This window comes from Acomys russatus, chromosome 25 (assembly GCF_903995435.1).
Source record: "Acomys russatus chromosome 25, mAcoRus1.1, whole genome shotgun sequence".
In the NCBI taxonomy this organism is placed as follows: domain Eukaryota; kingdom Metazoa; phylum Chordata; class Mammalia; order Rodentia; family Muridae; genus Acomys; species Acomys russatus.
Genome location: NC_067161.1, coordinates 49,776,745 through 49,896,688, shown reverse-complemented (window position 1 = coordinate 49,896,688; position 119,944 = coordinate 49,776,745). Strand labels below are relative to the sequence as shown.

The following is a 119,944-nucleotide window of genomic DNA, read 5'->3' as shown; positions in this document are numbered from 1 at the left end:
AGACTATTCCTTTGGCTGTTATAATTATGTTGTGGCTTTTGATTTTCAAGCGATAACTCTGCTTCCCTCCCGTGCTGCTCTCTGGAGCCTTTCATTTTGCAAAGAGACTCCACAGTTTCCCTAGCGGGGACATGGCTAGGCTAAAGGGGTGTGTAAAAGGTTGGGGTGGGTGGGTGGGTGGAGAGACTAGTGTTGGGGGGAGGCTGGGGGAGCGGGTAGTTAAAGGAAGAGACCGGAAGGGAGGAGGAGGGAGCCTGCTGGTGGGGAGGGAGGGGAGGAGGAGGAGGTGGAGGAGGAGGAGGAGGACGAGGAGGAGGAGGGAGGGAGGGGGTTGGGGAGAGCCTGCTACAGTTCTTTGTTTGACTCCGGGACTCAGGGACGGGGAGGAGGAGGGAGGGAGGCAGAGGCTGCAAGCGCCGGGGCAGGCCCAGGAGGCAGAGGAGGGACCGTCTCCCCCGCCCCCCACTCCCCCCCCCTGCTGCTTTCCCCCCTCCCTACCCGGACTCTGGGGGCACCGCCGGGGGACAGACACCCAGCAGGTAACCCGGGCCTGGCTCTCCCTCCCCGTCTTATTTTCTTCCACACCCTCTCGAACGACCCCTCTCGGTCTCCCTGATTTCCCCCGGCTTCGCCTTTCCCCCAGCCCCTCTTGTTCCATTTCCCCGAGTTGGGCTTGTCGCCTGCTGGCTCCGCCACCCTCCGTCTCGTGCAGCCTGACTCCCTTCCCCCCACTCCACAGTGTGTGTTCCCCTGTTCTGCCCGAGGCACCTTTTGGGGTTCTGTCTAGCTGTTACTCAGGCTGGCTTCTTCCGACCTGTCTCCTGGGGCTTTGCGGGAGGAGGGAGCCCTTATCCTTTAATGGCTCCCCCCCCCCCATCCTCGCTTGCCCCATTCTCCTTGTAGCAGTCTCTAGGGGTGAGAGAAAACCGGAATTTGGGGGGCCCTCTGGAGGGGGGGCTATGTGTTGCTGGAGACTGGGGCTGTGACTGTATGTGTGAGGAGGGGGTGGGGATTTGTTAGAGACCTGGCTGCTCCTCATGTCCCTTTAAATGGCTCTTAGAGTTCTGGGGACTGGGGGGTGGGGTGGGGAGGTGGCCGGCTGCCTGCTTGGGGGGCAGGGCCCTTGGTTTGTCCACACCGTCAGGGGTGGTAATGATTTAAAGGGACAGCCTTGGTGTGGCCACTGCCACCCTGTGCTGGCAGGAGGGGGAGCTGGCAGGCTGTGTCTACCGAGGCTTGGCTGGTGAGCAGGGCATTTGAGGCTGTCTGGGCCTGGGCCTGCAGGTCTGCAGTACAGTTACAGTTACTGTGGCCGGAAAGGTGCAAGAAGGGGTGCCAGCCTGCCCTGAGGGTGCTCAATCTGGGCTTTCTCCAGAACCCCATCTTTGAGTCCTTTGACTTCAGGGCCAAGAATCTGTGGGCCCACCAGGTGGGGGATACTGGCAGATCTGCAGGCCAGCAGGGTGACCTGGGCACTTTGGAGCTGGCCTTTCAGCTTCTCCTTTTGTTGTTTGGTTCTTTGCACTAGAAGGCCCCAGGCCCTCCCTCTCATGCAACACCCCCCACCCCCACCCCAGCTGTTGGACAGATGAGTTACAGCCTCCTGCTTGGGGCCAAGGCTGGTAAGGGATTAAAGTTCGGAGGTTGGCCCTTTAAATGGCTGGTAGCCCTACCCGACTCTGGTGTCCAGACACCCAATCACACACCCTTTTGACTCCCTTGGCTGCCCCTCACTCCTCTTGGTCTGGCCTAAGGCCTAGATAGACCCTTTCTAGTGTACCCCACCTCCACAAACGCTGTCAGCTTCTGGGTAAGTGCCTTAGTCCTGCCTATGCCCTGTCCCGAAGGCTTCCAGTCTCTAGCGTTTTTCTCCAGCAGAAGGTCCTTGCCAGTCTGGTTTTCGCAGCCTGCAGCTGAGCACTGCCCCTTCAGGGCCTTGCTTAGGTCAGAAATGACACCTCCCTGGGGCTGTGTCGTCAGCAGCTACAAAAGCTTGCAGCACATTGCATCATGGAGGCCAGAGGCCTAAGTCTCTGGGGCAGGGGGAAAGATGGGGGCTGGAAGGCCAGGAAATGGAGGCCAGGCAAAGAGCCCAGGTGTCTGGGTCCTGGGGCCAGAGAATAGAAAACATAGATCCCCAAGGAGTGAGGCTGAGGTGAGGGCTGACTGAGAACTGACCCCTGTACCAACACCTGATTCTAGGCCCTAGACTTGTATTAATAGACCTAGCTCTTTGCATTTAAGGATCAAGAGGGAACAGTGGACTGGGCCCCTGTCACCTTCTTAGGCCACATAGAGGAAGGAGGTGATGGGGAAACAGGATATGGCCTTGGAGGTGACATGGAGGGAGCCTGCTGCAGAGGCTACTTCCCGGCTAAAGCCCAGAGTCACAGTTCTTGAGGAAGAAGGCTCCTCCCTGTTGGGCCCGCTCATCTTGTCTGGCCACACTTGGCCTCTGCCAGGGCCTGCCTACACCTGCCTAAGGGAACAGGAAGGGTCAGAGTCCAAAGGGTGGGGTTGACTATCGGGTGTCTTGTTGGGGAGGAACTCCTGAGCTGAAGAACCCGAAGGCCTCGGGGTCCTCAAGCCCTAGGGGCACAGCTAAGGCTGGCTTGGTTGGAGGTTGCAGCTGGGCCCATGGGATCTCAGTCTAGCCAGAAGAGGGACCACGGGTTGGGGCTGAGGTGCCACAGTATGCCCCTCACCACCTGAACCAGGCTGCTCCGGAGAGGAAGGTTGGAGGACAGCTTTTTCCCAGGTTGCCATGGAAACTGTTTCTCCCATCTCATCTGACCTCTAGAGCTAGGTTTCTCCTCAATGAGGGGGCAAGAGGCTCAGGGACTCCTCCATCCCGGGAGATCCCCTCCTCTAACTGAATTTTTTTTCTTTTAGGTTCCCCCAGGCACCATGCCAGCCCCATAGTACTGCCCACCCCACGACCTCTGCTGTACCCACTGCTGGGGTACTTGTTCCAATGAGACAGAACACTTCAAACTTAATCCGGTAAGCTTGGCTGCTGGGTGTCACCTCCTGCCCCCAAGTCCAACTCTTCACTGCATGTTTGGAAACCTGCTATGATCTGGCCCATGCCCACTCACCGGAATGGTCCAGCCCAGCTCTGAACCTCCCCACATGCCTTGCTCGAATGGTTCAGCCCTGCGGGTTTCGGGAGCTCCCCCTCCATGTCCTAAGAATGGTTCACCCCCATACTTCACCATACTCTTTACTCCCTGGAACCCTCTTGACCCACACCCTCGCGCACAGCTCTAGGCTGACGGCAGCTGCGAGATAGCCCAGCGGACTTTCTTCCCGGAGGGAGGAGGGCATCACCATGCTTATAAAGGGTGTTTAGAACTGCTGTGGGGGAGATGTTAAGAGACTGCTGCCATGGAGCATGTCAGGGCCATCTTCGCATACCATCTCCGCCAGCCTCTTGGCCCATATTCCCACCATGGCGCACTGTGCCTGACTTTTAGCTCCCCGCTCTCTTCAGTCCCGCCTTGCCTCATCTCCCTTCTCCTCCTAGTAGAAACGGATGTTCCCTCAGCTGGGAAATTCAGTTCTGTGATTCTTCATTGCTTTCCCCGTTACTCACTAAGTTTCGTTAGTAGGACTCTTTTTTTCCTATCTGTCCTGTTTAGTACGACGGCTTGCACATCGGGCTGCCTTTGTAGATTTGTGCTGAATGAATGTTTTCACTGAATGTAGTGCTTCACTGCCAAGAAACCTACGGCTTCTGAGATCTGCCTCCTGCCCACACCTTCTCTAGAGGCTGTGAGACATTTGGGATAGTACCAGAGAGGAATGCTGGTCTAGGAGGTAGGCTGCATTTCCATCCGTGCAGCGAGGAACAGGTCAGCAGTGTAGAAAGTGGACCTCTGAAGGAAGCCCACCTGTCCCCTCACTTGCAGAATGATGTGGGTTGGGTCGCCGAGCCTTCCCCAGTCAAGTACCTCTTATGCCAGGTTGAAAAGATGCGTGTCAACAGTTTGACACAGTGCCTACCATTTAATAAATGCTAGCAGTTTCCACCACGGTTGCTGCAGGAAGCTGAGGATTAGGGATGAGGCTGGGGACGGGACTGAACTTGATTGAAGGCAGGCACAGCCGCAAACAGTTGACTAAACAGAAGGCTCACTGACCCAGCAAGTCAGGATTCAGGGGAGTTAAGAGAACCCCTCAAGCCTGCCTCCACTGTTTCTCTGGCTCTGTTTGAGAAGGCGAAGGCAAACACAGAAGGGCATGTGCACAGACACACGTGATCACCACGGTGATGCAGAGGCAGACCCAGACAAAAGACTGAGACAGGAGCCAACCAGACACACAGACAGAGACAGCATCGCGGAGTCATGTAGACAGGGATAATGACAGGACCGCGCCAGACACAGGCACCGAGGGAGACAAGATGAGCAGATACGCAGGTGCAACACAGGCACGGAGACCCACACACAGCAGACCCTGTTAAGACTGCCTGGTGAACACAGCGCCCAGTCAGAGGCAGACACAACGCCCGCAGTGACACATAGCGGGCCAGCGCGCCGGGGCCAGCACTGTCACTTCTCGATGGGGGCGGGGAGGGGCCGGCGGGGGAAGGCTGGGGAAGGGAATCCCGGGCGGGCGGCTTGCCCGGGTGGCTGAGTCACTGCGGAGCCTCAGCCCGCGGCCCTCCCTCTCCCTCCGGCTGTCCCAGGTGAGAAGCGAGCCGGTAACTTCATAGCTTCCGCCATGCCGACCGAAGACAGCAAAGGAATGGGACCCGCGTGGGGTCGGCCCTGGATCCGCCCCACCTTCCAGCCGGTGCGTGCCGGCTAAATGCGTGCTCAGGAAAAACAGGTCTGCGGGCTCTGGTGTCTTTGGCCGCTCCAGTGTCTACTTGCGGGTCGCAGGCCTCGAGCCAAGCGTCCCTCTATATACCCCGCGTTCCGGGAGCTGCGCGGAGGGGCTCTTCGGTCCCAAGCCCAGAGAGAGTTAAGTGGGTGTGATTGATGGAGTAGTTCTCTCCCGGGACTAAAGGGGGGGCGGGGGTCGGTTAAAGTCCTAGAGTCCAGATCCCGGATGCAGGAGGCGGAGCTTGGCTTTGCCGGGAGTGCCCGGATGGAGAAGGCGTGGTTTCAACTCAAGTGGAATTAACCCTTTCTGGGCGGCCGGCTTTTGGGGCTGTAGGTCGGCTTGGGGGAGGCTGGATTGTCAGTCTCCGAAGTGTGTCTGCCATCCAGCCTGGCCCTGAACGTGTGCGTCTACCTCTCGTCTGTCTTCGAGGACTCTGTGGGTGTCTGTCTTTGTGTTTGCCCGTGGTTGTCCCTTTCCCTTGGTTAGTATGAGCTCTGGGAGTTGGGGAGGGCCATTACTGCCTCAAAGCGAGAGTGGAGGTGAGAGTGGACGGCGAGCCAGCGGGCGGCGGCGGCGGCTGAGGAACAGGTGTGAGTGCGGCGGCGGGGCTGCCCAGCGCGGGGTGGGGCCGTCTTGAGGGAGACAGGGGAAATTCCGCGGGACCGGTGGTGAGCAGTGTGTGGGCTGAGGAGTTGTGTCTGCCTCTGACTGTGTGTCTGTGTGAGTTGAGGGAGGCGGGGGCTGAGTCAGTGGGAACGGGGGATGGTTTTCTGAGTGACTCACTCCCCCCCCCACCCCAAGCCTGATTCAGACCCTGAGAAAGGCTTTGTTCGTGGGGCGGATGGGAAGTCAGGCGCCTGCGTCCCCGGTGGGGACACTGATCCGTGGTGGTTGGCGAGATTATGCTTAGGGTACAGGAAGTTTTGTCCTGGAGCGCTCTGTAGTCCATGGTGTCGTGGGAGGTTGTGGATAAAGGTTGAAGATCAGGAGGGCTGGAGGGACGGAACTCGCTAGTTTAGGGAAAGCTGAGTCAGTTCCCCGTGGGAAAGGAGAAGTGGCAGGGGGGAGTGTCATCATCGGAGAAGGGGAAGCTGCATTTCCTGGTAACTAGCAGCGCTCTGGGCGCCACTTCCTTAGCGGGGATCTGCTTCGCTGACATCTGGTACCCCGAGCTGCCTGCCGTTCGTTCACGACTGGCCTCTCTATCCTCGCTGGGCTTGGCTGAAGCAACCAGTTTTGAGCTGCACCTGACCACAGTTTAGCGTTGTATGCGTCCCAGGGATTGGTAACTGGCAGACTTGCAGCCTCGAGAGAGTTATGACCCGAGCTATCCGTGAACTGAGTAGTCCGCGGAGCGCAAGCTCCTACCAGGGCTGGACCCGAGTAGCCTGCAGGGATCTGTAGGGTCCACGCACGCTCACGCACAGTTGTCCTTGCCCCCGCTGGAGAGGACTGTTTTCGCCAGAAGTCCTTCTGCCTTTGTGGGCAGGGTGGAAATTTCCCCACGGTGCAGACTTCTCGGCCAAGGCGAACTTTCCAGCCGCCCCCAGCCCCTCGCCGCGCGCTCTCCCCCGGCTTCCTGCCCGGCGCTTTCTCCAGCTGGAGCACTAGCCCCGCCCCCGCGGCTTTGTACTCGACACTCGCCTCTCGCAGCCCTTTGTATTCTAGACTCTATGGACCGATCCCGGGAGCGGAGCTGGCTCCCTACCTGCCGGGACCTGGGGTATGCGCAGGGAAGCAGCTTCTGGGCTTTGAGAGTCGAGAAGGAAAAGCAGGCACTAGAGCGAACGTGCCAAGGAAAGAGGAGTACTGTGCCGGTTGTGGGTCTAGTCAGCTTCGACGGGAAGGAGTAAAAAAAAAAAAGGGGGGGGGGGAGATGGCGTGAAGGAGGAAGTGAAACGGGTTCTGGGTTCTTTAAGGGAGTAGGCGGTGAGAGTGGGACAGGGGTGATGTCACTGCCTGTTGGGCCCCGCCTTCTTCCCTCCCTCCCGAAGGACCCCCCCTTACACACACCGCTTCCGCTGCGCAAGTAGCCACGTCACGGGCAACCCCCGAAATCCCCCCTCCCCTGGGGGGGGGGCACGTGGGCCGTGGGGAACCGCGTGGCCCCGGCAGGGAAAGGGCATAGAGGATACAGGAGCCACGCGAGAGTGGCCACTTCCACGGCGCGGAGCTTTTCAGAAGTTGGAGGGCTAGGGGCGGGGGGGGACTGGTATTGAAGACTCAGAATCAGGCCGAGAGGAGAACCTGGAGGAAGTTGGTATGAGACTGGGGACTTGACCATGGTTCAGGACTGGGCCAGGCTCTGGAAGTGGAGCATTCTGATAGAGGCGCGGGCCGGCCTGGGTGCTGGATTTCCCATGATTGCTAGACTTAAGCATTTCTACGGCCGTGATGACTGGAGAGTCAACCGCTGGGTGGTGTGAAGTGAGGAGGAGTAGGTAGCGATGCCTTTGTCTGCCTTTCGCATTGGGTTTCGGTCCGTCCTTGGGGTGGCTAGGCAGAGGGCGACTTGAACAGTCTGGCAGGGACCATTGCCAGTTGGGTGGCTGAGTGAGGCTTGCCCTCAGGTCGGCTAGTGAGTGATTTTCCCCCGGCTCACTGGCCTGGGACTTAGCCAGCTTGCGGCTACTGCTCTGCGGGCCACCCGTTTCTGATGTGAGATGAGGACCCTAGGTGGGAACCTTGGGGTCACATCGGGGTCACTCTATGGCGAGCTTGTCTGACCGGCCCTGCTGCCCCTCCTCCGGAGGCCGCTGAATGCCCGGCTAACCTCCTTCCTATTGGTTCCTGCCAGGCTGTTACTGAGGCGGAGACAAGGGTGATGATTGGCTTTCTGCAGAGAGAGACGTCTTGTGATTGGCTAAATCTCTGAAGCTCTTGACGCTGTGAGAGGACGCTCCCACAGAGGCTGGGTAAGCAGCCGCGCGGTGGGTCGCGGTAGTGGCTCGGGATTGGAAGCCCGTCAGACAGTGCAGCTGGGTTGTACCCATTGCTGACTCCCCGCTATCTGTCCCATTCTCCTGGTAACTCCACTTGCGGCCTTCCAGGGGCTACTTACGCCCGGGTCTGCCCCGGCTCCTTGCCCTCAGTCTTCCTGCACTGACAGTTCAGACCAGGCTTTGGACCCTGTCTGTGTTGGCAAGTTCAGTGTACTCTTTTCTCTGTAGAATTGGTTGCCGAAAGCCAGAAACTGCCGCCTGGATACAGTGGGCACTCTTGTTCAGAGCAGCTGGAGCTGGATCATTGTGCCAGAGAGCTGGGGCAGGGGGCTGTGCCCCATCTCCAGGGTTCCTGGGGCCACTGCTGACCTGGTAAGGGAGACACTGGAAGGGGCTCGGCTGCATGTGTGGCTGAAGGTTCCGCTTCCGTTAGAGCAGGTGGTCTCTTGTCCCTGACTTAGGCTGGATGCATCGAGCAGTGGACCCTCCAGGGGCCCGCTCTGCACGGGAAGCCTTTGCCCTTGGCGGCTTGAGCTGCGCTGGGGCTTGGAGCGCCTGCCCACCCCATCCTCCTCCTCGAAGCTCATGGCTGCCTGGAGGCAGGTGAGAATTGGGGCTCTCAGTTGGATCTCCGGGCATTTCTCTTCCAGGCTTCTCTGTCATTCTGTTAGTTTGTGGGCCCAGACGCCAGCCTCATCCGCTCTCAGTCCCTTAGGCTCCCTCTGGCGGTGCAAAACAGACCCTTTTCCTTTACAGATGCTCGGCCAGCATCGGGCAGCCCCCCCTCCCTGCTCCGTTACCCGCTCCTCATGGCAGTAGCTCCGGGCACCCAAACAAACCCTATTATGCTCCTGGGTAAGTGGGGGGTTCTAACGTTCTAAGACAACCGGGGCCTTATGTCCCCCCACGCCTGATCACTCCCAGCTCCTTTTACTCTGTAGGGCACCTGCCCCAAGACCCCTGCACGGGAAGTTGGAGTCCCTGCATGGCTGTGTACAAGCGCTGCTCCGCGAGCCGGCCCAGCCAGGGCTATGGGAACAGCTGGGACAGTTGTATGAGTCAGAGCATGAGAGCGAGGAAGCCGTATGCTGCTACCACAGGGCCCTTCGATACGGAGGCAGCTTCGCTGAGCTGGGGCCCCGAATTGGCCGATTACAGCAGGTGGGATGAGGCAGGATACAGGTGGCTAAGACTGTGCTTTCTAGCTCAATGTCCCCAGTTCATCCTAACCTGCCCTTTGACCCTCCCAGGCCCAGCTCTGGAACTTTCATGCCGGTTCCTGTCAGCACCGTGCCAAGGTCCTGCCCCCGCTGGAGCAAGTATGGAATTTGCTGCACCTTGAGGTGAGACTGGGGCTGTGGGAATCAGGGAAGGGGGGTGGTAGGCTGGTGCCCATGCTATTCTCTCTGTTTTCAGCACAAACGGAACTATGGGGCTAAGCGAGGGGGTCCTCCAGTGAAGAGGTCTGCTGAACCCCCAGTGGTACAGCCTATGCCTCCTGCAGCACTCTCAGGCCCCGTAGGAGAGGAAGGCCTGAGCCCCGGGGGCAAGCGGAGAAGAGGCTGCAGCTCTGAACAGGTATGATTGTAGGTGGCTCAGCAGGCAGAGGGTGCATGACTGGGGCGGGGAGTAGGGTTCTTCACACTCTCTTCCCTTCTAGGCTGGCCTTCCCCCAGGTCTGCCTCTCCCTCCACCACCAGTACCGCCGCCGCCGCCGCCGCCACCTCCACCTCCACCTCCGCCACCACCACTGCCTAGCCTGGCTATTAGCCCCCCATTTCAGCTGACTAAGCCAGGGCTGTGGAACACCCTGCATGGAGATGCTTGGGGCTCCGAGCGCAAGGGTTCAGCACCCCCAGAGCGCCAGGTGAGCCCCTCTTTAATGCCACTTCTACCTCCTGTGATTGTGTCTTTTCCATTACTCACTTTGTGACTTCGTGTGTCTCCCATAGGAGCAGCGGCACTCGTATCCATACCCAGCTCCTGCCTACACTGCTCATCCACCCAGCCACCGGCTGGCCCCGGCCACACCCCTTGGTCCAGGTCCCCGACCCCCAGGAGCAGAGAGCCATGGCTGCCTGCCTGCCACCCGTCCCCCCGGAAGTGACCTTAGAGAGAGCAGAGTTCAGAGGTCGCGGATGGACTCCAGCGTTTCACCAGCAGCATCTACCGCCTGCGTGCCTTACGCCCCTCCCCGGCCCCCTGGCCTCCCCGGCACCAGCAGCAGCAGCAGCAGCAACAGCAGCAGCAGCAGTAGCAGTAACAACACTGGTCTTCGGGGCGTGGAGCCGAGCCCAGGCATTGTATGTTATGGCTTTGGGCTGCAGGTGGGAGAGGTTGTCTGCGGGGCCAGGGAAGGGTTCTGACATCCTGTTCTCCCCCTGCAGCCTGGCGCTGACCACTACCAAAATCCTGCGCTGGAGATTTCCCCTCACCAGGGCCGCCTGGGGCCCTCGGCACATAGCGGTCGGAAACCATTTCTGACGGCCCCTGCTGCCACTCCCCACTTATCCCTACCATCTGGGACCCCATCATCCCCGCCACCCCCCTGTCCTCGCCTCTCTCGCCCTCCGCCACCCCCTGCTTGGATGAAGGGCTCAGCCTGCCGCCCAGCCAGAGAGGATGGAGAGATCTTAGGGGAGCTTTTCTTTGGTGCTGAGGGGCCTCCGCGTCCTCCTCCTCCACCCCTTCCCCACCGTGATGGCTTCTTGGGGCCTCCAGCCCCCCGCTTTTCTGTGGGCACTCAGGATTCGCATACCCCTCCCACTCCCCCGACCACTACCACCACCACCACCAGCAGCAGCAGCAGCCGCAGCAGCAGCCACAGCAGCAGTCCTACTGGGCCCGTGCCCTTCCCACCACCCCCCTATCTGGCCAGAAGCATAGACCCACTTCCCAGGCCATCTAGCCCAACCCTGAGCCCCCAGGACGCACCTCTTCCACCACTGACTCTTGCCCTGCCTCCAGCCCCTCCCTCCTCCTGCCACCAAAATACCTCAGGAAGCTTCAGGCGCTCGGAGAGCCCCCGGCCCAGGGTCTCCTTCCCAAAGACCCCCGAGGTGGGGCAAGGGCCACCCCCAGGCTCTCTGAGTAAAGCCCCCCAGCCTGTGCCAACTGGGGTTGGAGAGCTGCCTGCACGAGGCCCAAGGCTCTTTGATTTCCCACCAACTCCCCTGGAGGACCAATTTGAAGAGCCAGCTGAATTTAAGATCCTACCTGACGGGCTAGCGAACATCATGAAGATGCTGGATGAATCCATCCGGAAGGAGGAGGAGCAGCAGCAGGAGGCAGGCGTGGCCCCCCCACCCCCACTCAAAGAACCCTTTGCATCGCTACAGCCTCCATTTCCCAGTGACACAGCCCCAACCACCACCACTGCTGCTGCCACCACTGCCACCACCACCACTACCACCGCCACAACCACCATCCAAGAAGAGGAGAAGAAGCCACCACCAGCCCTGCCGCCACCGCCGCCTCTAGCCAAGTTTCCTCCACCTCCCCAACCGCAGCCCCCACCACCTCCACCAGCCAGCCTGCTCAAATCATTGGCCTCTGTTCTTGAGGGACAAAAGTACTGTTACCGGGGGGCTGGGGCAGCTGTTTCAAGCAGGCCGGCGTCCTTGTCCACCACTCAGTATTCCCCTAGCCCTGCGTCAGGTGCTGCCGCCCCACCGCCCACTTCAGTGGCCCCGAGCACCCAGGGCTCCCCGAAGCCCTCTGTTTCCTCGTCATCTCAGTTTTCTACCTCAGGTGGGCCTTGGGCCCGGGAGCGCAGGGCAGGTGAAGAGCCCGCGCCAGGCCCCGTGACCCCTGCCCCGCTGCCCCCACCTCTGCCGCTGCCCCCTGCTCGCTCTGCATCTGAGGTGCTAGAAGAGATCAGTCGGGCTTGTGAGACCCTTGTAGAGCGGGTGGGCCGGAGTGCCATCAGCCCAGCGGACCCAGCGGACAGAGCAGACCCAGTGGACAGTGGGACTGAGCCCTTGCCGCCTCCTGCACAGGCCAAGGAGGAGAGTAGTGGGGTGGCGGCGGCGGGTCCGGGCAGTGGCAAGCGGCGGCAGAAGGAGCATCGCCGTCACCGACGGGCTTGTAGGGACAGTGTGGGTCGCCGACCCCGTGAGGGGAGAGCCAAGGCCAAGGCTCCCAAAGAAAAGAGCCGAAGGGTGCTGGGGAACCTGGACCTGCAGAGTGAAGAAATCCAAGGCCGGGAGAAGGCACGGCCTGACCTAGGTGGGGCTTCCAAAGTCAAGACCCCCACAGCTCCAGCACCCGCACCTACACCTGCGCCCTCTGCTCAGCCCACACCCCCGTCAGCCCCTGTCCCTGGGAAGAAGCCGCGGGAGGATGCTCCAGGACCTCCAGGTGTGAGCCGCGCAGACATGCTGAAACTGCGCTCCCTGAGTGAGGGCCCCCCGAAGGAGCTGAAGATCAGGCTCATCAAGGTGGAGAGCGGCGACAAGGAGACCTTTATTGCCTCTGAGGTGGAAGAGCGGCGCCTGCGCATGGCAGACCTCACCATCAGCCACTGCGCTGCTGATGTCATGCGCGCCAGCAAGTGAGTTTGGGGGCTGTGATACCCAGGCTGCCCACGTGCCCCGGGGTAGGCTCCTTCCCATCTCCCCGTGCTTCTGACTGTGTTCTGTGCTCTTCTCACAGGAATGCCAAGGTGAAAGGGAAATTTCGAGAGTCCTACCTTTCCCCTGCTCAGTCTGTGAAACCGAAAATCAACACTGAGGAGAAGCTGCCTCGGGAAAAACTTAACCCCCCTACACCCAGCATCTATGTATGTATGCCGCCTGCTACCACAACTGAAGGGTTGGGCTGGGGTGCTGGGAGCCGAGGGGGAAGGCTCTGACCCCACTGTCTTCTGGTCATCTCAGTTGGAAAGCAAACGGGATGCCTTCTCACCGGTGCTGCTGCAGTTCTGTACAGACCCTCGAAACCCCATCACCGTGATCAGGGGCCTGGCCGGTTCGCTTCGGCTCAGTGAGTGTGTGGGGAGAACGTGAAGAAGGGTTGTGGGATGCAGGACCCTTAGAGAACCACCTCTGTGCTTGGGGACTCCCCACGGTGACTCTAAGGAGCTCACTTGGCCATGCACAGGCCACGTTTGCGGAGTGCCCTGAGTGACGTGTCAGCCAGTCTCTCAGCAGTGGACACATGGAAAGGTGGATCTCTGGAGTGGTCAGAGCCACTTCTGACTTTCTTAGTGATTAAGAATGAAAAGTCTGAGTGGGGGTGTCACACCCCCTTAATCCTAGCACTCCAGCAGGTGGATCACTGTGAGTTTGGGGCCAGCCTGGTCTACAGAGTGAGTCCAGGACAGCTAAGGCTACACAGAGAAACCCTGTCTTCGAAAAACCAACCAACCAAACAAGAATGAAAAGAATGTAGCCGGGCGTGGTGGCGCACACCTTTAATCCCAGCACTGGGAGGCAGAGGCAGGTAGATCGCTATGAGTTCGAGGCTAGCCTGGACTACAGGGTGTGACCAGGACAGCCAAGGCTACACAGAGAAACTCTGTAAGGAAAAACAAGCAAAAAGAAGAACCCCAAAAATGAAAAGAATGGGTTATAGACTCTTTTTAAAAAAAAAAAAAAAAGATTTATTTATTTATTTATGCATGCCGTGTTCTGCCTGCATATACACCTGCAGGCCAGAAGAGGGCATCAGATCGCATTATAGATGGTTGTGAGCCACCTTGTGGTTGCTGGGAATTGAACTCAGAACCTTTGGAAGAGCAGGCAGCACTCTTTTTTTTTTTTTAATTTATTTCTTTATTATGTATACAGTACACATTATGTCACATTATAGATGGTTGTGAGCCACCATGTGGTTGCTGGGAATTGAACTCAGGACCCCTAGAAGAGCAATCAGTGCTCTTAACCACTGAGCCATCTCTCCAGCCCCAACAGGCAGCACTCTCAACAACTGAGCCATCATCTCTCCAGGCCCTAGACTATTTTTGACCCATGGTTTGGCTTTTTTCTTTTTAAGCATGTGTGTGTATGCAAAAAAAAATTTTTTTTTTAATTTTTTTTATTTTTTTATTTTTTGGTTTTGCGAGACAGGGTTTTTCTGTAGTCTTGGCTGTTCTGGACTCACTTTGTAGACCAGGCTGACCTTGAACTCTCAGCGATCCACCAGCCTCTGCCTCCCAAGTACTGGGATTAAAGTCGTGCACCAGCACACCCGGCACATGTGTGCAAAATTTAAACGTTATAAAACTAAAGGAAACTATATAGAAACAGAAAGGCCAGTCTTGTTTCCTTGGTGCCTTTTTCTTTCTCTTTTTCTACTGAGTAAATTGAGAAGTTTGACTCCACCTTTCAGTTGACCCAGTGACCACTGGCCATCTACTGATCGCCTACCCTGTGGCCATGTGTGCATCTGGTCTGAGGCTTCTAATAGAGAGACTGAGGCAGGAAGTAGCTGGAGGAAGAGGCTGGAGAGCCCACAGAAACCAGCCTTATCAGTTTGCCTGTTTCTTGGTGCCAAATTCTGCCAAGTCTATGCCCACCTCATCAGAGTCTGGCCAGGAAGGGAAAGGGTTAGTTGGGATTTCTGTCCTGACTGACATCCCGTTCCTGTTTGGTGGTCCCTGCTGTCCTGACTGACATCCCGTTCCTGTTTGGTGGTCCCTGCTGTCCTGACTGACATCCTGTTCCTGTTTGGTCCCTTCAGACTTGGGCCTCTTCTCCACCAAGACGCTGGTGGAGGCAAGTGGTGAGCACACAGTGGAGGTTCGCACCCAGGTGCAGCAACCGTCAGATGAGAACTGGGACCTGACGGGTACGAGACAGATCTGGCCCTGTGAGAGCTCCCGGTCGCATACCACCATTGCTAAATACGCACAATACCAGGCTTCGTCCTTCCAGGAGTCGCTGCAGGTGAGGGTCGAGCACAAGTGGGAACACGGGTGCCAGGGTCTGGCGTCAGTGGGCTTGAGGAAGTCACTGTTGCTGACCTGTGTTCCTGTCTGGCCAAGCAGGAGGAGAAGGAGAGTGAGGATGAGGAGTCAGAGGAGCCTGACAGCACCACAGGAACTCCTCCCAGGTAAATTCTGCTTTTGTCCCTCCCCGCTTTGTTCTCCTGCCGCCTGGTCTGCTGCCAACCTGTCCGTGCTTTTGCCCCAGCAGCAGCACACCGGACCCCAAGAACCATCACATCATCAAGTTTGGCACTAACATCGACCTGTCTGATGCCAAGAGGTCAGTGAGGCCAGACCAGTGAAATTGGGATGGGACCCTGCCAGGTGCTGGTCTGGGATGCCTCCTCTCTTAACTTCATTGGTATTCCTGTATCCACAGGTGGAAGCCTCAGCTACAGGAGCTGCTGAAACTGCCAGCCTTCATGCGGGTGACATCCACCGGCAACATGCTCAGCCACGTAGGCCACACCATCCTGGGCATGAACACAGTGCAGCTATACATGAAAGTCCCTGGCAGCCGAACACCTGGTGTGCAGGGGAAGTGGGAGCTCAGTGCTTAGGTGTTAGCCAGTGAGGGCAAAGTGGCATCAGACCATCCGTGACGTTCTGTCTCCCTCTGCAGGTCACCAAGAGAATAACAATTTCTGCTCTGTCAATATCAACATTGGCCCTGGGGACTGTGAGTGGTTCGCTGTCCACGAGCACTACTGGGAGACCATCAGCGCCTTCTGCGACCGGTGCGCACCACCCCTTGCTAGTCACCCCGCCATGTTGGGTCCTTGGCTGTCCCACCTGACCCTGTGGCTGCCCACTCCACAGGCATGGAGTGGACTACTTGACTGGTTCCTGGTGGCCCATCTTGGATGACCTCTACGCGTCCAATATTCCTGTCTACCGCTTTGTGCAGCGCCCTGGAGACCTCGTGTGGATTAATGCCGGGACGGTGCACTGGGTGCAGGCTACTGGCTGGTGCAACAACATCGCCTGGAACGTGGGGCCCCTTACTGGTGAGGGGGTGGGGCTGGATGGGAGGGAGATCTGGGTCCCGAGAGTCACAGCTCTGAGGGAAGAACAGGCTGGCACCTCTTTGAGCATCCCTGGGGACGCCCTCTGCTGCAGCCTATCAGTACCAGCTGGCCCTGGAGCGCTACGAGTGGAACGAGGTGAAGAACGTCAAATCCATCGTGCCCATGATCCACGTGTCCTGGAACGTGGCGCGGACAGTCAAAATCAGCGACCCTGACTTGTTCAAGATGATCAAGTGAGGCCCTGTTTGGTTAGCAGCCACCCCCACCCGGCTTGTCCCTCCCTTGTCCTCTCTGATTGGCCCTCCCTCTTTATCCATGTCTGCAACGCGTTCATGAGTGCTGCTGTGCTGGGAAGGCTGACAACGCCTCTGTTCTCATGTCATAGCCTTTGTTTCCTGTGCACCGTGCGCGCGCCGCGCACACACACACACACACACACACACACACACACACACACACACACACGCCTTGAAATGTCAAGTGTGGCGCACTCAAGACAGGAAATGAGAAGGGAGGCTGCCTAGGGGAGCCCACGGGGCCAGGGTCTTGGGCCTCAACCCCTGCCCGCCTGCCCCCTCCAGCCTTAGCACATCTCCCCCTTCCGGAGTCTGGTCTCAACACCACCTTTGGCTCCATCCCAGGTTCTGCCTCCTGCAGTCAATGAAGCACTGCCAGGTGCAGCGAGAGAGCCTGGTGCGGGCAGGCAAGAAAATCGCTTACCAAGGCCGCGTCAAGGACGAGCCTGCCTACTACTGCAACGAGTGTGACGTAAGCACGGGAGCTCTCCCCGCCTGCCAGGAAGGTGCCTTGGTTGCCTTCCTAGTGACAGCCCCTGTGTCCTGGCCAGGTGGAGGTGTTCAACATACTGTTCGTTACGAGTGAGAACGGCAGCCGCAACACGTACCTGGTGCACTGCGAGGGCTGTGCGCGCCGTCGCAGCGCCGGCCTGCAGGGCGTGGTGGTGCTGGAGCAGTACCGCACGGAGGAGCTGGCGCAGGCCTACGATGCCTTCACGCTGGTGAGCGCGCACGGGCTCCAGAGGGGGCGCGGGGCGGCCGGGCCACACCACCCACCACTGAAGCTGCCCCTCTCTCCCCGCAGGCTCCCGCCAGCACATCGCGATGAGGCCGGACGCCCCGCTCGCCTGCCCAGGCTGGGCGCGGCGGGGCCACCAGCACACGCCTGGGCTGGACCTAGGTCCCGCCTCTGGCCGGGAAGGGGGTCGGGCCCAGCCCTTCCACCCTATTGGCAGCTCCCCTCACTTAATTTATTAAGAAAAAAAATTTTTTTTAACAAATACGAGGAAAAAAAAGGAAAAAAAATGGGAGACGGGGAGGGGGCTGGCAGCCCCTCGCCCACCAGCGCCTCCCCTCACCGACTTTGGCCTTTCTAGCAACAGACACAAGGACCAGGCTCCGGCGGCGGCGGGGGTCACATACGGGTTCCCTCAAGCCTGCCCGCCGCGCGCCCGCCCGCCGCCCGCCGGCGCAGACGTTCGCGGCTCGTTGTGTACATAGACGTTCGGCAGCCGAGGTTTTTAATGAGATTCTTTCTATGGGCTTTACCCCTCCCCCAGGACCTCCTTTTTTTTACTTCCAATGCTAGCTGTGATCCCTTGTATATGTCTCTGTTTATTCACTTGGTTATGATTTGTATTTTTGTTCTTTTTTGTTTTTTGTTTTTAATTTATAACAGTCCCACTCACCTCTATTTATTCATTTTTTTTTTTTTTTTTGAAAACCCGACCTCCTGTACCCCCAAGCCATCCCTCCTGCCTCTTCGGGAGGCCCCTCCTGGGCTCTCCCTGTGCCCCAGTATATGTTCGGGCTTGGCCCGTCCGTCTCCGCCCGCTCGTGGCTCCAGCTGGGCTCTCATGGTGCTCAAACCCGCTCCCCTCCCCTACGTCCTGCACTTTCTTGGACCAGTATCCCCCACTCCCGACCCGACCCCAACCCCACCTGAGGGTGAGCGACTCCTGTACTGTAGGGGAAGAAGTGGGAACTGAAATGGTATTTTGTAAAAAATAAATAAATAAATAAAAAATTTAAAAGTTTTAAAGAAAGAGCTATGAGGAAAAGGAACCCTGTCCTCCCCAGCCTCGGCCAATTTAAAAAACATTGGACACCTCCATTCTCCCCCCCCCCCTCACCCCACCCCCCTTTTTAAGGTGTGAAACAGCCCTGGGCAGAGCCTCTCTGGGGCAGGGACACCCTGGGGTGAGTTTCTCTGGGGCTTTATTTTCATTTTCTTAGTTCGTTTTCTCCCGCTGGGGCTGCGGAGGGGTGGGGGGTTTACAGTCCCGCCCCCCCTCACACTGCACTGTCTCTCTGCCCCAGGGGCAGAGGGGTCTTCCCAACCCTACCCTATTTTCGGTGATTTTTGTGTGAGAATATTAATATTAAAAATAAAAGCAGGAAAAAAAAAAAAAGAAAGAAAGACCCATGTCTTTTGGTGATGGCTTTGAAGACTCAGTTGAAGGGTCAGAAAACTGATGGGAGGGCAGCGCAGCCCCTGGCTGTGGCGAACCCCTCCCCAGGCGCCTGTGGAATGTCCAGAGCGTGGTCTGCTCCCTAGGATGAGGATGCCTAATCCTGGCGCTGCATTCCAGGATAAGGTAGTGGGGGGTGGGGAGAGGCTGCGCCGGGGGAGGGGCAGGAAAGAGGGCTATAAGGACTGCAGCCTTTCGGGGCGGGAACCAGCCAGGCCATGGCGGATATCCCTGGAGCCCAACGCCCTGTTCTCTCTGGCGGCCCCGAGCCCCGGGATCCCCTAGATTGCTGGGCCTGTGCAGTGCTAGTAACGGCTCAGAATCTGCTAGTGGCTGTCTTTAATATTCTCCTGCTGGCGCTGGTACTGGGGACCATCCTGCTACCCGCTGTCACCATGTTGGGCTTTGGCTTTCTCTGCCACTCCCAGGTAAGCATGTGCCCAAGAGGTGTGTGTGAGTGTGTATGTGTGTGCGCGCACCCGCGCAAGGTGGGGTGTGGTGGTCTTTGAGCCACAACCTTCGGCCTGGGCTGTTTCCCACTGGGCCAGTATCATGTCTCTTATCCGCACAGTTCCTGCGCTCCCAGGCGCCTCCCTGCACCGCGCATCTGCGGGACCCAGGCTTCACCGCCCTGTTGGTCACCGGATTCCTGCTGCTCATGCCGCTGCTTGTGCTGGCCCTGGCCACCTACCGCCGCCTCTGCCTGCGCCTCCGCCTGGCCGACTGCCTTGTGCCCTACAGCCGGGCCCTCTACAGGCGTCGGCGCATCCCACAGCCGAAGCAAACCCCGGCCTCACCAGGGTCCCGGGCTGTTCCCACACCAGGAAAGGTCTGGGTCTGAGGTGCGGAGAGTCAAGGATCCTGTCGATTGCCCTCCTGGTCGTGCAAGGACTTGAAGCGAGCCCAGGGGTATTCTGCCCAGCCCTGCCCTTACACTGCCTGATCTTAGCATTCCTTCGGTGGAACAGCAGCGTCTGTGGACCCAATGCTGGCGAAAATTCCCATGCCCGGGGAAATCCATTCACATTTGAGTCCTGAACGCTTGGACTGGACCCTGCACAACTTTTCTCCCTCCCCTAGCGTAAAGAGTTGGGCTGGACTTTGTGCCTTCCTTCGCTGGTGCAGCTCTTCTAATATTTACGGGACCGAGGGACAGAACTAGAGAAGAAACCATCACAAATAATAATAAAATACATATATAAAATGAATGTGCTCTGTGAATACAGCGGCGGCACGGATACAATCGCCCCTGCCCAGGGCTCAGGAGTGGGAAAGAAATCCTTGAGACTACAAATGGGCAAAACAGCGTCTTCAAAGCATCCTGCTTTTCCTTATCACTTTAGGCCGGTCTTCCTGGTCAGACCCCAGAGTTCTGACCCTGACCCCAAAAGTCACTTCCCCAATAATAGCCCAGAGAGGGCCTTGCTTCGGCTGTCTACCTAGCTCCCCTTGGGGACCCAAGCCCGTTCTCTGACCTCAGCTTAAAGGAACTAAGTGCTGCCAGGCCGGGGTGGGAAACAATGGATCTTCCGGAGCAGGATGACGTCCCCTCCCATTACAATCTAAAGCGGCAGCGGCAGCGTGGGAGGGGAGGTGGAGGGGCCCACCCTAGGGCTTGTTGCCTTAGGCGCATGACTTGAGGGGGCTCTGGTACTCCTGGGCATGGGGTTGAGGAGGCTCCTGAACTCAGATAAACCTCACAGGGTGGAGGGTGCTATCCCCACTTTTACATCGGACCCACACACAGACACCCGCCACTTTGGTCATAGGGTTTTTAATGGTCTCAAAGAGAAGTGGGAGCGTGCTCAGAGATATGGGGGCCCAGCCAGGCTCTCTCTTTGGACTTCAATAGAGACGATGTGGTGTCCTGGTACCATGGCCAGACCCAGCACACGGGGTTCCCCCGCAGAAAATGAATCTGGAAAAAAAGGTCAGAGCATAAGAACGGCAGGCAAGCTGGGCGTGGTGGCGCACGCCTTTAATCCCAGCACTCGGGAGGCAGAGGCAGACGAATCGCTGTGAGTTCGAGGCCAGCCTGGTCTACAAAGTGAGTCCAGGATGGCCAAGGCTACACAGAGAAACCCTGTCTCGGGAAAAAAAAAAAAAACGGCAGGCAAGCATAGGCCTTGCCCCGAAACTAAGGGGTGCAGTAAGGTAAGGCCTGCAAGGGGAAATGCCTGCCGCGCATTCCCGAGGAGGTGTGTATTCCCTGGGCACTGACCAGACGGCTTGAGGAACTCTTGCGCAGAGCCCAGGATGACATTACAGTCGCGATCGGTGCACAGGAAGCAGCCGACTAGTGTCCTTCCATCTGTCATACGGATACGCATGGTCTTGTTGAGCAACGCCTCTAGTTGCTGCCGGGCGCGCGCAGCCGGAGAGTCCTCCGGTTCCGCGTCAGAGTCCTGCCAGGGCAGGACACTCATTCAGAACCGCAGTCTCGGCTGCACGCCGGTAGAACCACAGCTCCCAGCAGCCCGCGCGGCGGCGGCGGCGGCAACCCAGGGGCTGCTGGGAACTGTAGTTCCCTTTCCCGTCCTCTCCACCCGATCTCCCCTCCCCGCCCGGTGTCCCGGTGCCCGGCTGCTCCTCCGGAAGCCGAGCCCACGCTAACCCCGGCACTGGAGCTGCTCTGACGCCGACTGCAACAGCCATTCTCCTCTCGTAGCAGCATGGTGGGCCCAGCTCCGGCCATCGGCCCCGGGACCTCCTGAGAGCGTTTTGGGTCGGGCCGTCAGGTCTCGCGAGTGCTCCCAGCTCTCCCGCTTCCGTGAGGTCACGACGCCTCCGCGCCTCCGGGTCCGCCACTCCAGAGATGTCGCGAGACTTTTATTATTATTATTTATTTATTTGGCCCAGGCTCATGGACGCTAGCTAGGCTGTCAGAAGAATATCGCGAGAACTTTGCCTGCACTTGGACGGCCTATCGAAGCGCCTGAAACGTAGGTGGTTCTGTAAAAACCCTGCCCTGGTCCCCTCGCCGCCATTTCCTGCTGCCCCCTAGCTAACTCGCCTCGCCCAGACTCCGCTGTGAGACGGGCTGTCTTCATCTTCTCTTAGGGATGGATGCGACCCCGTTACGCTCGAGGCCGGAATCAAGACTACGCTTCCGGTGAGCGCGCGCGGCCCTAGCCCCGCCCTGTCTGCGCGTGTTTAACCTCCGCGGACGGTGGCCGGGAAGGGACAATGGTTTCCATGGCAGCGACAAACGCACCCCAGGTGGCTCTCGGACTTGGTAGTTGTCAGGTCGCTGAGGAGCGGGGAAGCAGCCGACGGAGCTGGTGCCCCTGGTCGAACGGGAGCCATGCCGCGCCGAGGCCTCGTGGCGGGGCCAGACTTTGAGCATTTTCAGCGTCGGTTTTTCACACCGGCAGAAGTAGAGGAACACAACCAGCCCGAAGACCTCTGGGTGTCTTACCTGGGACACGTGTACAATCTAACGCCGCTTGTGCAGGAGTTCAAGGGTAAGAGACGCTGGCTCGGGAAGGGCTGGCGCCGGCCCTCCGGTGGGTGGCCTTTGACGCCGCTGTTCCTTTCCAGGGGACCTACTGCTGAAGCCCATCCTGGAGGTTGCTGGGCAGGACATCAGTCACTGGTTTGATCCGAAGACCCACGACGTACGTTCTGTTGGAATGTGGGGTCGGTGGGCGCGGCACCCCACCGGAGAGCGGGGGGCGGGGTGGCGGGGGCGACCGGGAGCCCCGGGTAGTGATCGCTCCCCCCTTTTCTCTCAAAACCCTCGCTTTTAAAGATTCGCAAGCACGTAGACCCACTGACTGGTTGCTTGAGATACCGCACCCCGCGGGGCCGCTTCGTGCACATCCCCCCTCCGCTGCCCCGTTCCGACTGGGCCAATGATTTCGGGAAGCCCTGGTGGAAGGGGTCAAAATACATGGTGGGGCGACTGTCTGCCAAGACTCGGAGCATCCGTATTATTAACACTCTCACATCGCAGGAACACACGCTGCAGGTGAGACCTGGTGCCTGGGGACAGGCTAGAGGGGACCAGAAATCACTTCTGGGAGCTGTGTTGTTTTCCCCTTCACACTGACATGATAGAGGAAAGCAGGGGACCCGGCTTCCCAGAGTAGGACATTCTAGAAGTGTGTTTGTGTTACAGCTGCCGCAGCCTTCCTCCATAGGTCGAGGCCAGCATCTGAGTGATGGTGGTTATGTGCTTGGGCGGTGTTCTGTGCTGCTACAGGCAGCAGTTGGACTCCTGTCTCCTCCATTGCCAAGTGAGGGACAGCTGCTTTGACTCTGTTGAGTCACCTGTTTGCTAGAAGTGATGCAACTACGTTATCTTCAGTGTGTGCCTGGGCTTCAGGGTCGCGTCTCTTTACTATGGGTGCCCGAAGCGTGCTGTCTGCTCATGGAGGCGCTCTGGGTCACGCTCTGTCGTTTCTTGGGACTGATTTCCCTTCTGGTATTCTTCGCAGTTTCCTTAGGCGTGAGACAGAGCCCCTCTGGCCTCTGGGGAGTATGTGTGTACGTGCCGTACAGAGTTCTAGAAGTGGCTACCTCTGTGTCCTTTAGGTGGGGGCTCTGGAGTCGATGTGGGAAATCCTGCACCGCTATCTGCCCTATAACGCACATGCCGCCAGCTACACGTGGAAATACGAGGGGAAAAACCTGAACATGGATCACACCCTGGAGGAGAACGGCGTCCGGGACGAGGAGGAGGAGTTTGACTACCTTAACATGGACGGCAGCCTTCACACGCCTGCGGTTCTGCTCTACTTCAACGATGACCTCACAGAGCTGTAGGGAAGCCGCTGAGCATATAGACTGCACACGCCGAGTTTGCCTCTCTCTGTGCCTTGAGGAAAGGGGGGGAGGGCGGTCTGTGGGGCCTGGACCTGATGCTCCCCTCTGGGAGCTAGCCTGTGGGTCTCGTGCCTCATCCTTGGCTCATTTATGATTCGCTCAAAGAATATTAGAGGGGGTCCTAGGAGGGAGACGATCCCTAAAAGTGTCAGGAGGAGGCCTGGAGTCTCTCAGTCAGGACTGTGAGGAGGAGGCAGGTTCAGGCAGAACACTGGCAGTAAGGGAAGGACACGCAGGGATTATGGAGTGGAAGAGCTTTTGGTAAAGGTGACCATGAGATGGGAGATGGGATCTGCAAAGACAGCATCAGGGATGCCCGTGAGGAGCCACAGCTGGTTGGCTGATGGCCTTCTTGAAGGGATGGGGGAGTTGGCACTCCAGGGAAAGCTCATGGCTTTCTGCCTTTTACTACGCTATAAGCTGAGCAACGGTAATGCTATTTTACAGACATATAGACTGCACTGGGAATCTAAAAAGCTCAGCAGCGCAGAAGCGCACTGGTTACCAACCCTGGAGCCACAGTGCAAACCCAAGCCGGCCAAACTTTGAAATTCAGGCTCTTTTCAGGGTTAGAGACACCCTCAGTAGCTGCACCTAACGCTAGTGTTTCTGATGCCTGCTCTCAAAGTTTGTGCTTGGAATGTGAGCTTGCCCTGGGCTGGTTGCATCATGGGGAACTGTAAGCCTTTTGTGTAGTCAGCACTTGCTGTGTTTGAAGGGAGTTCGTTAGCAGAGCTCCCGGCGCTGAGGCAGGAGAGGCTGAGTTTCAGCCAAGCACTGGCTCCTGAGGCTGCTTCCTTGTTGACATCATAGCAAGATTTCTGATTCTTGGGGGCAGCAGGATATCTCCTGACTCCAGGGAAAACCAGAATGGAGACATGGCCTGTACAAGACACTTTAGTGAGGGACCCAAAAGTAGGTACTTTCTTTTTCCAGTAGGCCTTGCCACTTCAGACACGGTCACCTTTGTAAGATGGTGCTTCTAAAAGAGGGGGCTTCTTGGGGTCAGAAAAGGGAGCTAAGGGGGCAGACAGCTCTCCTGGTGACTGGTGAGATTTGCTTCCCTTTATTCATAGCAGGGGAGGGGAATTAAAAATAACTGATAAATTGAGGCGGGCATGATGGCTTTAATCCAAGCACTGGGGAGATAGAAGCAGGCGGATCTCCCTGAGTTTGAGGCTAGCCTGGTCTCCAAAGTGAGTACAGAGCAGTCAGAGCTATTACATAGAGATGTCCGGTCTCAAAACAAGAGTAACTGGTAGTTGAGCATTCCTGCAGCAGCAGGCAAAACTCAGCCGAGTGCACACTTGCAGCTGCAGCCTCAGGCTCCAGTGCAGGGTGACCCAGGAGACACTGCGTGGCTACACTGTTTCCTGAGGGGAGACACTGGGTGGCTGCACTATTTCCTGAGGGGTCACTGTGGGAAGCCAGGGTGGAGCCTGTTGATTGCAGTGTTCCTGCACCCACTGATGCTGAGGACGTTCACCTAGTCCCATGGCACCTAAGAATCCATAGAGTGGCCTGGGATGGGGAGTGGGGGGCTGGAGGCAGGCATGATGGCTTTAATCCCAGTATTTGGGAGGCAGAGGCAGGCCTCGAACTCATGGAGTTCTGGACTACAGCGGGAGTTCCAGGGCAGCCAGAGCTGTTACACAGAGAAATCCTGTCTTGAAAAACAAAACAAAAGAATGCATAACGTGCTTGGATTGGCTCAATCAGTCGTGATGTTTAGTCCGCTCTGTAATGGTCTTATGCGTATTCTTATTTCTTCTTCTAGGTCTTAAACTATTTGAGAACCAAAGCCATATTGTCCCTCCCATGGCAGCCCCGGGGCGTGTGCTCCTGGGACCTGCTCTCTCTTCCAGAGCACCCCACACATGCGTTCCTCTCCTGGCAGCACGGGGTCTCAACCCTGGCCGGTCAGGAACTCAGAGTGGCCCCACCCGCCGCCTTCAGAGCTTGTGTTAGAAGCACCCTTCTTCCCTCCGTTCCCAGGCACTCATCCATCTGTGCCTAAAAATCTTTGCAGTCTGTCTCAGACAGCGGCATCCCTCTCTCAATCGCTGGGAAGCTTCCTGACTTTTGATTTCTACCTCTGTCTTCACAGACCTAAACATCTTACTTCCTGCCTCAGATCTTCAGTAGGTTTTTCATGCGCTTGGAATAAAGCCCTAAATTCAAGAAGCCTTGCCTAAATCAGGCCCTGCCTTCCTCGCCCATGCCGTCCCTTAGCCTCCTCCTTGTCCCTTGTGTGCGGCGTCCTGCGGCTCCTCTTGCCTCAGTTAACACAGAAACTCCTTGGTGCTCTGACCCTTTTACCTTCCACCTCAGTTACCCTGTATTCCTTCGGTTTTCTTTCTTTGCCTCACCCCTCCCACGGGTTCCGTTTTCTCAGCAGTATGTATTGTTCTATGTTCTGGGTTTTTGTTTGTTTGTTTTTCTTCTTTTTGCGAGGGGGCATTTAAGACAGGGTCTCTCTGTGTAGCCCTGGCTGTCCTGGACTCACTATGTAGACCAGGCTGGCCTTGAACTCACAGCGATCCGCCTGCCTCTGCCTCCGAGCGCTGGCATCTCAGGTGTGTGCCACCCGCCCGGCTCCTGTTCTCATTACCACTGTAAAGCTGTCGATGGCTGCAGATGGCCGCCTGGCTGCTAGATTGTAAGCTCACGAGGGCAGAAACCCCTGCACTCTGTGTTCTCACTGCTGAGCATCACTGCTGCTCAATAAATGTGACTACGTGAACTCAGATATCAAGGAATTCATCTGTAACAACCATGTGTCCTGAAGGACAAAGATGGGGGACGGCTGGGCCTGTGCTGTGGGCTCCACCCACAGCTTGCTTGGTTTGCTTTCTTTGCTTCCACAGAGCCAAGATTCAATCAACATCACCCCACAGCCTTTGGCTTGAGAGATGATTGGGGGGTAATCCACCTGTTGTTTTCCTTACGGCCACCAGGTGGCGCTAATGACTAAAGAGTCAGGGAGCTGTGAAACCAAGTTGAAATGCGAGGGGGCATTTAAGACAGGGTCTCTCTGTGTAGCCCTGGCTGTTCTGGACTCACTATGTAGACCAGGCTGGCCTCGAACTCGCAGAGATCCTCCTGCCTCTGCCTCCTGAGTGCTGGGATTAAAGGTGTGCACCACCACTCCTGGCTTAGCAAAGCAAAAATTAATCAAGGAGAGTTCATCTTCCTCAGGCTCCAATGTCAGGTACAGTGACCTCCATGAGACCCTGGGTGGGCTGAAGTACTGATGTAGGCAGGTTTTGAGACCATCTCAGGATGTAATCCAGGCTGGTATTTAACCTCCCCACCCTCATGTCTCAGCGTCCTGAGTGCTGAGACTGCAGGCCTGCACCACCACACCCAGCGGCTCATGTCTCTATTGCTTCAATAAACACCATGACCAAAAGCAACCTGGAGAGGAACATCAATTGTTCATTTTAAAATGCCCTGCAGGGGCTCTGGAGAGATGGCTCAGAGGTGAAGAGCACTGCCTGTTCTTTCAAAGGTCCTGAGTTCAATACCCAGCAACCACATGGTGGCTCACAGCCATCTGTAATGTGATATGGTGCCCTCTTCTGGTGTGCAGGGGTACATGTGGCAGAACATTGTATAGTAAACCAATCAATCTTTTTAAAATGCCCTACAGATTTGCCTGTGGCATTTCTCAACGGATGCTCTTCTTCCTAGATAATTCTAGTAATTCTGGCTGTGTCAAGATGACAAAAACCAAAACCAGGACACCTGGCTAGTTGTTTTTAAGGTGCTAGAGGTACACTTAAGAAAAAAAAAAAGGCTGGGCATGGTGGCACACGCCTTTAATCCCCGCACTCGGGAGGCAGAGGCAGGCAGATCGCTCTGAGTTCGAGGTCGGCCTGGTCTACACAGAGAGACCCTATCTCAAACCCTGCCCCCAAAAAAGAGTGGTTGTCCTCAGTACCCACAGCAGCTTCAGAGGACCCAATGGGCAGTTTTCTACACACTGGTTGCGACACACTTCATTGGGCATAATTAGCATGCATTATGTGCTTGCAGGTAAGATACCAATTACTGTATAGAAAAGGGTTCTACCTGACGTCAAGTAACCTGGACATCTTGAAAGTCTCCAAACATACATACACATTCATGTGTGTGTGGTGTGTGTGTGTTTGTGTATATGGTGTTTGTGGTGTGTATGTGTGTGCGATGTGTGTGTGGTGTGTGTGTGTGTATGTGTGTGTGTGTGGTGTGTGTATGTGTGTGTGTGTGGTGTGTGTGTGTGGTGTGTGTGTGTGGTGTGTGTGTGGTGTGTGTGTGGTGTGTGTGTGGGTGGTGTGTGTGTGTGTGTGTGTGGTGTGTGTGTGGTGTGTGTGGGTGGTGTGTGGGTGGTGTGTGTGGGTGGTGTGTGTGTGTGTGTGGTGTGTGTGTGTGGTGTGTGTGTGTGTGGTGTGTGTGTGGTGTGTGTGTGTGTGTGTGTGTGTGTGTGTGTGTGTGTGTGTGTGTGTGTGTGTGTGTGTGTGTGTGTGTGTGGTGTGTGTGGTGTGTGGTGTGTGTGTGTGTGTGTGTGTGGTGTATGTGTGTGTGTGTGTGTGGTGTGTGTGTGTGTGTGTGTGTGTGTGGTGTGTGTGTGTGTGGTGTGTGTATGTGTGTGTGTGTGGTGTATGTGTGGGTGGTGTGTATGTGTATGTGTGTGTGGTGTGTGTGTGTGTGGTGTGTGTGTGTGTGGTGTGTGTGTGGTGTGTGTGTGTGTGTGTGTGTGTGTGTGTGTGGTGTGTGTGTATGTGTGAGATCTTGAAGAACTATAGTTTCCATCAGATTACCTAAAGAGCCCAAACCTCAACCTACAATAGTAGTTTCACTCATACAAAAATAATGAAACTTGCCGGGCGTGGTGGCGCACGCCTTTAATCCCAGCACTCCGGAGGCAGAGGCAGGCGGATCGCTGTGAGTTCGAGGCCAGCCTGGTCTACAAAGTGAGTCCAGGATGGCCAAGGCTACACAGAGAAACCCTGTCTCGAAAAACCAAAAAAAAAAAAAGAAAAAAAGAAAAAAAGAAACTTTAAAAGCCTTAGAGTAACCAACAGGCAGCATCCCTGGCACCGTCTTAATGGCCCATGTCGACCATATCACATGTTCTGTGTTGCCGTGGCAGAAATGTCTACTATTTGGAGTCAATGGGTGGTCTGAAGTGTTTGACAGCTATCCTAGAATGTTTTGACCGGTTGTGCCTCGTAGCTGAGGGGCGTCTAGCTCATGTAGGCTGGAGGTTCATATCACCCCAGTCGTGACATCTGGGTAAGGTGGATGCGTCCAGATCTGGAGCTGAGTCTGTGGAGAGCACACAGCTGCGTGGTTACTAGAACAGCCAGTTTGGTGATCAGCAAGAGTACGTGACAAGTGTGAGAAAGCAGTGTTTGAAACATAAGTGATCCTTGTCCTGGAGGTAAGACCTTTGGTGTTCAAAATACAAATAGATATGCAAACTACTGGGCATGGGTATTTTAGGCACATAGCAGACACTACAAAGCAAAGCTGACGTGTGAATATGTGAGAGGAGGAGAGGGGTTGGGTCGTTGAGGTGGGGGTAGGGATAGAGCAGACAACCCAACAAGAGTGGGCCTGCTAACATCATGGCTCCCTTGTCCAGAGCAGCGCCTTCTAGTGCTCGCTGAGAGCTACTGCTTATTGGGGACTCAGCTGTCCACTTAAATCATCCCTGTATCCCATATAACTTTATACTGCCTGACATAGAATTTTAACAAATAATGCTTATTTAAAGAATTAACATTATAATCCGGGAGTGAGGACGCACGCCTTTAATGCCATCACTCAGGAGGCAGAGGCAGGAGGATCGCTGTGAGTTCGAGGCCAGCCTGGACTATAAATCGAGTCCAGGACAGCCAAGGCTACACAGAGAAACCGTGTCTCAACAAACACACAAACAAACCAACCCCCCAAAAGTTCATTTGTACTCTGTCTGGTTCCAGGTATTTGGGGTTACAGCGAATAGGAAAACAATTCTACTTTATTGGGGCTTACACTTTAGTGGGGTAAATAAGTAGAGAAGACCATTTGTTGGTTTTTAAATTGCATTTTTATTTGTATAATGCCTAGGTATACATGGGTTTGCTCGAGTACCAGAGCACATGTGCAGGGCAAGGGCAGCCTGCAGGGCCAGCTTCTCCCTACCGCGTGGGTCCTGGCAATCACCACAGTCCTTAGACTTGGCAGTGTGTGCCTTTACCTGCTAAGCCATCTCACCAGCCCAGAAAAGATCACGGCATAGTTTGGTCTTGGGTTTTGTTTTGTTTTGTTTGTTTGTTTGTTTTGAGGCAGAGTCTGGCCCTGAACTTATTTTGCAGCTGAAACGGGGCTTGAACCGCTGATCTTTTGGCCTCCACCCCCACAAAGGGCTAGAATTATAGATGTGAGCCACCACACCCAGCACAATCATTTGAGACAGAACTAAAGTTGTATGTACATACACGAGAACAAATTTACTTGTGCATTTATCTCGGCATTTAATCACATTATGCTCTCAATACACTTAAGACATAAAATAAGTACAACTATTCTTTTGTTTGTTTTTTGTTTTCTGTTTTTTGAGACAGGGTCTCTCTGTGTAGCCTTGGCTGTCCTGGCCTCACTTTGTAGACCAGGCTGGCCTCAAACTCACAGAGATCCACCTGCCTCAACCTTCCAAGTGCTGGGACTACAGAGGTGCACCACCACATGGGCTCAGGCTTTTAATTTATATTGATGAAAGGACATTGAAGCACCGAGATGTTAAGTACCTCATCAGAGGGCACACGACTAACCGACGGCACACAACTAACTGACAGACAGCACACGACGGCAGAGCGTTATTCCACCCACTGCATGGCAGACATAGGACACTGCTCTGCTTCCTTCCTGCTGACATCACTTGCTCCAAATGGGTCTACAGTCCAGCTAAGCAGCCTTGCTCACTTCTGTATGCAGATGCCTGAGCCGGGTTCCTCTCTCTCTGGAAGCCTGAGGATCCATTGTCTTCTTTTTTTTTTTTTTTTTTTTTTTTTTTTTTTTTATTGCTATGAGATCCAATCCAGGACTTCCAACATTCTAGACAAATGCTCATCCACGGAGCTACGCCCACCCGGAGGACCTCTTTCTCCCTCCTATGGGCCTCTCTACACAGGGATGCACGCCCTTCCTCCCTGTGGCAGAGCTGGGTTCCAAGAAGGAGTGGGCCTCCAGACAAGCAGGGTGAGGGCGGATCACATCTTCAAATTCATATTTAAATTCAAAGGGAGGGAAGACCTTATCTTTCAGTGGGCAGAGTGTGTACGTGACACTGTAAGACCAAGGACATGAGGTGGAGCTGTTGCCCGACCTTGGGCAGTGTCGGCAGGAGAAGGAAGGCTAAGCACAGCCTGGGCTAATGAGAGAGCCTGTGTCAAAAAATAAAATAACAAAAAGAATATGTGACAAATGAGATGAGGGTTTCTGTTTCTGTGAAGAAACCATGACCACAACAACTGTTTGTTTGCTTGTTTATTTGTTTTTCTTTCTTTTTCTTTCTTTCTTTCTTTTTTTTTTTTTTTTTTTTTAGTTTTTTCGAGACAGGGTTTCTCTGTGTAGCCTTGGCTGTCCTGGACTCGCTTTGTAGACCAGGCTGGCCTCGAACTCACAGTGATCTACCTGCCTCCTGAGTGCTGGGATTAAAGGTGTGCGCCACCATGCCAGGCTAAAGGAAAATGTGTAATTTGGGCTGGTTGAGAGACCTAGTCCTCTATCCTCAGGGCAGGCAGATGAAGTGCTGGAGGAGGAGCAGGGAGTGATACGTTTGCATCCAAAAGCAGCAGGAAGAGAGAGTGACACTGGGCCTGGCTAGACTTCTAAAACCTCAAGCCCAGCTCACAGCAACACACTTCCACTTCCTTTGACAAGGCCACACCTCCCGATAGGGCCACTCCTTATGGGCCTGTGGAGCCGTTTGCATTCAAACACCGTAGTCACTATGGCTGTTTCGCAGTGGCAGCACACACTTTTCCCCTGTTTTTGTTTTTTGTTTTGTTTTCAAGACAGGGTTTCTCTGTGTAGCCTTGGCTGTCCTAGACTCACTTCCTGACCAAGCTGGCCTCAAACACACAGAGATTAAAGCATGGGGCACCACACCCAGCTTTAAATATATATACATGTATATGTGTGTGTGTGTGTGTGTGTGTATGTATTTCAATTTATATTATTTGAGCATTTCACACATGCATATAAATGCATTTTTTAAAGACTTTTTTTTTTAACTTTTATGTATGAACGCTCTATCTGCATGTACACCTACAGTCCAGAAGAGGGCACCAGATCACATTAGAGATGGTTGTGAGCCACCATGTGGTTGCTAGGAATTGAACTCAGGACCCCTGGAAGAGCAGGTGGTGCTCTTAACTGCTGAGCCTTTAATCCCAGGACTCAGGAGGTATATGCCTGCTGATCTCTTGAGTTCCAGGGCAACCAGAGCTACACAGAGAAACTTTGTCTCGAAAACAAAACGTTTAGTAGGAGGTTCAGAGAAGTTTGGGACCCTTTTAAACTTGCTACTTCCACTTTTGCAGAGTCATCAGATTTTTTTTTTTAACCTTTTTTGTTTATTTGTTTTTTGAGACAAGGTTTCTCTGTGTAGCCCTGGCTGTCTTGAACTCATTTTGTAGACCAGGCTGGCCTTGAACTCACAGAGAACTGCCTGCCTCTGCCTCCCGAGTGCTGGGATTAAAGGTGTGCACCATCATGACACCCCCTCCTTTTTTTTTTTTTTTTTTTTTTTACCTCAAACACTTTTACCTGTTGAGTCATCACTATAAAGGCCCTGGCCTTGAATGACTCCTGCTGTCTCTGCCTCACAGTGAATGGCTCCTGCTGTCTCTGCCTCACAGTGAATGACTCCTGCTGTCTCTGCCTCACAGTGAATGGCTCCTGCTGTCTCTGCCTCACAGTGCTGGATTACAAGTATGTGCCACGATACAGGTTTTTATGCTGTGCTCGGAATTTGAACTCAGGGCTTTGGTGATGCCGGGTGAGCACTCTACCCACTGCACTACATCACTGGCCCCAGCATAGCTTCCTGTCCACTGTTCCCCTTCTTAGTGCCTGAGAGAATAGAGACCCTACCTCTCTCTTGCTGTGGAATGCTCAGCACGCAGCCCAGAGCACTCAACAAATGTCCACAAGAATAAGCAAATACGTGCCTGGTGCTACCACAGCCAAGCAAACACAGGGCAACAGTCCTGATCCCTTTCTGTGCAGATCAGGGAAGGCTTTCTGGGGACATCTCAAGTGACCCCTGAAGGACAGGGAGGTGCTTGCCCAGATGTTAGACTAGGGAGAGGGCGAGGGGAGAGGAGAGAGCAAACTCCAGAGGGGAGAGCATACAAGGTCACCTCGTAAGGAAATGCAGCCAGGGAGGGCCACGCCGAAGGCAGGCTAGGCCGGGGAGGCTCCGTGATCAGGCCAGGCTCTGCTTTGCTCTTACAGAGAACTGCTGTAAAACGTAAGCACAACAACACTTACCCCTTTACACTGTACAGTTCGGAGTTAAGAGCTTAGAAAGGGAAGGACATTTTCATTATAATTGTTATTTACTTTTTTTTTTTTTTTTTTTTTGGTTTTTCGAGACAGGGTTTCTCTGGGTAGCCTTGGCCATCCTGGACTCACTTTGTAGACCAGGCTAGCCTCGAACTCACAGCGATCCACCTGCCTCTGCCTTCCGAGTGCTGGGATTAAAGGCGTGCACCACCACACCCGGTTTACATTTAATTTTTTAAAGTTCTAGTGTGTGTGTGTGTGTGTGTGTGTGTGTGTGTGTGCAGGTCATCAGACAACTTACAGGATCTTTCCTTCACTGTGGGCTTTCTCCTTCCACCCTGTGGGTCCCAGGACTCAAACTCAGACGTGCAGCTTGTGTAGTACGCACTTGTATCTGCTAAGCCATCTACAGGCCCTGCATTTATCTGTGGCGGGCTTGTTGGTTTTTGTGAGAATCTTACTATGTAGCCCTGGCTGACCTGGAACTCTGTATAGAAACCAGGCTGGATTTAAACTCAGAGACTGGACTGACTGCCTCCTCAGTGCTGGGATCGAGGGTGTGTGCCGCCATCCCTAGGCAGATACGCACTTTTAAAAGACGGCTTGAGGGTTTGGGGATTTAGCTCAGTGGTACAGCGCTTGCTTGACAAGTGCGAGGCCCTGGGTTTGGTCTTCAGCTCTGGAAAAAAAAACAAAACAAAACCAAAAAAAAAAAAAAAAAAAAAAAAAAACCAACACATAAATAAATAAATAAGTAAAAGATGGCTTGACTACAATGTCATGAGAGAATAGAATCAAGCAGGAGAAAGTGGGGAGCACTGGGAGGCTGGAGCTACTGCAGCCTTCTGGGAGAGATGAAGGCAGCTAGGTCTAGGACAGCAGAGACCAGGGGGGGAGGAGGGCTAAAGTTAGAGTAACTTACTTGGCAGATGTCAGAGGTACAGGGGAGAGCCAAGAATAACTCCGAAGGATCTGTCTGGCCTGAGTAGCTGGGAGGGTGGCGAATCCAATGGCCAGAAAAGGGGGCTGAAAGAGGAGGTGAGTTAGTGGCCTGTGCTAACTTCACGACACGAAAATATTTGGAACTGGTGCTCTGGGTGCCTTGAGCCAGGAATTCCTGGCTGGCAGTAACTGCAGCCAAAGCTAAAGGATGAGGTCACCTGGTGAGAGGAGAGATCTGAGCAGGAACAGTGCCCCAGGGACAGGAGGAAGAAGAGGAGACTCAAAAAGAAGAGCTAGAGGCCGGGCATGGTGGCGCACTCCCTTTAATCCAGAGGCAGGCGGATCGCTGTGAGTTCGAGGCCAGCCTGGTCTACAAAGTGAGTCCAGGACAGCCAAGATAACATAGAGAAACCCGGTCTCAAAAAAACAAAAAACAAACAAACAAAAAGAGAAAAAGAAAAGGAAAAAGAAAGCGTGAGACGGAGCTAGGATGGCACTATGGATGCCAGGAGCTCACTTGACGCAGGAGTGGGAAACTGTGAAATATTGGGTAGGGTCCAGTAATAAGAGATGACTTAAGTACCTGTGGATTTAGCAGAGAGCAGGTGGGGCGGGGAGTGTCTTACAGGAGCCAGGCTGCAGCCTCAGAGGAGGCATGGGAGGCAGGGAGTGTCTGGCTACTTCTCAGGAGGGGAGCGTGTGTTTGACCAGTAGCTGCAAGCAGAATACTTCCCTTAAGTGTCGTTTCTTCGACAGACAGTGGTTTTTTGTAAACAGGGTTTCTCTGTGTAGCCCTGGCTGTCCTGGACTCACTTTATAGAGTTCCAGGCTGGCCTCAGACTCACAGTGATCCACCTGCCTCTGCCTCCCTGCGAGCTGGAAGTGTAGGCATGTGTCACTGCACCCACCTTCTCTTGTAGGTTTTTTTTTTTTTTTTTTTAATGCTAATCATTCTTTTTTAACAAATTTCCCTTGGAAATTCCCAAGATTTGGCAATATTTAGTATCCAGGAACATCTGTCGTGATTAGAAAATTAGGAGACCATAGCTGTTACTAACTTTATATTTCCAACCGAATAGTGTTTGTGTCCATCAGAGAATTACTAAGTCAAGTTAAACGTAGTTGTCCTATCAGAGTTGAGCTTTCTTATGCAAAGTGAAGCAGAGGAAGGGAACAGACCAGTTCTCAGGAACAAGTGTCTGAAGTTCATCTCTTGCACCTTAAGGTTAGGGTACACACACACACACACACACACACACACACACACACACACGTATGTATATGTATATATAACCAAGGTCATGAGTCCTTCACCTTGAAATCATCTCAAAGGAATCTCTCTAAATGGGAAACAGCCAACTTGTAAATTTGACTATCAGAATAACTAACCGTGACTAGGTGGGCTCTCCTCCAGGCAGTGCGGCTCCCGCGATCCCCACCACAAGGTGAAGCAGGCTGCCTTGGGGACCGAGGCCTGGCATTGGAGGAAGGAGCTTGCTGGGCGGGAGGGTCGGGGCTAAGCTAGTAAGTGGCAGCGTTCGCCCACCTGTCCGACCCTGGAACTCTCTTCGCCTCACGAATACGGGGAAACTTCATTATCGGCTCTGGGGTGGATTTCGGAGGCTATACAGTTTTTTTTTCTGGAAGCCATCCCCTTCTCTGTTTCGTTCCTGTGGTGTTGGTAATGGTTCTAGAGTCAACAACCGTCCAACCTCCTCGTGCTCAGGCCCCTGGATTTGGCCATGGGGATGCCTGCTAACTACTAAGTGCCTGCTAAATACTTTGGACCAGCTGTTTAACTTCCCTTCGCCTCAGTTTCCTTCTCTGTGGGGACTGGGAGGTCACTGTAGGTTATAGGAAGGAGCAAGGCGCTTCCTGTGTGCTGACCAGGAAAGCTCCTGGACAGAAAGTACAACTCAGCAAGAACGAGCGACTGTCATTTCATGTCATCTATATGACTCAATTGCATTTTTCTAGTGATCAATTTGTTGTTATGGGTTTCTGTGAGGTCTTTTTTTAATTTTTAAAATTATATTTCTATTTATCTGTTTGTGTGGGGGGAGACCGTTGCCGCAGCATGTATTTGTAGGGTACTGGTTTTCTTTTCCCACAGGGGTCATGAGGACTGACAGCAAGTGTCTACCTGCTGAGCCATCCCAAGGCTGGCCTGCGCTCTTTCCTTAATCAAGGGAACAGCTGGGCATGGAGTCGAATGCCTGTAATACTGCTACTCAGGGCAGAGACATGGATTTGTGAGTTCAAGGCCAGCCACAGGGGTTTATGTAACAAGACCCTATCTCAAAGGAAGGAAGGGAGGAAGGAAGGAAGGAAAGCAAAAAAGAAAAAGAAAAGAAACATTACAGCCAGGTGTGGTAGTGTACATCTGTAGTTCCCAGTTACGTAGGAAGCTGAGGCAGGAGGCTCACCTGAACTCTCGAGTTTGAACACCCTGGTCAACACTGTGAGACCTTGCTCTAAGCAAGCAGGCAGCTTCGCTCACACCTCCTCTCCTCCCCGCTCTTTCTGTTTACTGGTTCCTGTCGCTGTACACTGTTGGAAGGATTGTGGAAGCAGCTGCCGACCCAACAGCTTCCTGGCCACAACAGGGACAGGGAGAGAGGGCACTGCTAAGCAGGTCTGCAGTGTGCTGCCTACTCTGAAAGTTGCTATTATGGTCATCTCTGGCCCTTCTAACAATTTTTGTAATTTCATCATTTCCTGGGAAAAAAATCTTTTTTCTTTCTTTTTTTATTTTTTACTTTTTGGTTTTTCAAGACAAGGTTTCCCTTTGTAGCCTGGACTTACTTTGTAGACCAGGCTGGCCTAGAACTCAAAGTGATCCTCCTGCCTCTGCCTCCCCAGTGCTGGGATTAAAGGCGTGTACCACTACTGCTGACTTTCTTTTCCTTCCAGGCTGGCCTTGAATTTAGAACCCTCTTGCTACAGTCTCCTGAGAGCAGGCTTTAAGTCTGCATACTTAAACTCTGTCCCTATTTGTCCCTTCTTGCCTCTGGGTGGCCTTTAATTCCTGACTCTCCTGCTTTCACTCCCCAGGCCCAGGGGTCACAGCTGTGTGCAGTTCTGCCTGTCTGTCTGTCCTGCTCTCTGCCTGACCTGTTGCCTTCATTCCATCCTCTGGAAGTAGACCACACTTTTTCTGTTTGTTTTTTGTGATAGACCTGGCTGTCCGCTTTGTAGACCAGGCTGGCCTCAAACTCAAAGCCATCCACCTGCCTCTGCCTCCGAATGCTGGGATTAAAGGCGTGCGCCACCACGTCTGGTCCAGACTTATTTTAAGGGATGAGTTTGAGGCTGGTTTTAAAAAGTGGTTGTGACTGAGTGGTTAATAAATTACATATAGGACTCTGTTCAGTCCTCAGCACCCACTCTGGATGCCTCACAATTCACTCCAGCTCCAGAGGGGCAACACCTCTGGCCTCTGCAGGCATCTGTACACATACACATACACATAGTTAAGACTAAAATAAAAAAAAAAATTAGAAAAGCCACCGTGGAGAACTCTGACTCACAAAGGAAGCTGATTAGGAAAGAACTTCCGAGGAGGAACTTTGTCTGCCGGTCAGGGTTCAAACTGCAGCACTTTGCACCTTGGTGGTGAGCAGCCACAGTGACACACAGCCAGCCACTGCAGGAAGGCTGGAGAGCGGCTGACCTGACTGGCCATGCGAATTCCAGCTGGTTGAAAAGGTGGAGTAAAAGTAGGGCTGGTTGGGGGCTGGAGAGATGGCTCAGTGGTTAAGAGCACTGCCTGCTCTTCCAAAGGACCCGGGTTCAATTTCCAGCATCCACATGGCAGCTCACAACTGTCTGTAACTCTAAGTTCTGACAGCCTCACACCAATGCACATTAAAAATTAAAATATTTTTTTTTAAAGTGGGGCTGGTTAGGAGGAAATTGGGAGCTAAAGAAAAGGATTATTTCATGGTCCAAGAACAGCGATGTGTAGTTGATGAGAAAGCGAGGGTCAGAGCTGAGATGCACGTGCTGTCCTCTATTTTATATTGCAGAAGTGGCAGGTGCGTGACAGAGGAAGGCCTCTGGGAGTCATGAGATCAGTGTCTACGTTGTGCAGGTGACTCCTGAGGTGATCCAGGCTACCAGCAGCATGGGGTCAGGTGTCAGTCTTCAGTGAATAAGGGGAGTGGTCAAGAGGTAGGAACTTGATAATCAGCCGGGCGTGGTGGCGCATGCCGTTAATACCAGCACTCGGGAGGCAGAGGCAGGTGGATCGCTGTGAGTTCAAAGCTAGCCTCGTCTACAAAGTGAGTCCAAGACAGCCAAGGATACACAGAGAAACCCTGTCTTGGAAAAACAAAACAACCAAACCAAACCAACTAGAAAGAACTTGATAATCAGGAGATTATGAAAATGAATCTCTTTTTCTCATTTTCTCCACTGCACACATGTGGAGACCAGAGGACAACCTGATCAAAGATGTGGATCCTTTAGAGATGCTGCAAGTGCCCACTGGGCCATCTCGCTAGCAGCACAAAAGCTCATCTAAAGGGGAGAAGTGAGGGATTCTTTGAGGAATGCAAGTTCTTAATACAAGGTGGGAATTTGGAAGCAACCCTGGGTCTAAAATTAGATTCTCCTGGGATGGAGCTGTAGGTCAGTGTAGTCCCTGGCTGGCACGCAGAAGGCCGCAGCTCGGTTTCCAACACTGCATGTGCACACACAGTTCCCTCAGATATGTCGTCTGTTCTGGGGAGAAAGCCAGCGTTCTCGCACTGAGCCGCGGCCTAGTCCGCAGGGTTCTTCTCAACTTGAGATGACCAACCTTCAGGACCACAAGTTAGTCGACTCAGTTTTGTTTTTCTCATCATAGAATATGCACTTCAGAGAAAATTCTCGGATGGAATTATTGCTTATTTATACAAAAATCATTATTAACATTTAAATGATCTCCTTGTATTATTTTACTACACGGTTGGAATTATATTACCAGCATAATCTTATATTTATTCACTTAAGATTGGATCACAGGAATCTGTCTGTATGGTCTTAACTGGAGTTTCTACCGCTGTGATGGGAGCACCATGGGAGCCTGAGGAGGTCAGCTTATAGCTCCACATCACAGACCACCCCGAGAGGTCAGGGCGGGAACCTGGAGGCAGGAGTCGGTGGAGAAGCAGGGACTCTTACTGGTTCACTCCTTACTTACAGCTTCCTTCCTTCCCTTCCTTCTTTAAAAAAAAAAAAAAAAAAAATTATTAAGTATGCAGTGCTCTGCCTGCACATACACCTGCAGGCCAGAAGAGGGCACCAGATCTCACTATAGAGGGTTGTAAGCACCATGTGGTTGCTGGGAATTGAACTCAGGACCTCTGGAAGAGCAGCCAGTGCTCTTACCCTCTGAGCCATCTCTCAGTCTCTGCCTCCTCTTTCCTTTCGTTCTTCCTTCCTTTTCTTTTTCTTTTGTTTTTTTGAGGCAGAGTTTCTCTGTGTAGCCTTGGCTGCCCTGGAACACAGAGACTTGCCTGCCTCTGCCTCCCGAGCCCTGGGACTAAAGCTGTGCTGCACCGCCTGTTACCACTGCTACCACTGGCTCTGCTTTCTTACAGTATCCAAGACAACCAGCCCAGGGGTGGCATTGTGAGCTGAGAAGATGCACCACAGCCCTGCCCACAGGCCAGTCTGGTGTTTTCTCAGCCGAGGTCTGCTCACCCCAAATGCTAATAGTCTGTTTCAAACTGGCATAAAACTAGCCAGCATACCCACCACCGATGTATAGAATATTCGCAGTCAGTAAAATCTATACGAGGAGTACATGAATACTATATGCTTTCAGATTTTTCTATAGATTAGATTAAAAAAAAAAAAAGATTTACTGTGTACCACGTGTCTGGTATCCACAGAAGCCGAGGAAGGTGCTGGGTCCCCTGAATGGCACTACAGATGGCTGTGAGCTATCACATGAGTGCCTCAGGCAGGGCAGCTGGTGCTCTTAACCACTGAGCCCTCTCTCGTGCCCCAAACAAGAACACTTTAAACAGAACATTTTGATGGAGGCAAAGGACAGCGATGTGCAGAAACAGTAGGAACCAGGTGAGGCGTTTCCATTGTATTTTTCAGTTTTTTATTTATTTGTGTGTTTGTGCATGTGTATGAATGCATGGGCACCACTTCTATGCCAGAGAGCAGGGAGGCAAGAGGACAGCAATGTTCAGACATCCTGGAACCAGAGCCGCAGCTGTCAGCTGCTGGGCAAGCGTTGCAAACCGAGTCTAAGGTTCTCTGCAAGAGCAGTAAGCGCCTTCCCTGCCAAGCTATTCCTCCAGCCTCTACATGTGGTTTTAAAGATGTTGGTAATATTATAGTTAACAAATTGAGTGATGGATAAATGTTCATTTTAATATTATTATTTACTCGTTTAAGTAAAAATTGTTATGACTCTATTATGTGTGTACTTATGCACACACGTGTGTGTTGGTGCATGTGGAGGACAGAGGCCTAGGTTTCCTGTCTTTCCTGTGCTTTGAGGTAGGTGGGTCTCTCACTGGGACCTGATACTTGCTAACTAGACTAAGCTCGGAGCTGTCAAGCTGTAACCCAGAGCTGTGAGCACACGCCTGCACACCCATGCTCGGCTCTCTAAGGGGTGCTGGAGGTTAACTCATGGTGTCGTGCTTGTGTGCCAAGCAGATTTATTTATTTATTTAGTTAGTTTTTTGAGACAGGCTTTCTCTGTGTAGCCTTGGCTGTCCTGGACTTACTCTGTAGACCAGGCTGGCCTTGAACTCACAGTGATCCGCTTGCTGCTGCCTCCCGGGTGCTGGGATTAAAGGTGTGCGCCACCGTGCCTGGCTGTGTGCCAAGTAGCTTTCTACCTGGGCTATCTCCACAGCCTAGTACATACAGATTTGTGGTGAAATTAGTTTGCATAGAGCCAGATCTCCTCTGCCCTTCAGAGTGCCTGCCTTTTTTTCTAGCAAAATCGATACTCTGAAAGGTTTTTAACTCTCACTTTAGATACATGTCTTGAGTTTGCTTTAGATCTTGTTACTGGCTTAGGAGCCTCCTCAGTGCTTTTCCTTCCTTACTGTACGCTGGGAGGGGAGGGGCATCGACTTCTAGGGGAGGGGCATCAACATCTAGGGGAGGGGCATCGACTTCTAGGGGAGGGGCATCGACTTCTAGGGGAGGGGCATCGACTTCTAGTATGCTTTTGATAACTACACATCTGTGTGCATATTCCTTGTTCTCACCTTAACACTCTTCTAAATAAAAACAAGAATTAATCACCAATTAATTACAAGGGATTTCAACCTTTCTTATTTTTGAAATGCAGAGAGAGCAGATGCTCACACTGAAATGGAGAGCAGGGGAGAGGCATCTAGAGAGTGAGACATACAGAGGCACGGAGAAGAGGTCCAGGGACAGAGGGAGGAAGTACGTAAAAGAAAGTCAGAGGAACCTGTGGAAGGAGGGAGCCAGAGCTGAGCAGCTGGAGGCCGTCGGGGAAACAGGCAGGCAAGGAAAAAGACGAATGGCTGTGGAAAGCAGGCAATATTTCCAAGGCAAACACAAAGGGAAAAAGGAAGGAGGCAGGGAGGACGCAGCAGACACACGGCAGGGGAGACAGGGAAGGCGACAGAGCAACGTTCTCCACAGACACCATGCCTCAGCGTTCACCAGTGCCTTACCGTGCAAGACTGCAGGCTGGCAGCGAGAAGCCAGCAGGCAGAAGGGATGCTGGAGAGATTAGGCCAGGCAGAGAGAAGGGCAGGGTCTAGCCTGTCAGATGGAGAGACGGGAACGGACAGGAAGACAGACAGAGCCAAGAAGTGAGAGAGGCTGAAAGGGTTAAAGTTGGGGACACAGGCCACTTAAGCAAAAAAACGAAGGACCAGTGCGCATTATATGGAGAAGTTTTGTCATCTCTCACAATAAAAGGCCTGGGAACAGGGTGAGACGCTGTCTCTGCGGTGCTTGGAGAAGAGCTGGGAGGGAGGGCTCGGGCGGGGTGGGCGGGGAAGGGACAGCAAAGTGCCTTAGATAAGGAAGGAGGCAGATTTCTTGGACAGACCTGGTAACCAAAAAGGATCTAGAGTCACTGGCCTTTCAGACGAATCTGCACAGGCCTAGGCACGGTGGGCGCATGCCCACAAACGTGCCCCTGGGAGGCTGGGGAGGGTCTTAGACTTGGTGCTCCTGAAAATGGAGAAGACAGAAATTCTAAGTCGATCCATGAAGAGCGGAGCCGGTGTCCACTGTGCAGTCTGCACGCTCACCGCGCTTCCGAAGCCCGGCTGCATCAGCATGGCGGTGCAGCACTTCCTGTGAGGTCACGTCTGTTCACAGCACACATCTGAGTCAAGAGACCAAGGAGGGTGTAACTCACCAGTTTGGACAGAAGAGATCGGGGAGACTAGGCTTGTCCTAACCTCGTCTCTGGTAGTGATGGCAAAAAGAAACCAGGCAATAAAAAGAAGATAAATGTTTCCGTGACACCTACAAAGTAGGACCAGAAAGACAAGAGCGAAGAGGTGGCAATCCCAGCGGGGCTAGGAAGTCCTGACAGGCGACAGGGAGAGAGGATGTGAGTTACACAGTGAAATTCAATGGGAGCATCTGTGTGGGCAAGAGTGACACGGTTCAGACGTGCAGATGGCTCTAAAGCAGCATCTAAAAAAAATGTAATAGTGATTGGGGAGAGGGTATGTGGGAGCCTTTTCTTCATTAAATATTTTTCTTCATAAAAATAAGGCTATTTTTAAAAAAGCACTTACTTGTCTTATGTGTGTGAGTGTTTTGTGGTGCGTTTGTATGTGTACCACACGTGTGCTCTTGGTGGTCAGGGTGTCGAATTCCTGGAACGGCAGTTACAGAGTGAGTGTGAGCACCCATGTGGGTGCTGGTGCAGAGTCCCAGTCCTCTGCAAGACCAACAAGTGCTCTTCGTGAATGAGCCATCTCTCCAGCCCGTACTTAACTTTTTATGAGTACAGGTATGCATGATTCATGCAGTACCCAAGGACACCAGAAGAGGGCGCTGTATTCCCTGGAACTGGAGTTTCTGCCGGTTGTCAGCTACCATTTCAGTACTGGGAACCACACCTGGGTCCCCTGGAAGAGCAGCCAATGCTTTTAATTACTAAGCCGTCTCTCCAGTGCTAGGTTTCATACTTTTGGAGTTCCACAGTGTGTTTGTCTATTCGAAAGTTGACTGGGGAAAATCTGACTTAAAACAAACAAGATGAGAGAAAAGCAAGCAGAGATACGGACAGCCAGAACCTGCTAAGCAGACAGCAAAAAGCCAGGGAAATAGAGACTCGGAAACCAGCAAAAAGACTGCGGCGGGCAGACTGCCTGTGACGGCAGCAAGGAGGAAAGAGGGGCGATTTTAAAAGGTGCAAACGTGAAAGAAGGCGGGGTTAGGAGAATGGCATGAACTGCAGGTGAGACTCCCAGGCGAGGCAGCCGCCTCAGAAGGGCCTGGGGAGAGGGCCTAGCCCTGTGCTGGGGTGTCGACAGGACCCCTGGAAGCCAAGGGAGAAAAGGCAGAGAAGCAGAGTGAAAAGACAGGAACATTAAACCGTGGCAGCGCAGCAGACAGGCAGCAGGAAAGAAGAGTGCTGACCCAGACGTGCGTGCGGGAGCAGAGCCGCGCAGAAGGTCGAGACAGAGGTGCAGAAGGTCGAGACAGAGGCAAACCATCATGGGAAACTGTGGCAAGTCCTGGAAGGTAGACAAACCAAGAGGTTTAGGCTTTAAAAGTGACAGAGACAGGCAGGCGGGGAGACAGATGGCTGGAGAGAGAGAGAGTGGTGGGCAAACAGCCAGGGAAGCAGACAGACAACCAGGGAGAGAGAGAAGCTGCCAGCCAGCAGGGAGGAGCAGACAGGCAGGCAGGCAGCACAACAGAATGAAGCAGGTATAGAGTCAGGCAGCAGCCGGGGGAGATGCCAAATCCAGAGGTCACCAGGAAGGAAAGACAGAGAGAGAGAGAGAGAGAGAGAGAGAGAGAGAGAGAGAGAGAGACAGACACACACACACACACACACACACACACACACACACACACACACACGAGGGAGAGAGAGCCTGAGCGCGCAGGAGCAAGTACGGACCGGCTGGGGGTGGTGGGGTGGTGGGGTGGGTGGGGTGTGATGAACAAGGAGAGGTCCTCTGGTGAAGAGACAAGGATGTAGGCCCACACAGGGAGGCACACCGCCACCTTCAGACACCTACGCCTGCAGATCTTGACACATGTGGCAGGCAGGCAGAGGCGCCTGGCATAGGAGAGGGCACGAGAGGCTGCTGCCACATGCTGTGCAGTGTGGTCCACACATAAGTGGAGATGCTCTTCCCGGTGTTAGGATGCGGCGTGCAGGCACACACCCAGGCCAGATAGAGGGTAAGTCAGGCATCCACTAGGAAGAGCTATACACATTCATAGACCGGAAGAGAGATGTAAACAGAAGACAGAGATGGAAAGTCACTTAGAAATGATGGAGCCCTGAGAGTTTAAAAGTATGAGAAAAATAGTCTCCGAGGAAGAGAGCACACGTAGAGAGGTGTCTATACCCAGGAAGAGATGCCCCCCGTCCCACTTAGTAATGGGAGAGGACGAAACAATACGGGAGCACAGGCAAGAGATTTCCACACAGAGGTGGGGGGGGAACCAATGTTCAATAAAGTGGTAGTGGGGGGGGGCAGGAAATAGAACATCAGTAAGAAACATTTGAGCACTGTAAACAAAAATGTGTAGACCGGTTTTTCTTTGTTACCTATACTTTGCTGGTTGTTGCTCAGCTCCCCCTCAGGGTTCTCTCCAACCCCGCAAAGCTGAGGGGGCGGAGGAGAAATGGTCTGCCTAGGCCGCTGGTGGGAAGCAGCAAAGACAGGTCAAAAGAATAGGAAGAAAAGAGTCAAGAACAGAAAAAAAAAAAAAAAAAAAAAAAAAATACAGTGGACACGGCTATCTGCGCCCTTCCTTCACTTCTAGGTGAGATGCTCTATCAATTCTCTGTAGGAAAAACTTACTTCTGGACTCTGTGTCAACTGCTGGTACATGGCTCAGCCGGTCCAGTGAGAAGGCTTGAGTGTGCTCCCTGCCTCTGTCCTTTTCTCAGTCAGCTACTTTCCTCTTTCCCTGTGCCTCAGTTTCTCCTACTTTAGCAGTGTTGAAGATCATGGAGGGCGCGACTGCACACTGAAACAGGAGAAAAGAGAAAAGAATTTCACAATTTTAAGATTTGTCTTTCCTCTCTTTACTCTAAAAAATCTATCCGACTTACCCCCAAATTATTTTCTCAAGTCAGACGCTTTTACAAGCAAGCAACTGGGGGAGGGAAAGGGGAAAAGAGTAGAGATAAAATTTACAACAATTACAAAACACTGAAAAGGCTGGGCGAAGGAGAGACTCAAACATGGACTCCTTTGAAAAAAACTCAATTATCTATTCATATCTCTCCCCCAAAAGTCACTAGGATTTGTCACTTTTTTTCAAAGAAAGAAGAAAAAAAATCCAGTACCGTTTCTCATTTAAAAGATACGTACGCAATTAAATGCATTTTGACTTCAATGAGGTATGCAGAGTTATATATAAACATATATTTCATCTTTTTCCTTTTCAATGCCTGAAGGAAAAAAAAAAAAACCTTCACATCAAACCACTCCCTTCTGAAGTATTCAGAAAAAAAAAAAAAAAAAAGCTTTTCTTTAGAGAAGGAAGGTGGGGGAGGAACAAGACTAGTAAAGAAAAGAAAAATTCAGTCTAGTTGGACTAGTATCTAACTAGTTAACCTTTAACAATTTATGCTGATGTCAGACTGAGCATGAGTACTGATTAATGCCCCCCCAAATATTTTTATAAGGGGGGGGGAGTTAAGTCACAGCAGCCATTTTTGTTTTATGCAGAAATCCTTCATGCCCCCCAACACACACACACACACACACACACACTCTCTCTCTCTCTCACTCTCTCAATACACAAGGAAAATGTATTAATCTGTGCACTAATCAGTTATGAAAAAAGGGAGAAATTAGTGGGTTTCTGAGTAGAAGCTTGAAGGTGGGATGTAACAGGGAGAGGAGGGGGGTGTATGAAAAATGAAATATTAAGCCAGCCATCTTGTTTTAAAAGGGGATTTTACCCCCGTCTCTCTTTCTTTATAGAGGGGGTGGCGGTGCTAGAGGGGGGGTTGTTTTAAAAATAATTTCAAGGCGGCCATCTTAGTGCCTCAGCTCTGAGAAATATTTCTGAGCGCCCCCCTCAGAATTTAAATATATTTAAAGCAACCGAGGGGGGTAGAGAGAAGTCGAAAACTTTTATATACATATATATATAATTTTTTTAAAAAAACGATCTTCCTTTCTTGTTCTCTTGGGAGGAAAGAGAGAAGGGGGAAAAAGTCCTTAAAATTTTTCCAAGAACATTTTTGGGGGTGGTGCGGCCCCCCTCCTCAGACGCCGGCCCCGGGGGTGGGTGTTCTGGAGGGGGGTGGCCCGGGGGTTTGGGGGGCTGGGGGAGGCGGTGAGGAGGAGGAGGAGGAGGAGGAGGACGCCGCCGCCGAGGAGGAGGAGGAGGTGGTGGTGGTAGCGGTGGGGGAGGCGGGCGGGCGGTGGGTGGGGGGGGGGGGGGGGGGCCAGAGCCACAGGATGGCTTCCCCTCTGAGGGACGAGGAGGAGGAGGAGGAGGAGATGGTGGTGTCGGAGGAGGAAGAAGAGGAGGAAGAAGAGGGCGACGAGGAGGAGGAGGAGGTGGAGGCGGCCGAGGAGGACGATGAGGAGGACGACGACGAGGGAGTACTCGGGCGCGGGCCGGGCCACGACCGGGGCCGCGACCGCCACAGCCCCCCCAGCTGCCACCTCTTCCCGCCGCCGCCGCCGCCGCTGCCGCCGCCGCCGCCGCCGCCCCCGCCGCCAGGTAAGCGTCCGCCCGACCCGAGTCCGCCGAGCCGAGTCCCCCGCGCCCGGCCGGTGCCCGCGGTCTCCGCGGCGGCCTCGGGGCCAGGCCTCCTCCCCTCCCCCGCCGCACCCCTCCCCCGCCGCCGCCGCCGCCGCTGCCGCCGCCGCCGCCGCCCGGGCTGGAGAGCGCTGGGAGCGAGCTGCGCGCGCGGACCGGGCCACTTGGTCGCGGCTTTCGGGGGAGGAGATTTTTTTTTTCACCCTCGGCGGGGAGGGGGTTAGGCAGGAAACGGCCGTGGCGAAGCCAGGGTCCCGTCCCCCCCCCCCCCCAGCCCGCTCCCAGGCCGTGCGAGGGACCGATCGCCGAGACCCCGGCGACCGGACGGCGGCGTGGGGGGAGGGGCGCGTGGGGGGAGGGGCGGCCCGCGTGAGCGCCCCACGGGCTCGGCCTCCGCTCCCCCCCCCGCCGTGGGGTCCGGGGTGTGTGGAGCTGACCGCCATCCTCTCCACCCCCCCCCACGCCCTCCGCGGGGGACTTGGGCGGGCAGAGGTGGGACGGTGGCCCGGCGGACCAGCCCCTCCACCTGCAGGGACTTCGGTGCCCGCCAACTCAGGGGCGTGCGGTGGCACGCGGGGGAGGGGAGGGGAGGGGTCGTGTGCATGTCTGTAGCGGCTGGTGACTAGGGGCAGGTGGTGACCACACTCCACGCAGGCCACTTCCTGGAGTAAAGACTTGGACCTACCTACCCTCCACTCCTCCCCCCCAAACTTCCCTGCTCCCCCCCCCCCGCAGCTGGCCGTCCAGATCTCGGGTCACTTCAGATGAGGGGAGACAGGAGAGTGTCTGGGGAAGCCACACGCACCCCTCCACCCCCTATTCGGGGCCAGCCCCACCCTCGTCATCTCTGCCCCGGGCTCTTTTGTGTCAAGTGCAGCCCCCTCCTCCTCCCCCCCCCCCCCCCCCACCCCTGTGACCCCGTCAGTCTGGGGTGGCCGAACTGCCCAGCTGTGACTCTCACGTGGCTGCCATTCACTGTCACTCGGCCAGCCAAGCCACCCACACACCCTGACCACGCTGGGGGGCGTGAGCTGCCCACCCGGCTGGTGCGTGCTTGACCATGGCCACTCAATACCCTTCTCCCCGAGGTGACAGGTCCCCTGGCGCTCCGAGCAGCGCGTCCCGCGGTGCTGGGGACAAACATCCAGCAGTGTGTCGTCGTCCCCCCCCCCGCACTCAGACCACCCTCCAGGTGGAGCGAGCGGGGTTCGCCTGCAACCTCAGCCCGGGGGACACGCATCGCACCCCAAGTCTCCCGCGGCGGGGCAGCCCAGATGCACCAAACTTCAACACGTTATTTGTAAAACTATGGTGTTGACCAGTGTGAGACTTTATGCCGCCCGCGTTGGCACAGCCTTTGGAGAGGGGCTGGGGTGGGGGGCCGAATAATGTGTTTAATGCAGACTGGGTAAAGCCCCCCCCCGCTCCCCCACCCCTCCACCCCGCCAGGGTTACCCGAAAAGGGGGAAAAGTTTAGGAAAAAGTTATCCCAGCGAGCCCGCAGAACTCGCGTGGGGCGGGGGTGAGAACAGCAGGTCGTGGGGAGAGGGCTGCCCGCCGGGCTGCCGAAGGCAAGGTGTGGTAAAGAGGGGTGGCAGGGCTTGTCAGGTGAGCCAGGGGACCGGTAACTCTCGCCTAACTGTTCCGAACTCGGGGTCTGGTTTTGATCCCCGAAGCTGGGTGCCTGTGAGAGAGGAGAGGGAAAGAGTCTGAGGTCGAGGTGGGTCTTTGTGTGGCGTCCTCCCTCCTCCCTCCCTCCCCCTTCCCCTCCTTTGCTTTCTGAATCCTTGAGAAACGTCAAACGCTTTTAAATTTTTATATTTGAAATGAAAGCTCACCTCCTCTGTCTCTCTGGGCAATTCCGTTTCCCTTCCAGCCCTCCAAGTCAAAGTGACCCAGATACACCCCCTCAGATGACTTTCTGAGGTAAAACTTTCGGAAAATATTTTTAGCGTGCTCATTACCCGTCTACCTAAGTGTGGGGAAAACAAGTCCTCCTCTAAGGAGCCCGGCTGCCCGCCCTCGTCTCTTTCTGGAATATGAATTTGTACTCGTGAGAGCCTTCCATTGTTTTTCTGTGCGACTGCTTTGATTCTCACCGTTTTGTTTTACATTCTTGCCCAAGACCAATTTTTATCCCTTCCCCCTTCGCTCCAGTCTCCTTACATTGTTAAACGTTTAAAATAATAGCATTCGTGTTGGTGGGGGAAGGGAGCAGGAAGCTAAAGGGGAAAAAAAAAAAACCCCTCATTTCTTCTCCCTCCCCCTTCTGGCAAGTCTAGAGAAATAATATAACATAATATATAGATGTGATTCCTTGGGGGGGGTGGGGATGGGGGTGGGGAAATGATTGTGGGTGGTGCGGAAAATTCTGGTAGTTTCTTTGCAAAAGGTCTGAAAATACAAGCCCACCTCCTTCCTTCAGTACGCATGTGCGGCGGACCTATTATGGAGGTTCGCTGTGGGGGAGGGAGGGGAATTTTAGAGGAAAAAAAAAATAAATATAAGTGTGAGAGATTGATGGCGAGATTAGGAGAGAGGGGCGGGGGGAAGGCTCTGGCCCAGGCTCCTCCCACAGCCCCACGGCCAGGCTCCGCCCTCGCCCTCCCCATCTTCCCGCGATCTGAGCCGGCGTGTGGGAGAGTCTGGGCTCGCCGCCAGCTTTGAGAGGCTGCTGAGACAGAGGTTGGGCCTTAGATTTGCTTTATTACCCTCCCTTGCCTCTCCTCGCCGTCCTTCCCCTTTGCTGGCCGCCGACGTCGGCCTAAAATTGAGAACCTCCTGCTGGGCTGGGTGGGAAGTGGAGTTCACAGGCCGCCTCGCCCCACACACCCAGGGTGACCCGGGGCGGGCCACTTCCCTGATCCTTAGCCAGTTGGCGGGGCTTGGCCTGCCCTTGCCACTTGCCCCGCGGTCTTCGTTTCCATGTTCGTGTTAACCCAAGTCCCCAGAGTTAAGGGGAGCCAGCTGCTGGGCATGACGTCCGATTTCCTATTACAGCCCTGGATCATTTTTCACACACTGACTCTGGGCAGGCAGCCCCCTTTGCGTGCCCACCCCTTGTCCCAGAGCGTCTTTGCTCACCGGGACGCCCGCCGGGTAGTGGAGGTGGAAGGGAAGGTAGGATCAGATCGGAAACCCAGGCCTGGGGTGTTAATTGTGGCTAATTTTCCCTTGGCCGGTTCTGGAAAGAAGATTGTCCTAGAGCTAGAGTCTAGGCCAAGCCCTGGCTTTCCCCCTCTGGCTGCAGCTGCCTTTACTTGGACAAGACAGGTCTGGCTGGTTAGTCTACTGATTGGTGGGGGTGGTAGGTAAACCAGGGCCCCATTTCTGTGTGGTATCAGGGCTTAATGGGGGTGGTAGGTAAACCAGGGCCCCATTTCTGTGTGGTATCAGGGCTTAATCTGCCAGAAACAACTCGGGCAGGCTGGCAGGGGTCAGGGAGCACGGGGTGGTGGGGTATCAGAGACCCTGCCCTGGACCCTCTGGCAAGAGACCCAGGGACATAGCTGTGTGGAGGCAGGTACAGGCAGGGTGTGTGTGTGTGTGTGTGTGTGTGTGTGTGTGTGTGTGTGTGTGATTACATTCCTTGCTTGTTTCCCTGCAGTACGTGTATGTAGATGGGGACAGCTTGTCTGAGACAGAGGTGAAAGGTGAGGCCATGGGATAAGGGCAGGGCCACTGGGAATAGGCTTAGAGGCAGATGTACTCCCGTCCTCTGGGAGAAGGAGTGTTTAGGGAACTGCGTAGACTTCCTTTTGCTGACTTGGGCCGTGATGGAAGCAGATACTGGTCCCATGGGCAAGAGGTTAGGATGACTAGCTGAGAATTTCTTTTGCTCCAGCGGCGCAGTGTTGGTGTGATTATCCAGGAAAATGTAAACAGAGGCCTCGCTCTTGGCAGACAGGATGTCAGGGCCCTGGTGTGTTCGTGTGAGAGCCCAGGTGTCCACCTTTGGCTTCTGCCTTCTCAGCATCTGGCTTAGGGAGCTGCCAGCTTGTGTCTCCCTACTCCAAGTGCTGGGGTCAGGCCAGGCCAGCAGCTGGGCATGGCTTCCCCGGTTCCTGGGCAAGCTGCCAGCTGGCAAAGTGAGGGGGAAGGCAGGAGGAGCCCTGGCGAGAACTGAGAGGACCTGCCACAGTCTGAGCCGGTGGCCTAGAGTCTGGTCCCTTGTTGGGGGGGAGGGAGTGGCTTGGCTGGTCCTCCTTTCTGACTCTTGACCTCCCATTCAGAACCAGAGGATCTCAGAATACTAGAAGGACTGTGTTTGCGTCGTTGAAGGGCAGGGAAATCCAGCGGTGTCCATGCTGGGTTCCTGGAGAGTGGCTGAGGTGGTGAGAAGGGGACCGCGATGGGCTTCAGAGATGGGGACGCTCCAAGTTCAAGTTTCCTGGTGCTTTCTTCTCCAAAGATAAGGATGCTATTCGGCTGCTGCCTTCAGCTCTGCGTGTGAAGAAGAGAAAGCCAGGACCCAAGAAACAGAAGGAGAAGAAGCCAGGCAAACCCCGGAAACGCAAGAAGCTTGTGAGTGCGCAGGGTCCCTAACGTTGTAGAGAGGCCCAGGAGGCCCCTCCCCAGAGACGACGTTTTTCTCTGGTCCTGGGTACCTGGGTAGAGGGGTTCCTAAAGTCAAGAGGCTGGACAACCCCACTCATGTATCTCATCTGTGTCTCTTGGACCTAGACCCCCCAACCTCACTTTCTCCAACCTGGTAAAGAGCCCAGCTGTTGCCAGGCATGGCGGCGCACGCCTTTAATCCTGGCACTTTGGGAGGCAGAGGCAGGCGGATCTCTGTGAGTTCCAGGCCGGCCTGGTCTATAAAGCGAGTCAGGGGGAAGCCAAGGCTACATAGAGAAGCCCTGTCTTGGGGGGTGGGGGAAAGTCCAGTTGTCTACCATCTGAGAGACACAGTTGAGAGCACACTGTCCTGCTGGGGGTAGCTCAGTGGTAGAGAGCTTGCCCCACATGTTTGAGCCCAATACTGAAGGAAAAAGCAAACCACAGTCTTTGGGCAAGGTGACATGAGTTCAGAGCCTAGAGGGCCTCTGCCTCCCTGGGCAGTTTATTTAACTCCCTGTGCCTCAATTTCCTCTGATTTAAAAAAAAAAAAAGTGAATAAATATAGATCAATTGCTGTTTCGTAGGATAGTTGTAAAGATGGAAAGAGAGAAAATATGTTTTGCACTAAGAACAGTTCTTGGCACACAGTAAGAATGGATAAATGCTATTCTTGTTTCTCTTCCTTAGGACAGTGAAGAGGAATTTGGCTCCGAGCGAGAGGAGTACCGGGAGAAGTCAGAGAGTGGAGGCAGTGAATATGGCACCGGGCCAGGTCGGAAACGACGAAGGAAGCACCGAGAAAAAAAAGAGAAAAAAACAAAGAGGAGGAAAAGGGGAGAAGGAGACGGGGGACAAAAGGTAAGTAGAATTGTGATGTGGGGTGAGGAGTCAGCGTCAGAGATGGCACAGGGATGGAGGGACGCCGCGGGGGCTGGGCTGCAGAGGGGAGCGGGAAAGTCGGGGGCTGCCTGGGAGAGGAGGCTCCCTGGAGCCCCACCTTACCGCGCTGTGCCCCACTCAGCAGGCGGAGCAGAAGTCATCGGCAACCCTGCTTCTGACCTGGGGCCTGGAGGATGTGGAGCACGTGTTCTCTGAGGAGGACTACCACACGCTCACCAACTACAAGGCCTTTAGTCAGTTCATGAGGTACCGCGCAGCCTGGCCTCTCTGGGTCTGCTTAAAACCTAAGAAAATGCTTCCTAGAGAAATTCACAGTGTGTGCACAGATAATTTTATGCATAAATTCAGTCTCCTCTTGGTCTGGGCTCTGCCAGTCTCATCTAAGAGTCCACCTTTGCCTAAGGTCGTGGAGGCAGAGGTCATGTCTAGTACTGCGTTAGAGAGCTTTCTGGAACTAGAAGACGGCGAGGACAGGAAAGACTGAGCCCTTCCGCTCTTGACTGGTCCATTTTTCTCTCTGTAACTTCTCTAGACTAGACCTGGGTTACATCACAGTCCAAGAGTTTTCAAAACCCTTCCCTAAGTCCCAGTGACCCCAGCTCAGGCACTGACAGCAGCGGGCCTTGCGCTGCGGTGGCTGGGGAGGTAGGGATAGTGCGAGAGCCTTGGGAGGCGGAGGCAGTGGACAGCAGCTTAGTGCCCTGGCTCTTCTTGGCCAGTCACCTCATCTCTCCCGATCTCAGCTTCCTTATCTGTAAACCAGAACTAACGCTTGGCAGGAGCCTGTGTGGAGTTGGCAGGATGTTGAATGCTTAGCCCAGTACAGTTGGTACCTAGGCTCAAGGGATGCTAACTGGGAGCTGTCCTCGGTGATGTCTTACCCTGCTGCAGGCAGCACTGAAGAGGGGCTTAGCACACTCCTTAGAGGAAAACATGATGTTTGCCTCTTTCAAACTGTCCCAAGGGAAGCTTTGTTCAGGTTCCATAGAATTCAATAAAATGCAGAAAACCGAATACATCTTCCTTTCAGCTTCTTTTTACTTAGTTAGTTCCTTAAATTAATATTTTTTTCTTAATAGGACAAATTTTTCCCACTCAGGACTGTTAGCATAGACTTAATTGGTAGGGGGAGATGGTGGGATTCCCAGACCGTCTATAAAGGGCCTGAGTTTCCTGCCTCTGCGTCTTCAGGCCCCTAATTGCTAAGAAGAACCCTAAGATCCCGATGTCGAAGATGATGACCATCCTGGGGGCCAAGTGGAGGGAGTTCAGCGCCAATAACCCCTTCAAAGGGTCAGCAGCTGCTGTGGCAGCTGCAGCAGCAGCGGCGGCGGCAGCTGTAGCCGAGCAGGTGTCAGCTGCTGTCTCCTCAGCCACCCCCATTGCACCATCTGGACCCCCCCCTGCCCTTCCACCACCCCCCGCTCCTGAAATCCAGCCCCCACCCATCAGAAGAGCCAAAACCAAAGAGGGCAAAGGTAGGAGCCCCCTCTTCCCACCTCTGTCCCCTCTTTCCAAACCGCATGACTCCACAACCCATGTTTTCCCAGCCTTGACTGCTGCAGGGGGGAAGGCCTCCAAGGAAGGGAAGACGGGAAGCCGTGGCCCATGACACGGTCCAGAGTCCCTGTGGCTCTTGCTCTACCAGGATGTGTCACGCCTGTGGGCCTTCTCCCTCCTCCCCTCTCGCTCAGGTCCAGGCCACAAGAGGCGGAATAAGAACCCCCGAGTGCCCGATGGACGCAAGAAGCTTCGAGGGAAGAAGATGGCACCACTCAAGATCAAGCTAGGGCTGCTGGGTGGCAAGAGGAAGAAGCCGGGCTCGGTGAGCAGCCCTACCCTGTCTGCTAAACATTGGGGTGTCAGGGGCTGAGATCCATGGGCCGTCCCTGAGGGAAGCCGGGGTGGCGACCTATGGTCCAGGGATGGAGGGCGGTGGGTAAAGTGAGGTACACCTCACTCACGGCAGCGGGGCTATGGGCAGTATGTTTTTCAGAGTGACGAGGGCCCTGAACCAGAGGCCGAGGAGTCAGACCTGGACAGTGGCAGCGTCCATAGTGCCTCAGGCCGGCCCGACGGCCCTGTCCGTGCCAAGAAACTGAAGCGAGGCCGGCCAGGAAGGAAGAAGAAAAAGGGTAAGGGTGTTCTCACATGTGACCCCCTCTGACCGCCTCCTTCCTGTGTGGCCGCTCGTCTCCATTCGGCCCTTCTCCCGTCTTTCCCTGAATCCCTTTCTTTCTTTTTCTGTTCCCTTTTCCTTGGCGGGGATACATGACAGTCCCAGGCTGTCCTGCAGTGGCCGGGGAGGAGCTTGATGGCTATGAGACGGATCACCAGGACTACTGTGAGGTGTGCCAGCAGGGCGGGGAGATTATTCTGTGCGACACCTGCCCTCGTGCCTACCACCTGGTCTGCCTTGACCCTGAGCTTGACCGGGCTCCCGAGGGCAAGTGGAGCTGCCCCCACTGTGTGAGTACCTACACCCTCAGGCTCGCGCCTGTCTCTCCTTCCTCCTCTCACTTTCTCTTATGGCCTCCTGGGCTTCTCAGTAGGTGCTCAAGAGTCTAGAATCCTCACAGGGTCCTTTCTTTCAGTGCTTTGTTCCCAGAGTCAGTAATTTTGGAAAGTTGGGGTATCCTGTTTGGTAGGCCCCGTGAAACTCTTATGCATGTTCCAGGGCTCAGTCATCTTGGTTTTGCCTCAGTTTCCCCATCTCTTCATATCTTCCTCTGTCTATCTCTGTCTGCTCCTGGCCTCCTAGGAGAAGGAGGGGGTACAGTGGGAGGCCAAGGAAGAGGAGGAGGAGTACGAAGAGGAGGGGGAGGAAGGAGAGAAGGAGGAGGAGGACGATCACATGGAGTACTGCCGAGTGTGCAAGGACGGTGGGGAGCTCCTGTGCTGCGACGCTTGCATCTCCTCCTACCACATCCACTGTCTGAACCCCCCGCTGCCCGACATCCCCCACGGCGAATGGCTGTGCCCACGATGCACAGTAAGTGGAGCCGTGCCTCACAGTGCTCGCCGTCCAGCCCCGCCTCCCACCCATTTCAGGGGGCCCAAACACCCAGCTCTTCTTCAGCACCCCCCCCCTTGCTGTACCTTTGTCTTCCCTAACAAGGGACTCTGTTTACTTTTTCCATCCTCTTTCTCTCATGCGTCCATCCCGAAGTGCCCTGTGCTGAAGGGCCGTGTTCAGAAGATCTTGCACTGGCGATGGGGGGAGCCACCTGTGGCAGTGCCAGCGCTGCAGCAGGCAGACGGGAATCCAGACGTCCCACCCCCTCGCCCTCTTCAAGGCCGGTCAGAGCGAGAGTTCTTTGTCAAGTGGGTAGGACTGTCCTACTGGCACTGCTCCTGGGCCAAGGAGCTTCAGGTACAGAGGCCAGTCCTTCCTGTTCACCCGTGTGTCCTGTCCCCCCCCCCCCCCCCCCGCAGCCCGCTCCCCCACCCTCTGGGCCACCCCGTCCCTTGCCGTCTTTGGAGGCCATCTCTTCTCTCTCCCCTCTGCCCCATCAGCTGGAAATCTTCCACTTGGTGATGTACCGTAACTACCAACGGAAGAACGACATGGACGAGCCACCGCCGCTGGACTACGGCTCTGGGGAAGATGACGGGAAGAGCGGCAAGCGCAAAGTGAAGGACCCTCAGTACGCGGAGATGGAGGAGAAGTACTACCGCTTTGGCATCAAGCCAGAGTGGATGACCGTCCACCGCATCATCAACCATAGGTGCGTCCTTGGTCTGGGGAGAGGCCCACCCAGACTGCGACACTGCTCCACCGCTGGCAGTGGCCCTGCAGGAGCTGAAGGTCCAGCTGAGGTTTGGCTTCAGTCACCAAACCTCAGTCTCTGCAGCCCCAGCCCTTCTGGCCCGGTGTCTTGTTGGGGACTTGAGAAAGCGGGAGGAAAGCTCAGTCCAGCGCTGTTGGTGGCTTGCCTCTAGTAGCGTGGGGGTGGGGGTGGGGCGTGCAAACAAGCTGAGAAACACGTTGTGCAGATGAGTGTTCCACAGCAGTGTTCACTACTGCTTGGCACTAGCTCTCCTACACTGAAGTGTGAGTGATGAGCAGGACGTTTGTTGGTTTGCTCACCACTCAGTCTAGTGCCCCATCCATGGCTGGCTCACATTAGGCACTCAGAGTCCTGTCTGGGTAAGTGAGTGATAGTGCTGGCTCTCCGGCCATGCTCTGTGGTGGCTGGCTTTTACGTACCATCCCGAGAAGGCTGAGGCAGCAGACGCTGTGTTTGTCGGCACTCTGTGCGATGTTTGACCCTGTTGTTCTTTCCCCTCCTACCTCTCTTCTTGGTTTCCCTGCACAACAGTATGGACAAGAAGGGGAGCTACCACTACCTTGTGAAGTGGAAGGACTTGCCTTACGACCAGTCCACGTGGGAGGAGGATGAAATGAACATCCCCGAATACGAGGACCAGAAGCAGAGCTACTGGAGACACCGGTGAGCGGCTCAGAGAGCTTGAAAACCGGGGCAGGGGTGGGGGGGCAGCTCAGAGTGCGTGAAAACTCGGGGGGGGGGTGAGGGAAGGGGCAGCGCAGCCTTGGCCGGGGCTTTGGCTGGGTTTGCTAGGCATAGTACAAGGTGGAGCAGTAAGGTCTGGCCGGCCTGGAAGGATGGCCCAGGAGAAGGGGAAATAAGATCTGGTCTGAGAAATGAGTCCTAGGATACATGGAAGAGAAGGATTGGCTCTCAGGGAACCCCAGTAGCTGGGGTAGAAAGCGTAGGAGAGGGCGGCAAGACGGCTTGGTGGGTGACGGTACCTGCCGCTGAGGCTGGCAGCCTGAGTGTGTGTCCTAGGGTCCACACAGTGGAAGGAGAGGGGCAGTTTCCACAAGCTGTCCTGGGACCTCGCTGTCCGGGGACCTCGCTGTCCGGGGACCTCGCTGTCCTGGGACGTCTGTACTCTGTAGCTGTAATGAGATTTTTTTTTTTCTTTAAAACACTTTGAAGAAAGAAAACGGGAGAATCTGAGGGAAGGTTTTAGGCAGAGGAAGGCAGGTCTGGAATGGATTTAGAGAAGTGGGAGTGCGCCTGAGGACCAGGCCTCACTCGGACGCCCACTCTTTCCTCAGTGAGCTAATTATGGGCGAGGACCCTGCACAACCCCGCAAGTATAAGAAGAAGAAGAAGGAGTTACAGGGTGACGGGCCTCCCAGCTCACCGACTAATGATGTAAGTTCTCGCTTTTCCTGCCATTGCAGTGTTGGGACCGATTGCTCTGACACGGTCAGCAGCCTCTGAGCAGCGGCCCAGGGGCTTGGCTTAGGGCCTGGAGTGCTACCGCAGCGCTGTGCTGGGTGTTGGTTTAGGGGCCGAGGGGAGGGGAGGGGAGGAAGACTGAAGACTAGAACTCAACTCAGTCGGAGGCTGAGGGAATTGTAAGCCACCTTGACACCAGTGCCAGGGCAGGGCAGAAGAACCTCAGCTGTTCCCTTGAACCTTGCTGTGTCTCGACTCCACAGCCTACAGTGAAATACGAGACTCAGCCACGGTTTATCACAGCCACAGGAGGCACACTGCACATGTATCAGCTGGAGGGGCTGAACTGGCTGCGCTTCTCCTGGGCCCAGGGCACGGACACGATCCTGGCTGATGAGATGGGGCTGGGCAAGACCATCCAGACAATCGTCTTTCTCTACTCGCTCTATAAGGAGGTGTGTGTCGGGCTCTAGGCCCCCGAGGGGGCTGAGTCCTCGCCTGGATGGGGGTGAAGGGCAGAAAGCCAGAGCAGGCAGACTAGTGTGTCCACCTAACCAGGGCTAATGGGGTTCCACCCTTTAATCTCAGGGCCATACAAAAGGCCCCTTCCTGGTGAGCGCTCCACTCTCCACCATCATCAACTGGGAACGGGAGTTCCAGATGTGGGCACCCAAGTTCTATGTGGTCACGTATACGGGTGACAAGGACAGCCGGGCCATTATTCGAGAAAACGAGTTCTCCTTTGAGGACAATGCCATCAAAGGCGGGAAGAAAGCTTTCAAGATGAAGGCAAGTCCCCGGTCTTGTGCTTTAGACCCTCAGATCTGTCGTTTCTTTGTCCTCTCCTTCTCTCTGCCTCTGTACTACATAGTGGGGTCTCCTGGAGCATGTGCGACCCTGTCAGCACTGGGCATAGGGGTGGAAACCCAGGGCTGTGGTCCCTGGGCCCTGTTTGGTGTGGAGGTTAGAATTCCTGGCTTCCTGAGGGGCTCATGTGGTTCTTCATAAAGAGGGGGGTCTGGAGGTGTCGGGGTCTGGAGGTGTGGGGGTCTGGAAGTGGGGGAGGGCTGGAGGTGGGGGAGGGCTGGAGGTAGGGGGCGCTGGAGGTGTGGGTGGCTGGCAGGTGGAGGTGCTGGAGGTGGGGGGCTGGCAGGTGACCGGGCAGTGCTTCTGTTGGCAGAGGGAGGCCCAGGTGAAGTTCCACGTTCTCCTGACGTCATACGAGCTAATCACCATTGATCAGGCAGCACTTGGCTCCATCCGCTGGGCCTGTCTAGTGGTGGATGAAGCTCATCGGCTGAAGAACAACCAGTCCAAGGTGAGCCAGACCCCCAGCAGCGAGCAAGCGAGTGAGCGAGAGTTTGGAAGGTGCGCCCTCACCTGCCTTGATCCTTAAAATAAAGAAACTAAAACAAAACTCAACAGCCTTGGGGGTTGTTGTAGCCTGGAAAGCTGGAGAAAGGACTGTGCGGCAGGAGGGGAAGGCTGGGGACTTGGGCCTCTGATCCTGAGGGAAATGGCAATTCAGGAGCTGGCAAAAAAGGGAAAAGTCTACGAAGTAACATGGCCACTTGCCACTGAAAACCCTTTCTCCTGCCTGCCTTTGTCCCACTTCCTAGTTTTTCAGGGTCCTTAATGGCTACAAGATAGATCATAAGCTGCTGTTGACGGGGACCCCGCTGCAGAATAACCTGGAGGAGCTGTTCCACCTGCTGAACTTCCTCACTCCAGAGAGGTTTAAGTAAGTGGCTCACCGAGTGCTCTGCGGGAGGAAAGGCAGCTTGGAGAGTTGTAGGAGAGTCACTCGACCTAGGAAGCAGAGCCAGAGGTCAGAGGCCAAGAACGTCCCCCGCTGTCTGACTTTTTTTCTCTTTGTGCCTGTTAGCAACTTGGAAGGCTTCCTGGAGGAGTTTGCTGACATCTCCAAAGAGGACCAAATAAAGAAACTGCATGACCTGTTGGGGCCGCACATGCTGCGGAGGCTCAAGGCTGACGTCTTTAAGAACATGCCCGCCAAGACAGAGCTCATTGTCCGAGTGGAGCTAAGCCCTATGCAGAAGTGAGACTTGGGCTGTGCTTGGCCGTGGGGATTGGGCGATAGCTTTCCAAGAGTTGGGACCAAGTGCCATATTAGAAGTGGCACGCCTTTCATCCCAGCCCTCGGGAGGCAGAGGCAGGCGGATCGCTGTGAGTTCGAGGCCAGTCTGGTCCACAAAGTGAGTCCAGGATGGCCAAGGCTACACAGAGAAACCCTGTCTCGGAAAAAAAAAAAAAAAAAAAAACCAAACCAACCCCCCCCCCAAAAAAAAAAGAAGTGGTTCCTCTTGGGAGTGATGGTACAGATCCCTTGAGTCTGGGGCCAGCCTGGTCTACAGAATGAGTTCCAGGACAGCTGGGGTTACACAGAGAAACCCTGTGTAAAAAAGAAGAAGAAAACAGAAGTAGTTCCTTTATTGTTTGTGTGTCTTGCACATCTCTACCCTGGTCTTTAGGAAATACTACAAGTACATCCTAACTCGAAATTTTGAGGCCTTGAATTCACGAGGCGGTGGGAACCAAGTGTCACTGCTTAACATCATGATGGATCTGAAGAAGTGTTGCAACCACCCGTACCTCTTCCCTGTGGCCGCCATGGTAGGAGCAGAGAGCAGGGACCAGTCACATGGGTTCGCCAAGAGGGTCTGTGTTAGCTTAGGGGTGGAGCTGAGTTGCAGGGCCAAGCTTCTGACCTTGAGACAGGTGGGGCTGTAGTTAAGCTTCCTGACTCTTTCTCCTTTTCCCCTCTTTTCAGGAGTCTCCAAAACTCCCCAGTGGGGCATATGAGGGCGGGGCACTTATCAAGTCATCAGGCAAGCTTATGCTGCTACAGAAGATGCTGAGGAAACTGAAGGAGCAAGGCCACAGAGTGCTCATCTTCTCACAGGTGACCGTCCCACTGTCCTCTCTCCATGTCTGTATTCTGTTGCCATTTACCACCCAGACCGCACTTCCTGTCTTCGTCCTGTGGCTGCTCTACGAGGGAAGAGTGGAATCATGCCCACAAGCTTGTCTTGACTCTGGGAGGCAAGGTGGCCCATGCCCATAATCACTGAATTTGTGATGCTGAGCCAACGCCTGTCTAAATGTAGAGAGGCCCTGTATTCAAATAAAAAGAGAGCAGATGGCCGAAGATGGTTCTGTGCTAGAGCCCTTCCCTAGCTGCAGGAGGCTGTGCTGTGCTAGAGCCCTTCCCTATCTGCCTGAGGCTGTGCTGTGCTAGAGCCCTCCCCTATCTGCCTGAGGCTGTGCTGTGCTAGAGCCCTCCCCTATCTGTCTGAAGCTGTGCTGTGCTAGAGCCCTCCCCTATCTGTCTGAAGCTGTGCTGTGCTAGAGCCCTCCCCTATCTGTCTGAAGCTGTGCTGTGCTAGAGCCCTCCCCTATCTGTCTGAGGCTGTGCTGTGCTAGAGCCCTCCCCTATCTGCCTGAGGCTGTGCTGTGCTAGAGCCCTCCCCTATCTGCCTGAGGCTGTGCTGTGCTAGAGCCCTTCCCTATCTGCCTGAGGCTGTGCTGTGCTAGAGCCCTTCCCTATCTGCCTGAGGCTGTGCTGTGCTAGAGCCCTTCCCTATCTGTCTGAAGCTGTGCTGTGCTAGAGCCCTCCCCTATCTGTCTGAGGTTGTGCTGTGCTAGAGCCCTCCCCTATCTGTCTGAGGCTGTGCACTGGATCCCTAACACTGGGAAACAAGTTAAAAACAAAGAGGATCTGGGCTCGGGTAGTGGTGTTCGCCTTGAATCCAGCCTGGTCCATATAGCGAGTTCCAAGTCAGCCAGGTTTACACAGCGAGATCCCGTCTTTAAAAATAAAGCAAGCCAGAGAGGGTGGTTTACGCCTGTGATCTCAGCACTCAGGAAGCAGAGGCAGGCAGATCTCTGAGTTCAAGGACAGCCTGGTCTACAAAGCAAGTCCAGGGCAGCCAGGGCTACACAGAGAAATCCTGTCATGAAAAACCAAAAACAAATAAACAAACAAATAAGTAAGTGCAGGGCTTGGGGATTTGTTGTAGGAAAGGGCTCCTTCGGGAAGCGAGGTCCCAGCTGCTGTCTCTGGACTCCTACTGTCTCTTTTTTATTTTTTTTTTATTTTATTTTTTTTTTTTATTTATTTTTTTTTTTTTTTATTTTTTTTTGGTTTTTCGAGACAGGGTTTCTATGTGTAGCCTTGGCCATCCTAGACTCATTTTGTAGACCAGGCTGGCTTCGAACTCACAGCGATCCGCCTGCCTCTGCCTCCCAAGTGCTGGGATTAAAGGCGTGCGCCACCACGCCCGGCCTGTCTCTTTTTTAGATGACCAAAATGTTGGACCTTCTGGAGGACTTCCTGGACTACGAAGGCTACAAGTACGAACGCATCGATGGCGGCATCACGGGCGCCCTTAGGCAGGAGGCCATCGACCGGTTCAATGGTGAGGATGAAATAAATTCTTTGGTCCCTGTGGACATGGAAGGCCTGAGAAACTTCTGCCATGTCCTTAGGATGGGGGATGCTGAGGGGATGTTGGAAACTGAGACTAGGAGTTAGGGTACGGTGTTTATAGTCGGAGCGCCTAGCAGCCAGGGGTAAACTTGGCCTCCTAATTCTCACATCCTAGCTCCTGGTGCCCAACAGTTCTGCTTCCTGCTGTCCACCCGAGCTGGTGGCCTGGGCATCAACTTGGCCACTGCTGACACTGTCATCATCTTCGATTCAGATTGGAACCCCCATAATGACATCCAGGTGGGAACCTGCACCCCACATTCCCTGTTACATTCAGCAAGTTGACACCGGTTCATGAAGGAGGTTGTCCTGCTCAGGGGCGGGCCTTAGGAGAGAAGAGAAGGCCTTTCCCTACCGGTGTCAGCTTCTCTGTGTCACTCTGCGATGCCCTCTATTTCTTCCTGCCCCTGTAGGCCTTTAGCAGAGCCCACCGGATTGGCCAGGCAAACAAAGTGATGATTTACCGGTTTGTGACTCGAGCATCTGTGGAAGAACGAATCACACAGGTGGCAAAGAGAAAGATGATGTTGACACATCTGGTCGTGCGGCCGGGTCTGGGCTCCAAGGCTGGCTCCATGTCCAAGCAGGAGCTGGACGACATCCTGAAATTTGGCACCGAGGAGCTCTTCAAGGATGAGAACGAGGGTGAGCCTTTTCTGCAGCCCTTGAGGCAGCCCGGGCTCCTCAGGGAAAACACCCCCAGGAAGCTCCCCCAAATCAAACCTTTCCTGTCAGCCTGCGCAGGACAGATACCTTCTTCCTAGTCTTCCTGAGATAAAGGTTGGCCACCTAAGGACACAAAACAAAAAACCCTTCCCACGAGTCCCAGGGAACAGTCATTTCCTCCAGGCCTGTGAGAAGGAGGCGGGTGGAGCATTTCCCCGTCCTAACTAAACTGTGGCCTCTTCTGTCGCTTGTCGCTGCCAGGGGAGAACAAGGAGGAGGACAGCAGTGTGATCCATTATGACAATGAAGCCATTGCGCGGCTGCTGGACCGAAACCAGGATGCAACCGAGGACACGGATGTGCAGAACATGAACGAGTACCTCAGCTCCTTCAAGGTGGCGCAGTACGTCGTGCGCGAAGAAGACAAGGTGAGAGGCGTGGCCCACACCCTGCCCAAGGCCGTCTCTGGAGGCCCACACCCTCCCCAAGGCCGTCTCTGGAGGGCCACGCCCTGCCCCCAGGCCGTCTCTGGAGGGCCATGCCTGTCACTAAATTTTGAAGTAGGACTATTCTGCACTCTTGCTTTTGGTTTATTCTCTCATCCTGGTCCCCAGCAAAAAGCAACAGTGGCCCTCCAACAGCTTCTCATTCTGAGAGACAACACTGAGCTTTGGAGAGACACCTAGGTACAGAAAGTTCTAGCAGTCACAGACCGCTGCTTCTGAGGCTGTGGGAAGTGAGGGGGAAGTAGAGCAGAGGTTTAAAGGAGCAGGGAACAGGTGACAGGGAAAATGTCTCCAGAAACGGGATGTTGGGTCCAGAGCATCAAGCAGGATTTGGCCAGCGAGGGAGAGTGGGATTTGATGCAGCAGTGGGTGTGGCGAGGCTGGCGGCCTTCACTCTTGCTGCCCTTTCAGATTGAGGAGATCGAGCGGGAGGTGATCAAGCAGGAGGAGAACGTGGACCCCGACTACTGGGAGAAGCTGCTGCGCCACCACTATGAGCAGCAGCAGGAGGACCTGGCCCGCAGCCTGGGCAAGGGCAAGCGCGTGCGGAAGCAGGTCAACTACAACGACGCCGCGCAGGAGGACCAAGGTGACCGCGCTGCCCCTGACCAGAGAGAAGGGACGATGATGCGACGGGCAGAGCTTCCGGCCAGGGCTGTAGGGCGGGAAGGGGGCTGGGGGACCAGGAAGGGCCAGGAGGAAGTTTCTAGGGCCAGATGGATCTGTGAGATTTACTGACCTTAGGACTGCAGAGGGACCCTGTGAGCACCCAGGGGACCCATTGTTTACGTAGCTGTGACGTGCGGCAGAGTGGGAGAGTAGGAAATACCGAGAGGCTAAAGATGGCTCAGGACGGCTGGAGAGATGGCTCAGAGGTTAAGGGCACTGACTGCTCCTCCAGAGGTCCTGAGTTCAATTCCCAGCAACCACATGGTGGCTCACAACCATCTGTAATGTGATCTGACGCCCTCTTCTGGCCTGCAGGTGTACATGCAGGCAGAGCGCTATATGTAATAATAAATAAAATCTTAAAAAAAAAAAAAAAAAAGATGGCTCAGGAGGACCAGGGCCAGGGTAGAGGTGGAGAAAGGTGCAAGAGGAAGAACACAAGTGCAGAGAGCCCAGGATGGCTGCCGCGGAGCTGACCACGGAGTCCTCTCTGTCCCTCACAGATAACCAGTCAGAGTACTCAGTGGGGTCGGAGGAAGAGGACGAAGACTTCGATGAGCGTCCAGAAGGTGGCGTCTTCTCTTGACTTTCTGTCGCAGTTCTTTCAGTTTCACCTTCCAGCTTTCTTTAAGCCCTTTATTTGTTAAAGATTTATTTATTTTTATGTATATAGTTTTACCTGCATGTATGTCTATGCACTGTCTGCATGCCTGGTACCTGCAGAGGCCAGAAGAGGTTGTCGGATCCTCTGAAACTGGAGTTACAGATGGTTGTGAGCCACTGTGTGGGTGCTGGAAATCAAACCCTGGGCTCTTAATTGTTGAGCCATCACTCTAGCCCCCGAGGCCCCTGTTTTTATGCAATAAAAATGCTTTGTTTTGCTGGGCATGGTGGTGCACGCCCATAATCCCAGCACTCAGGAAGGCAGAGACAGGCAGATCTTTTTGAGTTTGAGGCCATTTTGGTCAACAAGTGAGTCCAGGACAGCCAAGGCTACACAGAGAAACCCTGCCTCAAAAACAAAAAACAAAAACAAAAAGTCTTAAAAATGCTTTCTTTTTGGCTGGGAACATGGTAGCACACACTTGTAATGTCAACAGTTAGGCTAAAGCAGGAGGGTTGCTAGTTTGAGGCATTCTGACTACACATTCTAACTACATAGCTGCTGTATCTCAAAAAGAAAGAAAAGCTGCTCTGGTAGGAAAACTGACTATTGAATATGGAAAGGAAGACGTGGCCATGATGTCTCTATTGTTGAAGCCGGAGCATACGGCCGCGTGGTAGCAGGTGCTCTCAGGTCACGAAAGGTGGCGAGGTATGGTGACAACACCTGCAGCTCCAGCCAGGAGGAGGGTTAGACAGGATGCCTTAAGTGCAGGAGGTGGAGGCCTGAGCAGCACAGACTCCATCCAAAAGTACAAACTCGCATACACTGAAACCAAATAGGAAGAGGATGTTACTTTTTTAATGTTTAGTAATAGATAAAAGGCAATAAGATACCAGGTCAATTTTATGTTTAATAATACAAGACAATGATAAGAAGATACCAGGTATTAGATTATATGAGGTTTATTAAATGAGCTTGGGGAGAGAAGGAAAGGGGGGAGGGGTACCCCAGAGAGAGAGAGAGAGACAGAGGAAGAGAGAGACAGAGACAGAGCAACAGAGTGAAAGACAGATCGAGAGAGTGAGAGAGAGACAGACAGAGGGGAGAGAGAGAGCCACAAGCAGGGTCTGTCCTTTTCTATAGCCCTGGGCTGGGCTATGCCCCCGTGGCAGGTAAGCAATGACATCACAGGTAGGCAATGACATCACAGGTAGGCCGACTGGAGCAGAATCCCAACACCTTTACTTTCCCACGAGTTGCCTGTCAGGATATTTGTTACTAATTTTTGGATATGGCTTCTTTTAGCCTTACCAAGTAGTAATGCTGACAACGTGCTTGCAAGAAAATCAGAGGCAAATGTGAATAGACCAGCCCTGTGTTTTATATATCATGGGATGGGTATAAGGCAGACTGAGGGCTATGAGAGGGTGCTGACTCCACTAATCAATGTCACCCTCACCCTTAGGGCGTCGGCAGTCAAAGAGGCAGCTCCGGAACGAAAAGGACAAGCCGCTGCCCCCACTGCTGGCTCGAGTCGGGGGCAACATTGAAGTGAGACGCTGGCCAGACACCTTGCATGAGCTCTAAGGAGAAAAGGGGTCTGGGTACACCGGGAATTGAGTAGGCAGAGCTTCTGGCTCCTAATCATTCACAGCCCCGCCTCTTTGCCTCACCTTCCCGATGCAGGTGTTGGGGTTCAATACTCGACAACGAAAGGCTTTCCTTAATGCTGTGATGCGCTGGGGGATGCCGCCTCAGGATGCTTTCACCACGCAGTGGCTAGTGCGAGACCTGAGGGGCAAAACTGAGAAGGAGTTTAAGTGAGTATGGACGGATGGCCTGAGCCAAGAGCTTTGGGTCTGCTTGTTTTTCCTATTGGCTGCCGCGTGATGTGACCTTACTCAGCTGATCACCACCTCCGTAGTCATGTGCAGGCTCTATTTCCTGGGAGGTGGGCTCAGCCTGCCCCACTTCCCCTCAGCAGAGCCTAGAATAAAGAGGCCAGGCCTCCTCCCTCATGGGAGAGGTGTCTGAGGAAGGAGCCTCACCCAGGCTGGCCGGGCCTCACATTTAGTTGGCCATGAAAACCTGGCAGGAGGAGCTGGTGAACGGGATGAGAAACTGACTGATGGCTCAGGGACAAAGTGCCAAGTCCCAAGAGATGCAGCAGGGGAGCTGACAGTTGAGGGGAGGGGTGGGGGGCATGCAGGCAGTGAATGAGTTAAGAAGTGGAGGGCGGATGCAGGTGAGTGGCCTTTGGGAGGAGTCTTGTAAGCACCTGGGAGTTGAAGTTGAGGGAGTCAGTGAGCTGTATGTCGTCTTCTGTGCCCAAACCCCTGCTAAGTCCTTGCTAAGTCCTCCCATTACCATGCTTTCCAGGGCCTATGTGTCTTTGTTCATGCGACATCTGTGTGAGCCTGGGGCAGACGGCTCTGAAACCTTTGCCGATGGGGTCCCTCGTGAGGGGCTGAGTCGCCAGCAGGTGCTGACCCGAATCGGAGTCATGTCTCTTGTCAAGAAGAAGGTCAGCTTTTCCTCACTCACACACCAGGCCGGCTACTTAGTCTCTGTTCTTCTCTGTCATGAGTCTCACCTCAGGCTGGTCTGGGACAGAGGAGACAGAGCTTCCTGTTTGCCTGGTGCCGGGAACTGACCTCGTCCCTGCACGCCTCCTTCCCCAGGTGCAAGAGTTTGAGCACATCAATGGACGCTGGTCGATGCCGGAGCTGATGCCTGACCCTAGTGCTGACTCCAAACGCTCTTCTAGGGCTTCCTCTCCTACCAAAACCTCTCCCACCACTCCGGAGGCGTCCACAACCAACAGTCCTTGCACCTCTAAACCTGGTAATTGGGAGTCAAGGGGGGATGGTGGGGAACAAGTGTGGCCAGATGTGAGGGTGGAAAGCCTGGTGTTCCCCTTGTATCAGTCTGTTTGTGTGATTATAATGCAGTGCATAAAGTTGGACAGCTGTGTAGAGGAAACAGGCTTGTTTGGGCTCATGGTTTTGGAGGTTCGAGGTCAACAGCTACGTCTTGCTTGCAGCACCATGGGTCATGCCCGCTGCTGCGTGCTGAATGGCAGAGAGCGTGCATGTGCTGCCTCCCCCGTTCTCTGTTTGTTTGTTTGTTTGTTTCAAGACAGGGTTTCTCTGTGTAGCCTTGGCTGTCCTGGACTCACTTTGTAGACCAGGCTGGCCTTGAACTCACAGTGATCCACCTGCCTCTGCCCTCTGAGTGCTGGGATTAAAGGCATGCACCACCAGAGTTCAGTTACAGGTCTCACCCATGACGTCATCTAACCCTGATCGCCTCCTCCAAACCCACCTGTAAACACTGTAGTTAGTTCAGTTTCTGCCAGGTTCTTATCTCACCGTGGCATTCAGTGCAGCACACGAACCTCTGGAGAGCACTGAAGGCTTGCCCAAGCCCTAGCGCTGCCTTGTCCCACAGCGACCCCGGCTCCCAGTGAGAAAGCAGATGGTATAAGGACACCTCCAGACAAAGAGGACGTGGAGAATCCAGAAGAGAAGCCAGAGAAGAATAGCAGAGCCGGGGAGAAGATGGAGACAGAGGTGTGTGAACACCCGCTTCTCCCTGAGGAGGTGGTGGGAGGCCTTGGCCACGAGGTGCCTAGGGATGCGTGAGCTCATCTTGACTCAACTGACCGCCACCAGGTTGATTGTCCCAGCCCAGCCCCATCGCTTGGAGAGCGGATAGAACCGAGGAAGAATCTTTTAGAGGGTGAAGCCCCAGGGGCGCCTGGAGAGATGGGGCCTGAGCCTGGGTACCGAGGAGACAGAGACAAGTCCGGTGGGTGTCTTATCCTAGTGGCCACACCGATTGAATTCTGGAGTTCCCTCTTCTGGAGCTGGGATGAGAGTAACAGCTTCCCTTCCTCCCTCCTCCCTCCTCCCTTCTCCCTCCTCCCTCCTCCCTCCTGACTCTCCCCACAGCCTCAGAGCCAACGCCAGGAGGAAGCGGGGAGGAGGAACCGCTGGATACACAGGAGCACAGGGAGCGGCTGGAGCGGGGACCGGGGGATTTGGGCAAGAGAGGTAATGGGGAAAAAGGGCTGGACACCCAAGTCCCTGAGGGTAGGGGGCAGAGTCTGGGGGACCCAACGCCTGGGTCTTGGGTGAGCACCTGTCAGAAGAGCCAGTGCAGTCCATGTGTTCGGACTCAGAAGGATGCTGTCCTGAGGTGTGGGCTCTGCCTTGTTTGGCCTAGCAGAAGATGGAAAAGCAGACCGGGAGCTTCGCCTTGGGCCTCCTCGAGATGAGCCACGGGCCAGCGGGCGCCGTGAGGAGAAGGTGGAGAAGCCGAGGTTCATGTTCAACATTGCCGACGGTGGCTTCACAGGTGTGAACGCTTGTCTCTTACCTGCCCCTCACTGTCCATTTGGGTTTTCTCACTGTGTCCGAGGCTACCTGCTCTGTTTAGTTCCAAGCTCGTTAAATGAAATGGTGCATACTGACGATGAGCCTTGCTCCAAATCCTACCTGTATTACCAAACTTCCGTGGGTCTCCAGTACAAGTTTTGTCTTAATCCTAATGTGAGCCTGTTCATAATTAACTTGATTATTTACCTCCTAACATAGTGTTTTCCTGCCTTTTTAAAAATTTAACTCTTTTCAGATTTATTTTATGCGTATGAGTGTTTGCCTGAATGTGTGTGTGTGTGCGCGTGCAACATGTGCACAATGCCCCAGCGGTCAGGAGATGGTGCTGGACCCTCTGTAACTGGAGTTAGAGATGGTTGTGAGCCCCCATGTATGTGCTGTGACCCGAGCTCTGGTCCTTTTAACCACTCAGCTACCCCCCTAAACCCTCCCTTCAGTTCTAAGAGGCCTTGAACACTCTGCCCTTACCAGCTCTCTGGCTGTGCATGCCTGCGGGGTGGGCGTGGGTCACAGACCCCTGCTGCCTCTCTCTTGCCCTCTGCAGAGCTGCACACACTGTGGCAGAACGAGGAACGGGCAGCCATTTCCTCGGGGAGACTCAATGAGATCTGGCACCGCAGACATGACTACTGGCTTCTGGCTGGGATCGTCCTGTATCCTCTGTCTCTGTGCAAGAAGAAGGGGCTCTCATCTGGGAGAGACGGCGTCGCAGCATCTCTGTGGCTGCGAGAAACACCATGACCGGAAGCAACTTGTGGAGGAAAGGGTTTATTTCACATTACAGCTTGTCGCGTATTGTCCAGGGAGGTCAGGGCCGGAACCTGGAGGCAGGAGCTGATGTAGAGGCCATGGAGGGCGCTGCTCACTGCCTTGCTACCCATGGCTTCTTCAGCCTGCTTTCTTTCTTTTTGTTTGTTTGTTTGTTGTTTTTTTTCGAGACAGGGTCTCTCTGTGTTAGCCTTAGTTGAGTTGGACTCGATTTGTAGACCAGGCTAGCCTCCAACTTGGAGAGATCCACCTGCTTCTGCCTCCGAGTGCTGGGACTAAAGGTGTGCGCCACCATGCCCGGCCAGCCTCCTTTCTTACAGGACCCAGAACCACCAGCCCAGGGGTGGCAGCACCTACAGTGGGCTGGGCCCTCCCATGTCAGTCACTAATTAAGGAAATGTCTTTAAATTTGCCTACAGCCCAACCTCATGGAGGTATTTTCTCAGTTGATGTTCCTTTTCCCAGATAATTCTAACTTGTGTCAGGTTGAGAAAAACTAGCCAAGACTGAGGGGTACGCAAGAGAAGAGAGTTCACGCTCAGGCAGGGAGGCTTGTGTCACATTCTGGGGAAGTCTGGCCAGCAAGATATGTTCGCAGCCAGGTCCACTTGGTTCCGCTCCTTGACAGTCCCCTCTCCTCCGTCGGCAGCCATGGCTATGCGCGGTGGCAGGACATTCAGAATGATGCTCAGTTTGCAATCATCAATGAACCATTTAAGACCGAAGCCAATAAGGGGAACTTCTTGGAGATGAAAAATAAATTCCTGGCCCGGAGGTTCAAGGTGGGAATAAAAGGGGGAAGAAGTGGGGGGCAGGGAGGGCCCGGACTAGACGTGGTCTAGAAGGAATGTTGCCATCTTGGGAGTTGAGATGGCACTTGTGGCTAAGGCCACAGTGTGTGCCCTTGTGATGGGAACTATGGTCTGGATGGGAGTTGATGCTGGGGTCACACACTGTGGGGACGGAGTAGCTCCCTAGCGTCCTGGTCCCCCCACTCACCCGTGTTCACCTCTACCCTGCCCCCTCAGCTCCTGCCCTAGCGTCCTGGTCCCCCCACTCCCCTGTGCTCACCTCTACCCTGCACCCTCAGCTCCTGCCCTAGCGTCCTGGTCCCCCCACTCACCCGTGTTCACCTCTACCCTGCCCCCTCAGCTCCTGCCCTAGCGTCCTGGTCCCCCCACTCCCCTGTGCTCACCTCTACCCTGCCCCCTCAGCTCCTGCCCTAGCGTCCTGGTCCCCCCACTCCCCTGTGCTCACCTCTACCCTGCACCCTCAGCTCCTGCCCTAGCGTCCTGGTCCCCCCACTCCCCTGTGCTCACCTCTACCCTGCACCCTCAGCTCCTGCCCTAGCGTCCTGGTCCCCCCACTCCCCTGTGCTCACCTCTACCCTGCCCCCTCAGCTCCTGCCCTAGCGTCCTGGTCCCCCCACTCCCCTGTGCTCACCTCTACCCTGCACCCTCAGCTCCTGCCCTAGCGTCCTGGTCCCCCCACTCCCCTGTGCTCACCTCTACCCTGCACCCTCAGCTCCTGCCCTAGCGTCCTGGTCCCCCCACTCCCCTGTGCTCACCTCTACCCTGCCCCCTCAGCTCCTGCCCTAGCGTCCTGGTCCCCCCACTCCCCTGTGCTCACCTCTACCCTGCACCCTCAGCTCCTGCCCTAGCGTCCTGGTCCCCCCACTCCCCTGTGCTCACCTCTACCCTGCCCCCTCAGCTCCTGCCCTAGCGTCCTGGTCCCCCCACTCCCCTGTGCTCACCTCTACCCTGCCCCCTCAGCTCCTGCCCTAGCGTCCTGGTCCCCCCACTCCCCTGTGCTCACCTCTACCCTGCACCCTCAGCTCCTGCCCTAGCGTCCTGGTCCCCCCACTCCCCTGTGCTCACCTCTACCCTGCCCCCTCAGCTCCTGCCCTAGCGTCCTGGTCCCCCCACTCCCCTGTGTTCACCTCTACCCTGCCCCCTCAGCTCCTGCCCTAGCGTCCTGGTCCCCCCACTCCCCTGTGCTCACCTCTACCCTGCACCCTCAGCTCCTGGAGCAGGCGCTGGTGATCGAGGAGCAGCTGCGGCGGGCGGCCTACCTGAACCTGTCACAGGAGCCGGCGCACCCCGCCATGGCCCTCCACGCCCGCTTTGCCGAGGCCGAGTGCCTAGCTGAGAGCCACCAGCACCTCTCCAAGGAGTCGCTGGCGGGGAACAAGCCAGCCAACGCCGTCCTGCACAAGGGTAAGGGCCGCGGTGGCCCCGCGCGGGGGAGGGCCCACAACGCTGCGTAAGTCTTCACCCCGCACCCTTCAAAACCTTCCCACACCCCATCCCCTTACCCCTCTGTCCTCTGAGCCACTCCCCTCTGACCTCTAACCCCATCTCTGACCCAGCTGGCACACTGTTGGCTTTTATCCCTTGTCCAAACCCACACTTGGTTGGGTTCACACCAGCAGGGTACCAGTCACCTCACAGAGTGGCACCGCATGGTTATACCTACCGTGGTCCTAATAGCCTTGGTTCATGTATATGCACCACAGATGTCCTCAGCTCTGATCCCACAGGTCACTTCCTTCATATTCCTTCATCCTATGAAGTGAAAACTACTGCCCGTACTCCGTAAAACTCTCCTTTGACCCCCGAGCCTTTTCTCCCGCTCCCTCCTACCTTGCTAACTGCAGGTTAAGTCCCAGAGCCATCTTAACCACCTAACAGAAGCTGGTGTCGTGACCGCCTCCTGCTCCCTTAGGCCCTTCTGTGTAACGCTGACCCTTTAACTCCCCTCCCCCACTATGTGTAAAAACTGATCCCTTAAGTCATACTGCCCGTGCCTCCCCACCTTCCCCAACCCTAAACTCCCTCTTCCAGTATGGGATGTTCTGACAACCCCGACCCATGTCTTCCAATGTCTTCCCTACCCTTTGTCCATATTGTTTCTTCTTTTTTATTTCCATCTGTCCTGTGTGATATCTGGCCTGACACTCTCCTCCTCCGAGTCACTCTTTTCCTGTCTCTTTTCTGTCATTTTTGTCACTTGGTTCCTTGTGTCCTCTCTCTCTGGCTATACTTGTCCATCTGACTGTCACTTTTTCTGGCTCCATCTCTCTTTCCACCTTTCTCTTGCCCTTCTTTCTCTGTGGCCCGGGCCCCAGTTCTGAACCAGCTGGAGGAGCTGCTGAGCGACATGAAGGCGGATGTGACCCGCCTGCCAGCCACGCTGTCCCGAATACCCCCCATCGCAGCCCGCCTGCAGATGTCCGAGCGCAGCATCCTCAGCCGGCTGGCCAGCAGGGGCACAGAGCCTCATCCCACACCGGTAACGCTCTTCTCCCCTTGCATGTCCTGTCAGTGTCCCTCACACACAGACACACAGACAGACAGACACACAGACAGACACATAGACACAGACACACACACACACACACAGACACACACACACACACACACACACACACACACACACGGAGCAGTCGGCTCCAACAGTCTTCACCTTGAGTCTCCCTGTCCCATAATCTGTAGTGACTCTGGACCACAGGTCCTTCCCCCTAAACTGTGGACTGACTAACCTCAGCTTGCTCTCGGTTCCAGGCCTTTCCCCCGGGTCCTTACGCCACACCTCCGGGGTACGGGGCGGCCTTCAGCGCCGCACCCGTAGGGGCACTGGCCGCCGCAGGCGCCAATTACAGCCAGATGCCTGCGGGGTCCTTCATCACAGGTTAGACGGTGCTCCTGACTTCTTGCTTCTCCCTCACTTTGGCCAAACTTCTCTCTGCTTGACTCCCTTGTCCAGTGTTTTGGGGATGAGTTATTCTGGCCTTGTTCTAGCCGTTCTAACCTCTCCCGTTCATCAGGAGGCTGAAGCAGGATTCCTGAGAATCCTCAGGCTAGCCTGGGCTTGTGTGAGATGCTTGTCTCAAAAAAGAAGCCGGCTGGGTGTGGTGTTGCACATAGTTAATCCCAGCACCAGGGGAGGCAGAAGCAGGTGGATCTCTGTGAGTTCTAGCCTCAGGGCAGCCAGGGCTATGTAGAAAGACCCTATCTCAGAAAAACCAAGAAACCAAAAGTCTCCCCCCGTCATACACCTTCACATCTCTCTCCCACTTGAACTTCCTCTGCCTGGTGTCCTCAGCGGAAGTGAATGTCAACCCAGAGAGGCTAGAGTCAGACCCTGTCACGTTGTGCTACAGGAGGAGTCTGAGGAGAGTTACCCCTAGTCTGAGGAGGAGGGTCACCCCTAGTCGTCTTTCTACATTTATTAGAAATTCACAAGTGGCAGGAAATGACTTGGCAGTCAGGGTGGGCTGTTGTCAGGGAGTGACACTTGGTATATGGGGGCTGACTTTTCCTTACTCATCTCCCCAAACAGCCACCACCAATGGCCCTCCAGTGCTGGTGAAGAAAGAGAAGGAAATGGGGGCGCTGGTGTCAGACGGGCTGGATGGGAAGGAGCCCCGAGCAGGGGAGGTGATTTGTATAGACGACTGACTGGATCCCAGGCCTGCCCTTCACCTAGGCCCCGACCCCGGAGCCGACCCACATCTCAGGCCTTGGGGCCTGCCGCCAACCCTCCACCGTCCCCACCCCTTGGGCCACCACTGGGCTAGCAGCCCCCTTGTCCCTCTGTAACTCCTCCCTTCAAGAAGGACCCCCTCTCTCTCTCCACCTCCACACACCTTTCCCACCAAACCTTGAAGACTGTGCTGGGGTGAAGAGGTCTGGGTGGGAGGTGGTTAGCAGGGTCTTCCAAGTACCCATATGCCTCACCACCAAACATGCGCAGCTTCCCAGTAAATGATTGTCGGAGGAAGAGGTGCGGCCTCCCTGTCCTTTCCTGCAGTATCACCTGCACCTCCTGTGAAGCCGGGGGGTGGGGGGGATAGCCTTGCCTGGCCTTCGGGAACTTCTGTGAGGAGAGCAGCCTCAAAGAAGAGGGGAGCTCTATTAGAGGGAGAAGGGAAGAGGAGGGGTGTCCACATGGTACTGTCACTCCCTCTGCTGAACAGAGGGTGGAGCAGCTACAAGGGAGCTGGTTGCTGTTGAGTCCCAGTGGCTCTGTCGCCTCTGCGTACCAGCATCTTGTGCTAGGAATGACTCTCCTCTCTGGGGGCTCAGGACCAACCCCACGAAGAGTGATGGTTGGGTGATACTCCTTCAAGCCAAAGAGGAGCTCCCCAACCTGTTCTGGGTGACCTAGAAAGGGTGGGAGAGAATACGGGGGCCAGACATGGGGGCAGATCCCCCCCACTCTGGGGCTCAGGTTTCTGGGGAACTAAATCCTCCCTCCTCAAGGCCTGGATACAGACTAAATTTGAGTAGGTCAGGCCAGGGGCCTAGTCAGGAGCCTACCTTGCCTGTGGGACCAGAGCTACATAGTGGGTAACAGGCTAGGGAGATTGGGGTGCATTCCCCTTCAAGGAGGGGCCAGGGAGTGGCAGTTTGCATGGGGAACCCCCATATCCTCCTTGCTGCCCCTTTCCCAGTCTCTTTGCTCCTGCTCCTGGTCTGCCCCGATCCCTTCTGTATCAGGTTATCGGTTGTACATATAAATTATACTTTCCTTTCTGTGTGCTGTCATTTTTACCGAGGGAGGGGGATTCTGGTGTCCTTTCTGTGTGCTGTCATTTTTACCGAGGGAGGGGGATTCTGGTGTGGAGGTAAAATAAGGATTGTTGCTTTGTTCTGTTTCTTCTTAATAGACTCTCTCCCCCTGCATTTTGTCGTTTTTCTTTTTGACACATGGTTTCTCTATATAGCCCTGGCTGCCCTGGAACCCAGAGATCCTGCCTCAGCCTCCCAAGTGCCAGGATTAAAGGCGTGTGCCACCGCCACCACCCCAGTTAGTAATCCCCTTTCTATTTTGTGACTTTCCTGGATTTTTATCTCTTGGTCTATTCACCAAAATAAGACCTTCTCCCCAAACCAACCACACGATGAGCTTAGTGTACAGGCTGATGAGCAGCAGGGTCCCTGGGGCCACAGCGTGTGGCGAGCAGAGGGAGCAGGCTTCCTGACAGAAGGAGAGGTATCTAGCGGCTGCCCAGCTCCAGGCCACTGCTGTCAGCAGAAGTCACTACAGCTCCACAGGTTCAAGTCCACTGTACAGCAGGGAATGCTGCTGCTGCTTTTAAATTTAACTTTGTTTTAAAGACCTGGGGTCAGTGTGGTGTTACTTACGAAGGATTTAAACTGCTGGACAACACTGTTTTATTCAATAACAGCCTTTCACAGGTTGTAGTGAGCGCAGATACTTTATTCTTGAGACCATTGCATTAAAAGTAGACAACCAACAGACAGCGAGTACATCACATGCATTAACACTGCATTGGCTCTGCAGATAGCCATTTGGAGTTTACATTCTAGAAACACTCAAAGCATAAAACACCAGAAAATAAATATAGCACTAGCTTTGGCAGCACATAGACAGAAACAGTGACAATAAGGCACATTACAGCCACTGCATGCTGGCCTCCAAAAGGGGACATTTAAGCTGAAACTTATGGACAGGAAAATGACAAAACATTTTAAAAATGGAGGTTTATACTCTATAGGTACATTATTTGTCAATAAAAAGATCCTGAAGACCTCTGAAAACTGAGGTCTACTGTAAATTCACATTTATAGTTCAGGAAAAGTTTTCTTCACAATAGAATGTCACTTTAGAACTTTAAAGCAATGTGTCATTAGTGTTTTAAATACTCCACCTACACATGATGACAATGATGACACCCCAGAGTGACTAAGATCTAAGCCAGGGCTTCTTACACACACACACACACACACACACACACACAGATCACCTGGGATTCCAAAAATGTCAGGGAATGTGGACTGGGGTCTTAAAATTCTGCATTTCTAGCAAGCTGTGAGACCAGCACTGCCGCTGGTCTTGATTTTAAGTCTATAGTAAGATATTTACAGGACTTTAAAATAGAGCTAATCTCATATAATAAGCTATGTCCCATTATGGGACAAAAACTTAAAATTATGTGAGCGTCTCTTCTCAGTATTGCTACAGTCTGTAAAGATTAACAGATAAAGGGTTAAATTTTGCTTCCTTCATCAATAGGCTCACCCGTCCTTGATAAGCCTTAATTAAGGCCTTATGCAGATGCCCCTTGGGTGTTTTCATACCTGCCCTATCAAGCTGAAGGCGGGCTGATTGTGAGCAGGGAGGCAACTCAGTAATTTCTGGAACACGGAACGGAGAGTAGGAAGATGGCACGCCAGCAAACACACACAACCAGATAAGTGAGATTGACCCGACATCAAAATTAGCTTATCTCCCGTCCTGTCTGGGTTTTTGTTTTGCTTTTTAAGAAAACATATTCAACCACTGAGCAATGATAAGATGGGATCTGTTGCTTACACCACAGCCTCCCAGAACGGACGCCAAAGCTATAGCTTGGTATTTGTTTCTTCCCACATTTCTATTGTCCCTTGGCCACTCCATTCTGAAAATGTAATGCTGGCACAGTCTAGGAGCCTCCCGCCGTTCAGAATTCACACCACCCAGGGTACTTTCTGTTCAACTCCATCACGCACGTACGAATTCCAGCATCAGAGGGGGTAGTCTTGACATCAACCCATTTGGGGATGCTGCTCACACCTGCCTCCTAGGTTCTTCGGTTACAGCGTGCAACGGGTCATGTGGGCAATGTCCTTGACCTCTGGGCAGTAGAGCACTGGAGGAAAGAAAACAGGTTAGTGGCAACCGGAGGGGTGCACCCTGACCCGGCATTCTTCGGCGCACGGTACCCGGGATCCTCCCCAGGCGGGCCCTCACCATTGCTAGGCAACGGACGCCGCAAGCGGCGCGCCGGCGCCAGGACCCTGTCCAAAATTCGGCGCAGCGCGCGCCAACCCGCACTTGTGGGTCCCGCCCCCTGCTCGCTCTCCTCTTCCCCGTCCTCGTCCTCTCCGTCGCCTCCGCTTTCCTTGGCCGGGCTCCCCATCGGGTCTTTTTCACCTTCAGCCCGGGCTTTCTCCTCCAGCCGCGACCACAAGCCGGGGTCTAGCGCGATCTCCGTGACGCCGCCGCGCGGGAGCGGGGAGGGCGCGCGGCAGAACGGGCACGTGACAGCGCGGCGCAGGCGCACCACGCGCGCGGCCGTGCGGCTGCCGTCGCCCCGCGCGGCCAGCTCGCGCAAGCAGGCGGTGCACAGCGTGTGGCCGCAGCGGGCGCGCGCCGTGCCAGGCAGGCGGCGGGGCGCGCGGGCTCCGACGTTGTAGGGTCGGAAGCAGATGTTGCAGTCCAGCTCACCCCGCTCGGGTAGAGAGGGCACCCTCATCAGGAGTTGCATGGTGGCCGCCTTGGCCGAAGGACGTCGATCCCGGGGGCGGCTAAGAAGGCAGACCGAGCGAGCCCTTCTTTGGGCCTGGGACCTGGGGCCGGCGCCGCCGCTTCTGTCCCCTTTTAATATAGTGACGCCCCGCCCTCGAGGCGTCACGCACAGATCGACCGCTCCCTTCCGCGGCACGCGTCGGGGCGGTGGAGGCGCGAGGCTGGGAATGCGAGTGGGGGCGCAACGGGGTGAATGGCCCAGACAATGCCAGAACTGCCCGAGGGCTGGCGGTGGAGGGGGACACGTCCCATCCACTGCCCCCTTGGCGAACTCCTCACCTCCCAGCAAAACCCCAGCGCTGGCTGTCATTTAAACCTGGTGCTGGTGCCCCGGTCCCCTCTTGCACACAGTCTCTAAGGCCGTCCTAGCCAGTTTGTCATGTGCCCATACTCTTTCACAACCCTCCACAAACAGGCTACATACGCCGGGTTTACTGTCAGTTCTGCCCAATTTTAATTGGGCTCCCGTTTTGTTTGGATTCTGCCCAGCCATAATTCACCCAGCCCTCACCTCTCCTTTTTATATATGACCTCTTGGGTTCTTTGCAAGGCTGGCTCCAGAAAGTTCACCCTCCCTCAAAGAGTTCGATTCCGGCTAACGTCTCAGCCTAAAGGCGGGACTTGGATTCCAGGAGCACGGCCTTAGGAATGCTGGGAATCCTTTCCTGCCGGACTATCCAGGCCTGGACACCCACACGGTATGATGGTTGAAACGAAGCAGGCCTGCATGACTTCTGACTCAGGGGTCTGACTTCTCCCACAGGTAAACAGGACGTGGTACTCACAGCCCACATTCCCTCACGGTGCACGGTGCGGCACCCACACCCAAGCTGCCTCCTCATCCTCTCTTGTACCCAGAGCCCAGGTTCTGTGGTGGAGGATAATAACACAGTCTTGACATAGCTGGCTCCAGTACAAATCCTAGTTGTGACATCACAGGCAAGTTACTTAATTTCTCTGGGCCTTGATTTCCTCAACTACAAAATGTGGATAATAATAGTACGGATCGAAAGAGCTTGTGTTTGTAAGGTGCCTTAAATGGTGCCTGGTACACAGTAAACACCAGATAAGCAACAGCTATTATTATCCTTATCGTCCCTGGCTCCAAGCCTGCTTTGTGCTCACTTTTGCATCTCGGTAGCCAGTATTTCCCATCTCTTGGTTATGGGAGGGTGGGTTTCGGTACATCCGACATACGTAGCATTTACTGGCTCACCACAGGTAAGCTAGCTGGTTTTTGGTTTTTTACATTAGAGTTGTGAAAACGTGGAGGGTAGTATTTGTTTTGTTTTGTGGACAGGGTCTCACGACGTAGCTTTTCCTGGTCTGGACTCTGTATGTGGTTCTAGATGGCTTCGAACTCACAAGAGATCCCACTGCCTCTCTCTCCTGAGTTCTGAGATTGAAGGCGTTTGTTACTCTGCCTAACGCCGGTGCCTTTTTTGCATAGTCTAATTTGGAGCTCACTCTGTAGCCTAGGCTGGTCTCAGACTCATGGTGATCCCGTCTCAGACTCATGGTGATCCCGTCTCAGCTTCCAGAGCACTGGGATTGGGGCTTCCGGAAAAAGAATTTTGGGAGATTTACCTAAGATGCATTTTATTTTTAATTATGTATGTTTGTGGTCTGTGCATGAGTGCAGGAGCCCCTGGAGTCCAGAGGTAAGTGCCAGACCTCCTGAGTTAGAGGTGGCGATAAACTGCCCGGCACCAGTTCTGGCAACAAAAGTGGGTCCTGTGTAAGCGCAGCACAGACTGGGGGCCTTGTGTGACTCGGGCTGGCTTGGAACTCTACACAGTGCGGAGAATGACAGCTGTGCACCATTACATCCTGATTTGGTTCGCCATTCTTTTCAAGCAGATACAAAGAGGGTAGGAGCTCAGTTACTTTGAGGGTCACTCAGGAGAACTTGTCCACTTGTTCCAGTGACACTGTCACGATTCAAACCTTTTATAGAGCTTTGCTTTGTGAAGGTGTGTGTCACATTTTAAATTATCTGCAGAGGGGCTGGCGAGGTGGCTTAAGTGCTTAAAACGCCTGCTGTTCTTCCAGAGGGCCTGGGTTAAGTTCCCAGCACCTGTGTTAGGCAGCTCACGACTGCCTATAATTCTAGCCTGAGAGCTGAGTCTTCTAGACTGCGTGGGGACGTGCACACACCTGGCATACAGACACACAGACATGCACACATTAAGACTGATGGTGACTCTTAATCTCCGTGCTTGCTTGTGTGTCCGTGTGTGTGGATTCTTGTGTGTGGTTCGTGCTGTGGCACGTGTGTGAAGATCCGAGGATGACCTCAGGTGTCTGCACTTTCATCCTGTTTGGCTTTCCCTGTCATTGGGTGTTTACTTGTTTTTGAGGTAGAGTCTTACTGTGACTGGCCTGGAACAGGCTGGCTTCAAACTCAGGGAAATGTGCTTGCTTCTACCTCAGAGTGCTAGCGTTGGAAGCAGGTACCACCATGCCCGGCCTAACATCCCACCTTCCTTAGGACAGGGTTTCACAGGCCTGCATGCCAGGATAGCTGGTCCACAAGCTTCTGCGAGTCTGAGGATTCTCCTGCAGCCACTCCCACCTGCTGCAGGAGAAGCGTGATTACAGACACAGGCACGATGACGCTCGGCTTTTGTGGGGTCTGTGGATTCAAACTTGGTTCTCACACTTACATCCAAGCCCCTTAACCCTGCCAGTCATCCCCCAGACCAAATCTTAATCACTGAAGAGAGGATGAAGAGTCCAAAAGTGTTTCACAGCCACGGGTCCCGATGTAATGTTACCCTGTCCTGTGTTCCAGCCGTTGTGGCCAAGAAGCCAAACTGAAGATCTCCCTTATTCCAAGCCAGAATCTCTTCCATTTTCCTCCTTCCCCTTCCTTCGCTAGCTGCATAACGTGAGTGGTAGCCTTAAGCTCTCCCTCCCCCTCACCGTCCTTTATGACTCATCCCCGAGCCCAAGGCCATTTTGTCCCTTCAATAGCCAATCCACCTACTTATGTCCACCTCTTGGTCAGCCGCCTGGTCCAAGCTGTTGTCATCTCTTGCCTCCCTAGCCACTTAACTCACAAACACACTGGTCTTCTATAGGCTTTCCCCCCCCAAGCTGTTTGCAGAGAACTCTCCAAATATCAAACAGTCACACTCTACCAATACTTCTACCCCTGCTTAAATTCTCCCTGTGTGGCACGTGTCGCATGGCACCCGGATCCTATGCTCCTCCTCCCATCACTGGGCATGGTGGCACAAACTGTAACCCCAGCACTTAGGCTGAGGCAGAACGCTGCAGAGTTTGAGGACAACCTGGGCTAACATAGTGACACTGCTTCCAGACAAAAAGACTCTGCTTGCCTATCTCTGCATTGGAGGACGGCTTTGTCACCAGCCACGACCGAAAATAGCACGAGGCAGAACTCAGGCGTGTGTTCTGAGGCCCAGCCCTCCGCAGCATTGCCCACCATCCCTTGTCTGATGCCTCTGTCTTTGAGTTCTATGGGCGCCCTGAGACCACCGTAGATGGTTAGATCTAAGCACTGGAGGGGAAGCCCTGTGGAGGAAGATGGGGGACGCCAGGCAACGGCTAGTGCTGGGTGCTTGGCGTGCTAGCAAAACCGTCTGGAATAGTCATGCCCAGGTAACCTGCTTAGTAAATGCAGCCACGTGAAGGACGCCACGTGAGACAGCACAGGACTGCCAGCCAACCCACAGAATGACGTTTTAAAAAGTGTGTAAGTTAGGCATTTTTAATAATTATTTTCTTTTTTAATTGTGTCTGTCTCTGTTGTCTGTATACATGTGTGTACAGATGCCTGTTGAGACAAAAACAGAGTGTCAGATGCTGCCCCAGGGCAGGAGTTATAGGGGTGTGAGTCACCCGAGGAGCCTCGGGAGGGCATCAGTTCTTTTTTTGTTGTTGTTGTTTTGTTTTTCGAGACAGGGTTTCTCTGTGTAGCCTTGCTGTCCTGGGCTCACTTTGTAGATCGGGCTGACCTCGAACTCACAGAGATCCACCTGCCTCTGCCTCCCAGAATGCTGGGATTACAGGAGTGTGCTGCTACCCCTGGCATGGTTTGGACCTTAAATATACTCCAAAGCCATGTGTTGAAGGCTTGTGTTCAGGTGATGGTACTTTGGAAATGGGGTGTAACTGTTAGAATTTGAGGGGGTGTATCCTTAAGAGGGACATTGAGAACCCAGCCCCCTCCTCTCTGCTCCCCAGCTGTCATGAAGAAAGCAGTTTATTCCACCATGGTGGTCTGCCAGAGGCTCAAAAGCAAACAGGTCAAACAGTCTTGTGCTGAAGCCTCTAAACCCATGAGCTGGAGTAAACCTTTCCTCTTTGTTTCCCTGCGTTTTGTCTCAGCAGCAGCAAGGTGTCTGATACTGCTTGCTCGCTCCCTGTCTGCTCCGAGGCCCCCACCCTCTTGTTTTTACATTACTGCCTACGCCATTTGCTCTCAGGCAGCCTCACCACGTCACATCCTCCTTCTGGATGCTGTTAACGCCACGTGCTTCCCTATGGACACAGGAGTTTGTGCTACAACAGTAGCCATGTGCTTGTCTCTCCCAGCAGCAAACTTCATGAAGGGCATTCCATGTCCTCAGTGTCGATGCACGGTTGCTCATGGATGGGTGAGAAATGATGACAAATGTCTGTGCACAGAGGGGCTGGGACGGTCAAGGACGGTTTTGTTTACAAGGGACTTCTAAACTACATCTGAAGGTAATTCTAAGAGGAGGTTTTAAAATGTGTTGAGCAGAAGAAGGAAAAATAAACAGAGAGGAAAGGGAAGTGTGTTGAGCATTGGGGGAGGCATCGGAGGACGAGCATTGCTCTCCCAGAGAACTATTTAAGGAGAATACTATTTTGAATTGATAAATCCTTGAATGTTTGTCACAGAAGAGCTAATCATAGCTTAGCTGTGCATTTCACGTCTCTGAATCCTCCACGGTTTTCCAGCAGGAGTGGGAGATGAGAGGGGTGGATGTAAGTCCTCATTAGTCGATCCTGACGGTGGCTAATCCCAGCGGCAAGCGGCAGGCTGCGCGGGGTAGAAGGGAGCCGCCGGGGGTATATTTAAGGGTGGCAGAAGTTGTCCTCTTTTGCCCGGTGATCGCTGCAGTGGGAACTTCCCACCCACTTCCTTTCCTCCAAGAAATCAGAGTCCATAAAGGGACTCCACTTCCCTGCCACCTTCCCACCTGGCGCTTCGCTGCTTCCCCTCGCAAGCAGTGGCTCTTTCTGTCTCTCCCTGTCCCCTCCAAAAAGATGAGTCTCATGTTACCACTCTTATCACACCAAAAAGCCACAACTCCAGGGACCTTTCCCACCCAGCCACAAGAACACTGCTTCATTTCTGGGTACCTGTAGGTGTGACCTACAAGACAAGAAGTGTGCCAGCTGGGGTTCCCAGCACCTGCTTGGTGCCTCAAGTGCCAGGGGATCTGACATCCTCTTCTGTAGCCACAGGCGCCGGTGTGGCGCACAGATGCACATGCAGGTGAAAGGCTCATACACCCAAAACCTTTAAAATCAAACAAACTAAACAAAAACTGGGGTGGGGTGGGTGTTGGGGAGGCGGCTCAGTGGTTGCCCTTGCAGAGGACCTGGGTTCAGTTCTCAGCACCCACAGAGTAGCTTAAGAACTGTTTGTAACTCCAGTCCTGGAGATCCAACACCGTCTTCCTGCCTCTGTGGCCACTAGGATGTAAGTGGTGGATTGTAGGCTCAATTTTCTTAACAACTAGACTTTATTATTATTATTATTATTTATTATTTTGGTTTTTCGAGACAAGGTTTCTCTGTGATAGCTTTGGCTGTCCTAGAGTCACTTTGTAGACCAGGCTGGCCTCGAACTCAGAGTGATCCACCTGCCTCTGCCTCCCAAGTGCTGGGATTAAAGGCATGCGCCACCACGCCCGGCTACTATACTTTATTATGAACTCACTAACAGAGCGTACCTCCCTTCCAACCTGACTAACCCAAATAATAGGAAAAGGACGTTAGAGGACACAATAATGAAACCTTAAGGAGACCAGTTCCGTGGAATGACCTCCCGGTGTAGCCAGCAGGACCTCGGCAAACCTGCAATTCAACCAAGGTGGCTGCTGGAACCTGGAACAGCAGCGGCGGCCCAGAGCCTCAGCCAGAGCCCAAAGCCTTGAGGCTTCCCTGGAGCAGCTCTCTCTAGGAACGTCTCTCCAAGTGTAGCATGAACAGCCAAAACAATCCCAAGTCCTGCCCTCTCAGAGTCTCTACTAGGATGTTTTCAGCTGGCAACATCCAAGCTCCCCCACGAAGTGGTTTGACTTCTAAGTGGAAAATCATCCTGCTCTCTCTCACAAGTCTGCTCCCCACCGCACACTTGGGATCAACACAAAGACAGGTTTATCTCTCTTACAATGCATAAACTATACATGCAGGTAAACTGTCCACATGCATAAAATAAAAATCAAAGGTGGGGGAGGGGCGGCAGGCAAATAAGATGGCTAAACAGGTAAAAGTGATGCCTTCTAACCCTCACAACCTGAGTTTGATCTCTAGAACCCACATAATGGAAGGAGAGAACCAAAAGTTGTTCTCTGACCTGCTTCCCCCCATAAGAGCACTGTGGCACACACATACACAAAATAAAATTTAAAAGGTAATGCAAAAAAAAAAAAAAAAAAGTTATCCAGCTGCATCTTTCATTAAGAAGAAGGGGTCAAACAAACAAAGGTCATCACTAGGTTCTTAAGAAAGGAACTGTGCTGGGGTGACCTGGTGCTTGGATCCTCCACGGGAGCCATCACCAGGGGTGGGATGCCAGAGCCACTCACATGGAGAGCCAGTGCTGCGAGCTTTCTAACAAAGGAGCATGAGGGAACGTGCTCCTCGTGCTCCTCAGGCCCCACCCCCAGGCCCGCAATTTCAGACAAACGTGAGGATCAAGCTGAGGTTTTATTTACAGTTCCCTGGGAAGTCTTACAGCAGAGGGGCCGTCTTTATTGCTTTAGGTTTATTGCCAGGAAGAAGACTTGAGTCCTCTGCCGCTCCATACTAAATCCAGTCCAAGCCCAAGCTTGTCCCCAGAGCTAGTGGCCCAGAGGCCTTCATTAAACCCTCCAAAGCACTTTGTTTTCTGCGGGCCACCTTGCCATTTCTGCCATACAGCCATCAAATTTCTTTCTGCCTTTGTCAACACTGTCTTCTCCCACTTTAATTCCCCTCTCTGCAAGCACGAAGTGTGACTGACCCTAGTTCTAGATTTAAGTCCTCCACCTCCAGGCAGGAGGCAGCGATTTTGGTTTCCCAAAGATGATAATTTACTTTCTGCCAGGACCAGCCTGGCGTCTATTGAACAAATGCTACAAAGCCCCGTTTCCGGTGTAGGCCCATTTTTTGAGGTACTCTCAAGTGTTTCCTTTATCTGCTGCGTGTTTTCTGGGTTTCGGCAATAGGGAAAAGAAACGAGCGGAGCGAGCCCAAACGGCAGAGAGGAAACGGCTCATGCCCGGGATTAGCAAGAAGGCCTAGCCCTAGGACACTGCTGGGGCGCAGAGGATGGCTGGGAGATCTACTTTCTCTCTCGAGCCCCACGGCGAAAGGATATGGCTTTGTTCATGCGAATCGCTACTCGAAGCCGGGACTCGTTGGTGGGCGGGGCTACCCCGATCCTGCCGCGGCGTGGGAGCAGGGTTGGGGGGGGGTGGCGGGGACCCGGCGCTAGAAGGCAGGGCTGATTGCAGGAAGGTCGTTTTCTGGCAGGTGCAATCACTCCGCGCCGGATCCCCGCGCCCCCAACGGACTATTTCTTGGAATGCGGCTTGTTCCCCAAGAGCGCATCTATCTCCATCACCGTTTGCGGCGTCAGCTGACTCAGCACCTTTGGGGATGGGCAGTGGAGAGGGCAGGTTTTTGCTGGGCCAGGGAGTAAGGGCCACAGTGGGACCCAAGGAGAAAAAGTCTCAGCTGTTTGACAGGTTGGCCCTGTCTCCCTGGACTTCCCTTTGCAACTTTGTAAGAAGGTCACTTCAGCCCCATTAAGGGTTAGACAGCATGGCCTCGACTGGGGGGGAGAAAGGGGAGAGAAAGAGATTCCGTCTGTCTGTGAGTCTCCCTCGGACTCACCTGGAGGGAGCCCAGATGTTCCAGCAGCTGCTCTGCACTGGACACCCCTAGCAGGACTGAGCTGACGCCCTCACTTCGGAGACACCAGGCTGGGACGAGAGGAGGAAAAGAGAAGAAGTGTGGGCACTCAGAGTCCAGAAGCGTCTGAAGAGGGCCCTCTCCAGGGACCAGCTAGTCTGGATAGGTTTAGGAGGAATCGCACGGGGAGGCAGGGCCACCCGGCAGGGTCTCACCTGTAGCAAGCTGGGCCACAGTGCAGCCTAGCTGCTGAGCAGTCGGGAGAAGGTCCATGACTCTGGCTTGTTGCTTCTTGCCATCTTCAACCTGCACTTTTTCCTTGAGCCACTGGTACCCCTGGAAGCCGAGGAGAATCAGCAAAGAAAGGGGGGGGAAAGGCCCTACCCACTCCCACCCCCCCTTTTAACCACACAGCAGCCTAGACAGCCCAGATTGGCCTCCCTGAGCCCCCAAATCTCACCTTGACAGTGGCCTTGCAAGTATCCGGAACTCGCCCATCGTACTTGCTGGTAATGAGGCCACACGCCAGGGGAGACCAAGTGACCGAGCCAACACCTAAGAGCAAGAGGATTTGGTGTGCAACAGGGACCTATGTCATGGGTGAAGCGGGGACAGGTGGGGTGAGGGTCTGCACACCAATCTTGTGGTAGAGCTCAGGCAGCTGGGTTTCCACCTTCTCCCTCTGGAAGAAGTGGTTCTCCGCTTGCTCACACACCGGAGGGATCAGGTTGAACTGCCTGGCCATGGCGTAGGCCTCCTGGGTCAGCGTGGAAAGGAGACAAGGGTCAGAGCAGTCCTTATGTTTTCTTCCTTGTCAGCGCAGTGCGGTGTGGACGGGTCATGAGAAAAGGGAGCCGGATATGGAGTGTGTGTGAGTGTGTGTGTGTCAGGGTCAGGGTCACATACCATGATTTCTGCAGCGCTCCATCTCGATGTCCCCCAGTATAGGGCCAGGCCCTGGTTGATGACATAGGTCATGGCTCTCACAACCTCTAGGTGCGCGAGAGAGGAAAAGCCTCAATGTTTGATCCATGGGACCCTAGACTCCAGATCTGTCTCACCAAGAAACTGCACCCCAACCAGGCCCCAGGTGTGTCTACAGCTGTATCTATGCTCCACCTTCTTCCTTGCTGAGGCCCTAGGGTCTCTGCTATTGGGACGGGGAGGGGGGCGTTTGAGTGGGGGAGACTGGCTTCCTGATGCAAGTCTGGGGGTGCTGGCTTTACCCTCCATGGGACTGTTAGGGTCTGAACGATTGGCGAAGACTATGTCGACATATTCCAGCTGGAGGCGGTCCAGGGATCCTTGCAAGCCTGGGGGTGGGGGAGGGGAAAGGAAGGTACATCTCATCCCCAATGAAAGTATCAGACTGTGTCGAACCCCCTTGTCACTTCAGGACGTTAGCAACATTCCCAGTTCCTCCGGCTTTCATGCCTGCCCACCTCAGGTCCCCATGTGGCAGCTCTCACCTTCGATGATGTGTTTGCGACTCAGGCCTCGCTCAGTTTCTGCTCTGTAGGGAAAGGCTACGTCAAAGATGAGGGCTAATCCGGAGCTATGAGAAACTGGGGGGCGTGTCCTGTCCCATAATGCTACATTCTTGGTTAAGTCTTCTCCCCAATTACTTACTGTCCTCCCCAAAATATCTTGGTGGTGATAACATAGCTCGATCTCCTAAGAAAAGCAAAATGGCGTGTCCAGCAGGACCGTGATACTTGGTTGATCTTGTCTTCAGGAACCACCCTCCCTCTCCCCCCAACAGTCTCACCTCCAACCTTTGTTCTTGAGGATGTTGCCTAGGGTTCTTTCAGCCCTGAAACATAGACAAGGTAAGAGCACTGATGTCTCCAAGGCAGAGCAATGTCTTCCTGCCCTCCCAGCTTGTCCCTTCTAGTAGAAGAGTGGGGGAAACAGAGCCACTCTGGAGGCTCAGCTTCCTCTTGGTCAAAGGCAAGGGGCTCCTGGAGCTGGCAGTGTGGTCATGTAAGTTTCACTCATGCACTCGTGTGTCAACCATGTACCAAGCCCCACTGTGGGTGCACACAATGAGGTGAGAGAAACACGAGCTAGGGAGAGGACAGCCTCTTCTGGCTTCAGTCAGCTGGGTGGTTCTCTGCTTCCTCTGCCTCTGCCAAACTTTCGCCACCCTCCTAAGCCCAGTTCTGGCTCTGCCTGTGAACGTCAGCCTGTGGGGAGGCCCACACAGATCCCCCTCTCGTCTTCCCTCCCCGTTTTGGAAACAGGATCTCTGTCTGTAGCCCAGGTTGGCCTCAAACTCTCAATCCTCCTTCCTTAGCCTTCCAATGCTGGGACTCCAGGTGTGTGACGTCACGCCCAACCCGCGCCGTTCTGTTAGCACACTGTCGGGGGCTAACTCGTGGCACCCCTGAAACTACACCTTACAATGCTGGATCTTTTATAGCCCCTGTTTGTATAATCACTTAGACTGTACACTTTTCAAGGTTACGGCGGCCTTTCCCCTGAAAGAGTGAACACTTTGTCCCTTTGTGCTGGCCTCTATGAGTGTTCTTGGGGAGACAAGTCCCACGGAGGTGCCAAGCCTCTGAGCTGAGCAGCAAATACAGTCGCAGCCATTTGCTTAATGTCAGAAGGCAGCCAGAGTGTCAAGGAGGCTCACAGGTTATGCCCGAGTCTGGGCAGTTGGGTCAAGGCTTCGGAGTCTTGTAGAAGACTGTTCACCAAAAATGCGGAGTCGTTGGCCACCTGGACGCTGGCCAGTTCCAGTGTAAAGTCACTGGCATGTGATAAGATGTGGTGTATCTGGAAATACAGCTTTGTAAATCTTCAGGGTAAATCTGCTGGTTTTATTTTAATGTGACTGACTGCAGCGTAGTCTGCTGACCTCTAATCCAGAGAGGAAAGTGTTGTGAGAACCATAACTTCCATAATACAGAGGGTGTCTATGAGCTTGAAAAGTTGGACTTAGTTGTTCCCAGAATTCTCAGGGTTTTTAAAAAGATTTATTTATTTATTTAGTGTATGAGTGCCCTATCTGCATGTACACCTGCAGGCCAGAAGAGGGCGTCAGATCTCATTATAGATGGTTATGAGCCAGCCTGTGGTTGGTGGGAATTGAACTCAGGACCTCTGGAAGAGCAGACAGTGTTCTTAACCATTGAGCCATCTCTTCAGCCCCAGGTTTTTGTTTGTTTGTTTGTTTTTGTTTTTAAAGAGGGAAACAAGAATCCCTAATGTTCTCTCAACCTGCTTTCCAAATTACTCTTTCACGCCAGTTCTTACTTTCCTGCCGCGTACACTTCCGCAGTGTCAAACAGGTTTACACCTTGCTCATAGGCTACTGTCAGTATGTCTTCTGCTGTCTAGGGAGGCGAGAAAAAGTCGAAGGTCAGCAGCTGCCCCTTAGCTCCCTCCTGGCATCCTAACTGCAGCGCGCCAGCCCTGGTTTCCACATTTTCCCTCCTTTAGTTTCAGAAGCACCCCCGCCCACATGCTCGTCCGAACCCCAGCCAGATCCACTCCTCCCTCGCCTTATTCCCTCTCCACAGCCACCGCTACCCTTTCTCTAGGTCCCGTCATTTATACCTCATCTGAGATCTGAGAGCCAAATGTGACCCAGGTACCTGCAAGAGAGAATTCGGCCACATGAGAACCACGGGAGCCGGGCCATAAAATAATGCCCCCCTTTCTTGAATTTCTGTTCTAACTCACCAAGGCCAAGACAGGACACCCGGAGTCCAGACTTTCCTAGGTTCCTGCAGGATACAGAAGCAGCAGGAGAGGATAAAGTCTCCACTGGGGACTCGGGTTACCAGTCCCCAGCTCCTGTCCTTTCAAACTGAGAAGGCCTCAAGGGTCTCAGCCCAAAGAAGCCAGACCCAATGGGTTGATGGGATGGACAGTGCTATCCCCATAGCAGAGGCCCTAGGAATATTGTTGAAAGAACAAGTCAACAAACAGGTGATTGATCATCCCTCATGAGCCACTGCCCATCGCCTCCACTCTCCCCTATTCATCTGTGCCTTCTCGTTTGCCTTTCTTCTGGGTGAGGTCCTGCCTGCGTCGGCATCATCTCTGGGACGTGTGGAGTAGTGGGATTTGGAAAGCGTGGCTGGCTGTGGTGAGTTTGAGAATAGGCTCCCCCCCCCAGCCACCCCACCCCCCACCCCAGTCAAAGAAGGGCACACTAAAGAGTGACAACAGAGCGGAAGATGTAAACCAACTCAAGTTCAGGCGCTTGGCTGGGCACACAGATGAGGCCCCAGGAAAGGCATTTGTGGGGAGGGGGAGGCTTTGACAGGAAAGTCCAGCTCTCTTCATCTCTTCGTTGGCTTCTGAAGATAGAACTAGAAATCTCTTCCCAGGGCACAGATTAAACAGCTCTACTTCCTAATCATGGTTGCTACGGGGAGGATGGGATACTCCAGGCGGCTCATCCCCAAACAGAAGCGCCCCCCCACGCCCCATTTTGAGTTCTGAGTTTCTGACCAGCAGTTCCGAGTTAAAGTAAACAATTTCACAGCCCTTTCCACCCAAGTCCTGTCTTCCAGCACGGGGATGAAAGATGTGGTCCATCGTTTTACACGCCCCTCTCCTCCTCTCTCTCGACCTCACCCTGAGAAGGTTGAGGGAGACTGGCCTCGGGGCTGATGGGGGCAAAATCTGGGTCAGGCGCCCCAAACGGCCAGAGTGAGATGCTGTTTCCTCTTCTCCCCAGGACGCCAACCCAAGGACACTCCATTGGAAGGGAGAAGCAGCCTGGAGATTCAGGCGTTCCCCGCTTTTTTACGGATAAGGGGGGCAACTCAGGGGCATTGTTTAGGTATGACAGGACTCTGTCGACCTTAATAAACTTGGTCTCACAGTTGGGGTAACTAAAAGAGACGAAGAGAGGAAGTGCCAATCAAAGATGAGGGGGAACGGACCGGGATCTTTTAAGCTAAGTTTGAAGGGGTCGTGGCGGCTAACCCAGAAAGCCTTAGGGGTCCCGAAAGAGGAGCGAATGGGTAGGCTGCCCGGCCACCCCATACCTGTATTTCATGCCAGTGCCTCGGCCGGTGCTCTCTCGAAGGGCCCCAGCGGGTGCTGGGGGCCGGGGGACCAGTGCAGCTCTTGACTTGGAGCCCGATCCTCCACCCCCGGGAGGGTTCCCGTGCCCACCGCCCACTGACCCTCCATTACCGCCCCCAGGACCCGGCCGGGGTCCGCACAGACGGTCCTCACTGCTCCGGCTGCGAAGGTTCTGCTCGGTACATGCGATAGACACCTGCATGCCGGCTGGCCAGGGCGGGGGAGGGGGCTCCGAGGGAGCGGGAGGAGGGAGCGGGGAAGTCCGAGGGCAGACACGGTGTGGTAGTAGCGCGATCCCTGGGAGAGCGGGAAGGCTGGAAGAGGCTGCAGCTAGAGCCGCCAAATGGGATCGGGCCCGCGGGGGCGGGCTGCTGGAGGTCGCGGGGTTTGCGGCGGGAAAGGAAAACCGTGGTGGTAGAGGGGGGGGGGGGGGCCGGGAGTGGTGGGTATTCAGATGCCGGGGGCCGTGATGCCTGGAGTAGGAGGATAAACGGGTAAGGGTAAAGATAAAGTCGAGGACGGTCTTCAAGGATAGAGACCCAGGAACAGGGGGTGGCGAAAGACCGATGCCACTTCAGCTGGAACCGCTGCGGGACCGCTGTGCGCCCAGCCGCGTCGGCAGCGAGCCCAGCTCATCGACATGCAAGCCCCGCCCCTTCATCTGCATAGGACCGCCTGCCTCGAAGCTGAACACGCTGCTTATCTGCATAAGCTCCGCCTGGGGAAAGCGTCCCAACTTAAATAATCAGAGCGCCTTGATCAGCACAGCCCGCTTTAGGGTCGTGGCTCTCACTTCGTATACTTGAAGCATGTCAGCTAAACCTCACCCCTCCCCGGTCTGTGATGCGTAGTCGAGAGAGCTTTTTTGTGTCCCAGAAAACAAGGTTTGGAGACATTGTCACAGCCAGAGGCAAGGCGGGATGTGTGTACTACATCTCGCAGGTGGTGGCAAAGGTTGCTGCTAAAATTCTAAAATGTAACAAAGAATTATTCAGCTTAGGAGAAATCTGCTGGGAAAACCTCTTCATAGGCTTCAGGGGTGTGTGGTTACCCTAGTTCTCATCTGCGTTGTGACTAACGCTGGGAGAGGCCACAGAAACAGACAGCAGAAGGTGACAGAAAGTTTATTCTGCGTTTCTCAGAGTCAAGTAGAGGATAAAACTGGCGAGAATTCTTGTAAGCGTCAATCTTTATGACTTGGAGGCAGTGGGTAGAAGTAGGCCTTCAGGTTGAAGGTCTCTGGGGTGGGGGCGGGGAAGGCAGGTGGAGGGGCCCCGGCAATCACAGGTTCTTCTTAGAGATGAGGTAGCTGTTTCAGCCAGCTCGGGCAGAGAAGAAGGGCAAAGAGCGGATGTAGGCGTCTAGCCGGGAGCGGAAGAGCTCACTTTGCACAGTCTGTCCCAGCGGGCACAGCGGATTCTTCACGACGAGCTCCACGTACAGCTGCGGAGAGGAGGACGTGTGAGCCAGATTTGCGACACTTCTCATTTTCAATCTCAAACCAGGTATAACCTCAGGGATGGAAGAATGTGCAAGGGGTGGGGCTGGAGGGATGGCCTGGCAATGAAGAAAGCACACTGCTTTTGTAGAGGCTAGTCAGTGGCCGGAGCCCACGTTGGTCAGCTCTCCAGAGGATCTGTCACCCACAGACACCTGAGCTCATGTGCACACACACACACCCTTTACGCAATACATATAATTAAAAAAAGATAAAGTCATTTTAAAAAAAAAAACCTACACTAGCTCTCCCTTAGGAGAAACTATTACTGTTTAAAGAGCTAAAGGCTCTGGAGAAAACTGATTTCTAGGGGGGATATAATTCAGAAGGATTAGCGCAGAAAACCGAAGGGACTCCCAGGGCTCGGGGAGAAGGGTTCCGCGGCTGACACTGACCGCACTGTAGATGTGGTGTAGCACATCTCGGATAGGGCCCACTCCCAAATCAGTGTTCATGACAACCTTGATTCCAGTGGGCGTCTCGTAGTAGTGGAGTTTGTAACGGCTAGTTTGGAAAGACAGAAAGCCATCCTTCCTGCAGAAATGGGAATTAAGACAGGCGTGGAGTCACTCCCAGGGAAATGTTTGTGACTCCCTTCAAGGTCAGCTCCTTCCTATTCGTATAAACAGGTAGTTTGTAGCAGCCTCGCTGAGCTGCGACACCACCTACCATCGCTGGTCGTTGCTGCCTTCACTGTCCCTGCTTTCAGACCCTCCCTGCTCCTGCCAGCCTCAGGACTCTTGTTCCAGATTCAGCCTCTAAGACAACCCCCTCCCCCCCGCACATGCTACTTTCCATCCCGAGGCTAGCTAGCCCTCCCTTCCACACCCCTCTAACGCGGCCGTACATGTCCAGCGGGGACATCTTGCTGACAAACGAACGAATGGAAAAGAGCATCCCATACATCAGCTTGTACTCCTGGAGAGAGAGAGAGGGAGTAAAGTCTCGGTTATGGAGGGAGCCAGAACGGGAGTGGGGTTGGAACCAGGATTTGGAGGGACTGGGACTGTGTGCGATTGGGGGGTACGCCGGGACTCTCCGATCACCTCTTCCTTAGGGATCCCTGCTTGCTTCTTGCGGTGCCACTCGCTGTAGTGTAGACACACTCCATTCCGGTCAAATAGGTACAGATTGTGGACAGTCATCTGCAAGATAAGGAGCCTGGTTCAATGGCTTGCACCTTACTCTGTAGAGCCTGGTTCTTCAGCCAGGTGGGAACCCCACCCCCGGAACTCACCGGAATTGCTCCGACAGAGAGTGACAGGCTACTTCCGGTTTCCCGAGGCCCCCCAGCTGGGTCTCCCGCGGCACCAGCAAGAGCAATAACTCCGCCCGGATAGACTCGGCCCCTTTCCTGCAGCCAATCCGCGGGCAAGGGTGCCGCGCGCATGCGCGCCCGTGCGGGGCGAGTGCAGGGCGCGTGCTCTCGCGGGCGGGTGACGTAAGGAGGTGGGGCTGCAGGCGGTGGGCGGGAGGCTGCCAACGGTTTTGAGAGCGGAGTACCGCGCTAGGAAGGGGGTGGTCTCTGGTCTTTCTCTGTCGGGGCTATGGGCTATGGGGTGGGGAGGGACAGTGCTTTTCATCTTGGCAAACCAGGAGCCGACATGCTCAGAGTAGTCGGAGTCGAGTGGTCGCGGTAGAGGGTCGCCGGGCGGGGGCGTGTGCGGGCGTTGTGATAATGAAGTCTTGTAAAGCCAATCGGCGGACAGATACTGGGTCTGCTTTGGTTTGGGGTCTGTTACAGTTTGCACATTTTGAGTGGGAATAATAATAATTCTTAAAAAGCTAACCAGGGCTAGCCCATGCCGAAGCTGATCTGCAGTTTTCTGGACTCTTAAGTTAGGAGGAAGGAACTGCAGCGGTTCTGTGGCTCCTGCGTGCAGGTCTTCTGCCCTTTGCCTTGCCTGGCTTCTGCACATCCACTCTTGGCCGTTCCCTGGAGCTGAGCGAGAAGGAATGTCTTTGCCCCATCCATGGCCTCTGGAGCCAGTGGACACTCCTCCAACCAGAAAGCCGTGATACCCTCCCTATTTGCTAAGGATCCTTATTTTTCTCCCTTCCAAACCTTCCTTCTTGGTGGACTTTTCCACAAGTGTGGAGCCTCTCAAAACTGAGCCGGAAGTTCCCAGTTTTCGGCTGTATCCCGTGGTCTCTTCACTGCACATGGCTACAGCAGCTCCCGGCCCCAGTTCGCCTCTCCGGCCAGAGGACCTCCTGAGTGACTCGTCAGAGCCTCCGGGATTGAACCAGGTGTCCTCGGAGGTGACCTCCCAGCTGTACACTTCTTTGCATCTCAGCCGCCAGGCAGAGGCCACAGCCCGGGCTCAGCTGTATTTAGCTTCCAACTCCCCACCTCCTCACGAGGGCTTAGACAGCTTGGCTCAGGAACTGAGTCGCAGCCTGTCGGTTGGGCTGGAGAGCAACCTGAAAAAGGTGAGAGAGGCGCGTGTCTTGGAAAGTGTTCCGCCCTGGGACGTTGAGGTCAGCTTTGCTGTGGCTTGAATCTGTTCTGAGATTTAAATTACCTGCTCGTTACACGGGTCTTAATGCTTTCTTCTCAGATGTGTATAGGGGATGGCATGAAGCTATATAATTGGCGAAATTGTGACAGTTCCTAGTGTGTCCCCCCTCCCCAACCCCCCTGGTTTTATTTGGTCAGACGCCTGCGTTGTGGAGTAGGTTGGTGTCCTGTGAGTCGGGGTTAGGTTTCTTGGACCCAGATGATGACTGGGGACTTAAAGACAGCAGCAAAATATGTAAAAGTCCTTTCAGCACAAAATTGTTTTGACTGTATGGTTCAAAATGTGGCGTGCAAGGCATTAAGCATGCGTGTTCAGAGATCGTTACTCCAATGGAGAAGACACCGCTGTTCTGCAGGCTGGTCAGGCTCTCCGGGGTGCAGACTCCGACAGGCACAGGTGCACCAGGCTCGGGCTCACAGCAGTTTCCTCCAGCCTGGTCTTCCACCCGCTGTTTCAGTCACTTGCTCGCCTTTCCTGCCTCCGGGAACATTTGGGTTCAAACCTAAGACCTCCCTTGTGGGTCTGACTGCTTTTTGCTCAATTTGCTGAGGTCCACCCAAAAATTCTGCTAACCTGGTGGCGTGTGGAATGCAGACTACACCGGCTGACTGGGGCTTGCGTGGGCTTTTCCCCTTCCCCTCTTTAGGATGGGTCTAAGCATATCTTTGAGATGGAAAGTGTCCGGGGTCAGCTCCAGACCATGCTCCAGAGCTCACGCGATGCTGCCCATCGTAAGTCAGCCCCCCCCCCTTAGAGCTCTAGAGGAAAGCTGAGGCGGGAGGGTGGGAGGCAGCAAGCAGCAGCCCTGGGACGAGGCTTGAGAAGAGACAGCCATTCTGTGGGCGAAGGTTTGGGGAGTGGGGAACTGGGAAGGCCCCTTTCTTCTGATGGCCTCCGTCCTGCCTGACCGTGACTTTGGAATCTCTTGGGCTGCAAGCAGGGGACCCATTCATTCCTCGCGCTGGCTCGGAGAGACGGGAAGAGGACTCCTTTGACAGTGACAGCACGGCTGCCTTGCTCAAGTGAGTGTTCTTTGGGGTCTGCCTGGCCTTGGGGTCCTCCTGACCTTGGGGTCCTCCTGGCCTTGGGGTCCTCCTAGCTTTGGGGTCCTCCTGGCCTTGGAGTCCACCTGGCCTTGGGGTCTGCCTGGCCTTGGGGTCCTCCTGGCCTTGGGGTCTGCCTGGCCTTGGGGTCCTCCTGGCCTTGGGGTCCTCCTGGCCTTGGGGTCCTTGTGCTCCATTCCCTGGTTCGTGTCACTCGATCTAAGTCCTTGGTTTTTCTGAAACCTGGGCAGGTGCTGTCTTGTCTAGTAGTTGTTGCTCTCTCTCTCTCCTCAGCCCATCTTCCCCTAGAAGAATAAGCTGGTTTCCGCTGTTATTAGACGTGTGTGTGTCTGTGTGTGTGTGTGTGTGTGTGTGAGAGAGAGAGAGAGAGAGAGAGAAAGAGAGAGAGATGTGGAGGACGGAACCTCAGCAAGTAGTCACGGGCCTCTGTGCTGCTCTCGTGGTTTTCTGATATGTAAAATGCCACAGTAGGACAGCACACAGTAGGACAGCGCTCTCAGAGGGTCTCCAGTCTTGACGTTGTCTGTCTGGCTCGCTCAGCACCCGGCCTCTGCAAGACCTGTCTCCATCCAGCTCAGCCCAGGCACTGGAAGAATTCTTTCCCCGCTATACCAGCCTTCGGCCAGGGCCCCCCGCCAACCCCCCAGATTTTCAGGGGCTGAGAGATGCACTGGACTCAGAGCTTACACGCCGAAAGGTGAGGGGTAAAGATCTTTCTTCTGAAGTGGCAGTGGTGGAAATTAGGGTCCTTGGGTGGAAAAGTCAGGCTGATTGATAAGCCCGAAGGCCGGGAGAGGCCTTGAGAGCTGGCCTGTGTCACATGTGCCACCACCCCTGCAGAGGCCTCAGCTCCTCACTGGTGACACACTCGGCTTGTTCCCCCCTCTAAACTCTCGGCCGCTCCAAGGGAAATACTATGTCCTCTTTGGCACAGGCTCTCGCATAGCAAACACCCTCCCGTAGGTGCCTTTCGAATGGGCAGGAACTTCATTGGCTTGACAGAGCTCTGGAGCTGTTGGTGGTCTGATGGCTCCATGGGTGCCTTATTGTCTGAAGGGACAGAGTGATGAACAGGGATGATGTTAAGGCAGTGTCACTGCTTGTTGGCTTGGAACTCCCACAGTTATCTTACACTGCTGGGCCGGGAATAAAAGGGTTTGGTGTTCAGTGAGCTCCTTAGAGCAGGAGTGGCTTTCCACGCCACCTCTGCCACACGGTTACAGAGAAGCCAGGAAAGGGGAGAGCACGGAAGCGGACGACCATTTCCTGAGCTGGTAGAAGAAAATGTTTAGTGGTCTTGGGTCTCAAGGTTCCTGCTCTAGAATTCTTGATTCTTTCTTTTGAAATCAATTCTGTTTTGGGGGCCCACGCTTCCTGTCTCTGGCCCGTTTCCCCCTAAGGATGCTGGAGTGCCTGGTGCTGTGGTCAGGCTAAGATGAACAGCACCCACATCCTCATGTTTCTTTCCAGCATTGTGAGCAGCACATTCAGAGCCTACAGACTCGGGTGCTAGAGTTACAGCAGCAGCTAGCCGTGGCTGTGGCCGCTGACCGCAAGAAAGATCTCATGATCGAACAGCTAGACAAGGTGACAGCAGCAAACATGGCTCTCTCCACGGAGGGCACCGTGGAAGTGTAAATGAGGGGGTGGCAGGGTCTATTGTGTGGCTTACCTTTAAGCTCTTTTTGTTATTGTTGTTGTTATTATTACTGTTATTTGAGAAGGGTTTCTTTGTGTAGCCCTGGCTGTCCTGGATATACTTTGCATAGCACACCGGGCTGGCCTTGAACTCATGAAGATCCGCCTGTCTGGGATTAAAGGCGTGTGCTACCACACCCAGCCTTCCTTTGAGCTCTTAATGGCCACATCCTGCCTCAGCCTCCCAAGTGCTGGGATGACAAGAATGAGCCATCATACCCTCTTTAACCAATGTGTGTGCACGTCGACTGCAGGGAGAGACAGACAGGTCTTCTGACTTGGGAGAAGGAGGTCGCTTATGACTTGTAGAAAAGAGGGCAAAAAAAAGTGGATTTGAAATTCCATTTTATTTGCCTGTCTTGAGACCCTGGCTCGAGTGGTGGAGGGCTGGAACCGACATGAGGCTGAGCGGACAGAGGTGCTGCGAGGACTTCACAAGGAGCGCCAGGCAGCAGAACTCACCAGAAGCAAGCAGCAGGAGGTAGGTGACCTGGCCCTGTGACTTCAGAGCCTAGGTCACAGGTGTCGGGATAGGAAGGGATGGCTTTGGTATTAGCTTCCCCAGAGGCTGGCATCTCGCTTGGGGTTGTTGCCCTTGCCTGCTGTCCTCTACAATACTGCACCTGCTGTCAGGGTTATGTTAATGCTGGCTTCCCCCAGTCTTCCCCCACGCCATCTTCTCTCTGGTGCCCTAGGTCATGTAGTTAACAGTGCAGTTTCAAGTCTGCGTTGCTAGTTATTTCTGAAGTAGAGGCATTTTCCTCATTTTCACTGTTCTATGTTTTTCTCTCCTGAAAGACAGTAGCCCGCCTGGAACAAAGCCTTTCTGAGGCCGTGGAAGCTCTGAGTCGGGAGCAGGAGGGAACCAGACTACATAGGAAGGAGAGAGAGGCGCTGGTGAGCAGGCGGGCGAGGTGGTTAGCCCTGTGCGGATGGTCTCGAGGAGCTTGTGATTTGATGGCACCTGGCACAGGCACACCCTCAGAACATGCGTTCCGCTGCTGTCTGTCAGAGGTTCCGCTCACAGCAGCCTGCTGCCAGGCAGACTTGAGAGATTGCAAATTGTTTGTTTTTGTTTTTATATTCCGAGACAGTTTCTCTGTGTAGTAGCCCTGCTTGTCCTGGACTCTCTTTGTAGACCAGGCTAGCCTTGAACTTCCAGAGACCCTCCTGCCTCTGTTTCCCAAGTGCCTCCGCACCTGGCTCTTCATTTGGCTTTTAAAAATATAACATTTTATTTCTTCTTTACCAATCTTGTACACATAAATAATGTTTCTTGTTAAATGCACTTCCAAATTCCTTTTCTTTTGGGGTAACCTTTTAGTCCAGTTGGTGCTACTTTTCAGTTGTTGACTTATCTTGTGGCCTGGTCACTTACACTCGGGTCTTGTGCAGGTGACCTGAGCTGCCGCGCTCATGGGTACCTTACCATGGCGTGTTCAAAAGACAGCACTCCACAGCACTCCTCTGTCCCTCTTCACCTCATTTCCTGAGCCTTGGAAGGGGGTGTTGATGTAAATGCCCCCATTTAGGGCTGAACACTCAACAGTCACTTACTTGCAGGACTGCCACCCAGTTCTGAGTTCCCAAGTTAACTTGCCCACAGCAGAATGAACCTTTTTCTGCCAAATCTGTGTTTAAATATGAATTTTAAAAATGTCTTTATTTTTATTTTATGTGGGTGGTGGTTTTGCCTGTGTGTGTGTCTGTGCAGCACACGCATGCTGGTCCTTACAGAGGCCACAAGAAGGCTTCCGATGCCTGGGAATGTACTTAAAGACAATTGTGAGCCACCACGTGGGTTCTGGTAATCAAACTTGGATCCTCAGGAAGAGCAAGCGATGCTCTTAATCATGAAGCCATCTCTCCAGCCATTGAGCACGAGTATTTAGGAAACATTTTGACATTTAGCAAGACAGCAGTACCCCCCCCCCCCCCCCCCGCGCGCGTGACCCAGGGACCTATAGCCTTCAAGCCTTAGGTTTCTGCTAGGCTTTCTGCCCCAAGTGTGCATTCCCTTCCGTGGAACAGGATGGCGTGCTTACCCGCTGTGTTGTAACCTGGAAGCTCGCCAGGCCGCTGGTCTCTTGAGCGCACACTAAAGCTTTCTCTCCGGGGCTTTAGGAAGAAGAAAGGCAAGCCCTGGCGCTGAGGTTGGAGGTGGAACAGCAGCAGTGCCGGGCCCTCCAGGGGCAGCTGGACGAGGCCAGGGCTGGGCAGCTCAGTGATCGAGGGAAGCTGGAGGCCCTTCAAGCTGCTCTAGAAAAAGAAAGGCAGGCCTGGGCCCAGCAGGAGCACCAGCTGAGGGAGCACCATCAGGCAGTGCAGGAGGAAGGCCAGGCTCAGCTGGAGAGAGAGAAGGTAGAGTTGGGGATGGGAACATGCTGGGGGATGACTAAACAGGATGAGATGCCGGGATGTGGAGCTTAGTAGGGAACAAGGATGGAGAATAAAGAGCTGTATGTGGACGGCCAGCCTGGGAGCTGAGGGCCGCTGTGAAGGGCTGTGGGCAACAGATGTGGAGTGCCGAGGACGGTGAGTGAGGGACGAGTGGGAGGAGGCAAAGATGGAGTGTGCGTTAGAATCAGACCCAGGACTTAGATGGGGCGTGCATTGAGACGGGATTCTCCTCCTCAGGGGAACAGTCAGAGGGAGGCGCAGGCAGCCCGGGAGGCCCAGCAGCAGCTGGCACTGCTGCAGTCTGAGGTGCAGCGTCTGGAGGGGGAGCTGGACACGGCCCGGAGGGAGCGAGACGCGCTGCACCTGGAGATGAGCTTGGTCCAGGTGAGCCCAGCAGGCCCTCGGGGTTTCTGCAGGTCTGGACAGCACAGTGACCAGGAATCACGGCGGGCTTGCCGTCTCTGGTGGGTGGGACTTATCTTTGGCTAGTTGGATAATACTCTGTCTTAAACTCCACTGTTCCAATGTGGGCTGACTCACGGTTACCTTTAGAGTCCACTGTTCAAATCTGAACGGCTTTACACTGTTGTTAAGAGACAACACCACACACACCGCACACACCGGCTGAGCAGCTGAGAGCATCTGCCAGACCTGACACCAGTTGGTACAGTTTGCTTTGTATTTATCGTTATCTATCTGTTAAAAACGTTATTTGTCGTTGTATATATGGTATGAGTGTGTGGGGCGGGGTGAGTGTGTGCCAGGACACGTGTGTAGAGGCTGGAGACCAGGTTTTCCTTCTCCCATGGGGAATTGAACTCAGGTTGTTAGGGTTGTGTGCTGCGCATTTTTACCAGCCCCATTTTCATTACTTCAGTAACTTCTACTAATATCTCTAAGTTGGGGACCCAGGAGGACAGTGTTTATTTTATTTACTTGGGAAATTCCTGTAATAGCTGATAACCTGGCTCAAAAATAGTACCGAAAATCCAGATACAATTGGATCAAAAAATACTTTTCAGCCAGGCCTGGAAGCATACGTCTGTAATTCCAGCAGCTACTTGGAAGGCTGAGGCAGGAGGATCTCAAGTTGTGCCACAGCCTGGCCTGCTGTGTGAATGTGGATTGAGGGAGAGCCTGGACGACTTAGCCAAATCCTGTGTCCGAAAGTAAGATGTAGCCTAGGGTCTGGCTCAGCGGTGGAACACATACTCAGCATGTGTGAGCCCTGAGTTCAGTTCCCACGATCAGTTAAAAAAAAAAAACAACAACAAAAGCCTTCCTTAAAAAGCCTTCCTTAAAAGTCAGGCGGTGGTGGCGCACGCCTTTAATCCCAGCACTCAGAAGGCAGAGGCAGGTGGATCGCTGTGAGTTTGAGGCCAGCCTGGTCTACAAAGTGAGTCCAGGACAGCCAAGGCTGCACAGAGAAACCCTGTCTCTGGAAAAACAAAAACAAAAACAAAAACCCTTAAGAACACTGCCTGCTTTTCCAAGGCACCCAGGTTCAATTCCCAGCACCACACGGCAGCTGACAGCCATGTGCAGTTCCAGTTCTAGAGAATCTGACATCTTTTTCTGGTCTCTGTGGACCAGGCACCAACATGGACATTTACTTCTACTTAACTTACTCTCAGAAACTCACGGGTTGGCCGTCAGCAAACATCCTACACATAAAAATGGCTCACAATGGTCAGAACGGAGAAGGAGACTAATAGTCAGAACTAAATCACATTTACCTGCAGGAAAAAGCAACCGTTTCTAGCTAGTACACAGAGTCTTAAATTCACATCTGTTAGCCTCTGATCATCTACTAAAGCAGACCTCTGCAGACTTTCCAGAAGGTTCTCTGTGGTAACTGCTCCAGGGCCTAACGCGAGTCCCTGTGGAGAGAGTAAGTAGATAAGTGGGTGTGGCCATGCCAGGCTCTGGGGGAACTGCTCCGCTGCCTGCTGGTTTCTGACGTTGTGGGCCTCTGGTGATGTGGACCAGTCGCAGGGAGTAAAGAAGAAGAGCCAAGTGCTGCCTCTGGCTTCCCACAGCTCAGCGGTGTGCACAGGGAGAGGCAGCACCCAGGCAGGAAACCTAGTAAGGATGGCCCTGTTCACAGTGTAAGCAAAACAGCTAGGAAGTTTTAGGGTATATGGTTTTCTGTTTTGTTTATTACTTTTATTTAAATTTTTAAATTTTTATGTGCACTGGTGTTTTGCCTGCATATGTGTCGATGTGAAGGTGTCTGATCCCTTGGAACTGGAGCTACAGAGAGCTGGGAGCTGCCATGTGGGTGCTGGGAACTGACCTCAGGCCTCCTGCAGAGCAGCCAGTGTTCTTAACCACTGAGCCGTCTCTCTAACCACTTACTTATTTATGCTTTAGACAAGGTCTTGACATGTACAAGTTGGCTGGCCTTATCACACTGCCTCAGACTACCAAGTTCTAGATTCAACAGGAGCCACCCACCATTCCTAGCTTGGCTGTATGGGCTTAAAGCTTGGAAAAAAGATCAGGATAAAATGAAAAATTTGAAAATTAAGAGAGGTATAAAAAAATGTGCCTATATAACTTAGACTTCTCTGGCCTGAATGTCAGCAGGTGGAAGAGAAGAGAAGGAGGGGCAGGACTAAGGGGCTGGACTAAGGGGCAGGACTAAGGGACAGGACTAAGGGGCAGGACTAAGGGACAGGACTAAGGGACAGGACTAAGTGGCAGGACTAAGGGACAGGACTAAGGGGCTGGACTAAGGGGCAGGACTAAGTGGCAGGACTAAGCGGCAGGACTAAGGGACAGGACTAAGGGGCAGGACTAAGCGGCAGGACTAAGCAGCAGGACTAAAGTGCAGTTGGAGGCAGAGCAGTCGGCCAAGGCTCAGGAGGAGAAGTCCTGCAGAGGAAAAATCTGTCTAGACAGAGTTTTGGCCCTGAGGATCAGGACTTGCAATGACATCATCGAGGACATAGATGGAGGAGCAGCCACTGTGGGGTTAGAACTGAGCTCTTTGCAAGTGAAGATTGCAGTGCGCTGGAGCAGGAGTGAGGAGAGAAAGTGGAGCTGGCAGGTGTAGGCCACTGACTGCTCAGATGCCTCCTGTGTCAGGTCAGTGTCACACACGTGTTACCTCAGGCACACTGCAGATGGCTCTAACATTTCCTTGGGTTAATATTGAGTACTTTTGTCCAAAGCCATTTTCACTGTTGTGTGCATATATGATGTGTCTCGTGGTTCAATAGAGAAGAAATCTGTGTCACTCTCTGAGGCAAATTGCCTGGTCTTCGTCCTTAAGGAGGCAGATGAGGAGATTGTTGGTACTGATTTCGTTTACATTTTCCATCACCGAGAAGACTAAGCTCAAACAGACTTGAACTGACAGCCGTGGCTTTCCTTCACTCCCAGGCCAGATACGAGAGCCAGCGGATCCAGATGGAGTCAGAGCTGGCTGTCCAGCTGGAGCAGCAGGTGGAGCGCCTGGCAGAGGCTCAGGAGAGCAGCCTGCGGCAGGCCGCCACCCTGAGGGACCATCACAGGTACTTGGGACTTACTGGAGTGTTTCTCTGGCAGCAGCATGTGTGATTAACTTCCAGCCCTGTGCTCCGAGCCTTTTAGCCTCTACTAGAACGACCCCCAGCATACTCCCAGTCCCATCTGTTCAGATCTTGGTCCCTCTTGGGAGAAGGACTAAGCACGAGGTGCTTATGGAGAGGCACATGACATGGAGCTCTCACTCTCATAAGGCAGAGGCAGCACTGAGGGGCAGCACGGTGGTGCTGAAGGGTGGTGTTCACAGCTGCCGCATGGGCGAGCCTCCCTCTCACCAGCCTTACTGCCCTGATCCCATCCCATCCCTCACCGTGTTTTCTAGAAGTGCTATTTTGTTTGGTTGTTTTTTTTGTTTTTTGTTTTTTGTTTTTTTTTTAGACAGGGTCTCACTATGTAGACCAGCCTGGCCTTGAATTCATAGAAATCTGTCTGTCTCTGCCTTCTGGGTGCTGGGATCAAAGACAAATGACATCACACCTGGGGGAAATGCTTTCTGTTATATCATTTTCAAGTGGACATGGATTATAGTCCTGTAATCCCAGCTTGGGTGGTTGAGGCAGGAGGATTGCTAGTTTGAGATGAACCTGGGCTCCATAGTGAGATTCTGGTCAGCTAGTCTGTTGCTTTCTGGGCAGTCCAGCATGTGGCCTCAGCTTTGCTCTTACCTGTCCCTGTGCTGTGGCTGGACCAGGAGATTGCAACTGTCTGTCTCCCTGACCTGAACCCATAGGAGTAAGGAGGCCCTAATAGTGAGGTGTGGAGTGGGAGGACCAGGGCTGAGGATGGGGCCAGCAGGTCTTGCATAAGCTGATGACTTATGCCAAGCAAGTTTATTACAAAGTACAGCAAAACAAAAGTACAGCATCAGCCAGGAATGGTGGCGCGTGCCTGTAATCTGAGCACTCAGGGAGGTAGAGGCAGGCAGATCTCTGAGTTCTCAAAAAACCAAAGAGGAGGAGGAGCATTGTTTATGTATTATTGGGGGGAGGGGAAGGGGGCTCAATGGCCAGGGTAGGCAGAGAGCTAGGTCAGACACTGCTGGCAAAGAGAACACAGGATAGATATCTCAGACACAGCTGCCTAAGGACTGAAACCACAGCCCAGGGGGAAGATCTGGTCCCCAGAACTGCAGCCTTGGCTCTCTTACTCTAGATGAGCCTTTGCCAAGTCCACTCCTGGACAAGGATACACAGCGATGCTCCCGCTGTCCTCTCATGAGGGCCCCTGAGAAAGTCTAGGATTGGTCTGGCTCCTCACGTCTCACCTCTACACAGTCTGTCTTTTTCTCGTTGATTACATCATTTTGTGTAAAAATGGTTTTATTTTTAATTACATGTATGCACATGTATCTGTGTTCAGGTACAGATGCCTGTGGAGGCCAGATGGGGAGTTGGAGCCCTGGAGCTGTGTGGTGCTAGGAGCCACACTTAGGTCCTCTGCAGAAGCAGTACCAGCCACTGAGCTAGCTCTCAGCTCCCTGATGCTGTCTCCTGTTAGCAGTCTAAGTCTGGTTCTCACCTGGGCCTTCCTAGGAAGCAGCTGCAGGAACTCAGCGGACAGCACCAACAGGAGCTAGCTGCCCAGCTGGCTCAGTTCAAGCTAGAAACGGCTGAACGGGAGGAGCGGCAGCAGCAGGTGGCGCAGGACTATGAGCTCAGGTGCTGGTCTTGGGGTCCCTCTTTCCATGGGTAAAGCCCAGGCTGGGATGGCGAGGAGCAGCCTCTCAGAAGAGCTGGCCTCTAATGACTCCAGAGTCCGAAGGGCGCCCCCTGCGCCTGTTTCCTTAACCTCCCTGAGCCATCTCTTTCTGTGTGTGTTCCTGTGGGTGCTGTGTGGGTCAGAGGTCAATGTCAGATGTCTCCTCCCCCTTACTTTTGAGACTCACCAGTTTGGGTAGACTGCTAACTGTCGAGCTCTCTGGATCTCTAGGGATCGCCCAGCACTGGCGTGACGTATGTGCTCTGCCACACCCTGCCCTGGCATGGGCGCTCTGACTCAGGCTTCTGCAGCAGCAGACAGGCCACCAGCTGAGCCACCTCCCTGGCCCCCTCTTTTCCCTCAGACTGGCAAGGGAGCAAGCCCGGGTTCGTGACCTGAAGAGTGGCAGCCAGAGGCTGGAAGAGCAGTGGGTGCAGCTGGTGGAGCGGCTCCAGGCCCTGCTGCGGGCCCACTGGGACGAGGCCACCCAGCTGCTCAGTACCACGCTGCTGTCTCCCAACCCTCAGGTAGGCGTCGCCCCAGAGGGCAGCTGTCCTGCCCAAATAAACCTTTCTTCCATGTGCCCGTTCCACTGGGCACAGCTTTATGATGCCAGTACTAAGACATGAATGAATGTGTGCTGCTAGTTTGGTGGAATAGTGGCCAAATTCATTAATGACAAGAAGTTGTTGCTAAGGCTAGAGAGATACCAGTCAGGAACGTGCTTTGCAAGCATGAGGACCTGATTTCATGCCCTAAAGCCCTTGTGAAAACCTGCATGAAGGGGCGAGGCTAGCACTGTGCAGGGGAGTGGCTGATGGTAAGGGCGCTAAATGGCCAGTGGGGCATCTCAGCCTGTCTACGAAGTCTTCCTGTGTACCCACCTGGGAATCCCAGCTGTACTGGCTCAAGGACGCCGTAAGGACCTGGCTGCACAAACAACCGTATGCCTAGGACTGAGCAGAGCCCTTAACCTTCCAGTGGGTGCTCTAAGACTGCGCCAACACCGGGCAGCACAGCATGTGGCGCACACCCAGCAGCCTAGGCTGCCTGCCTCTCCGCTCCTTCCTCATCAACTTGTAACTAGCTTCCTGCCTCCCTCCCTCCCTCCCTCCCTCCCTCCCTCCCTGCCTCCCTTCCTTCCTTCCCTCCCTCCCTCCCTCCCTTCCTCCCTTCCTTCCTCCCTTCCTCCCTCTCTCCCTTCCTCCCTTCCTCCCTCCCTTCCTCCTCCCTCCCTCCTTCCCTCCCTTCCTCCCTTCTTCCTTCCTCCCTTCCTCCCTCCCTCCCTTCCCCCTCCCTTCCCCCCCCCCCCCCCTCCCCCCTCCTCCTCCTCCTTCCCTTCCTCCCTCTCCTCCTTCCTCCCTCCCTCCCTTCCTTCCTTCCCCTCCCTCTTCTTCCTCCTTCCTCCCTCCTTCCCTCCCTTCCTCCCCCCTCCCTCCCTCCTTCCTTCCTCCTTCCCTCCCTTCCTTCCCCCTCCCTCCCTCCCTCCTTCCTTCCTCCTTCCCTCCCTTCCTCCCCCCTCCCTCCCTCCCTCCTCCCTCCCTCCCTCCCTTCCCCCTCCTTCCCTCCCTTCCTCCCTTCTTCCTTCCTCCCTCCCTCCCTCCCTCCCTCCCTTCCTTCCACAGAGGAGCTGTTGCTTGCATGCCCACCTGGTCGGAGCTCCTTTCTCACCCAACATCTCATCCATCTGGTCTCTCACTACCTGCTTGGTTCTGACATTTGCCACCTCCTTTGTCTGTGGACAGTGAGCTGTCTCAGCTGTTGAGGCATAGAGAGCCATGGGAGTGTGTGCCTGTGTGTGTGTGTGTGTGTGTGTGCGCGCGCGCGTGCCTGTGTGTCTGTGTCTGCTTATGTAGAGGGGAAGGCAGGCGGTCAGGCTCACAGCTTTCCTCAGCTTTATAAGTGAGTTCAAGATAAGCCTGGGCTATGTGAGGTCCTGTCTCAAAGGAAAAGCAAAACAAAACAAAAACAACAAAAACCAAAGTAGGCACTTGAGAACTACACTCAAGGTTGACCTCTGACCTACACTCACACACATGCACACGCACACACACATTCACACAGACGCACACAGTCACATGCACACACGCACACACAGTCTCATGCTCACACACACACACACCCTGAGTTGTTGCTAAGTCCTGCCCTAAGCTAAAGTAGGGGCCCTTACTTCTAGTCTTTCTTATGTTGGTATCTCTTAATTTATGATACAATTACTGGCTAAAATGTTTTAGAATTAGTAACATGCATGTGGCACAAACAAAAATCCAGTTAAGATTTAAGAAGAAGCTATTCAGTAAAGGTAGCCTTCCCATGTCCCAGGTCCAGCCCTCTATGCAGGCCCCTTTTCCAGAGGCAGCCATGAGCTGGTATCGTGAGCATCTCCCCTCCTCCCCCAAACCCCTCCCACCAGGTCCCACCCTGTACCTACTGCTGTGTAACTTTGTATGGATACAGAAACGGTTTTCTGTATTTTACATCTACAGAGTTAAAATAAGTATCAAAATGCAAGTTGTTGTATAAGTTATCTATAAAATTTCTGGAAATAGAATTGTAATATGAAATCAGTTTAAAAATTGGTGGAAATTGCTGGGTGTGGTAGTGCACGCCTTTAATCTTAGCACTGGGGAGGCAGAGGCAGGTGGATTGCTGTGAGTTCGAGGCCAGCCTGGTCTACAAAGCAAGTCCAGGACAGCCAGGGCTACACAGAGAAACCCTGACTCAAAAACAAACAAACAGCCAACAAACAAACAAACAAACAAAAAACCAAAACAAACCCAAAATAAAACAGAACAACAACAAAAAGTCTAGACAAGTTTTAAAAAGCTTGGTAGAAATTAGATGCTGCCCATTCCCTATGAAGGGAACTCGGGGAGGTGACAGCCATATCCAAGTGTCTGCACTAAGCCCTGTCTCTGGGGGCCCACCAGGCTATGAGCTTTCTTTCCTCCTCCTGGCCAGGCTCCCCCTGCCGAGCCCTCTAGCCCTGGGCCTCTGGAGCCGGAGAAGGCGGAGAGGAGGGTGTGGGCCATGCCTCCCATGGCGGTGGCCCTGAAACCTGTGCTGCAGCAGAGCCGGGAAGTGAGGGATGACCTGCCTGGGGCACCCCCTGTTCTCGGGAGCAACTCCCCGGATCTCAGCCTGCTGCTGGGACCCGCTTTCCAGAACCAGAACTCCTTTCAGCCCTTGGAGCCCAAACCTGACATGGCTCCACCCACAGGTAACTAAGGCAAGTCTGTCTCCTCACGAGGGAATGGGGAATGGCTTCCTTACCAAGGTGCTTTGGTTTCTCCGTGGCTTACCAGTCATGAATTCCAAGGGGCAGAAACTCACTCGGTACAGGAAAGAGAACATGCGTGTGCTGAGAACTGGAGTTGGAAAAAGCGCTGTTAGCAACAGCAGTGGCCCTGCTTCTCTCAGGCCTACATTATCCTCACCCTAACCCCTGCTTCTTTCTGTCCACGCCTGCCGCTCCCTCACTCTCCACACTTGCAGCTCTCACTCTTTTTAGCCTTAGCTCATGTTTGGGCCTGGCCGGGCATGACACAGACTCTAGCCCAGGCTCTTGATGCCTAAGAACCCGAGTGATGGAGGTTCTTTCCCACTGGATAGGCTGGCTCTGGCTGGTGGCCGCCCTTGGTTTAGTGAGCTTTGACCTGGATGCGTTAGGGTTTCTCTGCAGTCCAAACACATTGATGTGCTGTGAGCTAAGGGTGTAGCTCAGTTGCCAATGCAGTGCGTGCCTAGTGTGTGCTGCCCTGGCTTCAGTTGCTAATGCAGTGCGTGCCTAGTGTGTGCTGCCCTGGCTTCAGTTGCTAATGCAGTGCGTGCCTAGTGTGTGCTGCCCTGGCTTCAGCCCCCAGCACTGCAAAAATGACCTGGTGGTGGCATACACCAGACTCAGTGCGTGGAGACAGAAGGTCAGGAGTGCAAGGAAGCCTAGGGTCAGTGGAGACCAGAAGATGGCCTCACGGCCCCTGAGACTGGAGCTGCGTGTGGTTGTTAAGCCACTATGGGGTGCTGGGGACTGAACCCGGGTCCAACTTAAGTGCAGCAAGTGCTCTTAACCATCTCTCTAGCCCCTACATGTGAGCTCGAGGCCAGCCTGGTCTATACAAAGCAAGTCCAGGACAGCCAAGGCTACACAGAGAAACCTTGTCTGGAAACACCGGGCCGGGGGTGGGCTGTGGGGAGAAGGGGAAACAGTGGCGGCACAGGGAGAGGAGAGCGTCTTACTGAGAGTTTCTGACCTGGACCGTTTTACAGAGCCAGGCTGCAGAGAGAACAAGCTGGACACAGGTGAAGACAGCACGAGCCAGAGAGCGAGGAGGAGCCAGAAGATTAGAACATTGTACTGGAATTAGTTTGAGGCCAGGCAGAGCAATTGATTCAGAAGCCAAGAGAAGCCACTTTGAATCAGTCTGCTTGGAGAGGAGTTTAGGGCAGAACAGCTGAGTTGAACCAGCAGTGAGAGTTCAGAAAGAGCTAGAAAGGCCTGGGAACCGCCCTTACGCCTCATCTGAGGAAATAGAGCACGTCCACGCTGTCCCTAGAAAGTAAAGCTCCCTGGCCTCTCCGTGCACCTGCATATATAAACGGTCATGTTTTACATTCTTGTGTTTGTGTATGTATAGGCACATTCATACCATGATGTTTATGTGGAGCTGTGAGAGTTGATTTGCTGTTTATATCATGTGGGTCCTAGGAATCAATCTCAAGTCCTCAGGCTTGGCAGCCAGTGCCTTTATTGGCTGGGCTATCTTGCAGGCCCACCAAAAAAAGAGGTGGCATTTGCCTCAGATTCAGTGCTGTGGCCAAGTGTGACCTTGGACTCTGATTCTCAACTGCTGAGATTTCAGGAGTATACTGCAGACCCGGTGTCTGTGGTGTGGGCAAGCGCTCTCAGCTGAGGTACGCCTCCAGTGCCCGGGATTTTTTTTTTTTTTAATATATTTATTTATTATGTATACAGTGTTTTGCCTGGATATAAGGCCTGCAGGCCAGAAGAGGGCACGAAATCTCATTATAGATGGTTTGTGAGCCATCGTGTGGTTGCTGGGAATTGAACTCAGGACCTTTAGAAGAGCAGGCAGTGCTCTTAACCTCTGAGCCATCTCTCCAGCCCCAAGATGTATCTTTTTTGTTGTTGTTGTTTGTTTTTCGAGACAGGGTTTCTCTGTGTAGCCTTGGCCATCCTGGACTCGCTTTGTAGATCAGGCTGGCCTTGAACTCACAGCGATCCACCTGCCTCTGCCTCCCGAGTGCTGGGATTAAAGGCGTGCGCCACCACGCCCGGCCCCCAGGACGCATCTTTCGTTCATGTTCTTTAAGGAGTTTATGGTAAACTTGTTTAGAGTTTACGTGCCACAGCTTTGTGCTTCTATCTGCATTTCTGTCTTAGAGTTCAGCTGTACAAGCTCCCAGGCCCCCTTCACCCTCCACTCTCCAGCTCCTCTAAACTTCGGTGTCATCTCTCCCAGCTGTGGTGTCCCTCTTACATTTATTTATTTGTTTTAAGGGTTTTTCTTTTTTCTTTTTTAAAAAATTTATGTGAAAGGGTGTTCTGCCTTCACGGCCGTCTGTGGACCGCATGTGTGCAGTGCCTGTGGAAGCCAGAAGAGGGCGTTGGATCCCTTGGGACTGGAATTCCAGATGGTTGTGAGCTGTCATGTGGGTGCTGGGATTTGAACTCAGGTCCTCTGGAAGGGCAGTCAGTGCTCTTAGCCATGGAGCCATCTTTCCAGCCTCTGCTCTGCCTTTCCTTTGGGAGCATTACGGTAGGCTTGTTACGGAGAGACTTCTTCCATGTGCAACACACGCATGCGAGTGCACCCGTCTCCTCTTACAGCTGGACCCGTCTCTGCATTGGAGGCCTTTGCTGCTGATCATAGAGCAGAGCGACCGTTTCCGGATGAAGACCCTGGATCTGATGGTGATGGCTCCCTAAAACCAGGGCTGCCACCTGCTTCTCAGCTCGAAGGCCTTAGGAATTTTCTGCAGCAGGTAAGAGAGAGTCCACCAAGATGGTCATTTATCCTGCCTGCTTTCTCGTGTCCTCTGGGTTAGGATCCTCTCCAGCCTCCCAGCTGGTGTGATCACAGGCTTGTCGCTATGCCCGACTGGCTTCCTTACCTGTGTGTGCATGTGTGCTTTTGTGTGTGTGTGTGTGTGTGTGTGCGCGCGCGCAGGCGTGCGCTATCACTCCCGGCCCTGCCTGGCTTTTATGTGGATGTTGGGGACTGATCTTGGGTCCCATGCTTGCTCAGTGTCACTGAGTCATCCCCCTGGCCTCTTCCTTGCCTTTTTAGGACCAATTATTTGTCCCAGCCTTTAGTCTATCTGTTTCTCAGTCCGCACCTCTCCTCTGGAACCTGGGCTGCTGAGCCCCTCAGACCCTGGCCTTCTTTCCAGCGGTTACTAGAGGGACATCTGTCTTATTTCCCCAGCTGCTGGAGACAGCACCTCAGAGCAACGAGAACCCCTCTGTCGACCTGTTGCCCCCTAAGTCTGGTGAGTCCTAACTCTGAGGAGGGTCAGGGCTGGGCCTGGAAGAGGTGAGAATCGGTGATGTGGGATGGAATCGAGCTTCTTAGCATAGACAACAAATGTGAGTGAGAGACGGGCGCACAGTCGTTTTCTGTAGAGAGATTATACATGTTTATTTGAATTTGGATTTAAAAAATTTTTTTCCGAGACAGAGTTTCTCTGTGTAGCCTTGGCTGTCCTGGACTCGCTTTGCAGACCAAGCTGGCCTCAAACTCACAGCGATCGCCTGCCTCTGCCTCTAGTGCTGGGGCAGTGCCTAGTTTATTTGTGCTGTGCTGCACCCAGGGTGGCTGAGCTGCCTGGCCGTGTGGGGTTTGCTTACCCCGTGTTTATTCTTGCACCCCTCTCCTATGCCAGGTTCTCGGACTGTCTCTTCTTGGGAAGAAGCCGCTCCAGTGCCACGCCTGCCACCTGCTGTGCATAAAACTAAAGTTCCCTTACCCCTGGCGGCTAGTCTTTTCAGGGCCCGAGAGCTTCCCTCATTCCATTTGCAGGGCAGTGGTCACAGTACTGGCTCCCCAGAGAGAGGTAAGCAGGGAGCTGCAGGGGTAGAGGTAGGGGGTGGGAGTAGGGTAGAGGAGGTGGGGGGTGGGGGTGGGGAGGAAATGCTCTGAGCATTGTGGAGTCCTAGGAAGTGAACGAAGGCTGAGAGGAGCCCCAGCCCCAGGTAATGGTGTCAACTCGTCCCTCAGGTACAGAAGGGCTCAGCCCCCCAAGGCAGGTGATGGAAGTGTCTGAGCTGTTCCGCCTGTACCAGGCTCGGGGGTGGGGCGCCTTGCCTGCTGAGGACCTGCTGCTGTACCTGAAGAGGCTGGAGCAAGGCGGGTAGGTGTGGGTAGGGGTAGGGGGTATGGGGCGGGGGGGGGGGGGGGGGGGGAGCTCCAAGGGTGGAGTGTGGAGGTGATGATCTGGCTCAGTGTCACCACTGAGTGCAGTGTGTGGTTTTCAGGGGCTACTGTGGGGTGACAGAGGGGCAAAATGTAGATTTGTGGTTTCCCCATCTGTTTCCTTTTCTACTGATTTTTCTTCTTAAATTCCCACCTGTATGTCTGCACCCCAGCTTTCTTTCCTTTCCTCTCTACCCCGAAGCTCAAAACTTAGAATTACAGAATTTTTGCTTATTTTTCTAAATATTTTTCCACTTGTGGCTCTTTTTACCTGAGACCTTAAAAAACAACAAAACAAACATTTGCTCATAGTTAATCATAAGGACTTTATTTTTTATATATTTTTGAGACAGGATCTCTATGCGCCCCTGAGCCAGCCTGGAACTCGCTGTATAGCTAAAGGCTGACACCAAACTCAGAGAGTCGCTACCCCTGCCTCCCCAGTGCTGGGATTAAATCACACACCGACCTTGATTTTATTTTTTAATGAAACTTGAAGTCAGCAACTCAAATAACAAATTTTCACATCAAACATTTGAATACTGTCCAAAGATGCTAACTTGATGCAAGCTGGGGAACATGGGTTTGGAGAGTCAGCTCATCTGGTGAGGGCTCGCAACACAGCACGAGGAGCTGGCGCTGAGAAGCCAGGTGTGGAGCGCACTTGTAATCCCAGGTGTGGGAGCACACACCTGTAATCCCAGGTGTGGAGCGCACACCTGTAATCCCAGGTGTGGGAGCACACACCTGTAATCCCAGGTGTGGAGTGCACACCTGTAATCCCAGGTGTGGAGCGCACACCTGTAATCCCAGGTGTGGGAGCACACACCTGTAATCCCAGGTGTGGAGCGCACACTTGTAATCCCAGGTGTGGGAGCACACACCTGTAATCCCAGGTGTGGAGCGCACTTGTAATCCCAGGTGTGGGAGCACACACCTGTAATCCCAGGTGTGGAGTGCACACCTGTAATCCCAGGTGTGGAGCGCACACCTGTAATCCCAGGTGTGGGAGCACACACCTGTAATCCCAGGTGTGGAGCGCACACTTGTAATCCCAGGTGTGGGAGCACACACCTGTAATCCCAGGTGTGGAGTGCACACCTGTAATCCCAGGTGTGGAGTGCACACTTGCAATCCCAGGTGTGGGAGCGCACACTTGTAATCCCAGGTGTGGAGCACACACCTGTAATCCCAGGTGTGGAGTGCACACCTGTAATCCCAGGTGTGGGAGCACACACTCATAACCCCTGGTGTGGGAGCACACACTTGTAATCCCCTGGGTAACTGTTGTGGAGCCATCTTAGCAAACTGTTGAGCCCCAGGCCAATAAAAGACCCATCTCACAAACTGCAGTAGCCAGGTATGGTGTGGTACAGGCTCTTGCTCCCGGTGCTCGGGAGGCAGAGGCAGAGACAGAGGCAGGTGGATCTCTGAGTTCCAGGCCAGCCTGGTCTACAGAGTGAGACCCTATCTCAAAAAGACACACAAGGTTAATGTGGATAGCCCCTGAGGAGCAACACCAGAAGCTGTCCTCAACGCCCAAGCACATCCTCACACATGCACAGAAGCACAATCTGTGTTTCCTGTAATTAAACCGTCATTTGTATGAAAGCAGAAATCCTCATATGTACAGTAGAAACACTGCGATTCAGTGTGCAGTAGTTAGAGCTGGGGTGTCTCCAGTGGTGTTCCTGTGTGGTGGCCACAGGTGCAGTGTAAAGCATGCGTGCAGTGTGTTCAGAACCAAGGCTGTGATGAAGTCTCACCAAGCCACACCGCCCACAAACACCTCGGACTTGTTTTGAATTTGAGTTATTTGGTTATGCCTTATTCAGAAGCTTTTTCCGTGTTCCAGCTTTTCACCTTCATCTTTAGCTGGGCCAAACCAGAATGTAAGGAGCTTGGCTTCCGGGTAACTCACTGGCTCCCACATGGCTCCTCCCTCATGGCTCCGGGTCCATTTTCTTTTTTTTTTTTCCTTCCCCTTGAGCTGAACTAAATCCCCAACCCCTCCAGGTCCATTTTCAATTCTTTTCTTTCCTTTTTTGGTGCTGGAAATTGAGTCCCAGGCCTCGTGTTTGAAGGACAAGCGCTCTCCCATCTGAGCATCTCCCTAGACTCATTCATTATATTTTTCCCCTGGGGATAGTCTCTCTGTGTAGCCTTGGGTATCTTGGACTCCTTTGTTGACCAGGCTGGCCTCGAACTCACAGCATGTGCCACCACGCCCGGCAACAGACTATGTTTTTTGTTTTGTTTTGTTTTTTCGAGACAGGGTTTCTCTGTGTAGCCTTGGCTGTCCTAGACTCACTCTGTAGACCAGGCTGGCCTCAAACTCACAGCGATCTGCCTGCCTCTGCCTCCCGATTAAAGGCGTGCGCCACCACGCCCGGCTCACTATGTATTTTTTGAGACAGGATTTCTCTTATGTTATTTTGTCTGTCCTGGACTCACTTTGTAGACCAGGCTGGCTTTGAACTCGCAGTGATCCACCTGCCTCTGCCTCTCAAGTGCTGGGATTAAAGAGAAGCACCACCATGCCTGAAGAGACAAGCTTTTTTTTTTTTTTAAAGATTTTGTTATTTATACAATGCTCTGCCTGCGTGCAAGCCTGCAGGCCAGAAGAGGGCACCAGATCTCATTATAGATGGTTGTGAGCCACCATGTGGTTGCTGGAAATTGAACTCAGGTCCTTTGGAAGAGCAGCCAGTGCTCTTAACCTCTGAGCCATCTCTCCTACCCCAAGACAAACATTCTTAAGAAAGGAAATCCAGGAACATTCCAATTTCTGTGCAGAGTTGTATGACATTGGGGAATTACTCCCCAACCCCACCCTGCCCTCACTCATACCCATGATTTGTATGGTAGGACTGACGGCCAAGGGGAGCTTGTCCCCCGAAGAAACACTGACTCCCGCTTGGGTGAGATTCCCCGGAAAGAGGTGAGGGAGTCAGCAGGGACCCGGGGCAGGGCTGAGGGTTGGGGGTGGAGAGTGGGACACAGTCCCCTGAACACCCCACCCTCCCTTCCTGGCCCCGCCCCCTCTCACTATCACTTGCACTTCTTTCCCCCCAGGCTCACTGGGTCGGGCTTCTCTGTACCCTACAAGTGTATGATGGTAGTTTTCTTTTTTCCTCTCAATTCTCAGATCCCCTCCCAGGCTGTCCCTCGACGCCTTGCTTCAGCCCCTAAGACTGAGAAGCCAGCAAGGAAGAAAAGTGGGCATCCTGGCCCGAGCAGCCTGAGGAATCGCGGAGGCGTCTGGAGATGAGGCCTTTCTCCTCCGCGTTGGTCTCTGTTGCTGTTCATTTTAATCAATGCCCTATAGTCTGTATCACAGGAATTTGGAAAATGGAGATTGTGTAGGATGCTGCTTTGTAAAGAAACCTTTAAAAATACTGTTTTAGTATTTTAAAATGTATTTGTTACTTCCTATGAGAAAATACATGGAATCTTTGGGCCTGGTGTGTGACTAGAAGTGTGCGCGGGCTGAGGCTCCGTGGATGCTTGCAGGGTTAGCTGGTCAATATTAGAATTATGAGTGGCTCGTCTTTATATATTTTGTATTTTTTATACTTTCTGAAATAAGTATGTATTACTTTAGTGATCAACTCCCGAACTTAATAAAAGAGTAAATTATTATAAAAAGCATTTGAGAAAAAAAACTTTTGATTATTTTTATGTTAATTTTTCCTTTTCTGAGACCAGGCCTCTCTCTGTAGCCCAGGCTACCTGCAAATTTCCAGCCCTCCTGCCCCACAGGTGCTGGGTTCCGAGCAAGCGTGTGTAACATGCCTGCCATCTCTGCTTTCTAAGAGCAAGTGATTCTTTGGCTCTGGGGATTCAGCTGGAGCTATAAACTTCACAGCTTTAAAACATGTAGCTACGCACACCTTTAATCCCAGCACTCTGGAGGCAGAGGCAGGTGGATCTCTGTGAGTCTGGTCTATAAAGTGAGTCTAGGACAGTCAAGGCTACACAGAAAAACCCTTTCTGTCACACACACAACAGGCCAATGGCTGCTGGGATGGCACCAGGCTGGGGGAGAAGTGCTTTCTTGAGCCCCACCTTTAGGAATGTTTGCATCTTTATTTCCAGTGTCATCAAACTGATGTGTGACACTGTCTTTGGTTAAGAGTTATGCACTTTCTAAAAATATTGGTAAAATGAACATTGGTTTCTATCTCATCTCCAGATTGCAGCCTGCCACCATCAGCCAACATGCCCTAAGTTTTTTCTTGGGACACAGGCTGGAGAGAATGCCCCTAAAACGGTTCAGTGCTGACCTAACCACGTTTGCGACGTCATCCTAGCAGGGCAGCTTTGAATTTGTAGTCACTGAGGGATGAGGGAATCTCGCCACCTCCCACCCGCCACCTCCCACCCGGCACAGCCTCCCACACGCCACCTCCCACCCGGCACAGCCTCCCACCCGCCGCCTCCCACCCGGCACAGCCTCCCACCCGCCGCCTCCCACCCGCCACAGCCTCCCACCCGCCACAGCCTCCCACCCGCCACCTCCCACCCGGCACAGCCTCCCACCTGCCACCTCCACCCGCCACCTCCCACCCGGCACAGCCTCCCACCTGCCGCCTCCCACCCGCCACCTCCCACCTGGCACAGCCTCCCACCTGCTGCCTCCCACCCGCCACCTCCCACCCGGCACAGCCTCCCACCTGCCGCCTCCCACCCGCCACCTCCCACCCGGCACAGCCTCCCACCTGCCACCTCCCACCCGGCACAGCCTCCCTGGTCAGCTTGGAGAAATTCTGAGAAGAGACAAAACCAGCCAAACAAACCCTGAAAGATTTCAAGAAAACCTCCCTGCTTCCGTGCCTGGTGCAGATGAAGGTTCTGGCATGTGTGGGAGGGGCTTGGGGAGTCTGGAGGTGGGCTCCACTCAGGGGGAAGCTGTAACAAACCAAGGCCTTGCAGATGATCACAACAGTGGGGGAGCCCAACTTCACACGCTAACCAACCTGTGGCCTGTTGGCAGCCATCACGCTGCTCTTCCTTGAGCTCTGTCAGTACGGCTCCCAGCTGGTACGCAGGGGACGACTTAAGGGCTCTGGTGTCTTACGTCACACAGCTGGAAATATGATGCACTGACTTTGTTACGATTTCATTAGCAAAATGGTCGCCATTTGTTTACAGCAAACAGTTCAGAAACAGAGCCTAACTGGATGGTCAGGCAGCCACGTGTGCAGCTGGCACTGTGTGTAGTAATAATAATGGGACAAGGAGAAAGTGGATCTTGATGGACAGTCTAACACTCTGCCTTACAGAAGACCTCCCTTTCAAAAATTGAAAACTAACCTTTGGTGGTGGTACAGGCTTTTACTCTCCACACTTGGGAGGCAGAGGCAGGTGGATCTCTGAGTTAAAAGCCAGCCTGGTCTACAAAATAAGTTCCAGGCCAGTCAAGGCTACAAATCAAGGCCAGCCCCTTTCTCAAAAAACCAAAAAATAAAAATAATTTTTAGAGGAAGTTGGAAACTCTTCGTTGTGAAGATGTGAGAGGATGGGGAAAGCGCACTGGATATGCAGACCACCCAAGTGCAGAACTGAACTACCCTTTCAAAACTGAGTGTTGCGAAGAACTCCTCTAAGCGGTGTGAAAGATGGTATTAAAAAGCAGCAGTCTCACAAGCAGCGCAGCAGCGAGCCTGAGGCTGGAGACGTGGCTCTGTACTTAGGAGAACTTGCTACTCTTGTAGAAGACTCAGGTTTGAGTCCCAGAAGCTTAAAACCAACTATAACTGTTGGCTCCGACCTTTTCCAACCCTACTTTGAGGTTCTTTAATGCCTTCCAACCCACCTACCCTAGATAGGAGAGAAAAGAGGTTGATGGGAACAGGAGAAGTAGACCTTTTTGGACTCAGTTCCTGGGATGACTCCTCCGGCGTAGTCAGCAGGATTTCATCTTTTGGGTATACTTAGAAAAATAAGATATTGGCAAGCTCTGGAAACGCTAGCTATATGTTTCTGTCCAGTCTTTTTGAGATAGATCCTTTGGGTTAGTGCTCTCAAAGTTGATATGCATGCAAATTCTTGAGGAAACAGTAGCTGAGGCAGTCTTCAAGGTTGAATCACCTGGGCTACCTGCTTTGTCTTATTGTCTGGTTTTTTTGTTTGTTTGTTTTTTGTACTTTTTGTTTTTTTGCTCTGAAAATAAGCAAACGTTTAAAAGTATTAGTGTAGGTATATTTCTACGTGTGTATGGAATATGCAAGATGCACAAATTATCCAAAGATAAAAACGTCTGCCCTGTTTTTGAGCAGGTGTTAGGCATCAACTTTATATGTCTGTTTGAGCTGTCATATCCGTGCTGTCTGAAAGGGTGGCATTGCCATGAGGACCAGGTGGCCCTAGGGTGTTCTTGCTACACAAACAGCCATGCTTCAGGCAGTAGGAGGTCATCTTTACCAGCTTTGTCAGTTATGATATTTTTTTCACTCCCTGTAGGTACATAAGCATAGCCATATGCATCTTGTAGTCTTTAGTTCTAACAGAATTAACTCTCTTTCTGCTTCTGCTGTTAAGACACCTTGGGCTGTTTAACTATGAATCCCCTTGTAATGTTTGAACCAAGTTACTTACCTCATAAGTGTGTAAGCTCAATTTTCTTAACAATTATATTTTATTGTGAACTTACTAAAGGAGCCTACCTCCCTTACAACCTGACTAACCCGAACAACAGGAAAAGGGGATTAAAGAACACAATAATGAAACCTTAAGGAGATCAGTTCTGAGGAACGATTCTCTCAACCAAGGTGGCTGCTGGCACCTGGAACAGCAGCTGAGGCCCAGAGCCTCAGCCGGAGCCCAAAGCCTTGAAGCTACCCTGGAGCAGCTCTCTCTAGGAGCGTCTCTCAAAGTGTAGCATGAACAGCCAAAAGAATCCCAAGTCCTTGCTCTCGCCTTTTGTTTCGGGCATATGTGTGTATATATGTATATGTATATACACACACACAAACTCTAAGAGTCTCTACTGAGGGGTTGGGGATTTAGCTCAGGCCCTGGGTTCAGAACTCAGCTCTGGGGGAAAAAAAAAAGACAAAATAACAAAGAGTCTCTACTACGATGTTTTCGGCTGGCAACATCCAAGCCTCCCCACAAAGTGGTTCGACTTCTAAGTGGAAAAACATCCTGCTCTCTCACAAGTCTGCTCCCCATCCCACACCTGGGATCAACACAAAGACAGGTTTATCTCTCCTACATAAGTAGCTAATACAATTGTAGGCCTCAGGAAGTTAATATCTCCCATCAAATTTTGAAAATCATTAAGAGTTTGCAACTGTGTTGATGGACTACAGTATGGAAGTGTAATCCAAATAAACCCTCCCCTGCCCCCCCA

The 119,944-nt window shown here is 53.7% G+C and overlaps 9 protein-coding genes and 1 non-coding gene across 11 annotated transcripts; 6 read left to right on the top strand and 4 right to left on the bottom strand.

Annotated features, from left to right (window-relative positions):
• Positions 1 to 3,942: 3,942 nt before the first annotated feature.
• Kdm6b (lysine demethylase 6B) lies at positions 3,943 to 17,399 on the top strand. The gene is made up of 23 exons (XM_051167483.1): positions 3,943 to 7,090; positions 7,628 to 7,745; positions 8,001 to 8,144; positions 8,234 to 8,375; positions 8,529 to 8,627; positions 8,714 to 8,933; positions 9,023 to 9,115; positions 9,189 to 9,350; positions 9,433 to 9,639; positions 9,725 to 10,075; positions 10,160 to 12,324; positions 12,426 to 12,552; positions 12,650 to 12,755; positions 14,454 to 14,659; positions 14,761 to 14,825; positions 14,909 to 14,980; positions 15,080 to 15,228; positions 15,323 to 15,437; positions 15,520 to 15,707; positions 15,820 to 15,961; positions 16,370 to 16,496; positions 16,576 to 16,746; positions 16,830 to 17,399. The coding sequence occupies exons 4-23, from the start codon at positions 8,239 to 8,241 to the stop codon at positions 16,851 to 16,853; spliced, it is 4,926 nt and encodes a 1,641-aa protein (XP_051023440.1). The 5' UTR covers positions 3,943 to 7,090; positions 7,628 to 7,745; positions 8,001 to 8,144; positions 8,234 to 8,238; the 3' UTR covers positions 16,854 to 17,399.
• Positions 17,400 to 18,366: 967 nt separating this feature from the next.
• Tmem88 (transmembrane protein 88) lies at positions 18,367 to 19,392 on the top strand. Its single transcript, XM_051167477.1, has 2 exons — positions 18,367 to 18,644; positions 18,788 to 19,392. Exons 1-2 carry the CDS (start codon positions 18,435 to 18,437, stop codon positions 19,055 to 19,057), a joined length of 480 nt encoding a protein of 159 aa, XP_051023434.1. The 5' UTR covers positions 18,367 to 18,434; the 3' UTR covers positions 19,058 to 19,392.
• Positions 19,393 to 19,976: 584 nt separating this feature from the next.
• Naa38 (N-alpha-acetyltransferase 38, NatC auxiliary subunit) lies at positions 19,977 to 21,018 on the bottom strand. Its single transcript, XM_051167478.1, has 3 exons — positions 20,831 to 21,018; positions 20,438 to 20,621; positions 19,977 to 20,134 (listed from the first exon to the last, which is right to left on the bottom strand). The coding sequence occupies exons 1-3, from the start codon at positions 20,909 to 20,911 to the stop codon at positions 20,022 to 20,024; spliced, it is 378 nt and encodes a 125-aa protein (XP_051023435.1). The 5' UTR covers positions 20,912 to 21,018; the 3' UTR covers positions 19,977 to 20,021.
• Positions 21,019 to 21,467: 449 nt separating this feature from the next.
• On the top strand, positions 21,468 to 23,046 carry LOC127208120 (cytochrome b5 domain-containing protein 1). The gene is made up of 4 exons (XM_051167496.1): positions 21,468 to 21,680; positions 21,757 to 21,833; positions 21,968 to 22,186; positions 22,753 to 23,046. Exons 1-4 carry the CDS (start codon positions 21,521 to 21,523, stop codon positions 22,981 to 22,983), a joined length of 687 nt encoding a protein of 228 aa, XP_051023453.1. The 5' UTR covers positions 21,468 to 21,520; the 3' UTR covers positions 22,984 to 23,046.
• A 23,094-nt stretch (positions 23,047 to 46,140) lies between these two features.
• On the top strand, positions 46,141 to 74,031 carry Chd3 (chromodomain helicase DNA binding protein 3). The gene is made up of 40 exons (XM_051167482.1): positions 46,141 to 46,419; positions 50,870 to 50,982; positions 51,706 to 51,876; positions 52,040 to 52,164; positions 53,110 to 53,396; positions 53,613 to 53,743; positions 53,903 to 54,053; positions 54,197 to 54,387; positions 54,680 to 54,910; positions 55,088 to 55,291; positions 55,435 to 55,646; positions 56,241 to 56,372; positions 57,005 to 57,104; positions 57,395 to 57,586; positions 57,720 to 57,920; positions 58,312 to 58,449; positions 58,751 to 58,872; positions 59,017 to 59,190; positions 59,624 to 59,765; positions 59,923 to 60,054; positions 61,453 to 61,570; positions 61,757 to 61,881; positions 62,055 to 62,286; positions 62,569 to 62,735; positions 63,225 to 63,402; positions 63,986 to 64,051; positions 65,555 to 65,640; positions 65,776 to 65,909; positions 66,469 to 66,613; positions 66,771 to 66,933; positions 67,540 to 67,661; positions 67,764 to 67,899; positions 68,043 to 68,144; positions 68,320 to 68,448; positions 69,034 to 69,142; positions 69,907 to 70,039; positions 71,278 to 71,473; positions 72,385 to 72,548; positions 72,821 to 72,947; positions 73,599 to 74,031. Exons 1-40 carry the CDS (start codon positions 46,152 to 46,154, stop codon positions 73,715 to 73,717), a joined length of 6,168 nt encoding a protein of 2,055 aa, XP_051023439.1. The 5' UTR covers positions 46,141 to 46,151; the 3' UTR covers positions 73,718 to 74,031.
• LOC127208875 (small Cajal body-specific RNA 21) lies at positions 66,022 to 66,161 on the top strand. The gene has a single exon (XR_007833140.1). It is a non-coding gene; the product is annotated as a small Cajal body-specific RNA 21 (non-coding RNA).
• A 1,984-nt stretch (positions 74,032 to 76,015) lies between the features above and the next one.
• Positions 76,016 to 77,655, bottom strand: Rnf227 (ring finger protein 227). Its single transcript, XM_051167877.1, has 2 exons — positions 77,016 to 77,655; positions 76,016 to 76,914 (listed from the first exon to the last, which is right to left on the bottom strand). Exons 1-2 carry the CDS (start codon positions 77,530 to 77,532, stop codon positions 76,859 to 76,861), a joined length of 573 nt encoding a protein of 190 aa, XP_051023834.1. The 5' UTR covers positions 77,533 to 77,655; the 3' UTR covers positions 76,016 to 76,858.
• Positions 77,656 to 85,272: 7,617 nt separating this feature from the next.
• Positions 85,273 to 91,374, bottom strand: Kcnab3 (potassium voltage-gated channel subfamily A regulatory beta subunit 3). The gene is made up of 14 exons (XM_051167850.1): positions 90,704 to 91,374; positions 89,385 to 89,428; positions 89,259 to 89,296; positions 88,956 to 89,035; positions 87,463 to 87,507; positions 87,324 to 87,368; positions 87,164 to 87,207; positions 86,921 to 87,007; positions 86,601 to 86,686; positions 86,331 to 86,451; positions 86,155 to 86,249; positions 85,910 to 86,030; positions 85,677 to 85,765; positions 85,273 to 85,431 (listed from the first exon to the last, which is right to left on the bottom strand). The coding sequence occupies exons 1-14, from the start codon at positions 90,943 to 90,945 to the stop codon at positions 85,354 to 85,356; spliced, it is 1,215 nt and encodes a 404-aa protein (XP_051023807.1). The 5' UTR covers positions 90,946 to 91,374; the 3' UTR covers positions 85,273 to 85,353.
• A 475-nt stretch (positions 91,375 to 91,849) lies between these two features.
• Positions 91,850 to 93,523, bottom strand: Trappc1 (trafficking protein particle complex subunit 1). The gene is made up of 5 exons (XM_051167531.1): positions 93,479 to 93,523; positions 93,288 to 93,386; positions 93,089 to 93,159; positions 92,637 to 92,775; positions 91,850 to 92,186 (listed from the first exon to the last, which is right to left on the bottom strand). The coding sequence occupies exons 2-5, from the start codon at positions 93,384 to 93,386 to the stop codon at positions 92,058 to 92,060; spliced, it is 438 nt and encodes a 145-aa protein (XP_051023488.1). The 5' UTR covers positions 93,479 to 93,523; the 3' UTR covers positions 91,850 to 92,057.
• Positions 93,524 to 94,178: 655 nt separating this feature from the next.
• Positions 94,179 to 116,052, top strand: Cntrob (centrobin, centriole duplication and spindle assembly protein). 2 transcript variants are annotated; one of them, XM_051167851.1, is made up of 19 exons: positions 94,179 to 94,674; positions 95,410 to 95,494; positions 95,704 to 95,785; positions 96,368 to 96,524; positions 97,298 to 97,414; positions 97,890 to 98,006; positions 98,324 to 98,422; positions 99,650 to 99,886; positions 100,163 to 100,309; positions 103,313 to 103,443; positions 104,989 to 105,114; positions 105,519 to 105,681; positions 108,116 to 108,374; positions 111,003 to 111,157; positions 111,601 to 111,664; positions 112,058 to 112,228; positions 112,393 to 112,525; positions 115,456 to 115,528; positions 115,736 to 116,052. In XM_051167851.1, the coding sequence occupies exons 1-19, from the start codon at positions 94,405 to 94,407 to the stop codon at positions 115,856 to 115,858; spliced, it is 2,709 nt and encodes a 902-aa protein (XP_051023808.1). In that variant the 5' UTR covers positions 94,179 to 94,404; the 3' UTR covers positions 115,859 to 116,052. The 2 variants fall into 2 exon arrangements, with proteins under 2 accessions (XP_051023808.1, XP_051023809.1); XM_051167852.1 differs by lacking the exon at positions 94,179 to 94,674 and having other exon boundaries at positions 95,411 to 95,498.
• Positions 116,053 to 119,944: the final 3,892 nt, after the last annotated feature.

Coding starts and splice junctions, on each gene's coding strand:
- LOC127208120 (XM_051167496.1), top strand. CDS start 21,521: ATGCCGCGCCGAGGCCTCGTGGCGGGGCCAGACTTTGAGCATTTTCAG. Junction 21,681..21,756: donor GCTTGTGCAGGAGTTCAAGG/GTAAGAGACGCT, acceptor GTTCCTTTCCAG/GGGACCTACTGCTGAAGCCC. Junction 22,187..22,752: donor CGCAGGAACACACGCTGCAG/GTGAGACCTGGT, acceptor TGTGTCCTTTAG/GTGGGGGCTCTGGAGTCGAT.
- Rnf227 (XM_051167877.1), bottom strand. CDS start 77,532: ATGCAACTCCTGATGAGGGTGCCCTCTCTACCCGAGCGGGGTGAGCTG. Junction 76,915..77,015: donor GCGTCCGTTGCCTAGCAATG/GTGAGGGCCCGC, acceptor TCTTTCCTCCAG/TGCTCTACTGCCCAGAGGTC.
- Chd3 (XM_051167482.1), top strand. CDS start 46,152: ATGGCTTCCCCTCTGAGGGACGAGGAGGAGGAGGAGGAGGAGATGGTG. Junction 55,647..56,240: donor CACCGCATCATCAACCATAG/GTGCGTCCTTGG, acceptor CCTGCACAACAG/TATGGACAAGAAGGGGAGCT. Junction 71,474..72,384: donor CAACGCCGTCCTGCACAAGG/GTAAGGGCCGCG, acceptor CCCGGGCCCCAG/TTCTGAACCAGCTGGAGGAG.
- Tmem88 (XM_051167477.1), top strand. CDS start 18,435: ATGGCGGATATCCCTGGAGCCCAACGCCCTGTTCTCTCTGGCGGCCCC. Junction 18,645..18,787: donor GCTTTCTCTGCCACTCCCAG/GTAAGCATGTGC, acceptor TTATCCGCACAG/TTCCTGCGCTCCCAGGCGCC.
- Kcnab3 (XM_051167850.1), bottom strand. CDS start 90,945: ATGCAGGTGTCTATCGCATGTACCGAGCAGAACCTTCGCAGCCGGAGC. Junction 87,369..87,462: donor CTCAAGAACAAAGGTTGGAG/GTGAGACTGTTG, acceptor TGCTTTTCTTAG/GAGATCGAGCTATGTTATCA. Junction 85,766..85,909: donor TGTGGCCCAGCTTGCTACAG/GTGAGACCCTGC, acceptor CTCTCGTCCCAG/CCTGGTGTCTCCGAAGTGAG.
- Kdm6b (XM_051167483.1), top strand. CDS start 8,239: ATGCATCGAGCAGTGGACCCTCCAGGGGCCCGCTCTGCACGGGAAGCC. Junction 15,438..15,519: donor ATCAGCGCCTTCTGCGACCG/GTGCGCACCACC, acceptor CCCACTCCACAG/GCATGGAGTGGACTACTTGA. Junction 16,497..16,575: donor ACTACTGCAACGAGTGTGAC/GTAAGCACGGGA, acceptor TGTCCTGGCCAG/GTGGAGGTGTTCAACATACT.
- Trappc1 (XM_051167531.1), bottom strand. CDS start 93,386: ATGACTGTCCACAATCTGTACCTATTTGACCGGAATGGAGTGTGTCTA. Junction 92,776..93,088: donor AAGATGTCCCCGCTGGACAT/GTACGGCCGCGT, acceptor CCATTTCTGCAG/GAAGGATGGCTTTCTGTCTT. Junction 92,187..92,636: donor TACACCACATCTACAGTGCG/GTCAGTGTCAGC, acceptor TCCTCTCCGCAG/CTGTACGTGGAGCTCGTCGT.
- Naa38 (XM_051167478.1), bottom strand. CDS start 20,911: ATGGCCGGAGCTGGGCCCACCATGCTGCTACGAGAGGAGAATGGCTGT. Junction 20,622..20,830: donor AGAGCAGCTCCAGTGCCGGG/GTTAGCGTGGGC, acceptor CTGCCCTGGCAG/GACTCTGACGCGGAACCGGA. Junction 20,135..20,437: donor AGAGTTCCTCAAGCCGTCTG/GTCAGTGCCCAG, acceptor CTTTTTTTCCAG/ATTCATTTTCTGCGGGGGAA.
- Cntrob (XM_051167851.1), top strand. CDS start 94,405: ATGGCTACAGCAGCTCCCGGCCCCAGTTCGCCTCTCCGGCCAGAGGAC. Junction 112,526..115,455: donor AAGAGGCTGGAGCAAGGCGG/GTAGGTGTGGGT, acceptor TTTGTATGGTAG/GACTGACGGCCAAGGGGAGC. Junction 115,529..115,735: donor GTGAGATTCCCCGGAAAGAG/GTGAGGGAGTCA, acceptor CTCAATTCTCAG/ATCCCCTCCCAGGCTGTCCC.